The sequence below is a fragment of the Ictalurus furcatus genome, chromosome 7, assembly GCF_023375685.1.
Source record: "Ictalurus furcatus strain D&B chromosome 7, Billie_1.0, whole genome shotgun sequence".
In the NCBI taxonomy this organism is placed as follows: Eukaryota; Metazoa; Chordata; class Actinopteri; order Siluriformes; family Ictaluridae; genus Ictalurus; species Ictalurus furcatus.
Window position 1 is genome coordinate 34,582,039 of NC_071261.1, and position 143,410 is coordinate 34,725,448.

Sequence of the window (143,410 nt, forward strand, 5' to 3'; positions counted from 1 at the left end):
CAAATGGCTGTGGCCCAGTCTCTTGCTCTTCCAGTGAGTAGTGAGATGATAAATGCAAACTTGGATGAGTCTCTGAGAAATCAGGAAGCATTGTGAATGATAAACAGTGAACATTGTAGCAAAAATCTGTGACATTCACTGGGTTTGCTGTCACACTTATCATTTTCAAGATTTTCAAATCATGGGAAGGTGCAAGGAGTCGATTCACCTCAGCCTGATTCACAGACAAAGTTGATTCGGTCACAGCCACTCGTTGGCTGAATGTTTGTACCAGTTGAGCGAGTTGGTTAGTTTGTTGGTAAGTTTGCACTTGTTGGGTGAGTAGATATAACTGACTGATTTGTTGTTGTTGAGCCTGAAATATCAACTCAATACTGGTCGACTCATTCTGCGGATCAGATTAATTTCCTGCAGCATCCATTATGGTATGGTGCAGCATTCTGTAACAAGAAACACAGACTGTTAGTATTCTGGCGAGGTGGGGTGCTGGGTTCATATTGCCGAGGGTGTTGTGTGAGCTGTGGGAGGAGTTTGGCTTGTTGGCTGGACTGGATATGTTACACTGTACAATGATGTGCTTCCAACTTTGTGGAAAGAGCTTTGGGAAGAACCACATATGGGCGTGATGTTCAGGGGTACACATACTCTTAGCCATATAGTGTATCTTACGTATTTGTTTGTGTCTATGTAAGTATAGGGAATTGTGATGGCTTGGCCATCTCTCCTCTGTTGGTTAATTATTGTTTTGTCTTTTTTCTCGATCACTCTCTCCCTAGCATTGCAACCTGCCTACCTACCCACCTGTTACATCCTGCCCCTGAAGACTGATTGGTTGACATTATAGGCAGACTATAAAAGCTAGGCCTGCTCCGGGTTTGCTTTCTCTTTTTCATGGCAAAAAAGGGGGGTGGACTCAGGGTTAGGGTTAGAATACAGAGGTCTCAACTAGGTCTCAGTCAAGTACGGTTATCCCTTACCATTGGTTCCTGCAGCTCTGGAACAACTCAGAAGTAGTTCTACTGCAGACAAGATACCCATCTCATCTGACAGTGCCCTCTCAAGTCTTGTTGGGACACCGGGGAGAGGGGGGGCTCCAAACCCCGCTTGAGTACTTGGTCATGCTGTATGGGCTCTCTATACAGGGAAACACAACCATCCTGTTGGTTGCTGACAGGTTCTCAAAGTCACTACACTTAATTCCACTAGCATCCCTCCCATCAGCCTTCACCACCGGAATTAATGTTTCAACACATCTTCTGATACTTTAGAATCCCCGAGGAGATCATCAGTGATCGAGAACCACAATTTACATCACAAGCATGGTCCAGCTTCATGAGCAAAATGGGCATCAATATGAATTAACCTCATGGTACCATCCACAAGCCAATGGCCGAGTAGAACATGCCAGGCTTTCCTGGAACATACAACTGTGTGTCATCAGTATAACAGGGGAAGCTATATGATCAATGGTATGAAAATCTGCACTAAGGTCAAGTATCACAGGCAAAGAGACACAACCCTGATCAGAGGCCAGTAGTAGGTCTTTTACTACTTTAAGTAACGTTGTCTCTGTGCTATGATGAGGCCTAAATCCTGACTTATACATTTCATGAATGTTATTCCTATGTAGGTGTGAGCATAGCTGCTGTGTTACAACCTTTTCTAAGATCTTGGAGATCATTTTTAATCATGGGTTTGATAATTGCTAGTTTAAATGATTTATTCATTTAATTCACTTTATTTATCAAGCACATTTAATTATAACATATGTTCCAAAGTGTGGTACAGAGTCAACAAATAAAACAACAAATCCACTAAACAATAATCAATGCTAAAATTAAGGACACTAGCCACTATTAAATGCTAAAAATCAGAAGTGTGTGTTTAGAGCTGATGTATAACTAGACAAGGAAGGAGCCGATCTAATATGTAACGGGAGACCACTCCACAGGGTAGATGCCACAACCACAAAACTGATTATTTTTAGAAGGGGACTTCTGGAATAATCTGTTTGAAGAACGATGTAGGTAAGAGATCTTGTATACGAGTTGATGATTTTGATGAGGAAATTAGTGAAATTTGTTTGGTCTCTTTGTTTGTTGGGGAGTGAAACATTCTAATCGCTGATCTGATATTGTTATATTATTATCTACAGGGTTAGTTATAAAACTGGCTGCTGCTAAATTTATAATCAGAATTTTTTGTCTAATATTTTCAATTTTGTCACTGAAAGAATTCATTGAAAGACTTCATTACTACTACATATTGATGTAGTTTCTCCTACTGATGTTCCAGTAGGAGCATAAACAAACTCCAGTTAGTCCAGAACTCAGCTACTATAGTCCTTGTTTATGCTCCTACTGGAACATCCAGACAGTAAGACGTTACAGTAATCTAGTCTAGAGGTGACGAAAGCATGAACTAATATTTCTGCATCATGTAGTGACATTTCTTATCTTAGAAATATTTCTAAAATGAAAGAAGACTATCCTAGTAATATTATCTACATGAGCTTCAAATGATAGACTGGAGTCAATAATTACTCCAAGGTCTTTTACTGCTGCACATGACGAAACGGAAAGTCCATCCAGAGTAAATATGTGATCAGAAAGTTTACTTCTAGCTACATGCTGTTCTAGTACAAGTACTTCTGTCTTGTCAGATCTTAGTCAAAGGAAGTTAATAAACCTCCAGTGTGTAATCTCCTTTACACATTCCTCAACTTTATTAAGCTGCTGTTTGTTGTCTGGCTTTACTGAAACATACATTAAATAATACTCTGGCCTTAAATTACTCCAATTACAGAAATTAATTAAAAGAAATCTCAGTTATGTGACGTTGTCCCAGTCTATTATTTGTACTTTTAACTTGAGTTCAAGTATGCATTAAGCATCTTAATTGTAACTGAATATTTAGTCATGGCTAGAGACAAAAAGCACAAAATTAACAGTGAGAAGGGGCAATTTTAGAAGAGCCTGTTAACAAGAACACTTTCATCAAGAGCCAGAGCAAATGCATGTGCCTCAAATGTCGAGTGACTGTTGTGATAATTAATTAATTAATTTATCATGAGACATTATGAAACAAATCATGAGAAATGCAAAAATATTCAAAAGATGAGAGCAGAGAACCTGAATCAGCTGGAAGCGATCCTGGAAGAAGCAAGTTTTTACCAGAGCAAATGGGGCCAGAACACTGGACCTAATATGTTCATGGCAATGATTCCAACCACTAAGCATGCAAAACCTTTCTTGAATTCTGACAAAGGTCCTGAAAGAGTCTGGATTCAGAACCAAGTATTAAAAATGACAATTTAATCTAATTTTATTAAATGTTTCTCCAATTTCTTTTAGTCTCTGAAATGGGGGAACCACATATAAAGTGTGTCACGTTTCAAAGATGGATGCGGAAGCAATCGCAGATTTTAAACATTTTATTATATAAACCAACAAAACACAAAGGATACTATGGCTAATGCAAAACACTGTGGCAAGGACTAAACATAAACTAACAGGACCAAAACACAGTAACATGGACAATGGTAGTCTAAGACAAACGTAAGACAGGGAAGCAGTGCAAACAATGGCTATATATAAGCGTGCTCGTTAACAGAAACGTGATTCAGTTGTGACATATTGTAGTACAGTGCAGTGGCTGATGGGAACTGAAGTCCAGAGTTACCTCCTTGATATATGACAAAGTGCTGTAATTCCTACACTGTTCACCAGATGTAGATCTATAAACACTCAAATTAAAGCTGAAAGTCTGCACTTAGAGCTCATGTAACTCATACCTTTGTCAATGTCCAATATAATTATGGACCTGACTATATATACAGTATACAGTCCCACCCCCCAAAAGTATTGGAACAGCAAGGTGAATTCTTTTGTTTTCATCATACACTGAAGACATTTTGGCTTGAGATCAAAATATGTATATGAGACGATAGATCAGAATTTAAAATTTTGTTTAGCCATATTTACATCCAGATGTGATAAAATTAGCGCTTGCTAAGACCTCGCACATTGAGCTCCTGCATCGAGCTCGCACTTTGGGTTTCCGAGTATGCTGCATGCTAAAGCACTAGATCAAAGGGAAATCGTGACAGTCGTCCACACCTGTATGTCTTTTTTTATGGAACACAAAGAGAGACAGAGTATTTACTCTCACTCACTATTCATTTATTTTATATAAAAAGATGCAGTGATAGTGAATGGTGATTGAGGGTATCAGTCTCTTCTGTCGTTCTGCCTGGCGGCTCCTTTTGTGTTCCACTGAAGATTAAAGTCTTGCAGGTTTTTTCAGTTCAGCTCACTGGTTTTGTACATTGTTACAAATGTAATTTAAAGTCCAGTATGAATTAAATTCAGTTGAAAACATTTAGTAAATGTAGCATATTTGTTCTGTTAAATAATATTTTTATTTTCTGTTACATCTCTGTAGTCTTTCAATTATATCTACCCAATTTGTGGTTTTTTTCACTTTTGTGGGTTTCTATTGCATTGACTTAGGATTTTAATGATATCTACTCAATTTTAGGAGTCGTGGCACTAAATGTAGTTATTCAGATCTACTTTTTAAGAAAATTCAAGTAGATTTCACAGCTTTAAAATTTGCTCAATATTTTTATTAAAGTAAAAATGTTTCACCAAAAAAAATGGAGTACATCATAGTTTAAGTTTTTAGAGTGTGGATAGGATGTGTGTTCTGACTCCTTTCTATGAGAGCTAGCGTTAACTTTCTCAGCAATTTCTGTTTGAGAAAGCATTGTGGTCTAAAGCAAGAACTTAGACTCTAGCGCTCAAAACCACAAGCAAAAGGTGTATATAAGCTTCCAAAGATGACTGTCCAGGGCCATTCCTCGGGTGAAGGTTACTCATTTTAGTTTCTTGTGAAGGAAGAAAAACTATCTGATCCTGCCTGATCTAAAAGTATTTTTTATGTCTCTTCTTAAAAGAAAACCATTTTCAGAATCTGCGTAGTCGCTGGTTTTTCTTTAATTTATTTTCTTTAAACTCGGAGTTAAGATAATTGTAATCCTTTTTGTTCTTTAATAAACCGAAGTCCATATAAAGGACGACTGGTATATCTTACTCCAAGAGTAAAACTCCTTTCTTACCACCTCCTTCAGCGTAAGGGAAAGGATTTCATTGGTTCTCTAGCCCAGTGGCACAAAGACTCGGCCTTCTTAGAAGATAAGAGGAAGTGATTTTACATGCGATGACATGTACAGTGAGGGAAAAAAGTATTTGATCCCCTGCTGATTTTGTACGTTTGCCCACTGACAAAGAAATGATCAGTCTATAATTTTAATGGTAGATTTATTTGAACAATGAGAGACAGAATAACAATAAAAATATCCAGAAAAATACATGTCAAAAATATTATAAATTGATTTGCATTTTAATGAGGGAAATATGTATTTGACCCCTCTGCAAAACATGACTTAGTACTTGGTGGCAAAACCCTTTTTGGCAATCACAGAGGTCAGACGTTTCTTGTAGTTGGCCACCAGGTTTGCACACATCTCAGGAGGGATTTTGTCCCACTCCTCTTTGCAGATCTTCTCCAAGTCATTAAGGTTTCGAGGCTGACGTTTGGCAACTCGAACCTTCAGCTCCCTCCACAGATTTTCTATGGGATTAAGGTCTGGAGACTGGCTAGGCCACTCCAGGACCTTAATGTGCTTCTTCTTGAGCCACTCCTTTGTTGCCTTGGCCGTGTGTTTTGGGTCATTGTCATGCTGGAATACCCATCCACGACCCATTTTCAATGTCCTGGCTGAGGGAAGGAGGTTCTCACTCAAGATTTGACGGTACCTGGCCCCGTCCATCGTCCCTTTGATGCGGTGAAGTTGTCCAGTCCCCTTAGCAGAAAAACACCCCCAAAGCATAATGTTTCCACCTCCATGTTTGACGGTGGGGATGGTGTTCTTGGGGTCATAGGCAGCATTCCTCCTCCTCCAAACACGACGAGTTGAGTTGATGCCAAAGAGCTCCATTTTGGTCTCATCTGACCACAACACTTTCACCCAGTTGTCCTCTGAATCATTCAGATGTTCATTGGCAAACTTCAGACGGGCATGTATATGTGCTTTCTTGAGCAGGGGGACCTTGCGGGCGCTGCAGGATTTCAGTCCTTCACGGCGTAGTGTGTTACCAATTGTTTTCTTGGTGACTATGGTCCCAGCTGCCTTGAGATCATTGACAAGATCCTCCTGTGTAGTTCTGGGCTGATTCCTCACTGTTCTCATGATCACTGCAAATCCACGAGGTGAGATCTTGCATGGAGCCCCAGGCCGAGGGAGATTGACAGTTCTTTTGTGTTTCTTCCATTTGCGAATAATCGCACCAACTGTTGTCACCTTCTCACCAAGCTGCTTGGCAATGGTCTTGTAGCCCATTCCAGACTTGTGTAGGTCTACAATCTTGTCCCTGACATCCTTGGAGAGCTCTTTGGTCTTGGCCATGGTGGAGAGTTTGGAATCAGATTGATTGATTGCTTCTGTGGACAGGTGTCTTTTATACAGGTAACAAGCTGAGATTAGGAGCACTCCCTTTAAGAGTGTGCTCCTAATCTCAGCTCGTTGCCTGTATAAAAGACACCTGGGAGCCAGAAATCTTTCTGATTGAGAGGGGGTCAAATACTTATTTCCCTCATTAAAATGCAAATCAATTTATAACATTTCTGACATGCGTTTTTCTGGATTTTCTTGTTGTTATTCTGTCTCTCACTGTTCAAATAAACCTACCATTAAAATTATAGACTGATCATTTCTTTGTCAGTGGGCAAACATACAAAATCAGCAGGGGATCAAATACTTCTTTCCCTCACTGTATGACAGAGTAGCGAGTAGAGGATTAAAATATGGGATATTAATTCTGATGAAATTCAACACACTCTTATCTCTCCTTGTGCAGGGGCCTTTTATATCTGCCCCTTGCCATTCAATATTCATGGTCTCACAGATAACTAGGGTTTCCCAGGTTGTTAACTCCCAGACTTCCCCTTTCTTAATCTTTAACCATCCTGTGTGTTCTCCTCTCTCTTCGTTCCTCTTTATCTTACAGGATTCTGTCTGTATTATGCTATTGCATAAGGCCTTTTGCCACATTCTGAGCTCCCATACACTATTTACATGTGCTGGGCTATTCTTGCCTGTTCTGCCTTCTTCTGGATTCAATCCAGAGTGATCAACATGACCCTCTAGCTAGTTCTGAAACAAGGCTAGTTTTCTGGTGAATACCCATTTGATGGGTGTTTAACGAAAGAGGTCAATATTTTCCCTCTGCTGGTCCCTAGCCTAGTCTGTACCTTTTCTACTAGGCCTATGGGTGCATGACAGGTTCTAGTGTTTGCTACTTGCTTTAAGGTTGTCATTTTTGGAATACCCTTTTCTTCTAATATTTCACACCTCGGACACTTATTTACTTGCCATCCATCCCAATCACCGAGGCAGGTCTTATCTAGCTCTCCGTAGGTGGATGCACAGTATGAACTTTTTAGACAGTCACATTTCATGTTAACTTCTTGCTCAAATATCATTGTTTTCGGGTATTTCACTCTACATGGTCCACAGACCCTGATACTACCTATCTGACATTCAGGTAGGTTCCAGTCATCTAAGTTCCATTAAAAAATGTTAAGGTCCCCTGAGGTCAACCTTTTATATGGGCCTGAGTCTCTTCTAGGCCCTTGCCACTTCACTCAGCTACTGGGTTCATTACAAATGACACATGAGCCCGGTGGGTAAGGTGTGTAGGTCGACAGATGATCAGCCTCAGGCCTACCCATCCTTCCCTAGCAACGATCCTTTTCCCAATCCATTGCCCTTGCTATTACTATTTGCTTAGGGTCCTCTATTACCCTTGCTATGCCTGCTTGTTTAGTTATCAGGGAAACTCTCTGTTCCCTGGTCATTCCTCCATCCTGAGGATTTCCTAGGTCTTGTCTACTTTCCATATTAAATCTCTTATGGATTGTAGTCTGTTATTCTCCATTAACACAGTATTTGATCCAGTTATTTCCTTAACCTGATCCTCTGTTCCTAACGCTCTTTTGAACCTACTTCCTTTCGGTTTACGATGTCTAGTTAGGAATACTGTATCGCCTACCTTTAACGGATTCTTGCTGATATCACCCTTTTAAGTGTCCTATTTCTCAGGTATATCTGTGGATTGAGAAAGTACAGGCATTCAGGGATCAATTCGTCCCAGTCCCCTAGTTTCTCATTCCACACAAACCACTCGTTTACCTCCCTGATAGCTCTCTCAGCTATTCCGTTGGTTTCAGGTCGGTATGGCACTGAGTGTACTGTTTCAATTCCTTTCTCCCAGCACCACTTTTGAACTTTATTACCACTGATATTTGGGGCATTGTCTGTATGCTCATGGGTCTAGGATGGTGTAAAATCCATTCCTCTAGTCCCGATATCACTACGTCCTCTGTTGCTTGCCTACAGGATTTTACCACTGTCCATTTTGTATGGTCATCTATTATTACTAGAAAGTATACATTCTTTGCTTTAGTTTGTTTTCTTATCGGACCCGCAAAGTCGATACTGATCTGTTGACCTTCAAATTCATGTGGTAATTCAGACTGTTTTGTCTTTCTATTTGTTACTGTTTTTCTGCATTCCGTGCATTCGAGTTTTATTCCATTATAGATCTTCACTATGTTAGGTATATTCAAGCCTAGCTTGTTACACTCATGTTTGATGACCTTCGTACTTGGGTGTTTCAGTTGATCGTGCAGGGTTTGAAGCGTTCTTTTTGCATCAGCTTTCATAACTGCATTTACATGGTATAGAAACCTATCGACCATGCGTATGACTTAGCGTTAGCTTTGGCTTTGCGATTGTGCCACTGAGTCGTCACCCATTTGGCCCACTGTGAGGGATCTAATGCCGGAGTTGGGGGATTGTTATCTCCGCCTGAGACATCCAGATTTTCCTCTACAGAAACTACACTGATCTCACACTCACTAACCTTCTCTAGAGTCTGCATGCACACCTCTAATGCTGCAATCTTCTCCATCAGAGAGATAACTAATATACACTTATCATAAATAAAGCTATTAATAATAATGGAGGAAGAATGACTGAACATCCTGCACTCAACACACTGAATAAGCTGAACGTTTGCTATTCGTTGTCATAAATATTTTACTTTCACTGAGAGAGAGGCAGAAATCCATTTTTCTCAGTTTTGTAATATTTCTTCTGCTTTAAAGAGATTTCACACACAAATTGTAAAAAAAAAAACTAATCAAAATACTAAACAAACTAAATAACAAATAATTCTGCACTATTTCTTAGACTTCATAGAAAAATCAAAGACATAATTTTGTGTAATGGTACCTGATGTGATTTTGGAGGTGAGGATAACTGCTTTGAGTTTTGAAAAAGTGAACTTAGTATTTTAAAAATGTGTGAAATTAATTATTTAAAAAACTGATGGGAAACTGTTTATTCAGAGGATCTGATGCTGTAACTGAGTTTCTGAAACTTTTTTATGTAGTCACAGATATATATATACACACATGAGGCAGTAAATAAGTCAATATTTCTATTTCACCTTAGTATAATAATTATTATTATTATTATTATTATTATTTATTTTTTATTTTTATTATTTTATTCATCCCAAGCCTTAAAGTGCTTTCCATAGAACAGATCAAAATAAAACTCAAATGTTGTAATATTTATGCTGTATACAGTCTGAAGCAGGAAATTGTTTAATCTAGGGAGAATATTTATACATTCATCTTGATCACCAATAAAGGCAGATTATTACAACTGAGGCTTTCTTTAAACATGAATATGAATATGAATTCATGAATATAATAATAAAGGCAGTGTGTTATTTTTCTTTCTGAATTAATCATCTGTTTGCATTAAAAAAAATTGGATGCAGGAGATGTTCCAGTAAAGATTAGCAAACCTATTAATAATAATTAATATAATAATAATAATTAATAGTAATAAACACTGACCTAGCATGCAGGTAAAATGTAAAACGTTCATAATACGTACAGTTGCATTGTCTAAAACCTGAGCCTGTATCTGAACGGGATGTCCCACGTTGGCTGCATCGTCCCAAATCCCCACCGCCTCACATCGATGTCTGGGATCTCTTCATCTGGGTTCTTCAACTCAAAGTCAAAATATGTGAGCATGAGGAAGACGAACTGCTTGAGCTCGTTGATGGCGAAGAACCTCCCGGGACACATGCTGACCCCGGCACCCCACGGCATGTTGTAGTACTTCACTTTCTTTCCTCCTTTGTAGAATTCTGTCTTTTTTCTGCCGTCGGGTGTGAGGAAGCGGTTGTATTTGAAGGTGTGTGGATCAGGGTGCACCTCTGGGTCCATCTGGACAGCAGTGTAGGGGAAGAGGGACACACGGTCACCTTTGCGGATCTTGTATTCGTGGCCATTGTCCATTTTCAGGCTCATGTCCTCCAGAACGGCTCGTGTGAGCACAGGAGCAGCCATCATGCGCAGGCTCTCATCCACTGCACTGTCCAGAACCGGGGTTTTGAGAAGCATGTCTCGGGTCAGGTTAATCAACGGGCCACCACGCTTCACCTCCTGTCCGGTTTCATGCAGAACCTCATCGACCTCGCTCTTCACCGCTTTCATGGCCTCTGGGTGCTTCATGAGGAAGAGAAGAAGCCAGAATGAGGCAGGACCTGTGTTACCCTGGGACGCCCACAGGAGCAGAAACATGTGTCTGTCCAGCATGGACTCATGCATTCCATGCTCAGCACGCATCTGCTGTGATTCAGATACCCAGCCGCTAATGTTGTCTTTAGTGTTCATTTTCTCCACAGCAAGGACTTTCCAGAAAAGCCTCTTCAGTCTCTCTGCTTCCATTTTCTCAGAAGGTCCCAGAACTCCATAGGCCAGCTTTGGGAAAAGTTGATCATATTTACGGAACTCATAAAAGAGCTCATTTGACTCCTTTCGGTCGACTTCCTTTGCTTTATCCACGCTTCCTGAAGTCTTGGCTATTTCATTTCCAAAAAGCGCCAGATATCCGGCTCGAAACACGATGTTATAGCAGTAAGCGAAGAGCCCATCCTCCTGCCACGGTCGGTCGTCATCATTTCCAAGCCCAATGTTGTGCAACATGAGGTTCTCTAGGTTGTTCATCATGGCTTGTGTTATCGCCACCAGGCCATCACCTATCAGATGCTTGTTGCTGGATACCTGAATGAGCTTGTGGTCATCTTCTAAGGGATGGTAGCCAAAAACACGCTGGACCAGGTGCTTAGCGAACTCGCTAAAGTCCAGTTTGGCCCTGGCCTCTTTAACCACCGAGCCGAAGGACAGTGGGTCTGTTAGGAAAGTGAAGTAAAACCCTCCCAGCTGCACAGTGAAAATATCCCCATGCTTCTTTCTCATCCTCTCTAGAAACTTTGCAGTATCCTTCCTGAACTCCAGGACATGTCCCAGCCATGGCAGAGGACCTTTATCCAGAGGAGGTTCTCCAGACCTTCGATGACGAAAGGCTCCAAGGAGGTAAAGTCCCCCAAGCAGAGTGGTAAACAAAGCAAAAAGAATTTGCAGCAGAAAGCTCATGTTGTTTATTCTCTCTCTGTCTCTCTCTCTCTCTCTCTCAGTGGTGTATGCACTCTGAACTCTTCCTCTAGCTTGTCTCTATTTAAACTCTTTGAGCTCAGACCCTGCCCCTCCTCTGTACTTTGAATCCCTGTAATGCTAGATCATCTTGGCTTTCAACAGCAGATGAGCCAGTTTGTCTTGGGTACTGGGACATCTCTGAGTTCTCAGTAGGAGTATAATTGTTTAATGTGCTCAGGTTATATGTGCAAATCACCTGCCTCATTTGTTTTATTGTTTGTTTCCATGTGACATCCATGTGGTGATCAAGGATGATCTGAACACAATGATAAAGATAGAGGAGAGGCCATTATGAAAGTTTTTACCATCCCCACTCTCAGAACATATTAGGTCTAAGTGACATTCTTTATAGGCATCTTGTTTTAGACTTATTGCAGTTTAACTTAGTGCAGTTTGGTCATCTCAACTGGCTAGTCAAATTGTCTAATAACTATAAGCGGCTATGGCTCAGGTGGTAGAGTGGGTTGTACACTAATAGTAGGTTTGGCGGTTTGATTCCTGGCCCACATGACTCCACATGCCGAAGTGTCCTTGGGCAAGACACTGAACCCCAAGTTGCTCTCGATGGCAAGTTAGTGCCTTGCATGGCAGCTCTGCTACCATTGGTGTGTGAGTGTTTGTGTGTGAATGGGTGAATGAGACACAGTGTAAAGCACTTTGTAAAACCTAAGGCTAAGGTTAAAAAGTAATATGTACATATAAGTGCCGACCATTTACCATTTACCAGAGTTGCAGGAAAACACAACCATCTTGGTGGTTTCTGACAGGTTCTCAAAGTCACTATGCCTAATTCCACTAGCATCCCTCCCATTAGCTTTCACCACAGTAATTAATGTTTCAACACATGCTCCAAAACTTTGGAATCCCAGAGGAGATCATCATTGATCGAGTACCACAATTCATGTCACAAGTATGGTCCAGCTTCATGAGCAAAATGGGCACCAATATTAATCTAACCTCATGGTACCATCCACAAGCCAATGGCCAAGTAGAATGTGCCAACCAAGAGATCAGGCGGTTCCTCTGAACATTCTGTGCAGCTAACCCAGAGGACTGGACCAGATTCATCCCCTGGGTCGATTACACCCAGAACACCCTACATTTACACTTATTCACTTAGCAGACACTTTTATCCAAAGCGACTTACAAATGAGAAAGATACAAGCAAAGCGATATATCAAGCAGAGAACAATACAAGTAGTGCTACCATAAAAGATCCATTAATTGAATTCCAGAAGAAGCAAAGTGCAGAGTAGAGGTGTAAGTGCAATTTTTTATTTTTATTTTATTTTTTTTTATTATGAGTTGGTTAGGTGTTCCTGGAAGAGGTGGGTCTTTAGCTGTTTTTTGAAGATGGTGAGAGATTCTTCGGTCCGGATTGAGATTGGAAGTGCATTCCACCACTGAGGAACAGTTGGTGTGAAGGTTCTGGAAAGGGTCCTTGCACCACGCTGAGTTGTAATGCCACGCTGAGTTGGAAATCACTCAGCTACCCAATTCATCCAGTTCCAGTATGTCTTAGGCTACCAGCCACCTCTGTTCCTGTGGAACGCCAACACCACAGATTCCCCAGCAGTCAACCAATGGTTCCTGCAGAGTGAACTGGTCTGGGAAAACACCAATGCCTAACACAATCCACGTTACCAGCCATGTGGCAGAGTCTGGCTCTCAAATACGAGCTCAGACAACCACAGTCCTGTAAGAAAGTCAGTCCATGGTACATTGGGCAATTCAAGATCAATCTGGCTCTAAACACTAAGAAAAGCAAGGAGCTCATTGTAGACTTTAGGAAGCACAACATTGAGCTAGCCCCCCTTTTCATCAATGGTGAGTGTGTGGAGAGGGTCCACACCTTCCGGTTTCTTGGCGTCCTTATCTCTGCTGACATCTCCTGGACAGACAACATCACAGTGGTTATTAAGAAGGCTCAAACGCGGCTACACTTCCTGAGGGTTCTCAGGAAGTACAATCTGGACCCCAATCTGCTGCTGATCTTCTACCGCTCGTCCATCGAGAGCCTGCTGGCATACTGTATCACGGTGTGGTACAGAAGCTGCACCGTGGCAGACAGGGAGAGGCTTCAGAGAGTAATAAGAGCAGCACAGAAGATCATTGGCTGCCCTCTCCCCTCCCTGATGGATATTTACACCTCCCGTTGCCTCAGCAGAGGAAAAACCATCATTAAGGACAGCTCTCACCCTGGCTCTGATCTGTTCAATCTGTGCCCTCAGGGAGACGTTACAGGTGCATCAAAACAAGGACTAATAGATTTAAGAATAGTTTTTTTCCCAAAAGCTATTACCATTCTAAACACATACATGTACTGATTTCACAGTATATGTATATAGTGTCTCAAAACTGTGCATTTCATAGTACCCCCCCCCCCCGCCCCAATATCTTGTTTATTTATCTGTTTATTTATCTTGTTTATTTATCTTGTTTATCTTGTTTATTCTTCTTGTTTATTTTATGTACATGCTGGCATGGAACAAAAAGGAGTGGCTCTTAATTTCATTGTACATGTGTATAGTGACAAAAAAAAAAGGCATTCATTAAACAGATGAACGAAGGTCACATACAAGTTGGAATTACCACGTCACTGCCACATTGCACCCTCTTTCCATGTTTCCTAACTTAAATCCCGGTCACTTAGCCACAGACTTGCCACCCAATGCCCCTCCTGCCCCGCAACACATCGAAGGTCAACCAGCATACCTCGTTAAGAACATTGTAAACTCTCGCCGCAGGAGGGGTAAGCTAGAGGAGCAGTGCTGGTTCCCGCTCAGGACAGTTTGGACCCCACTCTATGCAGTGAATTTCATGCCCAACACCCAGAACGTCCAGGACCATGACCATGGGGTAGACCCAGAAAGTGCTCCTGGAGTGGGGGTGCTCTGTCATACCACCGCAAACCAGCAACTCCATTTCTCAGAATGCACCACGAACTACAAACATGGCAGACAACAACTACACTTCCAAAAGACACACATTGACACTTTCACCATCCCCAGAGTATTTATTAGAGATACCTGATTCCAATCACACACACACACACACACACACACACACACACACAGACTACTCCTTTTAAGGGACACACTGCTCCATTCACTCATGTAGTTGTGAAGTATACGCTCAGTTGCATTTTGTCTCTGCTGTTACAAAGCCTTGATACCGTGTTTCAAGGCTTGGTTTATTTTTGACTTTGTTCTTGTATTACAACCTTTTCTCTATGCCTTGCCTTGTTTGGACTGTTTGCCTGATCGCCTGACCTTTGCCTGTCTATGTTTACTGATTTGTGCCTGATCCTTTGGACTTGTTATTTTATTAAACAGGCACACCTGCATTTGCTTCTGTCTGTGCCTCCATTATGTGACAGACAGCTGCTTGATTATAGTTCTGGTTCTCTCTTTCCAGTTGTGGCTCACATGAGCAACCTCCTGGTGCATTCAAAATAAATTTTGTGCAAAGGTAATTTGCTAGAAATTAACACAAATTGTTCTCGGAAATGCTTTTGTGATGTACTTTGCTTGTACTTTTCTCATTTGTTGGTTGCTTTGGATAAAAGCATCTGCTAAGTGAATAAATGTAAATGTAATGTAAATATGTAATGTTACCCGCATCAGGGACAGTGATCTTTTATTTATTAAGTGATTTAATTAATTAATTAATTAAAACAAATCCAAACATTGGATGTCATTAAGCTGTAAAATAAGCTCTAAATAAAAGTATTTTAGATCATATTGCTTTTCTCTTGACTTTATTTACACATGTGACATTGAAGTAATCCAAACATTATTGATTACATTAGTTTCAAATCGTGATACTTGGATTATGTTACTGATTACATTTTTATGAAGCAATTTGTAACTGTAAAGGAATACAATTTTAAAGGAACCCTCCCAACCCTGATTGCACTGTTTGTTCAAGTTCAAATGCACATGTAGTATTAGCACATTTATAGAAGGGGTGTATTTATTTATAATCACACTATCCAGTGTCGCCCAGATGAGGATGGGTTCCATTGACTCAGGGAGTTTTTCCTCACCACTGTCGCCTCTGGCTACTCATTAGGGATAAATTCATACATCCATCCATCCATCCATCTTCTATACCGCTTTCAGGGTCACAGGGAAACCTGGAGCCTATCCCAGGGAGCATCGGGCACAAGGAGGGGTACACCCTGGACAGGGTGCAAATCCATCGCAGGGCACACTCACATACACATTCACAGCCTACCATGCCAATCAGCCTACCATGCATGTCTTTGGATTGGGGAGGAAACCAGAGGAAACCCCCGCAGCACAGGGAGAACATGCAAACTCCGCACACACAGGGCCACTGTGGGAATCAAACCCCCTGGAGGTGTGAGGCGAACGTGCTGAAGTCTTGGCTACTTCATTTCCAAAAAGCGCCAGAAATCCAGTGCAATACTTGGAAGCCATGTAGCGCTACATCATCTCAGCTATCAACACCTGATGTGCCGGATTGTCTTGTATACAAGTCCTCCATATTTCTGTGTTCATGACCTGGGATCTGCAAAATTTCTGACCTGCCAGTATGAAAAAAAATTGATTGAATGGCTCTCTATCTTGTAATTCCTACTCTGTAAATCTGAGTTTTTTGAGAGCTCTGACATCGCAAAATACCCCGACATCACTTCAACATGGCAGTACTCAATTAACAGACTGATTTTAACAATTAACAGTGAGTTATCACATCCAATTTTATATTGTAATACCTCTTTGCACTTAATTCCACACAAGAACTGTGTACTAGTTGGCACTGCACTGTCCTTTACAGTGCCTATTGTCGTGTTTAATAATTGTTGTACTGTCTTTCGCTGTTTGCAGATATTTGCACACGTGCACTTTATGTAGTCCTGTGTATGTCTTTGTAGTCTTATTTAGCTCTGTGTAGTCTCATGTAGCACCATGGTCCTGGAGGAACATTCGTTTCACTGTGTACCGTACCACCTGTATGTGTTTGAAATGACAATAAACCCCCTTGAACTTGAAATAGTACAAGTACTTCTGTCTTCTCAGAATTAAGTTGAAGGAAGTTAATAAGCATCCACCGTCTAATGTCCTTTACACATTCCTCAACTTTATTAAGATGGTTTCTCTCATTTGGCTTTCCTGGAACATACAACTGTGTGTCATCAGTATAACAGTGGAAGCTATATGATCAGTGGTATCAAAAGCTTCACTAAGGTCAAGAAACACAAGCAAGTAGACACAACCCTGATCAGAGGCCAGTAGTAGGTCATTTACTACTTTAACTAACGCTGTCTCTGTGCTATGATGAGGCCTAAATCCTGACTTATACATTTCATGAATGTTATTCCTATGTAGGTACGAGCATAGCTGCTGTGCTACAACCTTTTCTAATGTTTTGGAGATCATTTTTAATCAGGGGTTTGATAATTGCTAGATTAAATGATTTATTCATTTAATTCACTTTATTTATCAAGCACATTTAATTATAACACATGTTCCAAAGTGCAGTACAGAGTCAACAAATAACAACACATCCACTAAATAATAATCAATGCTAAAATTAAGGACGCTAGCCACAATTAAATGCTAAAAATAGAAGTGTGTGTTTAGAGCTGCTTTATAACTAGACAAGGAAGGAGCCGATCTAATATGTAACGGGAGACCGCGCCACAGGGTAGATGCCAAAACCACAAAACTGATTATTTTTAGAAGGGGTGTGATTACTTCTGGAATAATCTGTTTGAAGAACCATGTAGGTAAGGGATCTTGTGTACGAGTTGATGATTTTGATGAGGAAATTAGTGAAATTTGTTTGGTCTCTTTGTTAGTTGGGGAGTAAAACATTCTAATCGCTGATCTGATATTATTATATTATTATAATAGCAGAAGCGATTACTGACCCAGGCGAACAGTAACTGGTAAGTGTTTCTTTCTGGATTTTTTAGTTGAAACTAGTTTTAGCACCGATTGTCAGATAGAAGCTGTAACTGTGCTTCCTTGGTGCTACGAGCTGTATACTTGTTGCTACATTAAAGCCAATTCCGGTATTCAGTTTCGGTTTCGGACGGGAGTCGCTCGTTCACGCGACTACTCTTTGTTTTGCTAATTAAAGAGGCGTGCTCAGCTGAAACACATCAGCATTTATTAATTAAGAAACGCTGAGGCGGAAGCCCTTGTCGTGTGAAGACCGAGCTCGTGTAAAGACCTGAGAGTCTACCTGCGCGAGTCCACCGAGCAAGGACACCGACAAGACACCACACATGCTGCTAAGTATACTTTTTCTCCCTTTATTCCTCTTGCTGTTACCTGTTTACACACACTAACATGTGTCATCAGTTTATCCCTGTTATTTGCCACAGGTGCAGACCGTGGCATTCTCCCGGAAACGTACGCAACTTGGACAACCTACACTCTCTGAATGCAGCCTCTGCAGGTTCCATCTCATTCTCAGTCGGACTTTGGAACTGCCAATCTGCTGTCAACAAGGCAGATTTCATTTCTGCATTTGCAACCCACTCCAATCTCAGCGTGCTGGCTCTGACTGAGACCTGGATCCATGCTGAGAACACTGCCACACCCGCTGCCCTGGCCTCCAACTTCAACTTCTCCCATACCTCACGCCCCAACAGAAGAGGGGGTGGTACAGGTTTGCGTCTCTCAAAAACATGGAAATTTACCTGTGTTTCTCCCTCTTGCTCATACACTTCCTTTGAATTTCATGCTGTTACAGTCACTGACCCTGCCAAAATGCACTTTCTTGTTGTTTACCATCCTCCAGGTCAACTGGGGAAGTTCATCGATGAATTTGACACACTACTGTCCACCATCCCAGATGATGGAACTCCTCTTCTGGTCCTTGGTGATTTCAACATTCATCTAGACAAGCCACATGCAGCTGACTTTCTTGCTCTCCTTCCCACATTCGACTTCAAGCAGTTCACCACACCAGCAACCCACAAAGCCGGCAAACAGCTTGACCTCATCCTCACACGTAACTGCACCACACATAATCTTCTCATTACTCCTCTCCACACCTCTGACCATTTCTTTATACAGTTCTCTATTTCACTCCCCTCACCACCATCACTGTCTCCTCCCTCTATCTCTTTTCGTCGCATTCTTCGCTCCCTTTTCCCCTCACATTTCTCCTCTGTTGTCACAACCTTACTTCCCTCCGACAGCCACCTCTCCTCACTGGACTTAAACACCGCAACTGACATGCTATGTTCCACCCTAACATCTTCTCTTGACAGCATATGCCCCCTAACCTCCAGACCTGCTCGCACATCACCCTCTAGTCCTTGGCTCTCAGAAGCTCTGTGTAACAACTAAGAGCATCTGAAATGCAATGGCACAAATCAAACAACCCGATTGACCTAACCAATTACCAGACACTTCTCTCTTCTTTTTCCGATAGCATCTCCACTGCTAAAGCCACATTCTACCCAGAGAAGATTGGTAGTTCTCCCAACACCCGCATTCTTTTCAAAACCTTTTCCTCTCTACTCTGTCCCCCTCCTCCCCCTTCCCCTACCTCTCTCACTGCAGATGACTTTGCCACTTTCTTTACCAACAAGGTTACATCAATCAGGAACCAGTTTTCAACCCCAGACATGCATAGACCGACTCCTCCTCCGTGTAACTCCCAACTGACTTCCTTCTTTCCCCTCTCAGAGACTGATGTCTCTAAACTCCTCCTCTCTAGCCACCCCACAACCTGTCCTCTTGACCCTATCCCTTCTCACCTTCTTCAGTCCATCTCTCCCACACTATTACCTGCACTCACACACATCTTTAACACATCGCTCTCTACTGGCACATACCCTACCTCATTTAAGCAAGCCTGGGTTACCCCACTGCTTAAAAAACCATCACTCAACCCTGCTATAGTTGACAACTACAGACCTGTTTCCCTACTCTCTTTTCTTTCCAAAACTCTTGAAAGAGCCGTTTTTAATCAACTCTAAAATTTTCTCACACAGAACAACCTCCTGGACACCAAGCAGTCTGGCTTCAAGAGCAACCACTCCACGGAAATTGCTCTGCTTTCCATCACTGAAGCCTTACGACTAGCATGAGCAACCTCTAGATCATCTGTCCTCATCCTACTTGACCTCTCTGCTGCTTTCGACACTGTGAACCATCAGATCCTCCTGTCAACTCTCTCCAGCCTGGGCATCACTGGAACAGTTCTGCGCTGGGTGGAATCCTATCTCTCTGACAGATCCTTCAAGGTATCATGGAGGGGAGGTATTTCTGAAACTCAGCAACTCACAACTGGCGTTCCACAGGGGTCAGTTCTGGGTCCACTCCTCTTTTCTATCTACACTACATCTCTAGGGCAGGTGATTGAGTCTCATGGCTTCTCATATCATTGCTATGCTGATGACACCCAGCTCCATTTGTCCTTCCAGCCTGACGATCCATCCATCTCTGCACGCATCTCTGCTTGCCTTTCAGACATCTCGGTCTGGATGAAGGAAAACCATCTTAAGCTTAACCTGGCAAAATCTGAGCTTCTCGTGATCCCAGCCTGTCCCTCAATCAACCACAACCTCACTGGACAGCTCGGCTCACTCACACTCATGCCAACCAGGACGGCCAGGAACCTTGGGGTGATTTTTGATGACAGCTTGACCTTTACAGACCATAGCTCAGCAACTGCAAGGTCCTGTAGGTTCATCCTTTACAACATCACGAAAATCCGACCCTACCTCACCGAACAGGCCGCACAGATACTAGTCCAGGCTCTTGTTATCTCTAAACTGGACTACTGCAACTCACTACTTTCAGGCCTCCCAGCCAGCTCCATCAAACCCCTTCAGATGATTCAGAATGCTGCAGCGCGCCTCGTCTTCAACCAGCCCAAGAGAACCCATGTCACACCCCTCTTCATATCCCTCCACTGGCTTCCTGTACCTGCCCGCATCAAGTTCAAGGCCTTGATGCTCACCTACAAGACCTTGTCAGGAACAGCTCCCTCCTACCTCAACTCTCTCCTGAAGGCCTATTCAATTTTCGACCGACGTTTAGCAGTTCCAACTCAGCGTGGCGCAAGGTCCCTTTCCAGAACCTTCACACTAACTGTTCCTCAGTGGTGGAATGCACTTCCAATCTCAATCCGGACCGCAGAATCTCTCACCATCTTCAAAAAACAGCTAAAGACCCACCTCTTCCATGAACACCTAACCAACTCATAATAAAAAAAAAAAATTAAAATAAATAAATAAATAAAATTTTAAAAATTGCACTTTCACCTCTACTCTGCACTTCGCATCTTCTGGAATTCAATTAATGGATCTTGTATGGTAGCACTACTTGCATTGTTCTCTGCTTGATATATCGCTTTGCTTGTATTTTTCTCATTTGTAAGTTGCTTTGGATAAAAGCGTCTGCTAAGTGAATAAATGTAAATGTAAATATTATTATCTACAGGGTTAGTTATAAAACTGTCTGCTGCTAAATTTATAATCAGAATTTTTTGTCTAATATGTTCGATTTTGTCATTGAAAGGTGTCATTACTACTACATATTGATGGTGTGCATGTTTCTGTGGGGGTTTTATTCCTAGTTAATTTTACTACAGTTTTAAATAAGAATCTAGGATTTATTTTTGTTATCTTTTATTAAGGTGGAGAGATACGTTGATCTAACAGCACTAAGAGATTTTCTATAGTTCAAAAGGCTCCATGCTAGAAATGACTAATTATATTTATTAAAGTTATATTGCAAAATAGTAAAGAATAACATAATGCCAATAATGTAATGTGTAGTAACTCCTGCTTTTTAAAGGATACTGGAATGTAATGTAACAAGTTTTATTCAGTTTATTGACCGTCTGATTTTCTATCTGCATTATGTATAATTCCCTCATCGTCACATGAGTTATGATTCCTAACAGCTCTTCTAGTAGCTGTGGTTTATAAATGTTCATTTATCCCAGGGATAGAGCCAATTCAAAACTGACCTATTTGTTAATTGTCTAAATTAGGATCCTAAACCAGTTAGGATTTACATATCCATTAAAATCCTGAGGCTAAATGTGTAACAAGCAAAGTAGAGGGCTTTCAGACGCTCGTAATTTTAAGATAATGTCATCTATCAAATGAAATACTGTATGTGTAGTGTGTGTGTGTGTATATATATATATATATATATATATATATATATATATACATATATATATATATGCTCCTACTGGAACATCCAGACAGTAAGGCGTTACAGTAATCTAGTCTAGAGGTGACGAAAGCATGAACTAGTATTTCTGCATCATGTAGTGACAATATATTTCTTATCTTAGAAATATTTCTGAGATGAAAGAAGGCTATCCTAGTAATATTATCTACATGAGCATCAAATGATAGACTGGAGTCAATAATCACACCAATGTCTTTTACTGCTGCGCATGACGAAACGGAAAGTCCATCCAGAGTAAATATGTGATCAGAAAGTTTACTTCTAGCTACATGCTGTTCTAGCACAAGTACTTCTGTCTTATCAGAATTAAGTAAAAGGAAGTTAATAAGTATCCAGTGTGTAGTGTCCTTTACACATTCCTCAACTTTATTAAGCTGCTGTTTGTTGTCTGGCTTTACTGAAAGATACATTAAATAATACTCTGGCCTTAAATTACTCCAATTACAGAAATTAATTAAAAGAAATCTCAGTTATGTGACATTGTCCCAGTCTATTATTTGTACTTTTAACTTGAGTTCAAGTATGCATTAAGCATCTTAATTGTAACTGAATATTTAGTCATGGCTAGAGACAAAAAGCACAAAGTTAACAGTGAGAAGGGGTGATTTCAGAAGAGCTGGTAACAAGAACACTATCATCAAGAGCCAGAGCAAATGCATGTGCCTCAAATGTCGAGTGACTGTTCCAATAATTAATTAATTTATCATGAGACATTATGAAACAAATCATGAGAAATGCAAAAATATTCAAAAGATAAGAGCAGAGAACCTGAATCAGCTGAAAGCAATCCTGGCAGAAGCAAGTTTTTACCAGAGCAAATGGGGCCAGAACACGGGACCTAACAACTTCATGGCAATGATTCCAACCACTAAGCATGCAAAACCTTTCTTGAATTCTAACAAAGGTCCTGGAAAGAGTCTGGATTCAGAACCAAGTATTAAAAATGACAATTTAATCTAATTTTATTAACTATGTTTCTCCAATTACTTTTGGTCTCTGAAATGGGGGAACCACATATAAAGTGCTGTAATTCCTACACTGTTTACCAGATGTAGATCTATAAACACTCAAATTAAAGCTGAAAGTCTGCATTAGAGCTCATGTAACTCATACCTTTGTCAATGTCCAATATAATTATGGACCTGACTATATATACAGTATACAGTCCCACCCCCGAAAAGTATTGGAGCAGCAAGGTCAATTCTTTTGTTTTCACTATACACTGAAGACATTTTGGCTTGAGATCAAAATATGTATATGCATTGCTTAGCTGCAGAGCTTCACCCCTGAAATATGACCTTTCCACTGATGGATGTATGGATTTCCACCTTTCCGCTGATGAATCACAAAATCCGTACAACACTTCCATTTCCTCTCAAATCAAGAACAATATATTTAGCAGAAAAAAAGGCTTACACGACAAAAAGTAAAACAGAAATCATTCTCTGAACTATCAGGAAAATCTCTCCAACCATTAACAAGAAATGGTGCAGTTTGGATTGAAGCACCAGATACCTGCCAGATACCTGCGATACGAAAGCAGGAAGTGGGCCATGCACTGTGAGAACCGAAGTGGTCAAGACAAAACCGATGCAGTAACGGCAGGACTGAGTTTTCCAGCTCAGTATTTTTACTCTCATGCTCGTGCAAACCAGAGAAACCTGTGCTAAGATCTTGATAAGAGATTTAAAACCTGATCGAATTAATCTGGGGTGAAAAGAGCATGTTTATTTTTACTCAGTGAAGAAGAGGCGTGAAGAACAGGTCCAGAGGAGGTCAGTGTTTACGTTTAATAAATATGACCACAACAGTAAGAGTCAGAGTCATTCAGCTATGGAATTCACTCACTAATAACCTGCTAATCATTTCTGCCCAGCATTAAGACAGATCATGTAGAAGGCCCTGATGATCTCCTACTAAGTCATATCTCCTCCTGTGGAATTTCTGGCACATGGTTTACATTGAGATTATCTGTTAAAATAAACATAAATCCTCCATTGTGCCCGAAGGCTGTCCTGTGAGACTCTGATTTTGAAAGAAAAACGCAAGAGTAAAACGTACACAACGTCTCCTGTAACACCAACACAGTCAAGAGTTTAGTTGATAACAAATAAAATATGACTTCCAGTCGAGCCTGGTGGAGTAGTTGTACATGTGTATATACAGTATACAGTCCCACCCCCGAAAAGTATTGGAGAAGCAAGGTCAATTCTTTTGTTTTCACTATACACTGAAGACATTTTGGCTTGAGATCAAAATATGTATATGAGATGACAGATCAGAATTTCAGATTTTGTTTCCCCGTATTTACATCCAGATGTGATAAAATACTTAGAACATGGCACCTTTTGTGACGGACGTAAATATCAGGAAATAAAATCTGAAATTCTGATCTATCGTCTCATATCCATCTTTTGATCTCAAGCCAAAATGTCTTCAGTGTATAGTGAAAACAAAAGACTTGGCCTTGCTGTTCCAATACTTTTGGAGGGCACTGTATATATACACACTCACCATCCACTTTATTAGGAACAGATGTACACCTGCACATTCATGCAGTTATCTAATCAGCTAATCCAATCTATCTAATCATGTAGCAGCAGCGCAATACAAAAAAACATGTAGATACAGGTCAAGAGATTCAGTTAATGTTCACATCAAACTTCAGAATGGGGGAAAGGTCTGAACTCTGTGACTTTGAATGGGCTGATTGGTACCCTCTGGTACTTTCATGAGGTCTAATCTGGAACCTCTGTGCTAAATCAAACAAGGCTATTTCAGTAAACCCTGTTTTATTGGCTCGCTTCATGGAATATCTGCCTGATCTCTCAGTCCAAGAAAATAATCAGAAACCATGACAATGTCTCTTTCCAACTCATGTTTACTGCTTTCAGATCTGCTTTAAAAAAAAAAAACTAACACCTTCAGATCTATCAGAATCCAGAAATTAACAGCACAGTGGTGTAAATATTTTTACTCCAAACGGACCTCACTGAACCTGCGGAGTCAATAGTATGTGCACTATTGTAATGAGTTCAATATTATAAAATGGTTCATATTAGGATTCTAATTTTAAGCAAAGAAATCAGATATACAAACTCTAGGGGTTTATAGTATAAAATAAAGAAAGGACATTATCTCTGTGTGGAAGATTGAGGGAAACCCGACACACTGTGATGAATTAGTTTGCGTATACTGCCCTCTTTTGGCCACCATGAAATCTGTTATAGTTTGTTTAAGGAACTCAGGAACAATGTGAGAAACACTTCTATCTTTAACATGCTGCATTGTGAACTCCAACACATCCTGATTTATTACCTCAGCTCTTCCGATGAAGAAGTAAAGAGAGAGTCGAGACATTTTCTCTCCACTACTGACACTTCCTGTCAGTGCAGGTCCTTCTGATGACATAGCTAACAATGTATTGCAGTAGAATGTGTTGTTAATACACTACATCTCAACAAAACTACATTTATTTCTCTCTTTACTTCAACATATAATTCATCTGCACATTTCTTTAGTGTTGTACTTGAGACTGGTCTACAAATCAATGGTCTTGGTCTCGTCATCATCTCAGGGGGAATTTTACTCAGCCTTGTCTAGGTTTCGGGTTTATTTTTTTTCCAGCACCACCCGAGACCATAACATCATTTCCATTAACAAGTACTTTGTAATGCTTTCGTTACAGTACAAAATGTCTATCTCTGCATGTGGAGTTATATAGCACCTATACATTTCAAGTGACTATGTTATAAAAAAAAAAAAATAGTTCTTATGTTTAAAATACTAAAGACAATAAGTTATAATATAAATAAGTATTTGTAATGTTCAGCTGTAGTTGGTCTCAGGAATTTGTATGAGCCAAGAGGAAATGTGTTTTCATTGGCAAACCTTTACATGTGTTGTACAGCTTCCTGTGGAATGTCTTTATTCATTTTTTTTATATAACTAGCAAACTCTGTGTCATTTCATTTTGTTAACCCCCCTAGTGCTATGATATAAATAAAACAGGATTACACTGCATTGCTTGATAGAAGAATGGACTACGCTTAACATGTCCTGTGTACATGTTTGTACAAAATGATCACACAAAAGTAGATGGGTTGTTTATTTAATTCAAGAGAATGTTCGTGTCAGGTTAGGAAGGTACTACAACCAGCAAATTAGCACATCTGAGTGTTTGGTCTCTGCCTTGACATGGAGTCTGTCATGTGTGGTGGTGGTGGTGGTCACACATCCATGTCAGACTCGGTCTTGATGCAGAATTGAACCGAACACTAACATGTTTTAGTTTGTTAATTATCATTTTTTATTCATTAATATTAATTAATAACTAGTGTTTTTGTAGTAATCAGCCCACTATCATCAATCTCCGACTAGCAAATGTCAGGTAGACAATCACAAACAGGCATTTTGACATTGTGGGTGTGTCAATCAAACAAACTCCGCCCCTTGTCCAAAAAATGGGGTCACTTTTTTGTGAAAGGGTTAGGGTTATGTTTTTTTAATGTTTGCTTTACTTGGCATGCGCTAAATTAGGAACGTAATCCATTTTTATAAGAAAATATTGAATCATTTTCAGTTATTTCTACTTGTTTTCACCAAACAACGTCTAGACGTGTAATTTTCCACTTGAATTTAAGCTAATTTAAGCTAAAAAATAAATAAAATCTGTCATCCACCATTAATTTAATCAATTCTTAGTTACATTTACTACATTACACTGAATTACATTTGAAAAAATGTTAATAGCTGTAATGTTGGAAGAAAAACATCAAACTAGTTTTATTTTGGCATTTTAAATATTCAGGTTACAGTCAAACACATGGCTAACACACTGAGCTAGCGATCTGTGATAGTATGATAAGAGACCTACAGAGATGCAAACAGTTATAGAGCTTTAGGTTAAAGGAAAAAATAAGCCCTAAAAGTAGTAATAACATGCATTGTCTGTCAAACTGTCAAAATGATTGATGACTCTATGATTTAATAATAATAATAAACTTTATTTTATAAAGCGCCTTTAAAAGCAGCTTCTCAAAGCGATGTACACAAAATAAGCAGTACACAGAAAAAATAAAACATTATAAAAGTTAATAAGAATAAAAACATTAATCATAATAATAAAAGTAGACATCAACAGTCAAAGGCAAGCTTAAAATAGTGTGTCTTGAGTTGAGCTTTAAAAATGCCAAAGGTCTAAGCTTCCCTGCATTCAGGAGGAAGAGACTTCCAAAGGGAAGGAGCAGAGACAGAAAAAGCCCTGGCTGCCCGTATCAAATTCAAGGCTTTGATGCTCACCTACAGGACCTTGTCTGGAACAGCACCCCCCTACCTCAACTCTCTCCTGAAGGCTTACGTTCCCTCACACAATCTGCAATCGATTAATGACCAACGTTTAGTAGTACCTACTCAGAGTAGCTCAAGGTGTCTTTCAAGAACATTCAAACTAACTGTTCCTCAGTGGTGGAATGAACTTCCAACCTTAGTCTGGACCGAAGAAACTGTCACCATCTTCAAAAACCAGCTAAAGACCCACCTCTTCCATGAACACGTAACTAACCCCTAAAACACCAACCCCACATTATCTTCATAAATAAAAAATAAAAAACTTCCTCTGGCTCTTACACCACTACTCTGTGCACTTTGCTTCTCTAGAACTCAATTATAAATCTTGTACAGTAGCACTACTTGTATTGTTCTCCGCTTGATATCTCGCTTTGCTTGAATTTCCTCATTTGTAAGTCGCTTTGGATAAAATGAATAACTGTAAATGAATGTAAATGTAGTGAGGTTTGGGGGCGGGGTCATCACATGGGTTTCCATGGTGATGTAATCATTCATGATGATTTTAGGCAACAATGGGGGGAATTAAAATGGTCAAAGAAGGAAAATGGATAGCACCAATACATGTGAAGGGAGCTCTGGTTCCATTAAAGTTAGAAACGTGTTCAAAAGCAAACATAATCAGTACGTCATCAAAACATTGAAAGAAAAGCCCAGAAAATCAGTATTAGTACTAAAAGACGACAAGGGGAAGAGAATGGACTCTTGGAACACGCCTTTAAAAAACATGTGGCTCTAAGAAACTTCACCTCTGTTGATACTGAAGGACTGGATTCAGTGATAAAGCATGTGAGCAATTAAACCTGATACAAACTCTGTGGACTCCATAGTACAAAGCTTTGCAGATGTCTTCAAAGCTTTTGGTGTTTCACCTAAAAAATCACCTGAAGGAAAAATACACAAGCAGAGGTGCAGAAAGTTTCTGCACCACTCAGATGACATTTTAAAGAAGGAACTGGTCAGAATGACAACACTTGGAGCTATCAGGAAATCTGAAGAGCCAACAAACTGGCTCAAACCCATGGTATGTGTTTTTTTTATTTTAAAAAGAATGGAAATTTAAGACTATGCATGAATAAACACCAGAACCATCAGATCCCAATGCATTAGCAAGTGCCAAATATTTTAAAAAGCTGGATGCTTCACAGGGTTTCTGGCATCTGAAACTGGAATAAGTTCTGGATAGACTGGATAGTTCCAAATATTTTATCTTCAGTTCTCCATAATTTTCTATGACATCAGCCATTTGGAATTGTGTGAGCAATGGAGCAGTGGAGCATATGATGGAAACACTGGAAAGAAGATAGAAATGGGCCTCTTCTGTCTAAATGGTAATGACTATTTAGTAGTCATTTATTTACCTTTCTGACTTCCCAGAGATGGACACGGCTGTCAAACACATCAGCAAGTGTGTGAGATCTTTCTTCCAATGGAATTCTGCACGCTGTTAGGAGTGATAATGGTCCATGCTTCATCTGCAAAGAGTGGCTTGAATTCTCAAAATACTATAACTATATACACCAGGTGGCTAGTATACTCAATCTAATAGTAAAGCAGAAAAAGGAGTACACATTCTCAAGCAATTGCTACTGGAAGCTGCTGACAGCCACTCTGACCGTTACCATGCACTGCTTAGCTGCAGAGCTTCACCCCTGAAATGTGACCTTTCCACTGCAGAGCTGCTGATGAATCACAAAATCCGTACAACACTTCCATTTCCTCTCAAATCAAGAACAATATATTTAGCAGAAAAAAAGGCTTACACGACAAAAAGTAAAACAGAAATCATTCTCTGAACTATCAGGAAAATCTCTCCAACCATTAACAAGAAATGGTGCAGTTTGGATTGAAGCACCAGATACCTGCCAGATACCTGCGATACGAAAGCAGGAAGTGGGCCATGCACTGTGAGAACCGAAGTGGTCAAGACAAAACCGATGCAGTAACGGCAGGACTGAGTTTTCCAGCTCAGTATTTTTACTCTCATGCTCGTGCAAACCAGAGAAACCTGTGCTAAGATCTTGATAAGAGATTTAAAACCTGATCGAATTAATCTGGGGTGAAAAGAGCATGTTTATTTTTACTCAGTGAAGAAGAGGCATGAAGAACAGGTCCAGAGGAGGTCAGTGTTTACGTTTAATAAATATGACCACAACAGTAAGAGTCAGAGTCATTCAGCTATGGAATTCACTCACTAATAACCTGCTAATCATTTCTGCCCAGCATTAAGACAGATCATGTAGAAGGCCCCGATGATCTCCTACTAAGTCATATCTCCTCCTGTGGAATTTCTGGCACATGGTTTACATTGAGATTATCTGTTAAAATAAACATAAATCCTCCACTTTGCCCGAAGGCTGTCCTGTGAGACTCAGGTGACTCAGACTTAGGTGATAACAAATAAAGTATGACTTCCAGTCGAGCCTGGTGAAGTAGATGTACATGTGTAAATCCTCCTAAAGTCGTTTGTTTCATTACATCAATGTTTTGTTTTGTTTTTAAAGTAGAGCATGTCTGTTTTAAGAACATACAAGCTCTGCCTTCAGAGTTTAGGCCCTTAGTCTTACGTGAGTCTGATGCTGGTATGGACTAACACCAAACTCTATGCTGAAGAAAATAGCAAATGGTGATCAGTGATTGGTTGTCAGGAACAACGTCGATCAGTGATTGGCTGTTGAGAACAGTGATTATATTTTTCTCACATTTTCACACATGATCAAATATTATTCAGATCATGTCACATGTTTGGGTTCACTTGAATTGTGAGCAAATTCAGGGCATAACAATAATGTTAAAAAGCACACGATCACATGCGTCTGATTCTTCCTTAAGAAGAGCCTCTTTAGGAACCCCTATTTTCCCCTTTTTTGGCTTCTCCCATTCGAGGTCGTCACAGCGGATCACCCATACACATATGGATTTCACACCCTCCTGATGTAACCCTCCCCATTTTCCGGGCTTGGGACCGGCACTGACTCATGCAACCCTTCCCAGTGTCTGGGGTTGTTTCCCTGACCAGGAGTTGAACCCGGTCCATAGCAGTGAGAGCACCACATCCTAGCGCCACTAATCCACCCCGATAAAGCACAATGAATCAGTTTAAACTAGCTGAAATGTTGTAGTGGTGACTAACACTGTGGTTTCATAACATATAAATAACTTTAGTCAGTGTTGTTCAGCCTGCCTGTTTTTCTCCTGCCATGACTACACGCATCTGGTGAGGAAAAAGTGAGCTGGAGGGCAGCTTTTTTTTTAAATCTGAGGAAAACCCTGCTCACACATGGCTTACACATGGGTGTGGATAGGATCAGAAATTCATTCTAGCTGACCGTTTGTTTTAATATCAATGACACCACATAGAGAAGGGTGTGTTCCTTTATTGACTGATTTATTTAATTCAGCAAGAGTGTGTTCCTCATGGTATTGTACAAATAATGGTCTAATAAAGTGGCTAAAATCCAGTAATAATGCTATATTTATATAAAGTGTATTTACATAAACAAGTTACATACAGGCTATAAATTCTGATTATTCATATAAAAATAACAATTCTTTTAATAGAATATAAGCAGCACAATGCTGTTTACTTTTGCCCAGATTTTGATGTGTCATTTATTCCAGACTCATGTAGAGACACTTGGTTGTGGGCTCAGTTGAGGTCATGTGGCGTGTGGTAGGAAGTGGCCTTGTTTCTCAGCGCTTCCTCGCTCATACTCAGGATTTGAGAAACTCTGAACACTTTGGAGCGCCCTTAACTCCACGCCGCTGTCCTGACTCGACATGCTGTCCATGTTCTCCGACACGTCCAGCAGGTATTCCCTCGGGCTCACACACTCCCCTTTGAGCGCCCTCCACGCTCGCTTATTGAGCAGCACGTACGCTGCAGGGTTGATGAAGACGTGAGAGAAAGCGATGCACTCGGTGCTCTGGATGGCGAGGTCCATGTGCAGACTCGCACTGCAATCCGAGACCACGTGCAGGTACTGCAGGATGTGCAGTATTAGCACAAGCGTGTACGGGAACCAGAGCACGAAGAACAGCCCTGTGGAGATGATCGCACGTCTCGCCATCCTGGAACGCCCTGAGGAACGTGTGCGCAGGTACAAGGTGATAGAGGAACCGAGCAAGAGCAGGAATGGAATCCCAAAGATGAGGACAACCAGCTGGAGCTGCGTGTAGATCTTCCAGCTGTGTGTGTAGTGGTACAAGCATTGGGTCTCGCCGTGGACATGTCGCTCCTCCACGAAGTTCACGTGCGGCAAGGCGGCCAGACACGCCAGCATCCACACGCACGTGCAACACACTACATTTTTCTTGGTCTCTCCGACTCGGCCCAGGCACCGGAACACGCACGCGGCGTCCACGCAGCTCCGCAGCACCGCACACGCCACGAACAGGTTGCTGCTGTACAAACCGACCGCGTAGACCAGCGTGACGAGCTTACACGCGCGCGCGCCGAAGATCCAGTCGCCCGACGCGTACACCGCCCAGAACGGAAAGGTGGAGGTGAACAGCAGGTCTGCGCACAGCACGCACGCGGGATGCGCCCGTCTCGCCGGTTTGCTGCGCGTGAACACGAACAGCAGGGTGAAGTTAGCGAGCAGACCGAGCACGCACGCGACCGAGTAAAACGCGGGCAGGAAATAACGGCTGAACTTTTTCACCTGAAGTTTCTCACACGGCCGGAAGTCCGCCAGCGCGTCTAACTCGTAATAATCCGAGTAATCGAACTCGTACTCCGACTCGTTAGTGCGCGCGGGCTGAGTGACATCCATGGTCTCGTGCCCCGCTTCAGCTTCACTTACAAACGCCACAGCAAGTGGTTTATACAGCGCGCGCACCCACATACACTCACGTACACACACTGACACACACACACTCAAACACACTCACACACTCACACACACCCCCACACACTGCAAGAAAACAGATGGAGGAAAGACAGAAAGCGATGAGCTCCTTAACTCTTACTGCGCCCCACTTTCACAGTAGAACGGAACATTTGTGACTTTATTCAATAATTTCACCTCTTATCATCTCAACACTTATTACACTCTACAGTCGAGTGTGTATCATTATATTTACAAATACTAACATCAAAGACAATATACATGTAGTTTCTGTCTGAAGGTTTGTACTGGAGTAGTGAAGATCAGATCTCCTAAAAATCAATATAAAGTCCTTCACAGCTCCATCCAATTTAAATCCCATTTAAATACTAATCACTAAGCAATCAGAATGAAATCTAATATGTGAGTGTGTGTTTGTGTGTGTGTGTGTGTGTGTGTCTGTGATGAGTATGATGTGCAGAACCATGTCTATTCTCAGATATACGGTTTAGTGAAGACTGGGAGAGGGGAAACGAGGATAATGGACTGGAAAATGTCCGGAAATCGGAAGTGTGTGTGAACCAATGACCTCGTTTCCCTACGCTGATGCCCACTTTTTTTTGCACTAGTTTCAGGTATTGTGTGTGTGTGTGTGTGTGTGTGTGTGTGGGTGGGTGGGTGGGGTGGGGGGGGCGGTTAGATGTAGTTGAGCTATAGGGTTACCCTAAAAACTCACTAGATAAAACCCTGTTGGAAAAAAAAAAAAAACAGAAACCATCAAAGAAATTCTAATGGTTTCCACTAAAATACCATTACAAACCATCAGCTAAGCATTAAAACCTTTACCATTCCTGGTCCGTAATGGTATCCACTAGACATAACATGCAACCAATAGAAGCCAACGAATTCTGTGAGGGTTTATGCAGTTGTTTTGTGTAATAGAACACTGCAGCATTCAGCTGAGGTAGATGTATTGATGAAAATTCCCCACATATATAATAAATATTTATAAAATACAGAGTGATATGGGATAAAGTGGTGACTGAAGATGAATGAATAGAAGAAGGATGTAGGATCACACCACCCTCTGGAGGACCCGCCTATCCTGCTGGTGCTGTTACCAAACCAGACTGTGATGCTTCCTGTCAGGATGCTCTCGATCGGTACAGGATGCAGGAAGAATTGCTCAGGAAGTGGGCAGTTTAAAGTCTCTTAAAGGTGGTAAAAACACTGACGGGCCATTTTTTCTTCACCAGGGTCTTGATGTGACAGGACCATGACAGGTCTTGCGTGAACTTATGCAAACCGTTCACTCTCTACTAACCCTAACCCTAACCTTGGTAGCTCCTCTCCTGCTTCGTGCTGAAGTCCACTATCAACAACTTACTCAGAATCCCCTCCTGCTACCCCCCACCTACACACACTAAATAATATTATTATTAAAATCCTTTTTTCTTTATATGTGTTTCTGCCCCAGATAGATCCATGACAGATCCACGCTTCCTGATCGCTGCTTGTTCATGTCCTTCTGACATGTTAGTTACCTAATTTAAATTTGTAAATTGCATTTTCTATTCCTTTTACACCACTAGGAGGCGTCATGTGGCTGCTTGACCCAAAAACATTTCTGCAAAATGATAGTGAAGTGTGTTCACTGCTTCATTTAAATCCTTAGAGTTATTATCACAGTGACGCACAGTGGCTCAGTGGTTAGCATGGTCACCTCACACCTCCAGGGTTGGGGGTTTGATTCCTGTCATGGCCGTGAGTGTACGGTGTTTGCATGTTCTCCCCATGCTGTGGGGGCTTCCTCTGGGTTTCCTTCCTGGTTTCCTTCCCCAGTCCACATGATTGGCATGTCCAAAGTGTCCAGAGTGTATGATTGGGTATGTGATTGTGGGCCAGGGTGTGCCCTCTTACTCCTCCCCCTTTTTCCTCCTCATTATCTTCTTCTTCTTCTCATTCTTCTTGTCCTTGTCCTCTGTTTTCTTCCTCTTCTTCATGTTGTTATTGAGCAGTAAGGTCAGAGCACTGTAGGATGAATGTGTTGAACATGTACTTACCTCGTTATAAAGGTCTTGTTAATGGTTTGTGTGATGTCACGTGTGATTTTAGATGAAACACAGATCAGCACTTCCACATGTGAAGGGCGGTGTGTGGATCTAAGGGCTATTCCAGTAAGAAGGAGTAAAATCTGAACAGTAAACAACACTTTTATCACATATCCGAGCCTGGACGGAAGGAAGCAGAGGTCAGGGGTAAGTGATGGGACTTTAAACACCACCACCACACCCTCCAGCATCAGCATCACCACGCCCACCAATGCATTGTGAAGTGGCATTTCCTGTAAAACAGGAAATCTCAAATAATAGTCCAGATGATTAAAACACATCCGTCTCAAACCCCAAACCTCCAGCACCCTGTTAATCTGAACACTGTGTGGAATTGCACTCTCAGACAAAAAAATGTTCTTAAAGGTTGTTAAAGGGTTCTACGTGAAACCATTTACACTTTAACCGATTGAACGAGTCAGACTGTTGCAGCAATGCATTCTGGATCATTTCTGTAGAGATTTTTTTCAGTTTCTATAGTTACAGTGGGAAATAAAATATAAAGCACACATCCTACACACATACACATGATTAATATTTTTCCAAAGTTTACCTAGTATTTCCATAAATCCAGAATAAATCCTGGATTTACAGTCCCTTCCAAAAGTATTGGAACAGCAAGGCAAATTCTTTTGTTTTAGCTGTACATTGTAGAAATTCAGGTTTGAGATCAAAAGTTGAATATGAGACGATAGATCAGAATTACAGGTTTCATTTCCTCATATTTACATCTAGACATGTTAAACAACTTAGAACGCGGTACCTTTTGTTTGAACCCACTCATTTTTTTTTCAAGTGATCAAAAATATTGGATCATGTGACTGACAGGTGTTTCTTGCTGCCCAGGTGTGCCCTGTTACATTGATTGTTTAAAGAATTAATAGCTCTGAATGTCTACTCTTGGTCTCAGCCCTAGGTTTCACCTGTGAAGACTGCATTTGTTGTTAAAAAGGATAAACCAACATGAAGACCAGAGAGCTGTCTATGGGAGAAAAGCAAGCCATTTTGAAGCTGGGAAAACATTGCACAAACATTGGGTATAGCCAGTATAACAATTTGGAATGTCCTGAAAAAGAAAGAAAACACTGGTGTACTAACAAGATCTGTGAAGAAAAATCCAAAAACAATAGTCACTGACATCACCAACAACCTCCACAGGACAGGGTGAAGGTCTCACAATCCACCGTTTGAAGAATACTTAGAGAGCAGAAATATAGAGGCCACACCACAAGATACAAACCACTTATCAGCAGTAAGAATCAGAAAGTCAGACTGGAATTCACAAAGAAATACAGAGATGATCCTCAAAAGTTCTGGAACCAAGATGAACCTCTACCAAAGTGATGGAAAGTCCAAAATGTGGAGAAAGATAGGATCTGCTCATGATCCAGAACATACAATCTCATCTGTGGAACATGGTGGAGGTAGTGTCATGGCTTGGGCTTGCATGGCTGCTTCTGGAACATTCTCACTAATCTTTATTGATGATGAACTCATGATGTAGCAGCAGAATGAATTCAGAAGTTTACAGGAACATTCTGTCTGCAGATTTTCAGAGAAATGCGTCCAAATGAATCAGGAGGAACTTCATCATGCAGCAAGACAACGATCCAAAACACACTTCCACCTCAACACAGGACTTCATCAGGGGGAAAGTGGAAGGTTTTAGACTGGACAAGTCCATCACCAGACCTTCACCCAATTGATCAGCATTTCACCTCCTGAAGAGGAGACTGAAGGGAGAAACCCCCCGAAACAAACTGGCCTGTAGTTCTTAATAATGTTAATCAACAGTCCACTGTCTGTTACCTTCTAAATAGTGTGTGTGTGTGTGTGTGTGTGTTCACTTTGTGCCATATAGTGGTCAGGCTATATTCATGTAAAGTGTATAAAATCTGTAGTGCACACACACACACACACACACACAAACACACACACACACACACACACACACACACACACCACTTTAAAGATTTAAAATCAGATTTTAACAGTTTCTAAATGATTCTTCTTTTAGACTCATGCCATCCAGGACGGCCAGGAACCTTGGGGTGATTTTTGATGACAGCTTGACCTTTACAGACTACATCTCAACAACTGCACAGTCCTTTAGGTTCAGCCTGTACAACATCAAGAAAATCTGACCCTACCTCACCGAACAGGCTACACAGATACTAGTCCAGGCTCTTATCTCTAAACTGGACTACTGCAACTCACTGCTTTCAGGCCTCCCAGCAGCTCCATCAAACCCCTTCAGATGATTCAGAATGCTGCAGCGCGCCTCGTCTTCAACCAGCCCAAGAGAACCTATGTCACACCCCTCTTCATCTCCCTCCACTGGCTTCCTGTAGCTGCCCACATCAAATTCAAGGCCTTGATGTATATAAATATTTAATATGTATATGGAATAAAAAAATATCAGTGTTTCTCTCTGTTTAGAATTAAGCATAACTCATTTTAACCTTAACATGAGACAGAATCCTACACTGTGTCTGTGTGTTAATATAACATAATTTATATATAACATAAAGAGAGTTATAATTTAATTTAATCTAATCTATCCATCCACTTTCTATACCACATATCCTATAGGGTCACAGAGAATCTGGAGCCTATCCCAGGGAGCATGGGGCACAAGGCGGGGTACACCCTGGACAGGCTGCCAGTCCATCACAGGGCACAATCACATACACATTCACACACCCATTTATACACTATGGACACTTTGGACATTCCAATCAGCCTATAATGCATGTCTTTGGACTGGGGGAGGAAACTGGAGAACCTGGAGGAAACCCCCGCAGCACGGATAGAACATGCTCACACACACAGGGCAGCGGCGGGAATCGACCCCAACCCTAGAGTTGTGAGGCAAATGTGCTAACCACTAAACCACCACGTGCTGTAATCTAATCTAATCTAATCTAATCTAATTTGACTATTAAACACATCCACACACAGACGTGCTGTACGTGCCGTGACACAACCACAGGGAACTGCATGTTCCAGCACATTATGAGCCGCCTTCAACAAACAAAAATAAAAGCAAACACACCATTATGTGCTGCATTCGGGTGCACCATCAACTGCATACACTGGAACAAAATGAGGTTCCTTCATGACCATGCTGCAACACAGAGCAGAACACACGTCTGCATAAAGTGCAAATACACAACAGTGTGAGACGATTACACAGATAATAAATACACAGGACAGTAAACACACAGTACATGGCTGTAAACTGTAAACTGTTGTGTAGTATAGCAGCAAAAACCAGTTCCATAGTTCCATAAGCTTTGTAAAGTGCACGTGTGCAGTTGTGCTGAATCATGCTGATTTAGGTGTTCGACTAACCCAGATGAGCGTGGAGAAACAGCAGGGTGTTGAGTAATCTGATTGCCTCAGGGAAGAAACTGCTGGTGGTGGCATGAATGCTCCAATACCTTCTGCCAGTGTGTGAATTATACACTGACTCTCGGGGGGTCAGCTGTTTTCAGATTGTCAGATGAACTACTTGGTGTAATGCAGATGTGTGCGTCAGTGAACCACTGTGCTGTATCCTTAAAACAACACATGAACACAACACTTTAAACGCTATAATTCATACAGTGCTGTTCAGCTTTATGTGATGAATTTTACCATGAAGGCCTTAAAAATGTAGTGTGTACTTTCTGAACTTCTCCTCAACTTCTCCTCAACTTATTTTCTCACCAGTAAAAACCTGCCTTATGTCTGTTCCCTTTCTCTTACTCACGACATCACCAGCATGAAATGAAATCTGAGTGCAAAAAAGGCCTCTGTTATGTGAAAAACGTCACTGCATTAAGTTTGTATTTATTACCAACCTAAACTACACGGATAAAACAGACCATCGTGAGTCCTGACTAAAGGGTTGTGTCTTACACGACGGTATGGTGTTGGTATGGAACAATTTAGAAAAGAAGAACGAAAAGAGTAGAGGGGTGAGGGCGTCATCCGCAATACTGGTGGCTTTGCGGATGCAGTGGATGTTGAATGAGGTGTAGATGGTGGGTAGAGAGACTCTGATGATCTTTTCAGATGTCCTCACAATTCGCTGTAGGGTCTTGCGGTCTGAGGCTGTGCGGTTCCTGTACCACATGGTGAGACAGCTGGTCAGGATGCTCTCTATCATCCCTCTGTAGAAGGAGGTCAGGAGGGGAGGGGGAAGTTTGGCTCTCTTCAGTCTCCGCAGGAAGTGGAGGTGATGCTGGGTCTTCTTGGCTAGGCAGGTGGTGTTGAGAGTCCGGCTGATGACCTCAGTCATGTACACACAGAAAAAACTTGGAGCTTTTGACTTTCTCCACAGTTGTTCCATTGATGTGCAGGGGTGAGTGGTCCACTCAGGTTCACCTGGAGTCGACAATCTTCTCTTTAGTCTCAACATTAAGAGCTAGATTGTTGTCTCTATACCATTCCGTGATCTGGTTCACCTCTTCCCTGTACGCTGACTCATCACAAGCCCACGACTGTGGTGTCATCAGCAAACTTGATGTGATGAGAACTGAACTCTGCAGCACAGTTATGAGTCAGCAGTGTAAACAGCAGTGGACTGAGCACACAGCCCTGGGGGGCGCCAGTGTTCAGTGTGGTGGTGCTTGAGGTGGAGGTGGGGTCTCCCAGTCAGAAAGTCCAGGATCCAGTTGCAAAGGGAGGTGTTTAAACCCACCAGGCTCTGCTTTATTTATTATTAATATTATATTAAATTATTATTACAATATTTCATAATATATTATTGTATAATCTATTAGAGGACAGTCCTCCTGGAGACCATGTCATAGTTCTCATTTTTTCCAGTATGACTCCTCCATTTCCATTTCTTCTTTTATTATCCAGTGGACTGAGCAGGAATGTCTTCAGAGACACCACAGCAAGAAATAAAGAACTTTTATGATGCAGTAAAAATCCTATGTGTTAAACATCTGGCCCGCTATCACAGCTTTCATCACAGAGTCTTCATAAACACGGTCTGACCCTTCAACGGTCGTTCATAATAAGTATTGGCACCCTCTTTTTCAGTCAATTTATGATTATTATTAGTGTCAGGACATAATATTGTGCTACAGTGATGTGAGATGTCAGTGCGCGTGCACACACACACACACACACACACACACACACACACACACACACAAACCACTTTAAAGATTTAAACACAGATTTAAACAGTTTCTAAATGATTCTATTTTAGACATGACTTTAAGATTTATTTCTAAATACACTGAACATGGCTGTAAACTATTGTGTAGTGTAGCAGCACAAGTATAGCAGCAAAAACCAGTTCCATAATTTCAAAGTGAAAGTTTGTAAAGTGCAGGTGTGCTGAATCATGCTGAGTTAGGTGTTCGACTAGCCCAGGTGAGTTTGGGAAACAGCAGGGTGTTGAGTAATCTGACTGCCTCAAGGAAGAAACTGCTGCAGAGTCTGGTGGTGGTGGCACAAATGCCCCTGTACCTTCTGCCAGATGGCAAAGGGTGAAGAGTCCCTGAGGGGGTGAGAGGGGTGAGAGGGGTCGTCCGCAATACTTCTAGCTTTGCAGATGTAGTAGTATCCTACAGTGTGTGTTAGTACAACATAATATATAGAGAGATTTATAATATATAATATCATATAATTTGGATATTAAACACACCCACAAACAGACGTGCTGCACGTGCAGTGACATAACCACAGGGAACTGCATGTTCCACTACATTATAAACTGCCTTCCAAAAAAAAAAAAAACAACATTATGAGCTAGTTTCAAGTGCACCATCAATTCCTGTACTTTTTTGGTGTGGTAAGTGACGAGTTTTATTTCCTGTTGGATATTGTTAGCCCTTAACCTTCCTGGTTTAATAGAGTGGTGCAGGGATGACGTCCTTTTGTACGCCAAAACCTGGAAACGATTTAGCATTTTAGCCCTTCTGGTTCCATCGTCCCGAAGTCAATGGGTTTTCTGAGTGGGATTTTGGTTAAAGGCCCGAAATAAGGTCTGAGGTGAATACACGCTCAAAACATTTTCACGGTTTATTCTACGACATAAAATACACCAGTAAAACCCCATGATTTTTTAAAGCATTTACGTGTATAAAAAATCTATAATTGTTGGCATGCTAGCTATAATTGGTAGCATTTGATTTACATGTAGCTGAACTGAATTACATTTTTATTTAGTGTATCCTAAGTGTAACAGCATTTAGTGTGATAAGTATTGCGTAAGCCTTCTTCGAATAATTTTTATTCGGCACTCTACAGACTCGTTTACGGGGAGCAAAGTAATTTGAGCCTCTTTTTTTTGCTAGATAGCAATATATCATTTATGAAGCTAGATTTAACAATCTGTTAGTAATAATTGTATCTATGAATAGGTATCTTTAATAGGCAAATAAATAGATATACATATAAATCCTTAAATCATTCAAGAATAGGATTCTCTCCAGACTCCAAACCATTTCACTTTATGTGTTTAATAACGTAATAATTAAGTTAATAATGCATTGTAATAAAATAACAAACATTTATTTTTTTAAATTTTTTTTAATGAGTGGTTTCTTTCTGATGGCGCTGACACAAAAACTCCCCTTTCAGTCTCCGCTTGAAACTCTTAACAACTCCTAAACGCTCACAATCCCACAGCACTTGAATGCACCTCTGTAACGGACATTTTCATATTCCTGCTGTGTGCGTCATTCCTACGCTGTACGTAATGACGTCACTTCCTGACGTGTCCTCGTGCTGAAGTCTGTCTGACACAGCAGAGGTAAAGCCGGTAGCTGGAGCTGCTCTTTGGAGGTGAAATATCACACAAAAGGTCGGGGTTTATTTATTCATTTTTACCTTAAATACGGCAGTTTACTTTATTTAAACTCTTTGATTTGCTCTGAAAGAGCTTTTACACAAAATAGCAGATAGTTGAAGCATAAAAGTCATTTTTATGAGAATTGTTCAGGCAGCTGTGTGTCTGTGGTTAGCTTTATACTCAATTAAATTAATTTAAATACTCTAAACAGATAATAGAATCACCAGGGTGACATTTTAGAGGTCTCGGCTCTATGACCTTCATCAAAAATAATTAATTTACCAAAATAATTGCAGAATACACACACAAGCTCACATCTGATTATTATTTAATTATTATTGACTTGTTAGAAGGTGTTTATTTAACGTTTTAAATGGAAGGAGTCTCCAGTTTATGTGCTTTGTAACAGTCAGTTGTTTAATATATATGTTTTTTAATGGTTGCTTTGGCATAAAAAGAATAAAACCTTTGAGAACATGCTGTTATAGGAAAATAAATAAACTTATTAACCGTAACTCAGCTTCATTACATCATGAAAGCATTGATTTACTGTAACACACACGCAGTGTTTCCTGCTCAGACAGTTAACGTGAGTAGTGAAGAGTTATCTGAACACTTCCTGGTGACTGATGAAAGGATGACGTCAATCCGATCAGATGTCTGTGTTGCGTCCCCTGGATAACAGAAAGGAAGTCATTTAATAGTTACACACTCCAGGAAGTACTGCACGGTGTCTGATTGTAGTGGAGGAGTATTTCGCAGTGTTTATTACGATGATGGTTTCAGTCCGATCTTAAATGAAATGTAAGACTTCATGTGTCTCCCTTCAGTTCCACCAAGATGTCCTTCATGTCGTTTGATGAGCACGAGGAGTCCAAGTTCCTCAGGAAGGCCAAGGAGAACCCGTTCGTCCCTGTCGGTGAGCCACTCAACTCTGGACATGTTTTATTTAATGTAATGTTGGAACGTGCTGGTGATCAGTTATATCATACACCATGATGCTCCACTTACAGACATATAAACATGTTAAAACTGGATGTGGAACTCAGCAGGAATTCCAGAATACTGCCTCCTGTGGTGATGATGATGTAATGACAGTGAAGATGGTAACGATTATGATGACGATGATGTAATGACAGTATTGCTGATAGCGATGATCATGATGATGATAGTGTTGATAATGATGGTGAAAGTGATGATGGTAATAACAGTATTGATGTTGGTGATAGTGATGATGATTGTGATGTAATGACAGTGTTGATGATAGTGATGATGATGACAGTAGTGATGGTGGTGATGATGGTGGTGAAAGTGGTGATGGTAATAACAGTATTGATGATGGTGATGATGATGACAATGATGATTAGAGGTCGACCGATTGATGGGTTTTGCTGATTAATCGGCACCAATAATCAACTGCTGGAACTATTGGGTTATCAGCAATAATCCCAGGGATATTTTTTCCTGGTTGCGTCCATTGCAGAGCGGCTGTTAAGGATCTGCTGCCATTACAGTACGAGAGCGGCCTCTAGAGGCGAAATATGAACTATCACTGGCAAAATGTATTTTGTTAATTTTGCATGTCTCTATTTTTATTTGTTATTTGGAGTCTTACTTTTGGGTTCAGTTTTGATGTATATCTTTTATTTACTATAATATTTATTAATAGGTAATGTGTATTAATATTTATATATTTAATTTTGAAAAAGCGGAATAAAGAAATGGGGTTTTTTTTTTAGCTGATGATGAGGAAAGTGATGGCGTTAATTTTATTGTCTCCACAGGGATGGCCGGGTTCTTTGCCATCGTGGCACACAGGCTGTACAAGATGAAGTACAGGGGCAGCATGAAGATGTCTGTGCACCTGATCCACATGCGTGTGGCGGCGCAGGGCTTCGTGGTGGGAGCCATGACCTTAGGTACCGTTCTACACTAGAACCCAAACACACACACACATACGCTATCTGAAGTAGGAACAACACATCACAATCCTGATACAATACTGTCATGATGACATCATCGTCTAGCCAGGTTAATGGTATGATCACAGTATATAGTCGATCAGTGTACTGGATATCAACCTGTGATGTCGTTGCAGGTGTGGTGTACTCCATGTACAAGGACTACGTGCTGAAGCCGGCCGAAGCTCAGAGAGCGCTGGAAAACAAGTGAACAGAGGAACATCGCGTAGACTCATTTTATTTTAGTTCTGTTATTATTATTTTTTCATTCTGGTGTACTGTAGATACCTCACATTCTTCTTAAAATGTTACTTGGTTATTTATCTTTGAACATATATAATCTACAGAGTCTATTTATATTTTATAATATTTACATTTCTAAAACCGCAGGAACATACTTGCCTTGGTCATCTTGAAGCTAACTTCAACAGTGTTTGTAAATAGCGCTGTGTTCAGCGAGATCCGTTTGTGACCTCACAATACAGGCTCTGTGATATCTTAAAATACGTTAATTATCAAACCTTTATCTTTATATTTCTTAAAGAAAAAGAGCGCAGAATCATAGTCTACACAGAACCTTCAAGGATTCTTTATGAACAAAATCATGGTTGTTAAGCTGTTTGTACAGTTTTGGAGAATCAGAATGAGGTCTGTTACAAAGCTAGTCTTGTGAGGTCACAAAATATGGACAGATATGCTAATAGAAATGCTATGAATAATAATAGTGTAACCATGTGAACTTTTAGGTACAGAACATGCTCTATGTTTTTTTGCTGTTGTTTTGGGGGTTTTTTTTGTTTTGTTTTGGGGTTTTTTTTGGTTTTTTTAAAAAAGAGCTTACTAAAGAATATTTTGGGTTCATAATGGTTCTTCCTAAAGAGGTCCTACTTGGAACCTTCTCTGTCATAGGGTTCTACACAATAAGAACAAACCAAAGATAAACAGACCATTGTTGTTATTATGGCTAAATGTTTATAGGAGTGGTTACTGTTATGTAAATTACTGGATATGGATTTGGAGGGGGTGTCTAATTTGCATAATCATGCATATTTAATGAGAATTTAGTTGTAGAGATGCTCCAGGTGATGCCTGATTTTCCACATGGGCTAAAGTGTAAGTGTGTGTGTGTGTGTGTGTGTGTGTGTGTGTGTGTGTGTGTGTGTGTGTGTGTTTCACTGGCTCTGCCTTCAGAAACCACCAGCATCCATCTGCACAAATGTTCCTCTAAAAACACAGCATTTTAGAGTCGAGCTCAAGAGCAGCAAAACATCATAGTGCCATAAATGCTGGTTCTTATTCACTGTTCCTGAATGTGTGTGTGTTATTGAGATAATTATTTCTGAACACTGTGTTTCTATCCTGTTGGTTTATTAGAAACTATATTGTAAGGATCCTGTACACATCTTTGCCAATAAAACATGAATCTGGATGGATATAAAGATATGAACTGAGACGTTATTCTACAGATTCACCTTCTCCATCACCACCACAATGTATATTTGCAAAATTTCAACTAACTGAATTGTGAACATCATGAACGTCATGAAACAAACCCCTGACACGTAAGATACTCAAGGGATCTTCTAGAGGTGGACATTATATTTAACAGCTGTTTCATATTTTTAATACAAATAATTGGCTGCTCATGAGATAAAATGGTATTTCACCTGAATGTCACGCTCAGTAAATAGAACTCTATTAGTATTAGTAGTAGTAGTAGTAGTAGTAGTAGTAGTAGTAGTGCAAAGTTAGAAACAAAAGGTAATAACAAGTAGTAAATTGTGCAAATAGTAAAATGAAATAAATTAATAGCAGTGACCAAAAAAGAAAATATAATCTAAAAGGAAATATATAAATGTAATGGTAAGGCAACTAATAAAAGCTAGTTAATTTTTTTTTATCAGAGAGATGTAGTCTGTTGAATGTTGACAAACAAATGATGATGATGATCACTTATGCTGAAATAGCATGACATAAGCAGCATAGCAGAAGAAAAGGGTTTTTTATTATTATTATTTAATACAAATAGTTCAAAAGTCTAAAACGACATATTCCATGAGTTTAATGTGAGTTTCTACGTGTTTTAATATTCTGGCATTCACAGTGTGCATTTTTAATGCCAATATTTCCCAACAGGGCCACTAGATGGCGCTTAATTTCTTCAATTTGATTAAATACAGCATACTTAGGAGTCATGTCTAGAATTAAATATTCATGTCCATAGTACAGTTATAAAGGGGTTAATTCATCAGTGATGCAGTTGAATGTGATGTGACAGTGCTTACAGGAACTTTACTGAAAACACTGTTTTTAATCATATAAAAAAAGACATAAAACTTTTTTTAATAGTGGAAAAAGCAGCTCTGCATTATGGATGTTGTTTGTGTGTTTGTGTGTGTGTGTAGGGTCCTGCTACCATGACTCCATAACTTACTAAAGTCAACTCCTAACAAAGCCGGGGGTAGTGAAGGTGGAGGAGCTAGAGGTGGAGAAACCAAAGAACCTGCAAAAAAAAAGTCCTCTTTGGCTCCACATCAGGATAACAGAATTGAAGCGTCATCGCCCCCTGCTGGCAGACCGATTAACAAACAATCCTCTTGTTAGCCATTTAATCTGCTTATAAAGAGATTATTTCTGAAAAAGGACAAACAACTGGTGCGTACCCCTGATTCTGAACAAATCGTATCGTATCGTAGCAGTGATTCAGATGTCAAATATCAAATTGTTCCTTTAAAAACAGAAATCATGTGGAAGCATCTTATGTCTTGTCCTTGTTTTCCAGGGTTTCATAAATTAGCATTAAAAAGCATTTTTGTGTTATTTTGTCTGGATTATAAACCAGCACTTGGTGAAGGTTTGGTAGATGTATCTATTCATGGTTTTAATAACTACATTTAAAGTATTTAGTTAAATATTTAATGATTACTAAAATATCTCTGGGTTTAAAAAAAAAAAAAAAAAAAAAGCTGGAAATATGAGGATTCTAGCATTGACTACACTTTTCGTTTGATTTTGTGTGTGTAGTTTATTTGGTTTTGCATTTTATTGTCATGTTTATATACAGTGGGGCCCAAGAACACACTGAAATTCTGTTGTCTCCACCCCCCCAACACCCCCCCCCCCATTAATAACTGGAAATAAATAGAAAGTTTTAAAGAAATAATTAAAACAAAGAAAAAGGAAATGTTCAAAATCATAAATGTTCAATATTCTGCGTTATTTGTTGGTCACTGCTTAAATCTAAGCAAATTTTTGACATTGTGACATTTGTAACTCCTTGAATGTCAGATATACCTTGAGATTTATCCCTTCCACAGAAGAAAATGTTCAGATGATACTCCCATGATTTTGATCTAACATGAATCATCAGGTTTTTCACCAACTTGTGGAGTCCGTGCCAGCTCAAGTGCTGATAATAACATTTAAACATTCTGTATTAATATTGTAAAGCTTACAAAATAGAAGCATTTGTTTAGTGTGACTTTTGGACCTCACTGTACATGTAAATTTACACAGACAAGCATGAATGTAAAATGGAGGCTATACACTTCCATTACTTGTTAACTGCATTAACCTTCAAGTTCTAGTGTGTTTAGGGTAAAGAGTAAACTTTAGTTATAGCCAAACTACTGCTTTACAAAATCAATATATTATTTATTTATTTATTTATTTTTACTTCATGACTGATTTATCATCCTGTACCAACTTCCTGACCTTTAAGACTTTCTATTGAATGTATTCGGTGATGTGTTTTAAGCTGTTTAATTCAAGGCTAATAAATTCTCAGGTTTGATCGTATTCAGAGTGTGTGAGTCTTTACTGTAATCAGCACATTAAATAATGATATTTAAGAATATTTATAGATATTGTACAATTGATGTACAACCGTAAGATAACTGTGAGTAAAACATTAATATACTAACGTTCATTTATTTATATGTAGGCTGTAGCTGTAACAGTGATTATTTTACTGTAGATTTTTGTTTTTGAATACTACTGATGAAGTCCACTTCAAATGGCCATGACTTTTAGCCCCTACTGAGGGACCCTTCCGAGAGGAGAGCATGTAGCTGATCACTTCAGACTGGACCACAGATCATACAGTACTTACACGTGTACTGTAAGTATATAATTGTGCACCCTCTGGTGGTGAAAACAGTGCACACAGAATTCTACCTGTAAAAAGCAGACAGCAATCTACGTTTGGAACTATAGGTGGTCCGACGTTTCTTCAGTTCCCCTCTGACAATTTTAGTTCCTACCAGCACTTAATTATTGTTTGACTCACAAAAATGGAAGAAAAACTTATAACCGTGGTTTCATCTTATCCCACTGTATATAACCTCTCATTAAATCAAGGGCGTAACCATGGTCTGGACATTGGGGGGGGGTCCAACGAACTCGGCGGGAGGATATGCAAGTGAATGTAACGTTAATGGTCAAAAACTGGAACTGACGTTAGCCTAGCCTACTTCGTGGGTGTGCAAATATCAAAAGTTAATTGATGTTCTTAAGAACAAAGCAAGCCATGGTGTGATGCCTTCTATACTAAGCTAAGGTTACCTACTATTTAGGTATCTAATTACTTACTGTCTGAAAAAAGCTTGTATGTTCTGCTGCACTTGTCTACACTTGTCTGCTGTCTCCATTTCTTACAGACTGCGCTGCTAAAATATATCAACGAACTTGCGCTGAGTATGGGCGCAACCAAGTGTACAATTGGAGGGCGGGCACACACCTATTTTCCTTAAAAATGGAAATATATTAAAAAGGAATAGACATAAATATGAATACATGAAGAAAAGACAGATCCGTTGGCAGAGTTCATTAAAGGGAGACATATAGAAAATGTTTCGTACTGTATATTGGGGGGTACAGATTGGTATTGCCTCAACATTGGGGGGACATGACCCCCCCAAAGAATGCATGGTTACACCCATGCATTAAACGTATATATAGAGACATTACAGAGAAATATAACACAAGGATATAGAGGAGATCGCCAATGTCTCTGGTGAGAGTACATGGCTTGCTAATATAATCCGAAAACCAGGCAGGTACAGGTACAGAGAACGCAACATTTCGATCAAACAACCAATTTTCAACGAGTGTGTTATATAGTTTATGTTTAGCTTTAGAATATATATATATATATATATATATATATATATATATATATATATATATATATATATATATATATATATATTACAGTTTCACAGCCAAATTTTTTAAATGCTGAACAGGCCATGCGAACGACTTTTTCCAGTAGCGGAAAAATGACAAATCATCAGTGACTTGTATTTCTAGCTAATGCGATATGTTTTGGTCAGTCTACTCTGCTGGGGGAAAAACTGAAATTCTAAATTACAGAAATTCTAATGGTTTCCACTACAAACCATCAGCCAACCATTAATACCATTACTGGTCCTTAATAGTATCCACTTGACGTAACATGCCACCAATAGAAGGCAATAAATTATCAGTAAAGACCCACAGGGACCATTACAATTCCAATAATAGTCATCATAAAGTCTGTGAGGGTTTTTTTCAGCAGGTAAATTAGAGTAGCAACTGTTAGCATTATTTTCAAGATTTGTGTTGTTTTTAAGTGAGATTTGTGTTGTTTAGTGAGATTTGTGTTGTTGTTTAGAGAGATTTGTGTTGTTGTTTAGGGAGATTTGTGTTGTTTAGGGAGATTTGTGTTGTTTAGTGAGATTTGTGTTGTTGTTTAGTGAGATTTGTGTTGTTTAGGGAGATTTTGTTGTTGTTTAGTGAGATTTGTGTTGTTGTTTAGGGAGATTTGTGTTGTTGTTTAGGGAGATTTGTGTTTTTTAGTGAGATTTGTGTTTTTTAGTGAGATTTGTGTTGTTTAGGGAGATGTGTTGTTGTTTAGTGAGATTTGTGTTGTTCAGAGAGATTTGTGTTGTTGTTTAGGGAGATTTGTGTTTTTTAGTGAGATTTGTGTTGTTGTTTAGGGAGATTTGTGTTTTTTAGGGAGATTTGTGTTGTTGTTTAGGGAGATTTGTGTTTTTAGTGAGATTTGTGTTTTTTAGTGAGATGATTTGTGTTGTTGTTTAGGGAGATTTGTGTTGTTGTTTAGGGAGATTTGTGTTTTTTAGTGAGATGATTTGTGTTGTTGTTTAGGGAGATTTGTGTTGTGTTTTGACTGAATTGAACTGCACATCCCGTGAGGCGGGAAACGCTGAATGTCCCGGATGTGCGCGAGCCGGAAGAGAAGGCGACGTCACCCGCGTCCATCTTGTATTTGCTCTTCGGCGAGCCTCTTCGTTCCGCTCCCCAGCCGCGCCGAATCGGAGGAGAATCCCGCCGCCGGGGCGCCATCATGCCCGGACACCTGCAGGACGGCTTCGGCTGCGTCGTCACCAACCGCTTCGACCAGTTGCTGGATGACGAGTCCGACCCGTTCGACATATTAAAGGCGGCAGAGAACAGGAGGAAAGATGCGGCCGCCGCAGCTACCAAACCCGCTGCTCAGGCCGCCAGACAGCCCAAGAAAGAGTCGCAGAAGGAGCGGAAGAACCTGCCACCGGAGAGGAAGGAGGACCCGCAGCCTGCTGCGCCGCTCAAGAAGGACGGTATGGTGCAGAAATCTCTTAATAAAGCTATATCTCCCTTTAACTCGACAACATGGTTCCGTGTTAGTTTTCTGTTTTATTATTATTTTTTTTCTCCACTTACATTCACACACTTCCCTCCTTCTGCCTCGTGACTGGCTAATATACACACAAACAACCCTCGCGAGCTGCACTCTGATTGGATTAAGTCTCTGTCCAATCTGGTTACCGCTCGTGCCTAACCAATTCTACACGTGTAGGCGGGAAATCGTCAGCCAATCCTTGCTCAGGAAGGCGGGGCTTACGGGAATACGGGTGAGATAAAAAGACAACGACGCCATCGTTTGTGTGCTCCTGTCACGTTAGAGGGCACGGAGTAAGTAGTAGTGGCATTATCGTGATATATAAGCTTGTTACGTATTCAGATAACAGCAATATTCTCTCAAAGTCGAACTCAGAAGTGCATTGTAATAAATTTCCGTGGTAACTTTTGTGGAGAAAGTTGTTGTTTTTTTATTGACTACGTCGTGTTTTTGTTTAGCTTCCAAGCTAAATTGATCCAGCTACATTTTACACAGTTGTACACTCTTAACTTGAAATAAACGTCTATTTTTTATTAAATTGTTTAGATTTTCATCCCCAGGACAAATGTTATGCACTCATTCACTAATTATTATTATTAAACATTTGTCTATTTTGTCAGAATTCGGGCGACTACGTAGGCAGTGTGTTTGCTGTGGAGATAAAAATCAGCCATGTTGAACAGGCAGAAGATTAATACATCTAAAACCTCTTATTTTTAACACGTTTGATAATCATAGTGAACTGAACAGTCTCTTTGAGGGTTGAGGGATAATAGTCCATGTTTTAAAGTATATATAAAGTAAGTTAGGCTTGTCACGATAATTACGTTATCGATGTATCGCACGATATCCGGACGTGACCACGATTTAGCCCATTGTGTTTACATGAGCGTCACCAACATTTTAGCCATTCACACGGCTTCTGTCCTCTCATCTGCTCTAGCACTGTCAAATTAACATTCAAACTATGAATTTAAGATAAAAATGCACGTTCGAATGCAATAACCCTGTGCGTTCGAATTTAAGACGTGTACCAAGTACAGCTGCAGATTTTAATTAAAACATATGGTTGAAAAACAACACACAAGATATTAAGAATGTTTGGGGGTTTTTTTTGAAGAAGAAAAATCTAGAAGGAATAGTTCCAGTGTTTGTAATAATCCAGTCACAGTTAGTAATGTGGGAGATCGAGCCGCTTCAGCTGCGTGAGCCGAAGCTGAACCGTGAATGAACAGTGGTAAACTGAAGCAATTTACTAGTGAGTTAATTCACCCACCCAAACACATCCTATACACATACGAGATTAATCAGATATTTACACATCATAAACACACTATTACAACTCGCTTCTGCCCAAAATGACGCGAGTGAACTTGAACTTCAGTAAGTAGAATGCTAAGTCTCTTTCTCTAACAACGCAACACGGACAATGGAAAAACTAAAGCATAAAGAATTTGCAATGCAGTCCATTTTCGTTATTGTTTAGGTATCAGTGGCGTAAAATGGTCTTAAGATGACAATAATATTGTTTATCGCAGTTGTTTCTGGGACAATATATCGTCAAACAAAAGTAGTTATCATGACAGGTCTAAAGTAAACCAACGTTTAAAACGAAAGGATTCTGGATGGAAGTGACGGAACCCCAAAATCGGAGTGACCTCCTGCTACCGTCCCTTGAATGGCAATGAAAGTTAGTTAATCTAGGAAGTTACAAATCTTCTCCAAATGTTCCAAAAACAACGCAGTATCAGTAATGTATGTTGTTGTTAGTAAGCATTCAACATACGAACACGAGTATGAAGATAATCAGCATTAATGTAACTTGTAAATCCGCTGTGAATTTTTGTTCGGTTTAGCCATTAAATATTTACACACAATGTCATAAGTCACGTGTCATTTCCAACCCCGTGTCTGAGTAACGTTATCCTGGAGACCAAAATCAGACACCTGTATCAGACATATTATCATGCATTTTAATTTGGAGAAACATGAAAAGTATGTAATCATAGAGACGTGAAGAATATGATTAATATCAGTATAAAGCAATTTATATTAAAAACGTCTATCCAGATTAAAGAGAAAGATTATTGGACAACAAATCTACAACTTAGGCTTACACATACAAAGCTGCCTCAGATGTTAACACTTGGTCATGTTTCATCAGTTTACATTGAAATTCTTATCACAAACTCAGAATATTGTCTCTTATGACATAATGTTTTTAAATTCTCACAATACAGTGTTTTTGTAACATAAAACCTTCATTCAAATGTGATTTATTTGCATAAACAGTAGCCCAGCCCCTTTCTTTTTACTGTAGTTTCTCTATTTGTTTTGATTTGAAAGTAAAAACACCACAAATATATAATTGTATCCATATTTTCCGCAGAAACGCATATGGATACAATTTTATCAGCAAAACAAGAATCAAAAGTCAAACAGTAATAAAAATATTTACTCAATTGATAAGTTGCACTTTTGGCAGATTTTCAAATTATTTCCAATAAGTAATCTGTATAAAAATGGCAACCTGGAGCTTTCGGCACGAGAAGCCTAAGTGAGTGACATGTTAAAGTCACTTCCTGTGTATGTTACAGGTGGTGTAAGGAGGATGGGGAGGAAGCAGCAGGAGCAACAGGGGCAGAGCATTCCCCACCAGCAGGGGGCACCAGGAGAACGGAGACCGGAGAGACGAGTCCACCGAGAGCGTCGCTTCGAAAAGCCACCGGAGGAAAAACATGAAGGAGGAGAATCCAGTGTGGACAAGTGAGTCCCTCTTCATCGCGGTTTACGATGTTGTATTAAAAATACTCTCAAAATGATGAACATTGTCATATATTATAACATTCATATGGATGATCCATGTTTTTCTTCCCTTAGGCCAGTGGGAGACAGACCACCAAGGGGTCGTGGTGGAGGTCGTGGGGGTCGTGGAGGTCGTGGGCGGGGAATCGGACGAACTGACGGATTTGACTCTAGAGGAAAGCGTGACTTTGATCGACACAGCGGAAACGACAGATCGTGAGTTGCCCGTATTCCTAGTTTATGTGTTGTTCAGGTTAGTAAGTTAACAAGGCAGCTTCATTTATGCTTTGTTTTCCAGCAGCCAGAAAGGTGAGGAGAAGCGAGGAGGAGCCGGATCACACAACTGGGGCAACACCAAGGAAGAAGCCAGGTGAGGCGAAATAATAATTAACCTTAATAATGGGAAGTAAACGGGGCCCCTGGTATAACTCGTACCTCTTGATCTTTCAGTGAACTGCACCAATCGGCCGCACCTGAAGCACCTATGGAAGGGGAGGAGCCTGCTGCACCTGTTGATTCAGAAAACAAGTAAGCCCCACCTCTTCATACCTGTAGGCCAATGAGTGAGTGTGGTGTTTGTTGGAATAGTTGGAAAGGCTGTGTGTTCAGGCAGTGCAGAAGCTCGATCACGTCTTGGTCTAGAGGAATCTGGTGATACGATGTATGATGGTTGATGTGGTCGGTTGATTTCCAGGGAGAACGAGGTTGAGGAGGTGAAGGACGAAGGCCCTAAGGAGATGACTCTGGATGAGTGGAAGGCCATGCAGGACAAAGAACGAGCGAAGGTGGAGTTCAACATCCGTAAACCAAACGAAGGCGACGAGGGCCAGTGGAAGAAAGGATACGTTCTGCACAAGTCAAAGAGCAAAGACCTGGGCGTGAGTGACACAGCAGCTTGTCGTGTTCGTTAACAAGCATTAAAGTCTGAACTGAGCCAATCAGCTCATCACTGAAAGGTTCGTTAGGTGTGTGTCATTAGTTTCTTCGTGTTTGATTTTCCAGAGGCCGTCTGGAACTCTGATTGAAACTGGAGATGCGAACGCTGAGTCACTCCAGAAGGTAGCTACCCTCAATTTTCATGCAATCCATCATTCGTTTTTAATGTCTTTTTAACATCAAATTAAAATATCACTCTGGAAATGTAAGGGGTCAGAGACCACAAGTGAATTGCAAACCACCGATGGCTGTAAAGGATCTGTCCAAGACCATCATAGTATAAAAGTAAACCTGTCTGAGACGACAATTTACTTTGTAATTGACGAGTGTGTAGCTGTAAAATACCTGCTTAACACCAAGCTTGGTTGGAAAGTTTCTTGTTTGGGTCTACACTGAATAAAAGTATGAACTGTTTATCCAGAAATTGGCCGTAACATAACTGGTTATCAACACTATTTCTGTAAACTTTACAGCATGTCTGTAAAAAGTAACTGTTAATCCACACCACTGCCATAAAAAGTAAACGTTTATCCACACTGGAGCTGTAAAGTAACTGTTTATCTGCACCATCACTGTAAACTTTCTGTAAAGTAACTTTTTATGCACACACCAGCTCTAAAATAACAACTTTAATTTTATGCACATATGGGAACGTTTCGATTAAGACCAAGTCATTGCTGTATAGTAATCAGGTGAGGCGGTGCCATCTGAGGCACTTGGTTGAGGCTGTGAAGTATCCATGGGCGTCACGTACGCTTTGTAAAGTTCCCTTTGATTTTGTATTGTTAGGGAGCCTCGGAAGACAGCTCAGGCGACCACCACTTCCGCAAACCAGCCAATGACATCACCTCCCAGCTGGAGATCAACTTTGGAGATTTGGGACGCCCCGGGCGTGGTCGGGGGGGCTCCCGGGGAGGCAGAGGGGGCCGGGGAGGTGGAAACCGGGCAGGGCGCGGTGGAGGCAGGTCTGAGAAGGTCAGTAACTTTATACACACACACCTACTGCAAATTTAAAAATGTTAAGTGTTTTAAGAACAAAGCTTGTTTTTAGATTTATAATTGTATGACGTGATGTGTTTATTTTTATATCTTCAGGGAGGCGGAGTGTCTGTTCCTAACGTGGACGACCCCGAGGCATTTCCCGCCTTGGCCTAAACCCTGACCTTTGACCCTGGAGCCCCTCCTTTACGAGGCCTGCATGCTTATAGATCCTTCAACTATAGATATCATTTTAAAAAAAAAAGAATAAAAAACATGTAAAAGAGAGACTGTCATGTACACCATAGTGAGGACTGAAACCCCGCCCCCATGTTAACGGACTTCTCTCGTTACACTGAAGCTAATTCTCCATAGAGCTTTTGTATTTAGAGACATGATAGATAGCAGGGATGTTCCTACAGTATTTTATTTTATTTCTGATTTGATTGCTGTTTGAATGTAAGGCTTTTTCAGCATAGCGTTTGAAGTGAGTTTAAGCTTTGGTTTGTTCTCCTTCTATTTTTGGCGTATTTTAATATTTTTGAGCAAAAGGAGAATGTGGGTCTAGTGCTAATTTTACTGTTATTGACGTTCAGAAGTAATGTATCACTTTAAATATTTTAAACGAAGCTCTGAGGTCAAGTTTGTTTTCCTGTTACTAGATTTTCTTTTTCAGGAAGTTCTTTGCTTGGCCTGTAGCAAAACCGTAAATATGTGAATGCTTCGTTTATATATATATATATATATTTTTTATTTTTTTCCTTTTGTCCATTTAATTTCTCTTGTTATGGAAGATCTGTATGTTTGTCTTTTCTTTCTTTCTTTTTTTTTTGTTTAGGCTGGTCCTCTCGTACGTCACCTTTTACAAAAACGTTGGGAACACTTTTAAATGTGTGTGTGTGTGTCCGTCCGTGTCCTGATGTTGCTAAGTGACCAGTGTCCCTCCGTTAACGAGGGCGAAGCTTAAGTCAAAATTCAGTCAGCCAATTGTAAACTTTTAGCTAGCTGAGAAGTGAACTTTGCTAGCTGCTTAACATCACATAGCATTATTGTTAGCTAAGCTACCTACTTATGCTAACAATAGCACAGTGCTGCATTTAAGTATCGTAGCTCCGCTTGTGTAAATTTGAACTATTTTATGCTTAGCACTACATCAGATGAATAAGTTATGAGGAGGTGGTGATTGGCTAATTAATTTTAACGTAAGCTGACTCTTGGCTGAATCAGGACGTGTGTGTGTGTTTGCGTAAACAGGCATGTGCTACGGTAATTGGGTAACCGAATGACGACGATGACTGTTTTTAGGATATTGCCGTGACATTGAGTTCTCATGGGGTGGTGACGGACACGCTTTACAATTTATCTGAAAATATGGAACATTAGAAGACCGCTCGTGTAATCAATTATCACACGCACATGCCTGTACACGAGTCACCTAAAGTTCTCAAACCTGAAGTTTTATCTTTACTGTTGTTATTCTCTTCTTCTTATTATTATTAACTCCTCAGCATGCTTCATGTGGAGACGACATCTGCGAGAGTTGGGGAAAAATGGCGCTACCTTCATGAACTTGTGAAGCTCACATTCTTTCTGCTCTTTTGTATTGGCCATTGCGTATGAACGCTCCAGTAATGCAGGTAGTGCTTTTACAATGTAATGACCGTTTCCATGACTTCAAGAAGAAGATTGTCCTGCTGTTGCTCTTCAAAAGCATCCATCTTGGGCACACCGTGTTCGTCCACTGACTTCGCACCACAGGACAAGTGAAGCCTCATATGAACATCCGTTTGCTTCGCAATTATGTGTATTTTTTAAAAATATTTTTTTTGTGGAAACCAACCAACCAATTGTCATGTCTTCTCTATATGAAGTCCGCTGAGGTTTTTATTCTCTAGCGCTGATTGTTGACATATCTTTGCACTTAGATAAATGTTTTTTTGGGGTTTTTTTTTTAGCTAATAAGCACATGATCTGTCCCTGTTTTATCCTTTTTTTCTTTTCTTTTCTAATATTTTACAGCAGCACTACTCGAAGAACATGCTTGATTCAGGGTGTGTGTGTGTGAGTGAGTGCGTGTGTGTGTGTGTGGTTATCCTGAACCTGGGAGTGACAGTAAACTGGAGGACACTAGGACATGTTGGACTCCTCGGACAGTGGGGCACTCCGTGACAGGACTCTTTGTAGGACTTTTGGTTTTCCGGATGTTTCTGCATTCACACGTCCCTGTTCAATAAACTTCCCACAGATGTTAATGTCACTCTCTGCTCATGCTTTTTTATTTCTTCTTAGATCTACTCTTAAGGTTTAAACGTGTAAAGCTGGAGGTCATGATGTTATCACAGGACCATTACAACCTTCAGCTTTTAAGTTAAATGTATGTAAAAATGATAATAAAAGAATTCTTTGAGTTGAGTTGAATTTTTTTTTAAAAATCTATTACGGATTTAGATGGCCAGAAATGACAGTTTTGACAGGTCTGAGAAATTTCTGAGGGTGTGAGCGCTGCTAGGACGCTCATCTAAAGTCCACCAATAGGAAAACACCAGACTTACAGGACAGCTACAGATACGCTAGCATCGATGAAGAAAGTAAACAAAAAAATTTAACTGACGGAAAAATCTCATAATTTACCTCAAGCTCACTCTGGAGAACAGTGTTCACCAATGTTCACCAACCCTGTTCCTGGAAATCTACCTTCAGGAAGACCAGCTCCAACCATAATCGTGCCCACCTGACCATGTAATCATTAGAAGCTTTAAGAAGTTCTTGATCTACTGGGGATGAAACCTGCAGGAAGGAAGAGAAGTGGTGACCAGTGGTGTGAAATATTTGTATTTCTGCTTGAGCTGATTTCCGGATCAAGCTGATTGATGGTGTGAGCAGAACATAGTTGTGAGACACGCTATCACATAGCCTCTGCTGAGAATTTATCAGGATCTCGTACAGTAGAGAAGTTTCAGACTGTACTCGCCCAGGGTGTCGATAAAAACACATCACAGGATCCAGAACAGTCTTTTACTTGGTCCATGGATGTTCATGGACGTCGACTTCTCAGTTGGTCCACAACACTCCCCACAAATTCTTTTTGAATTCATTAATAAGTTTGGTAACAGTGTGGTGTGTGATGTTTCCTGTTAAAGTCCATCACAACCTTGCGACAGCTTCCCGGTCCAGCCATGAGAATGATTTCAATACCACCTTCCTTTATGAAAAACACCTGAAAAATATGTATAACATAAACTAAGTATGAAAAGTTTTGGAAGATGTGTTTTATTAAAAATCATGGGCCACACTGTGTGCAGGTGTGTATAAAACACTGGACCACTGTGCCGCTAAACACAGTCCTTTCTGTTTCTGGGGTCTCTGATTGGTTCCATCTCCTCAACACATACAGTGTGACCTGATCTGAAATTAAAACTAAAACCGACACTGGATCAAACTTTTTTTTAATCTAGTCTGTAATTTCATCGCTCTTTCAGATTAATTATCACACTGTTTATTCACCACAAAATAACATAATCTGAAGCACATGACACTAAACACTCTGAACATGTCACATTTGGGGTAAAGTGTAAATACATTACACTGTAAATGGACATTTTGTGTTATTTGAATGATTATTTTTCTAACTAAACTGCTCCTTTACGATGGAAACGTTAGCCTGAGTGCAGTGTCCTTTCCCTTTAAGAGTGGGCGGGGTTTAGTGGGCGGGGTTTAGCGTGTCGGAGGTGGGAGCGGGGTAAACATGGCGGAGGCTCGGGTGCGGGTTCAGGCTCGAGCTCGAGCTGAGGTGAGAGTTGAGGAGAGAAACACACCTTTCCTCTCCTCACAGGACACACAGCGCGGCGGGGTTTCATTCCTCAGGTTATTCACCGCCGTGTTTTACGGCCTCAGCTCCTTCCTCATCGTGGTGCTGAATAAAAGCGTCCTGACCAACTACAGGTGAGGTCAGAGTTCAGTGTAGAGGTCAGCACTTTACTTGCCTCTCTTCTTCATTATCAGTAAGACTGGAGCAGTAATTACATTAATTAATTAATTATACCCGGTTACACTGCACTAATATCATACATCCTCTTCTCACTGTGTTTTTACTGACATCCTCTTTCATTTAGTTTATGAAGTTACTCATTAACCTAAAGAAGCTGTGACACCTTGAATAAACCTTAAATAAGAATTATTATTATTATTATTATTATTATTATTATTATTATTTAATACTTACAGTCATAAGAAAATAGAAAAGGAACATTTGACATTGATTGATTGATTAATTTAAAAGTCCGAATGAAGGACATTTAAAGGGCAGAGTTTTTGATTTGAAGTCAGAAAGAAAGTCAGAAATGAGTTGAATTTCATTTTAATTTTGTTTGTGCTGACGTTATTTTGTAAGTGGAATTAATATTCTGATTCCTGACTTTCAGTTAAGTTTAAAGTAAACAGCGGTGTTACTCTCCATATCAGCCCTGACTGATAATTTAGTATGTTATTATATGGTTGTTGTTTTTAAACAGTAATAAAAATACGAGTTTGATGAGTCTTTAGCTTTCAGCGGTGTGTCTAATACATTTCAGAACTTTACACTATGAATAAATCAGGATTAAGTTGTGGTTTGAACACAATCCTGAGTTTGTAATTAAATCCACGTGCACTTTATTTTGCTGGAGTGTGATAGTTTTTATCAGCAGCGTCGTCCTGAATTAGGAGGGACCGTGTTCTGTGCTAAATGATATTAGTGATGACTCAGTGAAGTAACAGTGAATGTGATTTAAATACAAACTGTATACACCAGGTTAAAATGGCTTTATGTGCAGTACAAGCGTAATAAAACTCTGAGGATGAAATATTTTGTGTTATGCTGTGCTTTTTTTATTGTTATTACATCTCGATGTTGTCCTACACACCGTGTGTGTGTGTGTGTGTGTCAGATTTCCATCGTCGTTATGTGTGGGGATCGGACAGGTGAGTGGCGTTAATGACCGTCTACACTAACACATTAAACATGCTGATGCATGATGATCCAGATTACACTACGTAACTTTATAATAGTAAAACCCTGTGTGTGTGTGTGTGTGTGTGTGTGTGTGTTGCAGATGTTGGCGACGGTGTGTGTGTTGTGGTCAGGGAAAACCCTGAGACTCATCCACTTTCCGGACATGGACAGGAACATCCCACGCAAGGTGAAAACACAGTGTTATAAATCTACTGTCCTGAAGATGTTGGGATTAAAACTTTGTAAAGTTACAGCTTTACCTCTGACTGTTACACAGCACTGACACTGGAGACTCCTTCCTTACACGTTACATAAACATCTCCTTAAAGAGAACTTCACCACATCAACACATTTTTATTCTGTTTATTATCAGTGGAGCGTTCTCTGTACACGTCCCTGTGAATGAGCCGTTACTATACAAACGAGAGAAATTATTAGAACAACTGCATTTATATAAACCGTGTGTGTGTGTGTGTGTGTGTGTGTGTGTGTTTCAGACATTCCCTCTCCCGCTCCTGTATGTAGGTAATCAGCTAACCGGCCTCCTGGGAACTAAACAAGTCAAGTACGTCCTGAACCTCACTTCAGTTTATATAGATTTATTTATGTATTTTTATATCCTTATAAGGAGTAGTGAATGGAGAGAAAGGAATGAGTAGGGAGTAAGGAGTATATAATAGGGGACAGGGAATAGGAAATAAGGGATAGTGAGTAGGGAATAGGAAATAAGGGATAGTGAGTAGGGAATAGGAATAAGGGATAGTGAGTAGGGAATAGGATTATAAGGGATAGTGAGTAGGGAATAGGAATAAGGGATAGTGAGTAGGGAATAGGATTATAAGGGATAGTGAGTAGGGAATAGGAATAAGGGATAGTGAGTAGGGAATAGGAAATAAGGGATAGTGAGTAGGGAGTAGGATTATAAGGGATAGTGAGTAGGGAATAGGAAATAAGGGATAGTGAGTAGGGAGTAGGATTATAAGGGATAGTGAGTAGGGAGTAGGATTATAAGGGATAGTGAGTAGGGAGTAGGATTATAAGGGATAGTGAGTAGGGTATAGGGAATAGGAATAAGGGATAGTGAGTAGGGAATAGGATTATAAGGGATAGTGAGTAGGGAATAGGATTATAAGGGATAGTGAGTAGGGAATAGGAATAAGGGATAGTGAGTAGGGAATAGGATTATAAGGGATAGTGAATAGGGAATAGGAATAAGGGATAGTGAGTAGGGAGTAGGATTATAAGGGATAGTGAGTAGGGAATAGGAATAAGGGATAGTGAGTAGGGAATAGGATTATAAGGGATAGTGAGTAGGGAATAGGAATAAGGGATAGTGAGTAGGGAATAGGAAATAAGGGATAGTGAGTAGGGAATAGGAAATAAGGGATAGTGAGTAGGGAATAGGATTATAAGGGATAGTGAGTAGGGAATAGGATTATAAGGGATAGTGAGTAGGGAATAGGAATAAGGGATAGTGAGTAGGGAATAGGAAATAAGGGATAGTGAGTAGGGAGTAGGATTATAAGGGATAGTGAGTAGGGAATAGGATTATAAGGGATAGTGAGTAGGGAATAGGATTATAAGGGATAGTGAGTAGGGAATAGGAAATAAGGGATAGTGAGTAGGGAATAGGAAATAAGGGATAGTGAGTAGGGTATAGGGAATAGGAATAAGGGATAGTGAGTAGGGAATAGGAAATAAGGGATAGTGAGTAGGGAATAGGGAATAGGAATAAGGGATAGTGAGTAGGGAATAGGAAATAAGGGATAGTGAATAGGGAATAGGATTATAAGGGATAGTGAGTAGGGAATAGGAATAAGGGATAGTGAGTAGGGAGTAGGATTATAAGGGATAGTGAGTAGGGAATAGGAATAAGGGATAGTGAGTAGGGAATAGGATTATAAGGGATAGTGAGTAGGGAATAGGAATAAGGGATAGTGAGTAGGGAATAGGATTATAAGGGATAGTGAGTAGGGAATAGGATTATAAGGGATAGTGAGTAGGGAATAGGATTATAAGGGATAGTGAGTAGGGAATAGGAATAAGGGATAGTGAGTAGGGAATAGGATTATAAGGGATAGTGAATAGGGAATAGGAATAAGGGATAGTGAGTAGGGAGTAGGATTATAAGGGATAGTGAGTAGGGAATAGGAATAAGGGATAGTGAGTAGGGAATAGGATTATAAGGGATAGTGAGTAGGGAATAGGAATAAGGGATAGTGAGTAGGGAATAGGAAATAAGGGATAGTGAGTAGGGAATAGGAAATAAGGGATAGTGAGTAGGGAATAGGATTATAAGGGATAGTGAGTAGGGAATAGGATTATAAGGGATAGTGAGTAGGGAATAGGAATAAGGGATAGTGAGTAGGGAATAGGAAATAAGGGATAGTGAGTAGGGAGTAGGATTATAAGGGATAGTGAGTAGGGAATAGGATTATAAGGGATAGTGAGTAGGGAATAGGATTATAAGGGATAGTGAGTAGGGAATAGGAAATAAGGGATAGTGAGTAGGGAATAGGAAATAAGGGATAGTGAGTAGGGTATAGGGAATAGGAATAAGGGATAGTGAGTAGGGAATAGGAAATAAGGGATAGTGAGTAGGGAATAGGGAATAGGAATAAGGGATAGTGAGTAGGGAATAGGAAATAAGGGATAGTGAATAGGGAATAGGATTATAAGGGATAGTGAGTAGGGAATAGGAATAAGGGATAGTGAGTAGGGAGTAGGATTATAAGGGATAGTGAGTAGGGAATAGGAATAAGGGATAGTGAGTAGGGAATAGGATTATAAGGGATAGTGAGTAGGGAATAGGAATAAGGGATAGTGAGTAGGGAATAGGATTATAAGGGATAGTGAGTAGGGAATAGGAATAAGGGATAGTGAGTAGGGAATAGGAAATAAGGGATAGTGAGTAGGGAATAGGAAATAAGGGATAGTGAGTAGGGAGTAGGATTATAAGGGATAGTGAGTAGGGAATAGGATTATAAGGGATAGTGAGTAGGGAATAGGAATAAGGGATAGTGAGTAGGGAGTAGGATTATAAGGGATAGTGAGTAGGGAATAGGAATAAGGGATAGTGAGTAGGGAATAGGATTATAAGGGATAGTGAGTAGGGAATAGGAATAAGGGATAGTGAGTAGGGAATAGGAAATAAGGGATAGTGAGTAGGGAGTAGGATTATAAGGGATAGTGAGTAGGGAATAGGAATAAGGGATAGTGAGTAGGGAATAGGAATAAGGGATAGTGAGTAGGGAGTAGGATTATAAGGGATAGTGAGTAGGGAATAGGAATAAGGGATAGTGAGTAGGGAATAGGATTATAAGGGATAGTGAGTAGGGAATAGGAAATAAGGGATAGTGAGTAGGGAATAGGAAATAAGGGATAGTGAGTAGGGAGTAGGATTATAAGGGATAGTGAGTAGGGAATAGGATTATAAGGGATAGTGAGTAGGGAATAGGAATAAGGGATAGTGAGTAGGGAGTAGGATTATAAGGGATAGTGAGTAGGGAATAGGAATAAGGGATAGTGAGTAGGGAATAGGATTATAAGGGATAGTGAGTAGGGAATAGGAATAAGGGATAGTGAGTAGGGAATAGGAAATAAGGGATAGTGAGTAGGGAGTAGGATTATAAGGGATAGTGAGTAGGGAATAGGAATAAGGGATAGTGAGTAGGGAATAGGAATAAGGGATAGTGAGTAGGGAGTAGGATTATAAGGGATAGTGAGTAGGGAATAGGAATAAGGGATAGTGAGTAGGGAATAGGATTATAAGGGATAGTGAGTAGGGAATAGGATTATAAGGGATAGTGAGTAGGGAATAGGAAATAAGGGATAGTGAGTAGGGTATAGGGAATAGGAATAAGGGATAGTGAGTAGGGAATAGGAAATAAGGGATAGTGAGTAGGGAATAGGAAATAAGGGATAGTGAGTAGGGAATAGGGAATAGGAATAAGGGATAGTGAGTAGGGAATAGGAAATAAGGGATAGTGAGTAGGGAATAGGATTATAAGGGATAGTGAGTAGGGAATAGGAATAAGGGATAGTGAGTAGGGAGTAGGATTATAAGGGATAGTGAGTAGGGAATAGGATTATAAGGGATAGTGAGTAGGAATAGGAATAAGGGATAGTGAGTAGGGAATAGGAAATAAGGGATAGTGAGTAGGGAGTAGGATTATAAGGGATAGTGAGTAGGGAATAGGAATAAGGGATAGTGAGTAGGGAATAGGATTATAAGGGATAGTGAGTAGGGAATAGGAATAAGGGATAGTGAGTAGGGAGTAGGATTATAAGGGATAGTGAGTAGGGAATAGGATTATAAGGGATAGTGAGTAGGGAATAGGAATAAGGGATAGTGAGTAGGGAATAGGAAATAAGGGATAGTGAGTAGGGAGTAGGATTATAAGGGATAGTGAGTAGGGAATAGGAAATAAGGGATAGTGAGTAGGGAGTAGGATTATAAGGGATAGTGAGTAGGGAGTAGGATTATAAGGGATAGTGAGTAGGGAATAGGAATAAGGGATAGTGAGTAGGGAATAGGAAATAAGGGATAGTGAGTAGGGAGTAGGATTATAAGGGATAGTGAGTAGGGAATAGGAATAAGGGATAGTGAGTAGGGAATAGGAATAAGGGATAGTGAGTAGGGAGTAGGATTATAAGGGATAGTGAGTAGGGAATAGGAATAAGGGATAGTGAGTAGGGAATAGGAATAAGGGATAGTGAGTAGGGAGTAGGATTATAAGGGATAGTGAGTAGGGAATAGGAATAAGGGATAGTGAGTAGGGAATAGGAATAAGGGATAGTGAGTAGGGAATAGGAAATAAGGGATAGTGAGTAGGGAGTAGGATTATAAGGGATAGTGAGTAGGGAATAGGAATAAGGGATAGTGAGTAGGGAATAGGAATAAGGGATAGTGAGTAGGGAGTAGGATTATAAGGGATAGTGAGTAGGGAATAGGAATAAGGGATAGTGAGTAGGGAATAGGATTATAAGGGATAGTGAGTAGGGAATAGGATTATAAGGGATAGTGAGTAGGGAATAGGAAATAAGGGATAGTGAGTAGGGTATAGGGAATAGGAATAAGGGATAGTGAGTAGGGAATAGGAAATAAGGGATAGTGAGTAGGGAATAGGAAATAAGGGATAGTGAGTAGGGAATAGGGAATAGGAATAAGGGATAGTGAGTAGGGAATAGGAAATAAGGGATAGTGAGTAGGGAATAGGATTATAAGGGATAGTGAGTAGGGAATAGGAATAAGGGATAGTGAGTAGGGAGTAGGATTATAAGGGATAGTGAGTAGGGAATAGGATTATAAGGGATAGTGAGTAGGGAATAGGAATAAGGGATAGTGAGTAGGGAATAGGAAATAAGGGATAGTGAGTAGGGAGTAGGATTATAAGGGATAGTGAGTAGGGAATAGGAAATAAGGGATAGTGAGTAGGGAATAGGATTATAAGGGATAGTGAGTAGGGAATAGGAATAAGGGATAGTGAGTAGGGAGTAGGATTATAAGGGATAGTGAGTAGGGAATAGGATTATAAGGGATAGTGAGTAGGGAATAGGAATAAGGGATAGTGAGTAGGGAATAGGAAATAAGGGATAGTGAGTAGGGAGTAGGATTATAAGGGATAGTGAGTAGGGAATAGGAAATAAGGGATAGTGAGTAGGGAGTAGGATTATAAGGGATAGTGAGTAGGGAGTAGGATTATAAGGGATAGTGAGTAGGGAATAGGAATAAGGGATAGTGAGTAGGGAATAGGATTATAAGGGATAGTGAGTAGGGAATAGGAATAAGGGATAGTGAGTAGGGAATAGGAAATAAGGGATAGTGAGTAGGGAGTAGGATTATAAGGGATAGTGAGTAGGGAATAGGATTATAAGGGATAGTGAGTAGGGAATAGGAAATAAGGGATAGTGAGTAGGGAATAGGAAATAAGGGATAGTGAGTAGGGTATAGGGAATAGGAATAAGGGATAGTGAGTAGGGAATAGGAATAAGGGATAGTGAGTAGGGAATAGGAAATAAGGGATAGTGAGTAGGGAATAGGATTATAAGGGATAGTGAGTAGGGAATAGGAATAAGGGATAGTGAGTAGGGAATAGGATTATAAGGGATAGTGAGTAGGGAATAGGAATAAGGGATAGTGAGTAGGGAATAGGAAATAAGGGATAGTGAGTAGGGAATAGGAAATAAGGGATAGTGAGTAGGGAATAGGATTATAAGGGATAGTGAGTAGGGAATAGGAAATAAGGGATAGTGAGTAGGGAATAGGAAATAAGGGATAGTGAGTAGGGAATAGGAAATAAGGGATAGTGAGTAGGGAATAGGAATAAGGGATAGTGAGTAGGGAATAGGATTATAAGGGATAGTGAGTAGGGAATAGGAATAAGGGATAGTGAGTAGGGAATAGGATTATAAGGGATAGTGAGTAGGGAATAGGAAATAAGGGATAGTGAGTAGGGAATAGGAAATAAGGGATAGTGAGTAGGGAATAGGAAATAAGGGATAGTGAGTAGGGAATAGGAAATAAGGGATAGTGAGTAGGGAATAGGATTATAAGGGATAGTGAGTAGGGAATAGGAATAAGGGATAGTGAGTAGGGAATAGGAAATAAGGGATAGTGAGTAGGGAATAGGAAATAAGGGATAGTGAGTAGGGAATAGGATTATAAGGGATAGTGAGTAGGGAATAGGAAATAAGGGATAGTGAGTAGGGAATAGGAAATAAGGGATAGTGAGTAGGGAATAGGAAATAAGGGATAGTGAGTAGGGAATAGGATTATAAGGGATAGTGAGTAGGGAATAGGAAATAAGGGATAGTGAGTAGGGAATAGGAAATAAGGGATAGTGAGTAGGGAATAGGAAATAAGGGATAGTGAGTAGGGAATAGGAAATAAGGGATAGTGAGTAGGGAATAGGAAATAAGGGATAGTGAGTAGGGAATAGGAAATAAGGGATAGTGAGTAGGGAATAGGAAATAAGGGATAGTGAGTAGGGAATAGGATTATAAGGGATAGTGAGTAGGGAATAGGAAATAAGGGATAGTGAGTAGGGAATAGGAAATAAGGGATAGTGAGTAGGGAATAGGAAATAAGGGATAGTGAGTAGGGAATAGGATTATAAGGGATAGTGAGTAGGGAATAGGAAATAAGGGATAGTGAGTAGGGAATAGGAAATAAGGGATAGTGAGTAGGGAATAGGAATAAGGGATAGTGAGTAGGGAATAGGAAATAAGGGATAGTGAGTAGGGAATAGGAAATAAGGGATAGTGAGTAGGGAATAGGAATAAGGGATAGTGAGTAGGGAATAGGATTATAAGGGATAGTGAGTAGGGAATAGGATTATAAGGGATAGTGAGTAGGGAATAGGAATAAGGGATAGTGAGTAGGGAATAGGAATAAGGGATAGTGAGTAGGGAATAGGAAATAAGGGATAGTGAGTAGGGAATAGGAATAAGGGATAGTGAGTAGGGAATAGGAAATAAGGGATAGTGAGTAGGGAATAGGATTATAAGGGATAGTGAGTAGGGAATAGGATTATAAGGGATAGTGAGTAGGGAATAGGAAATAAGGGATAGTGAGTAGGGAATAGGAATAAGGGATAGTGAGTAGGGAATAGGATTATAAGGGATAGTGAGTAGGGAATAGGATTATAAGGGATAGTGAGTAGGGAATAGGAAATAAGGGATAGTGAGTAGGGAATAGGAATAAGGGATAGTGAGTAGGGAATAGGAAATAAGGGATAGTGAGTAGGGAATAGGAATAAGGGATAGTGAGTAGGGAATAGGAAATAAGGGATAGTGAGTAGGGAATAGGATTATAAGGGATAGTGAGTAGGGAATAGGAAATAAGGGATAGTGAGTAGGGTATAGGGACTACCTGTATAGCCCAGGAGACGGACCACACTGTAAACACAATATTTAGGAATTTAAAGCGAGTCATGTTCTCTTTTGCCCTGAACTGTGTGTGTGTGTGTGTGTGTGTGTGTGTGTGTGTGTGATTTTGCAGCTTGCCAATGTTCACTGTGCTCAGGAGATTCTCCATTTTATTCACCATGTTAGCAGAGAGCTACCTGCTCAGGTATACACACACACACACATACACACACACACACACACACAAAAGAGTGGAACAGTGTGATAAACTGCTGCCATGTTGAATGTGTGTGTGTGTACAGGAAGACGTATGCATGGAGTGTACAGCTGACAGTATTCAGTATGATGGTAGGAGCGTTTATCGCTGCCAGGTAAAGATTTACGGATATTTACAGAAATCTGTAATGAACAGTGTATAACACAACACCTTTTTTTACTCACACACTCCATGCTGTGTGTGTGTGTGTGTGTGTGTTGCTACAGTACAGACTTGACCTTTGACCTCCAAGGCTACACGTCTATCACGGTCAATAACGTATTAACTGCAGCTAACGGCGCTTACATGAAGAAGAAACTCGACTCCAAGGTCCTGAACAGTGAAGCGTTTCCGTCCAGGTGTCACCTGGTTACCATGACAACTGGCTGTTACCTACCGACCGTACTAATGTAGTACACACTGATGAAATGGTGTAGCCATTGCTAGTGTATAATTGTATTTAATTTCCTGTGTGTGTGCGTGTGTGTGTGTGTGTCTGTGTGTGTGTGTGTGTGTGTGTGTGTGTGTGTGTGTGTGTGTGTGTTTACAGGAGCTGGGGGAGTATGGCCTGCTGTATTATAACGCGTTATTCATGATCATACCCACTGTGTGTGTCGCTTACTACACTGGAGACCTGCAACAAGTAATACATTTACATTACATTTACATTTATTCACTTAGCGGACGCTTTTATCCAAAGCGACTTACAAATGAGAAAAATACAAGCAAATAATACACTGTAATAATGTATTGTTACAATGTACTGTAATAATACAGTAATACACACACACACACACCCCTTCACTTTACACATGAAACACACTTGGTGTTTATTCAAGCGAGTGTGTGATTATAGTGTGTGTGTGTGTGTGTTAACGCAGGCTGCGGGTTTCGATGGCTGGACTGATTTACTCTTTCTCACTCAGTTTACTCTTTCCTGTGTAATGGGGTGAGATATCACACACACACACATATATACACACACATATACACACACACACACGCACACACACACACACACATACACACGCAGTTAATTCATATTCCAGCTGTTGTATTTCCTTCTATCAGTATAAACCCTCAGGATTAGTAAAATCATGAATTATGACATTGTGTGTGTGTGTATGTGTGTGTGTGTGTGTGTGTGTGTGTGTTAGGTTTGTCCTCATGTACTCCATTGTGTTATGCACACACTACAACTCTGCCCTGACCACCACCATCATCGGCTGTGTGAAGGTCAGTCTGTGTTTGTTTATTTGTTTGCTTTTGTTTTTGTTTGTTTATTATAACCTGTACGTGTGTGTGTGTGTGTGTGTGATGTTAGAACATCATGGTAGCGTATGTGGGGATGGTGTTTGGTGGCGATTATGTCTTCACCTGGTTGAACTTCATCGGCTTAAACATCAGGTAAACACACACACACACACACACACACACACTGTGACACGTTCTCAATTCATTTTTTTTTAACGTGTTATGTTTGTCTCTGTATCAGCATCACCGGGAGCCTCGTCTACTCCTACATCACCTTCACTCAGGAGGGCACCAGTGAGTGTGCACTTCATATTAAACTTATTATTATTATTATTATTATTATTATTATTACTACTACACATCAGTGTGGGCGTGTCCCAAACCACACACTCATCTCCATCTTCATCGTAATATTAATGTGTAAAATAAGTGAATGAAACAAAAAGGGGAGAACGTGAGTTTCTCTCGTGACCCCACTGGTAAATCCAGAGACTTCACATGGGGTCACGACCCCTAGTTTGGGAACAGCTGATCTAAAAGCCTTTGTGCGTGAACACACACGTGTGCGCTTTGCATGGTCACTATGACTGTAATTGGTCACAAAACTGGTGTTTTCGGGAGGGTCCAGCCCACTCAGCGCTGGATGGAGTGTAATGTATCCCGTTAGCTAGATCTAGAACGTTCAAGTCCTTACAATGTAAGGGTTCTGTGTTGTAAAGTCTACGTTCTAGAACTCTGTACGTCTCTGGTTTAATGTGTGGTGTGTTAGTGCACTAGATAGGGCATAGGGCTCATGTGTAGGGGATAGTGAGAATAAGGTGGTATTGTGGACATGACTCTCTCTCTCTCACTCATGAATCATCAGAGAGTTCCTGATGAAGAGGACGGATGAGTGTGAGAACCATGAAGCTGCTGTGTGTGTGTGTGTGTGTGTGGTTGATTTGTAATGAAATGAATATCAGTTTTTAATGAAGTGTTCCAGACTGTGTGTTAAAACTGTATATTATAATTTTGTCATTTGTTTTGTAATGAATAATTAATAATGCAGTTACACAGTAAAGGACGTCACCTCTACTGAGCGCACTGGTCTGAGATCTGTACTAATGGGCTAATCTGCTTCTAGTTAATACACATACATATAAAACATCTACTTATTTCTCATGTCCTCACTGATATACTATAGCTCTTACACGAACACTCATGCTCTTATCTGTGTACAATGCGGTGTAGTTTCACAATCAGCTGTATCTTTACACTGAAAACAGACATCATCACAAATCACATGATCCTTTTATTATGATTTATTATCTAACTCAAGCAAACAATTTTCAAAACTGGAATTTACTATTCGCATAATGAAGTAATATAACAAACTGTATCCATACCTTTAAAAACCTCCATAAAATCAGTTAACCAGCAAAGCAACCACATTCAGAAAATAAAAATATTATACACAACAGCCCACATTTACATGCAATGTATGTCTGAGTAATATGTGATTAATTATCCCAGTGTTGTTCCTAAGTTCAAGATAAATTTGTATTCAGATGAGTACACCTCATTCAAACTCTTCACAACTTTACACTGTGTGCATTTGTAATCATAGTGAGAAACACACGCGCGCACACAGTCACACACACACAGTCACACACACACACACACACACACACACACAGTTACACACACACCCCATCCTCACAAACACTTTATAGCTTGAAATTTCTGTGCAGTTGTAAACTTGTTCGTTCACTCACACACACTCACAAACACTTCACGGTAGGGATGTCACGAGAACCGATACTTCGGTACCAACACTCTTAAAACGTGACAGTACTTGTTTTTCTGCAGTAGCTTAGGTATCGGTGGTAATGAAGGTACTGAGGTTGCAATTATTCCGGACCGGAAGGGGGCAGCAAATACGCGTAAGTGTTTTAGTCGAGCCACAACTGGTGAAGAAGAAGAACGCCTACAAGCACTAACTACAGAAGATGGCAACAATTTTAACTCCGCCCCAACTCGTCGAGAGGAAAGGTAGTCGGTTTCCGGTGTGCAACCGCTGCTATCGTTCATTTCAGACAAAGCGAGGAAACACCTGGAATTTGGCGAAGCACCTGAAAGACGGTCCTATATTATGTCTGTTTGAGGCAGCTGCATTGTAGCCGTGAAACCAGCTAACGTTATGCTCCATGTAATGTTAGTGATAGACAGTTATTTGTTAACGACACTAACGCATTGCAGTGTTATAAACTACCTCCTAATGTTCCTCCATGCATCTCCATTCAGCCCGGGTCCTGTCAGCTAAATGTAGCCTAATGTCACTAATAATTATTCACATGTTCATGCTTTTAATAAATCTTTCTGTCCCGACACCATATCAGTGAATTTAAACTAACATTCAGAGTATAAGGGGTGTGTGTGTGCGTGTGTGCGTGTGTTTAGGAGTGCACCTTAGCACTTGTTATTAGCACTTAGCGCTGTTTTATTAGTCATTGTCAGACAGTGTTTGATAACTAAAATATCCCTCTCTCTCTCTCTCTCTCTCTCTCTGCTGGTATTAGTCAGAGGAGGATGTCCTCCAGGATTTAAAAAAAAAAAATTGTTTATTTATTTATTTTATTTTTATGCCACACACCGTGGTATCGACTTTGGTATGGAGTATCGTGTACTTTTGGTGGTGTCGGTACCGACTACTAGATTTTTGGTATCGTGACATCCTTAATTCACATACACACTTATAAGACTTAATGTGCAAGAGAAGGTGCATATGTGCATTGTAAACATTTAACCATGTAAACATGAGACTTCATGTGCAATAAACAGAATAATGTGCAATGTAAACATGTGAAAGGCTTGGTAGTGGTCCATGGTCCTTCTACTTAATTCTGATAAAACAGAAATACTTTTATTAGGCCCACGTGTAGCTAGAAGTAATCTTTCTGATCACATGGTTACTCTGGATGGTCTTTCTGTTTCATCATGTGCAGCAGTTAAAGACCTTGGAGTGATTATTGACTCCAGCCTATCATTTGATGCTCATGTAGATAATATTACTAGGATAGCCTTCTTTCATCTCAGAAATATTTCTAAAATAAGAAACATATTGTCACTACATGATGCGGAAATACTAGTTCATGCATTCGTCACCTCTAGATTAGATTACTGTAATGCCTTACTGTCTGGATGTTCCAGTAGGAATATAAATAAGCTCCAGTTAGTCCAGAATGCAGCTGCTAGAGTCCTAACTAGAACTAGAAGGTACGACCATATCACACCGATATTATCAATACTGCATTGGCTCCCAGTAAAATCTCGCATTAACTATAAAATACTTTTATTAACCTATAAAGCACTAAATGGTCTCGCGCCACAATATCTAAGCGACCTTTTGGTTTTATATAATCCGCCACGCCTACTTAGATCAAAAGATGCAGGCTATTTGACGGTACCTCGAATAGTGAAGGCTACAGCAGGGGGAAGAGCTTTCTCTTATAGAGCCCCACAGTTATGGAACAGTCTTCCTATTAGTGTTCGGGACTCAGACACAGTCTCAGTGTTTAAGTCTAGGCTTAAAACGTATTTGTTTACTCAGGCCTACCCTGACTAGATTCTGTTCTACTACTTCGCAGTCATAATAATCTTTTTTCTCCCTCTCTCCTTTCGCCGAGCCCCACATGAATTTATGGAGATACTAGAGATCCAGATCCTTTCTGCCTCTGGATGGAGCTCAAATCTTCTCTAATTCCAGACTGCTGGGACTACGGCTGCTCCTAAGGCCATACAGACTTCATATAAATCCATAATGAACTTTTTCACACTATCTGTTGTTACCCAGATGAGGATGGGTTCCCTTCTGAGTCGGGTTCCTCTCAAGGTTTCTTCCTCTTAAAACATCTTAGGGAGTTTTTCCTTGCCACCGTCGCCACTCAGTGGCTTACTCAGTTGGGATAAATTTGCACCTTTAATATCTGTATACCATGTTGATATTTCTGTAAAGCTGCTTTGAGACAATGTCTATTGTAAAAAGCGCTATACAAATAAAATAAATAAATAAATAAATAAATAAATGGTGTTCTCATGTAAATGTGTGTGTTCAGCCTTGCTTTTGCACTCCTGTAGCGTCTGCCTGATGGTAGGAGTGTGAATAGGCTGTGTTGAGGGAGGCTATTGTCCTTAATGCTTAATGATGTTGTGCACCCTCTTGGTGACCCTGGCCTGGTAAGGCTGTTCCACTGTAGAGTCTTACAGTCCTGACCTGTGCAGCTTCCAAACCAGACTGTGATGGAGCTGCTGAGGATGCTCTCAATTGTACACCTGTAGAAGCTGCTGAGGATTCTGCAGAGGTGTGCAGTGTTGTGAAAGCAGGTGTGATCCTCTGTGATGTGAACACAAGGAATTTGAAAGTATTCACTCTCTCCACCTCTGGCTCACCAACGTGGAGTGCTGACTACTGCTCCCTCCTCCTTCTGTGGATCAACAACCATCTCCTTTGTTTTGTTAACTTTTATGGAGAGACTGTTGTCCTCGCACCACTTCACTAGGTCAGCCACTACCATCCTGTTGAATGCTCGCTCTGCTGTAACATCACCTGGAGGTACAAGTTAAATATACATCATCCTCATAAGCAGAATGACTAATTCTGGTTAACAGTTCCTTCTGTAAAATGTAGTAAAATCTATAAAACATTTTACTGCATCTTAAAAAGAGTCCCTACATGATTCAACACTGCCACAATATTTAGTAACACTAACTTCAGCTGTGTTTAGTAAAAAAACATCACCACACCACCATGCTGTCTGCCTCTGGTGCTTACCTTTCTTCTCCTCGGGTACATAATCACTGCTACACCACCACCAACCAACACCATCAGTACCACCATCAGTCCAATCACCCATGCTGGTACAGCACTCGTCTGCTCTTTGGGTGTATCTGGGCCTAGAACAGAACGTGTGTTTTGGTCACTTGTATTTGTATTGTCTTGAGGAAGTTGGCACACGTTTCCATCAGGATTAATACATTCTATCTTATTTTAATCTATTCCACTGATCCCCAAGACGTACCTTCCACAAACACGGTGTACACGTGAATAACTTCATCGTTCTTAATGTCCCGAACGGTGTAATCTCCGCTGTCAGACACATTTAGCCGTTCCAGTGTGAGGTTCGGGTAACGGAGTGATACTCTCTGAGTGTATTCATCTTTACACTGCAGTCTGCTAACCACAGTGCAGATCTGTTCATGTGAACCGCTGCTATTATAAATCACCTCCACTGGCTCTGGTACGGGCAACATCAGGATCAGATCTTCACCAGGATTAAGCTGAACTGATGACTTCACAGCTAAAGAAAGAAAAGAGAATCAGGAGATAATCAGGTGTATGCAGATGTATTCATTAAAGCCTGATTTGTCAGTACTGCTTCCAAAAATTGTCCTGATCAAACTTTAGAAAGCCCTTTCACCTCACCATGGACCACGTACTTAAACTAGTTCACTATTCACCAAGACCAACTCTGTGTTCTGATCAATACAGCACTCACGTAAACATAACTTCATCAAACTCAAGGACATTCTTTAAGCACCAAACTGAGTTGCTCTGGACCTAATTCAGAATTCAGAATACAGGAAATGTAAAATTCGTACTCGCTTTTCATTTCATGCACTTTTACAGAGTTTGAACAAAAAAAAACATTTCCAGGTATTCCAGGACAATTTTTTAATAAAAAAAAAGCCACATTAAAACACTTTAAAAGCACATCAAGGACCTGTGAGACCCCCAAAATATCTGATGTGGAGGTAGAATATCAGTGCAAACGCTTCAGAGAGTAACCATCTGAAGTGCCTTACCAATGCCCTGACGGGAATCTGTTTGGAAGGAATCATGAATTAGGCTTAAGATTCATCTACAGTAGGACATTAGAACAGGCGAGGACACTTACGCTCGATGCAGAGCCGGACATGACAGATGTCTTCAGTGTTGCACTCACAGGCAAAGAAGGTCCTCTTGGTGTAATCAGCTTCCATGACGGTGAGGACGTTCCTCTTTTGATGATGGGAGATTTGATATCCCTTGTTTGAGCTACAGGATGTCTGATTACAATGAGCCAGCAGTTCTTGCTGGTTACCCATGACCCATTTTACCAACCCAGAACACTCGTGTTCACAGGTGAGGTCAACAGACTGATGAAGCTTCGCCTTTACAGATGTGAAATCCAGCGTTAGTACTGAAAGAGAGATTAATGTCCCTTAATATTAACATCAGGGTGAAAACATGCGAAGATTACGGCGGTCTCAAAAGGTAAGCTTATTCATAATCCGTTGGAGATGTGATGAATGTGTGTAGACTTCTCATCAATTATTGCAAGATATTTATGCTGTTGGAGCTTCAGACCTGTACGTTTGAGCAATTTCAGACGACTTGAATTAATGAGTATAATATTAGTGCCTAAAAATGTGAGCCTCTGTATTTTGAATTTCCTTTTGTGGCATATTTAATACCTTAATGCAGTGGTTCTGAACCAGGGGAGAGTTCGGAAGGGGGTGCAGATTGTTTTCAAGAAAAAAAAAAAAAAAAAAAAAAAAACACAGTCAGGGTATCATTTGGGGACTCGGTGTATTTTATTGCTTTTGAAATAGAATGTGCATAAATGAAAACCCCTGTGTTCTCTCCCTCTTTATTTTCTTTTTACTGGGGAGAGGCGGAGCTTAGCCTTTTATCTACCTGTCAGTGCAGACCAGTGTTCCCAACTTAGCGACTTTTCATACCCCTTTAGCAGTGTTATATATATAAGTCAGGTACATAAGTGTTTGTACGGCGACACAATTTTGGTCATTTTGCCTCTGTACACCACCACAGTGGCTTTGAAAGTAATGATGGCCTAATGATGATTACGTTTGTTTGTCCAATTACTTTGAGCTTGTGAAAATGTAGGGATTTATTTGGAGGCTGTAATTCCTAAACAGTTACTGCAATATTTTTGTTAAACCCCTTGAATTAAAGCTGAAAGTCTACACTTCAGTCACGTCTTGATTACTTCGTTTTAAATCCATTGTGGTGGTGCACAGAGGCAACAATTGTGTCACTGTCCAAATACTTATGGACCTGACCATGTGTGTATATGTATATACACATACTGGGCTTAATTTAAAAGTTGAAGATAAAGTAGAAGAGCCCAGTGTGAGCCGTTAGAATGTAATCACACTCACCAGTGATGGATGCGAAGCTGAGTAAGAACACGACATGATGATGAACGCTGGAGTACCGCATATCTGAGGAGACAACACCACCATCAGCACTGCACACCTAAAAATGCATATACAGTGAAGATTCTATTGCAGAGCAACTGGTGAAAAACCTGAAATACATAATGCAAAACTTTCACCGCGTTTGACTGGAAAATTCACTTCCAGAGGATGTTTTTATTATTTTGGAGGACTTCAATAAAGTAAATATGACAATAGTTTTGTCCAAATGCCAGAAGTATATTCATCTCCACACATGTTGGGATCAGACTACAGACCAGCGGAGTCACACATGCTGTCCAGTAAAGGTTCTAATCCAGTCCACCAATGAGTTTAGAAACAGTGATCTAAATTAAAATAATTGTCTTGTGGAGAGAGTCTGTTATTCCACTGGGGGCAAAATAGAGCAATAAACGTGCTAATTATGTCATTTTTTATTAGCAGATTGCTTTAGCCCATTCGCTTTGAAAAAGAAGTCATTTAGGTGCTGCACAACAATGGGGGTGAATACCTTGACACTTTTTATTTGTATATCATTTTGCAATCTATATTGAGTTCCCCCCAAAATTTTGTATTATGAGCTATTTTGTTTGGATTCAAGACATATAGTGCCAATTACGTTCCCCTCCTACCAGTAAAAGCCAAACCTGGAGTTCCTTTTCAGTTTACGGAGTGACTTCAAATGAACATGGCTGCACACATCGCGAGAAGTAAACAAAGCAGCAGTTCTTACCTTTAAATGAGTTATGCTGTATATATACACACACAATTATTTTCTTTAGACCAATCAATATACAGACATATTCACTTTTAAAATCTAGAGCACTGACTATTAGGCATGAGACAGAATTTCACTGTCTCGAATATTGTGATACAAAATACCGGAGAGACGAATTTACTTCTTGTATCGCGATATTTCCATTTAATATTCATTATGAGCTCTCTCTCTTCTTGCTACTTTACATGAGCATGGGAAATAAATCAGAAACGGCCCATAGTACACTACTGCTCACTGTTTTCACACGATCCACAATCAGTAGAAGGGCAGTCACTGTAAACCCCATACACATATATGCTCTCCAGATTCTACTGTGGCTATCTTGACTGGTTAAAATCAGTGCCTGAGTGCTGCGCTTCATGTAAGTAAAGCTTGCACCTAAAAATGATTCAGGAGCAGGTCATGTGTTGTGCTAGCAGTGCTGTAACTACAAACTCATTCCAGTGCCGTGAGGAAATATACTAAATAAAATCAAGATCGTGTCCGACAGCAGTAGGAGCGTTATTTAATCATTTAAAGCACAATCTACCATCAAACAACCTTACCATATTAAACTGTTACCACGAAATACCTTCAGGACAGTTTCACTAAAATTTTATTTGTTTATACTGTATCTGTCTGGCTAATAGCTTTCAAACAGAAACCGGTCAAATGCATCTCTCCAACCGACTACCCCTGCTTGTTTAAACAAAAGAATGCATTCATAAAATCTTTAGAATAAGTGTTATTACTGAATAGTTCATACCCTCTAATAGTTTCTGTTCGCTCATTTCCCCAAAACAAAGAGTAATGGTGTGTTTAATCATCATGTTCATAACAGCTCTGTGAAAACACTGTAGTTGTTGGGAGTAATTACTGGAAAGCTGTATATAAAGTATATTTTGGACTGCAGTGCTTTATTCTATACAGGTAGTGGTATATTATTTGATAAATATTTATAATATATTTGTGTAGTTATTTATGTTATTTATTTTCTTGATTAAACTTTTTTTTTTAATAAAAGCTTTTTTTTTAAAAAAGGTTTTATTAAGCTTTCCCTAAAAGTGTCTATTATAATTGCCGTACTAATACAATAAACATGATGTTTATTAGTCGATTCTCCTTTTGATAATGAATTTAAATCCTGTTATTGTACTCATACCCTGGACACCGGTTCAACCCGGAAGTAACTGTATCACTGACACAGCATAGAAAACATAAAGATTAAACCTGTAATAACACGTGCCACTAATGCTGGAATGTTAAATCTAGACTAAATACAGTCAATGCAGTCAATACAGTATCATGACCATAAATTTCACTGTGTACAGAAGAAAATTCACATTCTTTAAGAAAAGTGTGACGCAGATGTTAATACCCAGATTATCACCGCGATTTCACCTCTAAACCAGTTACGGAAGTTTTAAACTAATCTATCGATACATTTTTAATGTTTACACATACACAGGATAAACACTTACTGTTCTCACAAGCGTAAACCGCTGAAACACAGCAGCGTTCAGCAGAACCGTGAATGAGTGTACTTTCACTTTAAATCAGATGTTCCGCTTTATCCAATCACAGACGAGAACCGAGGACACGCCTTACACCCTTCATAAACAACAAGAGGCACTTGCGCTAAGCTTTTGCTGCCTCCAGAACAATAAAAATATGTTATATCACAGAGTACACAGAAAAATAAGTCGAGATCATTAGAAAACAAGAAAGAAAAAAATAAATAATGCATGGCCACTTTGGGCTTCCGTAGCAATCCATTTAACTTTGGCATTTGTTAGTGCTTCCGATGTAGACTTACTAATTGTGTGCTGCTCTCGGTCAGTGTGGTTTGGCGGAGCGTGATGACTGTAGTAGTCGCAATTGTGCTAACTGTAGAGCTCGCTAAAACACGCTTTGAGTTCAGGTGCTGTTTCAGGCTAGCATTGCTCAGATGGTATAGAGATTCCGCATTGTAGTGCAAAAGACTTTTGTCTTATCAGTCCTTCCCTCTGAATGCATTCTGAATTAAAAATTCCCCTTCAGACGGTCAAGCAGGGTTTGGTCGTCACCTTGCATCATGCTCGTCACTGAGCAACTGCATGCAATGTAAGATGATGTACAGGTCTAGGGCGGGGCAGGGCAGGGTACGTTAAATGCGTTAATCGTATTAACACGTTATTTTTTCCATAATTGATCGCACTAAATTAACGTGTTAAATCGACAGCCCTAATAAAATATAAAACTTTTTGCCTATCTATCAGGAGACTAGGCTAGTTTGTAGTCACTAGCCAAGGAGAGGAACAGCTGAGCTATCACTGTATGGGTTTAGCTGCTACAGAGCCATGCAGAGAGCGTTATCTGTCCTTATGAAAAGAAATCGGCGTATATCCATTTCCCTCTCACACTAACTGACTGAGAGCTTGCGTTTGGCAGAATTGAGACCTCTCGGCCAATAAAAGACGAGTATTCTTCATGTATTTTCCTGTAAATGCTGTCTGATTGGTTTAGCCTCCGTTCACTGATGACAGGCGTGTTCTTTTACTGACGTTCAGCTACGTAGAGACAAACCACTCCAAGTGGAGAATTATTTAAGGCTAAAGAAATCTTCAGGGTTACAGCCAAGAATTCCCAGACCAGGTTACGCTCCTGCCTAGCCCTATACCTATACCTTATGTTCCATGTGATATAACATCTCAAGGTAACGCAATCCACTAAGGAAAATCTGAGACTCCACCAGAGTCATGTACGTGTCTGTTCCTTCCGCAGGTAATGTCACATGTTCCCACACATATAGAACCGGAGAGAACCGGGTTCCACCAGCCGGAACGGCAGCGCATTGCTGCTATTTTTCACCGTCACTATTTTAAACACCTTGGCGTGTATAAAAGCTGCAGCTTCCCTCATGAACTGTGTAGTTTGGTTTGTGGAGACACCTGATGAGTTCTACCCAGACCAGACCAAGTGTTTTTTCATCCCCGTTAGATGAGGGATCTAAACTTACCCAGAAGGCATTGTTGTGTTTTTCCTTTTCTAGTGCTGCTTTTTCCTCTCAGTGTGAGATGTAAAAGAACAAGAAGCTGAATAGATCTATTAACCTCAGAGAACAGTCAAAAACGTCATAACACAACTTACTGTGATTTGTGGTTCTGTGTTTTAGCACTTTACTGTGCTGATAAAAGAGAAATGTGGATGTGACATTTAAATTTTAGTATTTAAATCCTGTATTATGACAAAAATATCATATCATAATACATTTATTTCTATGATAAGCATCACATTATTTATGTTTGTTAAACAAAGTGCTAGTAAAAAACTGAGATCTCTGATACTTTTAACATCTACAAAAAAAACATTATTAACCTATAACACTAAGTCTAAACCATCGGTTCCAGTTTCTCTAGATTGTGTATTTAGTTCCTTCAGGTTCAGGTAAAATGTCCTCCATACAGGAGGTCACTACTGAAAAATCTTCACTCTTCAGCTTGTTGGATATAACAACAGTAACCAAGTGGGACAGGACTCAATGAAGAGCTGTTTTTAAATCATTCAGCCAAATGACCTTTTAACTTCTATTTTTTTTTGTTTATCACTGTATGAGGGAATCTCAGGAGACATGCACTTCACATGGAGTTCCTACTTCCCTTTCTTTACATCTAATCTTACGGTTAGGTCTTACTCTAAAACCTAACACACGTCTCTGTACAACTGTTTATATAGACTGAAAACCAGACATCCGGAATATATCATCATTTCATTGTGATTTATTAAGGCACAAGTCTCTTATTGACAATTCTCATATTAAAATATAACTAATCTCTGTATCATGCTCAGGGTGGATCTGGAGTCTATCCCAGGAATACTGGGTGTCAAATACACACACACACACACACACACACACACACACACATACACACAGTAACCCAAGGTCAGGCTCGAACTAGGAACCGTGGATCTGTGAGGAGATTACAGTACTCACTGATACAGCACCAATTATACATTCTTTAAATAAATGAAATAAAAGCATAAAGAGAACACAACGTACAGTACTGTAAGTATAACACTAACACAAAAGTCCATCACTTCTAAAATGACAGCTAGGCCCAAATAATTTCAGTACAGGATGCTGCAGGACACAATGACATTTACACACACACACACACACACACACACACACACACACACACACAGAAAATGTTAACCCGGAAAGCTTTCAAGTATTAACAATATGAAAGGGTTAATACACTAAAAAAGTACTGCTGAGTCAGCAAGAGCAGACGCAGTAGAGAACGTCCTATAGCTTTATTTATACAGCGGTTAATTCCGGTCTAATCTGACTGGACGAGCGGCGTTCTGAGCACGCAGATATTTACTACAGCATGAATAGACTTTTACAAAAAGTACACAGTCTGACCTGATAAACTAATGCCAGGCTATCAGTCAGTCTGAGCGTTACCATGGCAACACGGAACGCTCTATCCAGCTGTGGCTTCTTATTATATAATAGGTTATTTGAGTCTGAGATTTCAGTCGGTCCATATTCATTTCTTGTTTATAGAAGTGTTGTATAAAGCAGCGTCATTCATCACTCATGTGCTGCACGCTCATAATATAACCCCAGTGCTGGTGATGTGAAACTTCAACAGAATAAACATCACACTCACACCTTGCAGCTGTACAGGAGTGATCTTTAACAGTTTGGTTATGGCACTAGTCCTCTCTGTGCCACACACACACACACACACACAAACACACACACACAAAGACACGATTCTGTACTGTGTGCATACCAGTACTTTGAACACCACCACCAAAAAAGGGGGCAGGATCGCAGAAAAATGCCTAAAGGTTGGAAGGTCTACAAAATATAAAAATATTTGTCAGGAATAGGGTTTTTATCACTAACTGATATTGTCTCTCACTGCTTATAAACATCTAATATTGCATGAGAACGTAGTGTCCTGCTACATGTTCTTGCCAGGAACTTTAGAAGGACACTACTACAATTGTAAACATTTGTGGACATGTCTTCCAATTCATGGTTTGGTCCCCTAATTTCCAGCAAAGAGAAATCTTAATGCTAGGTCACACTGCGACATTCCTGAGGGCTGAGTGCTTACATCATTGTGGTAACCAATCTGGATTGGAGAAGGTCCTTTCTTATTCCGGCATGACTGTGTCCTTGTACACAAAGAAAGCTTTGTTTGTTGAGTTTCTCTACCGTGGACAGAGCTCCAAAATATTTGAGATGAACAGACTGAATGTTTGTTCTTAAAATCAAAATGACAAAATATTAAAATGTTCATGTGGCTGAATGGAGGCGAATCCCAGCAGCCACGTTCCAGGATCTAGTGGGAAATCCGGTCATAAAAGCGAGGATGTTTTAATAGAAAGGTCATGCTCATGTTCACTCGGACATTAGTGCCTTGATTATGGGTTCCTCCAGCCGTCTCCTCTGTAGGTGCCTCACTGGACTGAGTAGGATGTACCGTGTGCTTCAGTTTTAAGTTTAATTCCTTTTTAATTGAAATTAAGCAGGGAAACTGAAGTGAAATGTAAAGGTAGTTTTAAAAAAAATGCTCAGGTAATAAAACAATTTGGACATTTTTCCTTTCCGCCATCAACTGTTAGCTCTCCATGGCATGAATAGGGGATAAAATGCTTCATACTCGCTCTGCTATGACGCTGTATCTCTCTCTCTCTCTCTCTCTGCATGCTCTTCCTTCTCTATGGCACAACTGGAAGATAAAAATAATGAAACAAGTTAAACATATATATCATTAAAAACTGAAAAACACATAACATGCTTAAATCGATCTCTCATACATTACTTCACTGAATGGATGTAGAATGTTTACTGAGAGTGTGCAGAGGTTAGTGACTCCATCTGACTGACTGTTATTAAACGCTCAACACTGGCATTCCAGCATGCTGTCTGCTTCTGGTACTTACGTGTTATTTACCAACACTGTGGTTCTCGTTAGGTACACAGATATCAACCCTGCAGCACCAACCAGCAACACCACAAGTCCCACTATCAGTTCCTCCGGCGGTGCGCTCGTCTGCTTTATGTTTGTATCTGGAGAAGAAAAGGTATGGTTGTAAACAACACGTTTTGTACATGTTGTCATTACATTTACACTCTAGGCTAAAAAATGTTGTAAATATATTTTGATCGAAGTTTGAAAAGTTCTCTTAGACCCATATGATGCCGTACTGTTGAGTCAGCAGTTTTTGCACATCTACAGTTATATAAATAAATAAAAATTCTACTCCCAGCCCAAACCAACGACGTACCTTCCACAGAGACATTGTAAACATGAAGATCTTCATTGTGCTTTCTGTCCCGGACAATGTAGACTCCGTTATCAGACACATTTACAGCTTCCAGCGTCAGGTTTGGGTAACGGAGTGATACTCTGAGGGAGTATGCATCTTCACAATGTAGTGATCCTCCAACCACAGTACAGATTAGTTCACAGCATGGACCAGATGAATCACTGGTGTTATAAATCACCTCCACTGGCCCTGGTATGGGCAACACCAGGATCAGATCTTCGCCAGGCTTAAGCTGAACTGATGACGACACGGCTAAGAAGAAGAAGAGAACATTAGGAAAGTGTGTATGTAGATATGATCACTAAAGCCTGGTTTATGATTCTTCTCTTAACAAAACATATCCGAATCAAAGTTCTGAGAATTAATTGTCTGTCATAACAGTAGGAAGAGCTTGGCTGTCCAGGACCACGGTGCAACACATAAGAGTACACAAGACTACACTACTGTAAATACACGGACCAGAACAATAAACACACAAGACAGCATATTCCAGTGTGAAGAAAAACTGAAATACATGTCATTGTACTACAGTGTGCTTGAAAGTTTGTGAGCCCTTTAGAATTTTCTATTTTTCTGTAAATATACAACCTATATCATCAGATTTTCACACAAATATTATACTTGTTCATTTATTTATTGAGGAAAATGATCCAGTATTACATATCTATGGGAGGTAGAAGTATGTGCACCTTTGCTTTCAGTATGTGGTGTGACCCCTTGTGCAGTAATAACTGCAGATAAACATTTGGGGTAACTGTTGATCGGTCCTGCACATCGGCTCGGAGGAGTTTTATCCCGTTCCTCAGTACAGAACAGCTTCAACTCTGGGATGTTGGTGGGTTTCCTCACATGAACTGCTCGCTTCAGGTTCTTCTACAACATTTCTACTGGATTAAGGTCAGGACTTTGACTTGGACATTCCAAAACATGAACTTTATTCTTCTTTAAGCGTTCTTTGGTAGAACGACTTGTGTGTTTAGGATCGATGTCTTGCTGCATGACCCACTTTCTCTTCAGATTCAGTTCATGGACAGATGTCCTGATATTTTCCTTTAGAGTTCGCTGGTGTAATTCAGAATTCATTGTTGCATCAGGGATGGCGAGTCGTCCTGGACCAGATGCAGCAAAACAGGTCCAAACCCTGACACTACCACCACCATGTTTCACAGATGGGATAAGGTTCTTCTGCTGGAATGCAGTGTTTTCCTTTCTCCAAACATAACGCTTCACATTTAAACCAAAAAGTTCTATTTTGGTCTCTTCCATCCACAAAACATTTTCCATTAGACTTCTGGCTCATCCATGTGATCTTTAACAAACTGCAGACAGGCAGCAATGTTCTTTTTGGAGAGCAGTGGCTTTCTCCTTGTAACCCTGCCATGCACACCGTTGTTGTTCAGTGTTCTCCTGATGGTGCACTCATGAACATTAACATTAGACAACGTGAGAGAGGACTTTAGTTGGTTAGAAGTTCCCCAGGGTTCCTCTGTGACCTCGTGGACTATTACACATCGTGCTCTTGGAGAGATCTTTGTTGGTCTTCACTCCTGTGGAGGGGAACCATGGTGTTGAATTTCCTCCATTTCTACACAATCTGTCTGACTGTGGATTGGTGGAGTCCAAACTCTTTAGAGATGGTTTTGTGACCTTTTTCAGCCTGATGAGCTTCAACAACTCTTTTTCTGAGGTCCTCAGAAATCTCCTTTGTTCATGTCATACATTTCCACAAACACATGTTGTGAAGATCAGACTCTGATAGATCCCTGTTCTTTAAATAAAACAGGATGCTCACTCACTCACACCTGATCATCATCCCACTGACTGAAAACACCTGACTCTAATCTCACCTTCAGATTAACTGATAATCCTAGAGGTGCACATACTTTTGCCGCTCACAGATATGTAATATTGGATCATTTTCCTCAAAAAGTAATGACCAAGTATAACTTGTCTACTTTTAGGACAATCGTGTGAAAATCTGATGATGTTTTAGATCATATTTATGCAGAAATATAGAAAATTCTTCACAAACTTTCAAGCAGCACTGTACATCCTCTGATTACAGTGTGTGAGGCCAGGTGGAAAAGGCAGGTGTAACCCCTACCCCAGTGTAGCTTTGTCACTAGTCAGTAGAACAGGTGAGGACACTTACGCTCAATGCAGACCCACACATGACAGAGGTCTTCAGCATTGCACTCACAAGCATAGAAGGACCTCTTAGTGTAATCAGCTTCCATGATGGTGAGAGAAATATATCCTTTACTGTACTGATCATAGGAGATCTGATATCCCTCCTTCGAGCTGCAGGATGTCTGATCACACTGAGCCAGAGCATCATCTGGCTGATAATCCACGATCCACTTTAGGGATCCAGGGCACTTTTGTTCACAGGTGAGGTCAACAGACTGATGGAGCTTCGCCTTCACCGTGGTGAAAGACAGTGCTGATACTGAAGGAGAGATTATTCTGATTTAATATCAGGGTGGAAATATGTGAAGCTTATTACTACCCAAGATGTGGCTGTACTTAATCATCCTGTTCCATGCATGGCTCCATACTGTTATGGATAATGTTCAGCTCTTTAAAATCAATATCGGTGAGAAAATCTTCATATGGCACCTAATTAAACCCCTTCATAAGGACTAGAAGAGCCCAGAGTGAGCAGAAAGTGAGATCACTCACCAATGTTGAACCGGAGGATGAGTAAACACTGTACACTGTGAAGAATACTGCAGGATTTCATGTCTGAGAACACACCAACCGCATCAGCACTGCACAGGTGAGAACAGGTGTGTGGAGAGGATTCTGCGTCAGAGCAAAAAGCAATCTCCTCGCTGGAAATTAACTGAAATACAACACACACAAACATACGTGTAACATTGCTTTTCTTTTCTGGCATGCAGATAACGTACCACATTGAAAGGCAAAACCTTCATTGCAGTGGACGGGAAAGTTTACATCCCAGGGGTTGACTTTACATTTGTTGAGGACATCAGATTCATTTTTACACACCTGGGGATAGTACACGGGCATCAGACATATGGACTGCGGGCAGGAACCAGTCTGCTAAAGACTTTACTCTGACCCACAATGTGAATTTAGAATCCGAAACTGCAGTTTAACTGAATGATCTGGAAAAAAAAGTGCTATACTCGATTATTCCACTAGGAGGCAACAAACTCAGCTAATGACAAAATAATTTACGCTTCTTTGTGGAAAGTCGTTTCTGCCACGTTTAAAAAAAAGTTTAAGGTAATTGGAATTTTATTTGTCAAAATGGTGACTTTTTTCTCGCAATTTTGAGTTAACATCTCGCAATTCTGACTTTTTTTCCCCCTCACAATTGCGAGTTTACATCTCACAATTTAGACGTCCGCTTGACATTTAGTAAGTTACAAAGAAGGCACAAAGCTAGTCAAGACAAGAAAAGCCAGACCCTAACGTATGCGCGTTACCTGAAGTTGTCTAAATTACAAGATATAAATTCACAATTGCATTTTTTATTAGATTTTTTTCTCCGTGGCAGAAACAGGCTTCCAAACCTCCTACCAAAAATAACTAATTTAGGGATTTCACACCAACGAGAGTGCAATCCCAACTTTTAAGCTTTTCATTTGTAAATAATTTTGCAAACTATGCTGACTGTTGAATATTTGTCTGTGCCAGTGTAAGTATTTCCAACACTGCTGATCTCCTGGGAATTTCACACACAACACTCTCTAGAGTTCATACAGAATGGTGCAAAAAGCAAAAAACATCCAGTGAGCATCAGTTCTGTGGGTGGAAATGCCTGATGAGAGAGGTCAGAGGAGGACAATCAGACTGGATTGAGGAAGGTTACAGTAACTCAAATAACCAGTCTGTCCAACCGAGGTGAGCAGAAAAGCATCTCAGAATGTACACAATGTCGAACCTTAAGATGGATGGACTACAACAGCAGAACAACCCCCTTTTTATTGATGATGGAACTCATGATGGTAGCAGCAGAATGAATTCAGAAGTTTACAGGAACATTCTGTCTGCAGACACATTCCGTGAGGCATAAACAACAGTTTATATACTGTGGTTGGAAGAGAGCTCATTGGCCACGTAGTTAATAAGGGTGAGGGTGACGTTTTAATCACGACACACACCCCACAACATGAGGAAAATATCGCTGCTCTCCATGATGTTCCTCTAGCTCTGATACTGCAGTAAGATACACATCTGAATGGAGAAGAAAGGCGAGACTGGCTAAACCTTAACATGGTACTGCTAGTGATCTGTACAGGTCATACAGTCAATAATTATTAGGAAATGATCACGTCTTTCACTCACGTTGGTTTGCTAGTTGTAATATCAGTACAGTGAGCTCCAGCGTAAACATAAAATGAGAACATACTGGAGAGAATGCAGAGAATGAGGGTGTGTTGGAACAGTGTAGAGCAGGACATTAGTCTGAACATTTGTCTAGAGCTTCAGACTACATGTTGGAATGTGTGTGTGTTCATGAGACTCGACTGGCACGTGCAAAACCATCAGTAACCACGCCCTTTACTTCATCACCAAAACTGGGATAAAGTGCATTATGGTATGGAAAATACTAGAGGAGACATCACGGCCCACTGAACTGTAAAAACAACAGAACACTATTCCGAAATGATCGTCTGTGCAGCTGTGATGTAATACAGATGTTTGACTCAGATCAGATAGTATCAAGGGAATGGGTGGGTTCTACTGGAAGCCATTAACAACATCCCGATCCACACGTGCACTTTACTCTCGCTCCATATTTAAATATTTATCAGTTAAAACATTCATAAAAAAAAAAAACCTACACTGAAAACATAGCATTATTCAGGATTTAGCAACTCAGACTGTGCAGGAGCTGGAAACCCAGGACTTTCAGCCGGGGAAGAGTGAGACACAGACACACCCACTCTCTCTCTCTCTCTCTCTCTCTCTCTCTCTCCCCCCTTTCTCTCTCTCTGTGTGTTTATCTGTCTCTCCCCTTTCTCTCTCTCTCTCTCTCTGTGTCAACCCCCCCCCCCCCATCTCCTCTACCTCCCCTTTCTCTCTCTGTCTCTGACACACACATGCACGTGCACGCCCAGACACATTCCTATTACGTCGTAAAGTTAAACCACGGGGCTTTTTCAGTTATGTTTGGTCCGTCATTTTTCCAATTGTTACATGATAAAAAAGTATAAATCTATGAATATATATAATGTATATATATATATATATATATATATATATATATATATATATATATAATAACATATATAATATATATAAATATATCTGCGTCCAGGTGGTGCTCGGATCTGAGTATTATACACACATACTGTTCACACGGTACAGAACTACTGATGAACTATTAATGCTGTTTACATCCAACCACAAGCAGATACACAGACGGCACTCTGTGTTGTACACGATATCGCCAGCACTCACGAGACCACAGATCCAGATGTTGTTTTCATTACCGCTGCGGATTTTACCCAGTGTAAACGTCATTCAGTTTTTCCGGAATTCCCTCAACACAGATGTTTCTACTAGAGAGCAGATTGTCCCCTACACAGATGTACAAGTCACTGAGCCGAGTGAACACACGGAAGAAAACGTCCCAGGACTCACCAGCGTAGCTACAGACATCTTCAATCTTTCCCTCACCCTGGCTGCAGTTCCTTTCTGCTTCAGGTCCACCACTATCATACCTGCAACCCTGGACCCACTACAGTGCGAGTACAGGACAAACAGATCCATAGAAAATCTCTAACAGCTGGAACATTGTTGTTGAAACAACGATAGGAGACTTACTTACAACGTACACAGCATTTCACAACGAACCGTTAATGTGGTCCTGCTAAAACACAGGGAGTAGGTGTGTGTGTGTCGTCATCAAACTACAGCTCGGTTTAAACACAAGCACATTCCATTAAACGGCACTATATTGTGTGTGTGTGTGTGTGTGTGTGTGTGTGTGTGTGTAATGTTAGTACCTGTGATAACCACGCAGAAGCAGCGACACCTCTCTCTCTCTCTCTCTCTCTCTCTCTCTCTCTCTATTTCTTTCTTTCGCTTTCGCAGCCATGACACTCTGGGTAAACATGAGAACTGTTGATAGATATCAGCGTCCAACACACACACACACACACACACTTGGCAGATACCCCAGCGCTCACAGCTCCTCTTTTTCAACAATAATAAAAGCCTCGTGAACAGATCTGTGGTTGTAAAGGTCAGCTGAGGTTATGTGAGGATCACATGTGAGGTCACTGCTGAATTTAGGGTCGCACCAAAACCCCTCTGAAGCCCTTTAAAGGGTGACTGCAGTGGAGTATTGAACCCCACTCATCCCCATGTTACTGACTGGACACTGAGACAAACATATGAGTTACTTTTACATTTCTGGCATTTGGCAGACGCCCTTATCCAGAGTGTCTTACATTTATTTCACTGATACACCTGAGCAGTTGAAGGTTAAGGGGCCAGCAGTGACAGCTTGGTGGTGCTGGGACTTAAACTCACGATTTTCTGATCAGAAGTCCAACGTCATAGCCACTGAGCTTCCACATCCCACATCTCTACAGATTATTTTCAGGAAAAGAGTTCTGTCGTTTATACAAGTTCAGCAGACCCGGATATCTCCCCAATATCTCTGCTGCCCCTTCTGTATCCCCAGGTGTGTTCTGAATTTCAATAAAGGTACATCTTCTCATAAAAATGAACGTGATGTCCTCAACAAACGGATGATGCAATGAAGGTTTTGCTTTTCAGTGGGGTACGTTATCCTCCTGTCACAAAAGAAAAGTATTTCAGGTTTGTTTGTTTTTTTCAATTTCCAGTGATTTTTTATTTATTTATTTTTGCTCTGGGAAGGAATCCTCTCCATACACCTGTTCTCATCTGTGTAGTGCTGATGGGGTTGTCGTGTTCTCGTGTAGCGTTCCTCTGTGGAGAAACCAAACACAATCTGCTTCACAAGAGAAAACTGGACTCTCCAACAAACAGAAAGCGATTTATTAATACAGAGGGCCATCTGAGAGGAAACGCAGAAGGTTAACTAATAAATGTCCTGCGTTTCAGAAGAACGGTTTAATTTATCTTCTTTTTCATCTTAATTTTCAAATAAACCAAGTGAAAAAGAAAAGAGTCTGTGATGGTGTATATCATAACACCACAAAAACTGAAATTACATCAACAGGTCAATCACAATATCCATTAACTTCCAATACAGTCCTGAGGGAATGAGGGATTTTGTAGGTAAACCCGGAAGTTAGCATCACCATGGTTACCTGACAAAAAACCAAGAGGATTGTTCCATTGGCTTTTAGGTGTTTTGCAGAAAATAAACTCTGAACAACAAACTTCAGGATTTTTACGTTTTGTTCAAGATAATATTCAGATATATCACAACTTTTATGAATTTTGAATAAATAAGTGCATAAATACAATCTCTAGAATTAAAACGCTACACTACACCACGGCTGCATGATTTCCCGCGGGAGAGTAGTGTAAATTGTCCGATAGCGCCATCTGTTGGTGTGGAAGAGGATGTTTCTCTTTTTGTGAGAAAATTTGTTTATGTAGGAAATTTTAATTTACTCAAAGATTTGAAGAATGGATTGTATTTATTTCTGAAATATGATGTAGTCTCATATTTATATATATATATGCAGTTCTGAGTAAAAGTTTTAGGCACCCCACTTTTTTTTTTTTTTTTTTTTTTTTAAGTACAAACTTTATGACTTCTATTGAGTCAGTACAAAAACATTTTAGATTCCCAAACATTAGTTTTCCAGCACAAAATGTTACAGAAAAATGTTTATCAGTAAAGAAAGCAGAGTATTAAGAAGTAAGATAAACTTTTCAGACAAAAAAAAACCCATAAGTAAGGCTGATGGGTTCCACTGTAAAAATAAGGAGTGAGTTCGACAGTCAAAGTCTCCAGAAGAACCGTGTCTGGTTCTGCAACATGCTCAGTAACACTTAAAAACTTACAGCTCAGTTCCTTATAAATCTGCACTTATTCTACCTGAGAATACTCATTTTTTTTTGTCAGACCAAATGTGAACTTGGTTTTCATTGTTAATGTAGAAACATTTAATTTAATTATTTTGAAGGCATCTTTGTTCTACAGCATTTCTTTGCATGAGCCTAAAACTTCTGCAGTTCTCTGTGTGTGTAATTTATTTATTTATTTATTTATTTATTTATTTGTGAAACAGGACATTTATTAGTTACACCTCTGCGTTTTCTCTCAAATTGCTGCTTGTATTTCTGTTTGTATGAGAGTGGCGTTTTCTCTTGCAAAGCAGATTGTGTTTGTTTCCGAAATGGTAATTTATTTGTTTAGTTTTGGCACAAATTTATCTCTATATTCCTCATGCTGTCCAATGTTCACTCCTTCTCCTGTTCAGCATTGGTGAGTGATCTCACATTCTGCTCACACTGGACTCTTCTAGTCCTTATAAAGGGGTTTAGTTAGGTTCCAGATGATGATTTTCTCACCAGTATTGATTTTAAGGACCTGAACATTTGGAACGTATGGAGCCTTGGGCCATAGATTACGTGGACCAACATCAGGAACAAGATGATTAAGTACAGATACATCTTAATAAGGCATGACCATTGCGTTGTGCTTCCACACTGGAGGGATTTCCGGTCACCACCTCAGGTCTCAGGGACATCTCTGGTCGCTTTCAGTAACGCTGTAGACACTAGAGAAGTTTACATGCACACATTCTGGCTCATCTGTGTCTTTATTGGTGGGAAAAAAAGAGACCGCTCTTTTGGCGTATTTCTGGGTGAAAACCCATAGCAGCGTACTCCGACGTGGAAAGGCAGGTCTGCTAACGGGTGAAACACTTTCGCCATGACATTTTCAGCCCGTCTCGATCTCCCCCAGACACACAATGTTTTCTCTCGTTCGCTTAAAATGGTGAACAGAACTAAACAGAAAATGAAAAACGTACCACATTCTGTCTCTGATTCAGACTCGGTGAATGGACTAACAGACGTAAAAGGACGCAAACACAATATTAAAGACATACAGAAATACAAGCATGAAATTAAACTGGGGAAATGATAAACTGTGTCTGTTCTTAAAAATCTCGTGTTTCTCAGAGTTACTGTGAGCAGAAGGTGAAGATAAACCCCGACCTGCTGACACTGAACTTTCAATAAAACTTCCTTTAAAAAGAAAAAAACCCACACGAGTCAGGAGACTGAGATTGATTTCATTTTCATCTCGAGGTCATTTTTGTCGCAGCTCAAAAAAAATAAACCACAAACTGAAATTTTGTCTTTAAAGGAAGTGGAAGGACAGAAACAGGAAGTGTACAGAGCGATTATCAAAAGTGTGATTTCTGTACAAATCTGTACAATCCCGCCAGAGCGACGCCATGTCCAGACAGACACCTGTCTGTCTCTCTCTCGTCTCTCTCTCTGACCGTCCGTAGAAAATATAAATATATCTCAGAGGTAAAAAAATAATCAGGTAAATTCCGGTACAAATAGAATAGACATGTTCTGTGTAAAACCAGACTACGCTAACCAGCATCTCGTCCACCGCAACTTTGGATTGTGACAAAATCCTACAATCAGGATCTGTAAAATAAACCCCCACTGTCCTATTTGTATTTGGTATGGCCTTTGGTTTCTGCTCCATCGGCAATTCAGTGTTCTTTACACCCCAGGAAAGTCCATTTCAGCACAGACGGGGGAGTCCTGCATCACAAGTGTTCTGTAATCTCGGAAGAGTCCATTATGGCATAGGCGAGGGGAACCCGAGTCCGTCCTGCTTCAGGAAATCAACCTTGGAAGAGTCCATTTCGGACAGGGGGTCTATCTCTGTCCTGCTTCAGCAGTTCAGTTCTCTAACCTCAGAAGAGTCCATTTCGGCGTGGACAGGGGGTCCGGATGTGTCCTGCATCAGCAGGTCAGTTCTCTTTAACCTCTGAAGAGTCCATTTCATTGTGGACGGGGGGGTCTGACTCTGTCCTGTATTTTTTAGTTGGCCGTTCCGCACTTTGGCCGTCTTGTTGACGCTTTAGTGATCCGTTCCGTTCACAGCCATTGGAATCGCGGGACGGGTCGGTTCCGTCCAGTTGCAGATTCTCGCGTTTCGCGTCCATGTGGGCGGAGTCTGCGTTTAGGACGGAGCCGTGTGTGCTCAGACCTGCAGCAGAGAGTAATCGGTGTATTAATTTACTGTAATATCGTGTTAATATGCTAAAATAAACAGTAAAATGTGTTCATGCTCACCGTTGTGGGTGGAGCCATCTTCTCTCTCTGATTGGCCAACGGTGGTAAGGGGCGTGGCTGCTCGACTCGACGCTGCACTCTCAGTCTCATCTAACAGCCGATCCATATAATCCCTGAAAAACCGGTATAACAGAGCACGCCTGCTTATAATCACTCGATAACGTCGCATACGGCTTCGTAACATGGCTACTGAATACTCGCTTCTGATTGGCTGGCAGGTCTGCGCTCTACGCTTTTAATTACTTGGTAGGCAAGTGAACATGTTTTATAGGAATGAAACAAACACAAACATAGAGTTGTAACCATAGCAACAATTATACTGCACTAGCGTGTTCGTAAGCAGAGGTGTATATTTGGTAGGGAGCACGTACGTCACGCCCGGGTGAAGGTTGTACTTCCTCTTTCCGAGTCGCGTTTGCTGAGCGAAGAAGTCGTATCGCTCGGATTTCTTCCACATGTAATAGAAGGCTACGCACTCTCCCACTGACCGCGTCCTGACCTGAATCATACAACGTTACTGCGTCGGAATCATCAGCATCACCGCGTCGACACCGATACATAACGCGGAATCTTACCTTGTTAGCTTGGATGAGGTGAAAATCTTTCCCATAAGCCTTTAGGCCCTGTTCAAAATGTCTACATTCCTCCTCCGTCCACACAGACAGCTCTTCTGCGGAGGAGAAGAGATCAGACAACTGTACATACACCCTGAACGATGCTGACGCAGATTCATTCTAGCTAGCGTTAAACGAGTGTTAGCATCATGGTGAGGTTTTCTGGACACTCTCACCTCGGGCCGCTTTAACGTTAAACCGCAGTCTTCTCAGAGCTTCTTCTGTGTCAAAGTCACACTTTACTAGTTCATACAATGCCTGGGCGCACACACACACACACACACACACACACACACACACATTTTCACCTACATTAATAACACCCACACATCAAAATGCTAATTACCTGTTCATTTTCGTTATTGTGTGATTACCTGTTCGTTATCTTTGATGTGAGAGCCCTCAGGTATGGCGTCGACCCCGGTCTCGTCCCCGGTGCGTTTACACGCCTCTGTTAGGAACTCCACCACCGTATGTTCGGGGAGGAACTCTGGGTTCCAGAGCAGCTGATCATCATTCTCGTAGACTGAACACCGACAGGAGAAAGTCATGAAACACACACACACACACACACACACACACACACACACACACACTTAACCCTGCTAGCGTCTCTCTGTGACGAGGTGATGTGTGTATGAGAAGCGTACCTCGCTCGTTCTCTTTATATTTACAGAGTCCTGCAGGAGTTTCAGCCTGGTACATCGACCCCACCATGATCTCCTTTCACACACACACACACACACACACACACACACACACACACACACACACACAGATGATCAGCCATCACTCACACACAGTACAAAGCAGGAAGGAACATAAAACAGAGGGAGCGTTTACTTTTTTCCAGTCCTCTGAGGGAACGTAGTCCTCATCCTCCTCAGACTCCTCGTCCACTTCGTTATCTGGGGAAAAAGGCGGGTTTCCGTTTACACAGCTGTCTGATACGCACTAGCGGTTGACTGAGTGATGGGGTTTGATAACTGATCGTGTTATCAGCAGAAATCCACACCAAGAGTTTTTCCCGGTTGCGCCGGTTACGGGAGCGGCTGAGGAGGGCCCGCTGTCATTATACAGCACAAGAGCGGCCTCTAGAGGCGAAATAAAAACCATCACTGATGCCTCCTGCTGCTTCTCGGTTATAGTTCATGCCATGTTTCTAGGTTATAACTAAAAAAACACACATTTGACCTGTAATATTTAGGATTCCTCCATAAGGAGGAAGCTTATTATTATTCTCATTATATCCCTAAAGTGTCCAATAATGCTGAATGGGAAAAAGTTTTAAAATTTGGCACATTGATACTACAGGCCACGAGTAACTCCCACACTACAAATGGCCCACAGGTGGCGCTACAGGCCACACCCAAAATGTACATAATTTTCTCTCCACCCCTTAAGTCCAAAATGTCTGAAAATTGGTGTACATGCCTTATTTCTCATGAGGAACAAAAAAGTCATCGGGAGCCATAAAGTCCACCATGATAGATTTTCCAGTACATTGAAAATTTGCCCAAAATTACAAAAAGTTTCTCCTCATGAACCGTAGGTCTGAGTGACTTGAACTGTGGTACATATGTGTGGGATACGTGTCTTTCTATAGGGTGATGAGCCATAAGGAATCATAAAAACTGGCCAAACTATTTACATATTGGTGAATTGACAACTGTTGCATGTATTTCTTGAACATTAAGCTATGGACTTGATCTGTACTTGATCTGTTCAGCAATATTTGACTTTTATTGTTATGTTTTCATTCAGGTTGGCAAGTATTAGCGTGGTGTACAGGTGAGTATTAGCGCGGTGTACAGGTGAGTATTAGCGCGGTGTACAGGTGAGTATTAGCGGAGTGTACAGGTGAGTATTAGCGTTGTGTACAGGTGAGTATTAGCGTAGTGTACAAGTGAGTATTAGCGTAGTGTACAGGTGAGTATTAGCGCGGTGTACAGGTGAGTATTAGCGCGGTGTACAGGTGAGTATGAGAACAGTACTGACTGTTGAAGTATCTGCAGTTCTGAGAGCAGAGAAGTTCTTTAGCGGAGAGAGAACGACCTTCACCACCACTCTGACTGTCCACACCATGAGACACACTCTTCACACATTCGTCCTGGAAAACACACACACACACAATTATAAAGATTGCAAAATGAATAGAACTGATAAAAATTTTAATAATAGTATGGATATACTACACACCCTCAGCCAAAGCTATAAGCACAGAGATGACGAACAGATTAATAGTGAATATATTAATGTACAGTAATGTAATGATCAGCGCTGAGAGGAAGTAAAACTCCAGGTAACGCTGATCATACGGAGTGGTTCACCTTGTTCCTCTTGAGCTCCCCGGTGCTCCTGCTGCTCTCATCGTTATCCACCTCCTCTACTTCATCATCTTCATCCTCCTCCTCTCCGTCGTCTTCCTCCTCCTCCTCCTCTTCCTCTTCCTCGGGAGAGCCAGAGGCCTCATAGCCGTACAGACTGCGCAGCTCCTGGATCGGCATCTCGCCTTCCTGCTCACGAGGAAAAACCCAACACCGTTCACTATACATACTACTGTGTGTGTACTGTGTGTGTGTGTGTGTGTGTGTGTACACGCGTTACCCGTGTGAGCTCTTCTATCTCTGCGGTGAAGGTGGTGTCTCTGGTCAGATCCTCGTCCTCTCCTGTACGTTCGTCCTCAAACTCATTCACTCGCTCTATGGACCGGTCCAAATCCACACTGTCTGATCCCACAGACACTCCTGTACATACACACACACACACACACACACGGTGTGTAACCACCACTGGGTTATATATGAACAGATAAAAAGTATGAATGTCGTTCTGTAACAAATTAATTACAACTAATTGTAGTTGTTGGTAAGCTGCTGTGGTATAAGAGGAATAAAACACTTGGGGACGTGCTGTTAGAGGAAAATAATCAACTTCAGTTCACCCCAATCACACCACCCTGTCACTCAGTATTTTACTGTAATACACACACACACACACACACACAGTATGTATCACTTTACTATGCTCTCCAATACTAATGTATAATAGAGATTATATGAAGGTACGTATCAGACACTCACCTGGGCTTGAATTCCCCAAGGAGGACTGTAACAGAACACAAACACACTGAAGGTTAAAACCATCACGACACGATGAAAGACCAAGAACATCTGAGAACTGTAGTTTTATATATATATATATATATATATATAAAATATGTAGTAGCATGATTCTTCATCTACAGAGTAACGATACAAGACGAGAGTAGCATTAATAAGAGAGTAAAGATAGAAGACGAGAGTAACGAGAGAAGACGAGAGTAACATTAAGAAGACGAGAGTAACGATAGAAGATGAGAGTAACATTAAGAAGAAGAGAGTAACGATAGAAGACGAGAGTAACGATAGAAGACGAGAGTAACATTAAGAAGAGAGTAACAATAGAAGACGAGAGTAACATTAAGAAGAAGAGAGTAACGATAGAAGACGAGAGTAACGATAGAAGACGAGAGTAACATTAAGAAGAAGAGAGTAACGATAGAAGACGAGAGTAACATTAAGAAAAAAACGACTTATCGGACATTTTCGATTAGTATAAATAAAAGAATTATTTTATCGCCGCAGTTCTGGTATAAGATTAGTCAGGACACTGGTGGCTTTCTGTGTGTGCAGTTTCATGACAGTGTGCTTAACTGATGGTGAGCGGGGGGATGGGAAAGGGGCGGAGTTTGAGCTCCCTGCTGGGCAAACAATTCACACCTCTCCATGAAAACACTGAGACAGCGATAAATCGGAGAGCAGGAGTAAAGATTTTTTGATAGTAAAACGCCGTATACAACTGCCACAATAAAATTATAACATTTAAACCAAAGATCGGACTTGTGTAAACGTTTACTACCTTACATTACCTACATAGACGAAAATCCAGTTCACTCGCGGTTTTATAAATCATGCACATTTCCATCGGTATAAAGTCCATCAGCTTTATTGAAGAAAACAAATGCAAAGTTCCATATTTAGTCACAAATGTCCTCTTCAAAATGCATTAAGTGTTTTGGTATCCCACTCCTCTGGAATTTAGTAAGTAGATATAAACTGAACTGAGAGACATTCTAAAAAACCTAATCTGCTTTGGCTATGCTGAACAACCTGCCTCCTAAATTATAATCGGGCAGTCTAACTTCATTGACACCCACTTGGACCAATTGTAGATACTTCTAACTTTCAAACAAGCCCAAACTCGACATGATTGACCACTCAGAGGCTGAGAAAATCAAATGCGTAATCAGCACAACCAAACCCTTTACGCGTGCGTCTTGAGTTGTGTGTCAGCGGTACAGGCCAATCAGCACAGTGCTACAGGGCCGTGCAGAGAAACTATCAGGAAATGCCAGCTCTGCTCTAGTGGTCTTCCGGCAGAACTTTATACAGCAGGGTTTTGCATTTTTTGCAGTTTTTTTTCCTCATCGCTAATTTTCTACTGGTTTATCGGAGTCTTATAGTGGCGACGTGCTCCCGAAAAAGCCTGAATGCGCCACAGCCTCTGGAGCAGTTATTTCTGAGTGGCTCTTTTTTTTTTTTAGGAAGACTATGTGGATTGAGTTGAGGGGCTCTATCTACCCCCCAGAGAAGTCAGAGGAGAGGGGTCACTCGTGTGTCTATCATTTGAGCCATTCGGAGAGCAAGTGCTCCTTCACCTGGGGCTCTGGCACTATTTTTAATAAACATTATATTTTATAAGTATGTTTCAGACTTTTGTGTGTGTGTGAAATTACACACTGTGTTACAGAGTTCATGCTACTGCCATTTGTTTTCATTTGGTGCCATTTGGAGAGGTTATTTTGTGCCTTTTTAAAAAAAATGTTTGCTATTTCTAGGAGTCTGCCATTTTTAAAGGCTTTGTGCCATTTAGAGAGGTTTTTTGTCATTTGGAGAGGTTTTTACCTGTGTTTGGATAACCTTACACACAATTTTAGTGGTTAGAGATAACTTCCTCATATTTTGGGTGTTCCTGGACAAGTACTTTTGGCATCTTTGAGACCAGGAATGGGGTTGATATCAACATTTGCTGTGAAGATATAACATTTGTGTTAAAAGTAAATAAATTTTTTTTTATAATAAAAATAATAAATAAAAAGAAAAAAAAAATCTGAATATACTGCCCCAGGTAGGCTAGGTAAAAGAAGAAATACTTGAGATGACTACTAATTCTTAAATTCTTAAGTGTCTACTTTCATATGAGCCATTAACCAACTGTGGTGTGTGAGATCACAAAACAAATCAGTGCTGAACACAGGGACCCCAAAACAGACACAAATGCCATTTTTTGGCTACCGGCAAAAGGGGTTAAGAAGACGAGAGTAACATTAAGGAGAAGACAGTAGAAGCTAGAAGTATCTACAATTGGTCCAAGTGGGTGTCAATCAAGTTAATTTAATAATTTAGGAGGTGGGTTGTTCAGCATAGCCAAAGCAGATTAGCTTTTTTTAGATGGTGTCTCTGTTAGTAATTAGTTTATGGCTAATTACTAAATTCCAGAGGAGTGGGATACCAAAACACAGCATTTTGAAGAGGACATTTGTGACTAAATCTGGAACTTTGCATTTGTTTCCTTCAATAAAGCTGATGGACTTTATAGAGTAACATTAAGAAGAAGAGAGTAACATTAAGAGAGTAACATTAAGGAGAGTAACGATAGAATAAAAGTTAGTTAGAATAAGAATTTAGTAAAGTTAGAATAAGAATTTAGTAAAGTTAGAATAAGAATTTAGTAAAGTTAGAGTGATATTAGAATATAAGAATAATATTATAGTTATAAGTAAAATACTGTGTATTAAATCTCTGTTTTTGGATTTTAATTTGCCAAAACTGGCGTACGTGACCACTAAACTTCCTCCAACACACACACACACACACTCACTCACTCACTCACTCACTCACTCTCTAATCCCGGGTTAAACGGCGTTAATTCGCTGTAAACTCCGACACTGAGGAGATATTATGATTTCTTCCCGCGCAGTAAGTTTTTACCTCAGTTTTGTCTCCACATAGAGAGTTAGCTTTGCTAACACTGCTAGCACTGTGTACTCATTATCCAGCAGCATCACTCCACACAACTACAGCCTTAATAACCACACCGCTTCCCCTCAATAAAACACCCGCTCCGCTCCCACTACCGTCTCAGAAATAACCCGGGATCATTTCATAATAAACCCAGGCTAACAGCGCGAGCTGGCTAATAAGTTTGCAGGATGAAAATAGTCAAATCCAACAAGTTTTAATAACTAAAATCGATCAGATTTATACCGCGCCACAGAATAAAATCCACATAGTATATTTTTAAAATACAAATTTCTCAGATAATGCACAGATTGATAAAATTAAAGTATAGGCTTTTTTTGTTTATTTTTGTTTTTAAGAAGAAAAATCATTTAAAATTTCGTTTCTCACCTCCGCCATATTGGCTCTTCTGAAAAGTCCCGGATGTACCTGCCTGCGCATGCGCAGCATCTGGCTGCTTCTCTGAGGTAAAAAAGTAAATAAACAATGAAGTATTAACAAAGTGCTAAATGTATATGAATGAATGAACATTTGTGAAAATGTATAAAATAAATCATCAAATTATAGTGTTTCAGTCTCATAATTAAAAAAATGAATTAATGTAATAATTTGTAGTTAATTATAATGAGTTATTTAATGTAAAATGTATATAACGTTTAAAAACTTATTTAATTTTGAAATCTTAAAATTCTGTAAGTAAAAAAATATATAAATAAATATAAATAATAATACTTTGTTTACAAATTAATTTGAAAAAATTGCCATTTTAATTGCATAATTTTATTTATTTTACAATTTATTTACTGGTTTATTTCTGTACAGTGGATAAAAAAAAGATTTTTACACACCCCTGTTGAAACCAATGAAACTAAAATAAATAATGTCAGAACTTTTTCAGTGTGAAGTTACAGCGTACAAAACTTATGTGAAATACAATCAGAACCATTTTAGTGGAAAATGGGGGGGGGGGGATGGGGCTTACAATAACCTTTTTTGTTGCATAAGTATACACCCCCCTAAATTAATACTTTGTTGAAGTGCCTTTTGATGTAATTACACCACTCAGACTTTTTGGGTAAGAGTCTATCAGTGTGGCACATTTTGACTGGGCAATATTTACCCATTCTTTCTTGCAAAAACATTCTAGATCCATCAGATTATGGTCCATCAGATTAGGGGTATTTTGGTAACACCATTCCTTTGTATATTTGGATGTATGCTTTGGGTCACTGTCGTGCTGAAATGGGAAATTCCTCTTCATCTTAAACTGACTAGCAGACACCTGAAGGTTTTGTATTAAAATCGGCTGGTATTTGTAGTATAGCTGGTATTCATGAGTCCCTCCACCTTGATTAAAGCCCCAGCTGAAGAAAAGTATCTCTAAAGCATGATGCTGCCACCACCGTGCTTCACCATGGGGATGGTGTTCTTTTGGTGATGTGGGGTTTTTATTTATTTTTTGCACCAGACAAACCTTTTGGAATTATTATAACGATTGGAATTGGTCTCATCAGAACATAACACATTTTGCCACATGGTTTGGGGTGATTTAGTTGAGCTTGTGTGGTTTTTTGTGAGAAAGGGCTTCTGTCTAGCTGCCCTACCCCATCGCCCAGACATAAAGAATATGAGAGATTGTTGTCACATGCAGAGAGTAATCAGTACTCATCAGATGTTCCTGCAGCTCCTTTAATGTTACTGTAGGTCTCATGGCAGCCTCCCTGGTAAGTTTTTTTTTCGTGTCCTATGGAGAGAGATCCTGTCCTTGGTGATGTCACTGTGTTCCATTTTCTCTACTTGTTGATGATGGCCTTCACAGTGTTCTATGGTACATCTAATGTTTTGGAAATTCTTTTATACCCTTCTCCTGCTCGATTCCTTTCAATAAATGAGATACTGTACATGCTTTGTAAGCCCTTTGCAGAACATGGCTTCAGCAGCTGGATGAAACAATGAGGATCTTCTATACCGCTTACTCCTTTTCAGGGCCACCTGGAGCCTATCCCAGGGAGCATCAGGCACAAGGCAGGGTACACCCTGGACAGGGTGCCAGTCCATCGCAGGGCACAATCACATACACACTCACACACCCATTCATACACTACGGACACTATGAACTCCCCAGTCAGCCTACCATGCATGTCTTTGGACTGGGGGAGGAAACCGGAGTACCTGGAGGAAACCCCCGCAGCACGGGGAGAACATGCAAACTCCGCACACACAGGGCCACGGTGGGAATCGAACCCCCGAGGTGTGAGGCGAACGTGCTAAGCACTAAGCCACTGTGCTCCCTGATAACAGCTTTATGATCATTATTATTGAACATAGACTGAATGTGATTGGTTCATTATGAACACAGCCACATCCTTAATTATAAGGTAGGGTGTATTTTAACTTTTTTTATTTTCCTGTTTTTCCCTAAAATGTTTCTCATTTTTATTTCACTTAATTTTATATGTTATAATTTCACATTGAAGGTGGAAAAAGTTCTGACATTAATTATCATGGTTTCCTTTCTTTCTTTTTACATCATAAAACCTGCCATTTTATTAGGGGTGTGTAGACTTTTTATATCCACTGTAGCTCTGCAGCTTTTCATGTCATTATATACAGAATTTCCCCTTTTTAATAATTTTATTTAGGTAAACTGTATTTACCAGCATGCAATATCCATTAACAAAAAGGGCAGAGACGAGTTATTAACAGTATTTTAAATCACATAAATCATATGGAATGTCATAGTGTCTATTTATAAAACGAACATAAACTCTATGTTATTGCATGGCATAATATGCAAATAATACACAATTAACAAGAATATATACACAATATTAAACAATCCATGTATACACACTACAGACCAATGTAAACAATTATATACATATAAAAAGTAAAAATATTGTATATCTTAGAGAACAAGTTACATCCAATTAAAGACAGTTAAATATCTTAGTGTTTAGTATTTATTGAACAAACCATAATATACACTAATATGGTGCACTCCAGAATTATTGGCACCCTTCATAAAAAGGAAAAAATAATATTTGTGTAAAATAAACATTACATATAAAAAATTGCACACAAGCAACTATTTCCTTTTTTCTTACAGCATGTTTTGTAACCCTGATACACTAACACGCCTAAGCAATGTTGTAAATAAATAAATAAAGCAATGTTGTAAATATTATTTTAAGCTTGTTTACTGCCCAGGAACTCTGTTATTACTTTTAACCATTTCCTGTTTCCCCGGGGTATAAATATGATATTGCTTACATGTAAAAAACCATTTTCATCCATTTCCATTGGACACACTAAAGAATCTTTAAGAGGCAGCTGGTTGTTGACTGCAAATCAAGGAATGGATATTTAAAAAATATTAATATTAATTAAAAACAGATCGAAATTTGCCAGGAATTAGACACATGAGCACACTTCACTCACTCCACACAGTTTAGTTGATGTTTATAGAACTTTGTCAAGTTTGAAAATCAAATGTTAAACAGTTCTTTCATAGCAACAAGCTGCTTGGAGGCTCTGTACGATTGACTAACATCCATCCCTTTCTTAATAAATAACATTTATTATATCAGATAGATTCTCCAGAACAGACCGTTTTATATTCCAGTTATAGTTAATGCTCTTTATGATAGATTAACGCACATGTTCATGTTAACAGCCCATTCCACTCAGGTCACTGATTCGGTCTATTTTAAATCCAAAGCAGTTTTTACGAGTGTCTCTCTTACGCGACGCTCTTCTCCTCCACAGCATGGACCAAATCTTTTTCTTCACACTCACATCCGACTCTGTTCTGTTCATCATCAGGAGTTCTGAATCTGCGTTCACTGCTGCGGTCGTATTCATCACCTCCTAAACACACACACACACACACACACACACTGTAACTAAAGTATTAGGTTTGTTTAGTATCATACAAAAAGTGTGTTCACTATTATAGTGCAGTAAAATAGAATCTTTTTTTTTATCCATTAGCATCACGACATCAAACACCAGACGTTTCAGAAACCAGGCACAACTGCAACAATACAAAACTTTAAAAATACAGACAAATAAAATATATATAATAATCATATTCTTTGTATTATGTTACGTTGTTAATATTATTATATTATGTTTTATTTGATAAGAAACTTAGCTGGATCTGTACAATGTACAAACGGTATTTGTAAAATTATTCAAATGTAATAAAAGAATAAAAAATATCAAACCTTTTGACATTCTTTTCCCATTTTTTTCTTTTCAAGTTGAGTGATTCAGCATAAATATGTCATTTTTGAAAACACTAAACTGAGGTCGGGTCTTCACATACATTGACTTGACTTTGACTTTATCGATGAGATATTTCTGCTTATTTGAGGTATTTGTATAAATTTTGTGTGTAGCTTTTTAACGAAAATAAAGAATAAGCTGTTATTCCATGTAATGCTGTGAGATTTCCTGGCCTATAAAAAAAAAAAACTTGGACGTTTGTAGGAAAATAGCGTCTTAAAAATGAATCTATTAAAATTAGCATACACTTTAGTAAAGAATAAAGAATGCGAGAAATTGTGGATATGAAAATTGTACAAATTCTGAAAACACACATTATATACACGTGCAGTAATAACTGTGATTTGTTGATCCCTAAGATTAACTATGACAGCTAGCTAAAAGCATGCGGGGTCGGTGTGGAGGAGACAGAATCCAATTGCACAGTACTGCTCCTGAATCCACTGCTCTGGCTGAGAATCAGACCCAGGTGAACATGTTGTAGAACATCAAGCAGTAGTTCCATATCATCATCACAACACACACACACACACACACTCACACACACATATATATTAATCCATGAGTTTGGAGGTTGAACCTTTGACCTACGAAGGTATTCTTCCTTCCTCCTTCTCTACAGCTCTTATTGTTATACTTGAGGCGTTTGCCGTAACAGTTTATGATGTGCTATCACTGCGCTGGTTTGCTCATGCAAATGTTTTCAAATTGCCTTTTGCATTTTAAAATGAAGAGAAAAAGTTACACGTTCAAAAATATGCATATACGTGGGGGTGAGGCCTGAAGCTATAAGGGTGGAACTCTAATTCAATTGAATTAAAGCTCAGGAAAGTCAATTAGGATGTGTCATCGTTTCCAGATGTTGAGATTATTATAATGTAGCTTACACTCTCACATTCACCTGCCCAATCAGTTACCTTCTGAAATCCAAAAACACTTCACAATCATATAAACAAACAAAACCAACAGATGGGTGACATACAGGAAAAAACAAAAAAAAAACCCTCCTCCCTCAGAGCAGAGATACTAACCATGAGCTGGAGTGAAGTTAGTGGTTTAGCGCCAGACTTCAGAAACACGCTGATCATCAGGACCCCATACACTAATGTGTAGTGTCTGATAGCCATCACCTGTTCGTTTGGAATAAACCTGATCTACACACTCATATTTATAACCCAGCTATAACCATGATGTCACCACCTTCGAGCGTCCTCCTTATCTCCTGATGATCATGTGAGACACAGGCAGCGTGTCAGTCATGGCGTAGGGTAAGTGTTACAGCGATTATGACCTGTAGACCTCGATCTGACCGAGTTAAACAGCTCATATTATAACGCAGTTCATTTACTGTAAATGCGGTGGCAGGTGGTGCAAAAAAACACATTGAAATATTATAAAGCATCTGGAAATAAGCTGCACTAATGATAATTATGCAAACACAGGAAACTCCCATGAGGTTTAGAACTCTTAAGGTTATTTAGTTGTTCCTTTGGGGGACACACATAAAGGTTGAATATAGAACCCTACAATATAATGTTTTTCCTATCAGAAAGGGCTCCAAGTAGAATACTTTTTGGAAGCTAAGAGCACTTAATTATTCAAGAACCCTTAAGGAACCCCATGGGATGCTGCAAGGCTATGGAGCCAAAGTCCTTGAAATTCCATCTGGCAATGTCTAATAATGACTAACTATAGGGACGGAACACAAAACTGGCTGGTGTTCTAATAAGAACAATAATGATGAACTATGGCATTTGGGAGAGAACCTAAAATTGGCTGGCATAATCAGAACACTAACTATTAACAGTCCTATGAAAATGACTTAAAGGAGGCAGTGAGTTGGGTATGTGCTACCAGGGATGGATCTGTGATAGAGATTCCTGTGAGTTCTGCCTAACATTTTGGGACTTTTTAACCAGGAGGGTGAGGCTTAAAAATCCCCCAGAATCCAGGATGGCCATCTTGGAAAAGATAGGAGTACCATCCACCAAGGAGTCCAGTGTTTTGTAGGGGGAACAGATATCACAGTCCTGAGGAAAAAGACGTAGAAGCTTGGTGATTTGCAAAACAATCTAATGCAGCAAGGCACGAGTTGATGAGACAAGTCCATTTTTCTCCTTATGGCCCAATCCGATTGGACCTCTCTCCCTGGGTATGCTGTAAAAGAACGGAGGGGGGATATCAAAAGAGCACCTGGGCATATTCATCACAGTGGAGCACCACTCCCCTTGTCCGGCTTCACAAAATCTGCACAAGTACCGATCAGGCTCAGCGGTGGCCACTGACTCTCAGGTCCTTCTCGAATACCTTCTAACTGCTGTAACATCTTCTGGGTTCCATAGTTTGGCAGTATGCATTTGGAAGATCTGGGATAGAAATAAGACAGCAGGCCTTTGAGAACTAATACACCACTACCAGTGTGGTGGTGTTACCTTCAGAGACTGGGAGGTCTACACCATTGTCTATTTAGAGATGTGATCAACTGTTGCGGTATACTAGAAAATGAAGAGGTATTTTACCCAGAGTATAAACTGTTCAAGAGTGTTTGGCCACCAGTAGTTAGGGGCAAAAGTTGTTAAGTACAAGCGACTCTAGGGTATCTGGTAGCTGATGCACCCTGTTGATTTTACTCCTTACTATCTCAGTGGGCCTATCAACTGCAGCTTCCTCAATGTCCCTGTCTAAATCTTAGAGAATGGGTTCTACCAAGTAGATGGGGGTGGCGACGAATGAGACATTGAGCCCTCTTGATATACTACAGGTTCTAATGGTCTGTGAATATAGTGAAGGTGCACCGATTTCTTACACTCAGCTTGATGGCAAGAAGCTCCTGGTTGCACACATAATTGTTATATTTGACCAGAGTCTCTTTGGAGTCAAAGGCCACAAAGTGGAGTATAGCTGGTTATTTTATCAGAAATAGTTCCAAGTAGATCCCTTTTTTTTGGAAGCTAAGAACGCTTAATTATCTAATGAACTCTAACAAACCATCTAATAAAAGTGCATCGACTTCTCCATGACCAGCCCGATAGTGAGAAGCTCTTGGTTTCATTCCTCATGGTTCTATTTGAGTCTGTTGGGAGTCAGAGCCAACCAAGTGGAGTTCAGCTGAATGTCCTCTCGACTACACTCCCACCTCAGAGGCATCTACCTCGACCACAAGTTGGAACGAGGGATCTAGATGAAGTTGGCAAGGAGCAGATGTGACATGTTTCTTGGGGGAGGTGAACAAGTGTATGTGGAGCATCTTTGAGGAACACAGTTAAAGAAGCAGTATGCATACTGAGGCTCCGAAATTTTCTAATGAACCAAGAGCTTCGGTCCTGCAGCATGACCAACCTCTACAGTCTCTACAGTCCTGCAGCATGGCTGGTGCAGCACAGCCTGCTCCATGAGCACCCCCCCAGGAGACTGGATGTACCTTAGGTCATAGATCACAGAGCCCTTGATTCTGGTGGCATGGCACACATTCCAGCACGTTATGCACCATGAGTACCCCCTCAGGAGACAGAACATACCCTCGGTCATAGATCACAGTGCCCTTAGTTCTGTGGCATGGCTGGTCCACACAGTTTGCAATATGCATACCCCAAATCCTACCCCGCCCCCCTCAGGAGACAGAATGTACCCTCAGCCATAGATCACAGTGCTCTTTGGAAGATCTGTGCGAGGATAAGGATTTGTATCTTCCCAGCAGATAACAAAGTATTTATTTTAGTTGCTCTGGATATCAATTGTATAATGTTTAATCATTTTATTAGTATGTCGTAGAGCTGAAAATGATATGTAAAATAATGTAAAACCCCCGAACCGGACCCATAGCCCCAGTAACGTGTCCATGGTAACCACGTGCGCATGCGCGTCGTCACGGAACTTCAACTCCCAGAATGCAACCGTCCGTGTTGACTTTTCAACCCGGAAGTGTAAGCGCCCTTGTACACAGTTTGGTTTGACAAAGGGTTGAGATTAGAAACAAATTTAACCGGGTGAGTGTGAAATGAATTACTGTAGATAAAGGAAAGGAACCGTTATGTGTTTGTGTTTATGTTCTAGAGCTGTAATGAGAAGGGGAGGAGTTTAATCCCAGGCTGCTGAGGGCAGTGATGCTAACTGCGCATTAGCTGTGTAATGTTAGCTGTGTAATGTTAGCATAAATGGGTTTTTTAAAGGTACATTCAGGCAGATAAAGATAGTAATCACAATTATACATTTAAGTGAGTTTATTCAGAGTCACGGCTATAAATATAGCGCTGAAAACTGTAATATTAGAATTTAAACCGGTTTTAATCTGGGAGGAAAAGAGAAACATAACAACAACAATAACAACAACAACAATAATAATAATAGACATCACAATTAATGCCAGTTGCTGATATTCTTACAACCTTTTTAGTATCAGATTTCTGTTTTTCATAAAATGTATATGTATAAAATTGTTTTCAAAATGACATTTATTTAATTTGCACATACATTTGCATATAATTGCATGCTTACTGAAACTGAAATTATAGATTTTTATTAGAATTAAAATAAAACAAAGTTAAATTTGTTACAGAAAAATGAATTATTTCTACATTGTTTAACAGTGAAAACATCATGTGCTGCTATTTTATAGTTTTAGTATAAAATTGAGCATGAATCCAACAATAATAAACATTTCTGTAATATAATAATCCTTTATATTATCTCTAATTAAGAATATGTACAATTTTATGATGATGAGAATGTGGTTTAATGTGTTTCTGCTTTAGTTAACGTGAGATTGACATGTAGAACATAACACAAATAAACTTTCAGAGATATGTGATTGGGAAGGGGGCAGAGCTTAAAGCCTTCTTCAAAGGTGCCATAGTTAAGATAAAGTCACAAATGAACAAAAAAAAAAAAACACTGATGTACTGTATGCTTTATTTTTTTCAGACATATGGCTGAGATGATGGAGTCCCCCTGTGAACCTAGTGAAGCTGCAGAGAAAAAGCAAGGACATAACCGGAGCAGAACTTCTAAAGCTGCTAGAACTCGGAGAACTCCTCATCAGAACGGGCCGTCCGGGTCAGACACGGGGCACGAGGACCAGACTGACCCTGCCGTGAAGCCCAGGAGACAAGACCAGAACACTACGGAGTCGGAAAATCACCTCACTGACACGACTAAACGCCGACGCCAAAGACACCGCAGGACCAAGCATGCTCCTGGAGGAGCGCTGACAGGAACTGCTGATCATCTAACACACATAGATCTAAACAAGCGTGAGAAAAAACACAACCCCAAGCACCTGAGCACAACCACAGACACGGCCTCGCCGCCGCTCATTGACGACTCCACGGCCCCTGATGATGGAGGAGGAGCAGAGAAGCAGAAGAGGAAGAAGAAGAAGCAAAAGAAGTCCAGAGGGAACACAGAAGAGCAACCGTGCGAGTCTGGAGCTGTGGAGAAACCCAACACGCCACTGAAAAACAAGAAAACTCAAGGTAAAGTGTCAAGAATTCACTACTTCCTGTGTGATGTCATCAACCTTATTAGGGTCATTGCTGGAGAATGGTTTATTCCACTGGTTTTAGAAGGAGAGATGAATAAATCCCACATGGTTCAGAAATGGTAGGGTCTGGTTTCAGATTGATGGATAAATAAATTGCTTATGAGATCCCCTTTAAAACCAGGAATGGTTGTTCCACATTTTAGATGGAAGTAATAAAACGATGGAGTCTCACATCCACCCCTCTGTTCAGAAATGGTTTGTTCCAGTGTTTAAACAGATGGAGAATCAGATGATTAATGAAAGATAAAAATGATAAGGTGAAGTGTGTGTGTGTGTGTGTGTGTGTAGCTGTAAGCATGAGCCCAAGCCCAGCAGGACAGACAGACAGGACGGACAGAGAGAGCAGTCGGAGGAACAGAGGGAGGAAGAGACAACTGTACGAGGACTACATGTCCATTAAAGACATGTCTGATGGTCTGAAGAGAGGACAGCTCATACAGGTACACACACACACACACACACACACACACTTACTAATTATCAGCAGTGTTCAACATTAAAGCTCACAGCAGTATTGTTTATACATTTATTAATTTAGTTAGTTAGTTTTTTATTTATTTATTTACTTATTTATTTTAAGTGTTTGCATTTTTAAAAATTAACTAGTACCAGTTTAAACTGTAGAACATATTAAAATAGTTTTACTTTTTTTTTAAATTAATAAATAACCATATTCCGGAGGTGAATCAGATGAGTGATAGATTAAAATGCTTGCTTTCTTTCTTATATTTTATTCCTCTTACTTTTTTTATTACTCTTACTTTATTATTGTTGTTATAAAAGTCACTTTCATATACTGTATACTTTTAGTAGTTAGTTTTTTATTATTTTATTTTTGTTTTATTACAGTATGTATTTTTATTTAAGAGATTAACTTTCTGTGATGGGATTTTTATACGTAGAAAACTTAGAAACTAAGAAATCTTGTTATTTGAGAAGTTTGACATGTATATAAAGAACCTGATGAAATTGTTTACAAAATGAATTCGAACACAAAAGGCTGAAGTAATAATAATAAACTGTGTTAATAATACTTATTTATTGTTATTAGGGTGCATTGAGGATAAACCCAAAGAAATACCATGAAGCGTTCGTTCCGTCTCCTGTAAGTACTGTGTTAGCTAGTAGCTGTTTCCTGGTTGCCATGACAACTGGTGTCCCACAGAGTATGGTGTTGGCGCTGATGTTTTGGTGTTATGGTTCAGGACGGGTCGGCGGACATTTTCCTGGACGGGATGGTGGCGAGGAACCGAGCTCTGAACGGAGACGTGGTGGTGGTGAAGCTCCTCCCTGCAGATCAGTGGAAGGTGAGAAACATGTCTACTGACTGTAGGGCGTGTTAGCGCACATGCAACAATTCTACTGTGAAATGATGAAAATGGTGACTGCGTTTACATGGACTACATCTAATTACTGACCTTATTCTGAATAAGACAATATTGTGATTAAGGTGTTTACATGAGTCGTTTTAGAATACTCCTTTCATGTTCCCTTTTACATGCTATAGAACATAGTTCGATTAACAGCACACGTCATTACGTCCCCACGCCACACCGTCCGACGTCCCTCCAGAATTTCACGCATCAACATACAGTTGGTCTTCGTTATGGAACCATATACATTTCTGGGTGTTTTTATTTTTCATTTTACGAACGCTTCAAGTGCAGTTAATTATTTGTCATGCTGTACGTGCAAATAGACGACTGCTTGAAGCCATGGGCTGCGTCCCAAACCGCGTACTTACCTACTGTATAGTAGCTGAAACAAATGTTTACAGCAGGTAAGTACGCAGTTTCAGACGAAGCCATGCTTTCTTGTTTGCCGGCAAACAGTTGAGCGCTGCCGTGTGTGATCGTGTCCTGTTGTAAAATGTGGTGAAAATTCTCACATGACGTTAATAGTGTGATTAAGGTGTTTACATGTCTGTAATGCGACTAAAACAGGAATACTCCACATGTCTTAATTCAATTTGTGTTTACTTCGAGTATGACTTTAATCGGATTAAGGTAATTAATAATCTCTGTTTACATGCTAGTTTCTTAATCAGAGTATCGTCTTAATCGGGTTAATATCGGATTATTGTCCATGTAAATGTACCGAATAACACCCAGCACATTTAGATTTGTGGTTTGTTGTGTAACGGTCCTGACGTGTGTGTGGCTGTGTTGCAGGTGATGAACGGGGATGAGAGAGAACAGACGAGTGTGGAGAAGGAGCGACAGAGCGAGTCTGTCCCTGATATTATAGTGGAGGCTCAGTATGGCGAGGAGGAGGAGGAGGAGGAGGGAGAAGAGCTCTGTAAGAAAATGGAGGCGGCCACTCTGCAGGATAAAGGTGTGTGTGTGTGTGTGTGTGTGTGTGTGTGTGTGTGTGTTTATGGAAAGTGTATAAGTGTGCAGATTATCATAAAGGTAATGTGACTGGTGAGGTTCCTGTGATGTTAGGCTGTTATTTCCTTCCTTCCTAAGCGGAGTACTGTTATTTACCTGTAACCCTTCTGTAAAGTGAAAGTTTCTTTCACTGAGCAGCATTCTTTCCTAGGACAGGTGTTATTCCCTTGAGCCTGTTCACTGTGCATTACCATTTCTTGAGCACGGAACTATTCCTTTTCTCACTTGTTCTCGTTCCCTTTCCTGGGAGAGGCACCGTTTTACTTTCCCAGGAAAGCCGTTCCCCTGTTCCCTGTCCTGGGAGAGCTGTTCCCTTTCCAAGGAGGGCAGTTCTCCTGTTCCCTTTCCCGGGAGAGCCGTTCCCCTGTTCCCTTTCCCGGGAGAGGCGCCGTTCTACTTTCCCGGTAATTCAGGACTGTTCCTTCCTGGAAATGTAGGACTGTTCCTTTCCCTTAAGGAAAGGAAGAAGAGTGCAGAGGATTTGTTCATGAGCAAACCAGCACTCTGACTCACCTGAGCAAAGGTTTTAGGAAAGTCTCCTCCATCAGGAACAGTATCAGACGTGCTGAAGGTCAGGACTGTCGTTTACTAGCATCACTTTATGGCTTAATGGCTGCTGTTAGTTTTGTTCACACAGTCAGTGATTATGTTCAAGGTTCAAGGTTCTTCATTTATCACATACATATTACATACATGTGATGTAATGTAGTGAAATATTTCTCCTTAGTTCCTCGTCCCACAGTACAACAACAAACAGAACTAACAACAAACCAGGGATATACACACACACTAAAAACAGAATATAATAAAATACACTAAACATAATAAATATTGTAGACTGTAGGGAATGTAACATGAATAAATGTAACAGAATATATAGATGCAGATGTACAGAGATGTACAGAAACTATCAGTGTGCAGATGGAGGAGTTTCAGCCCCAGGTTCTGAAGTTTTTTGCTAAGGTGTGTGGGGACACTGGTCCAGATAGTTGAGGGCAGTTTCTATGGTGTGGTTGATGGTGTACTCTGTGGCCCTGTTGGACAGGTATGCAAACTGTAAAGGGTCTATGCAACTGGGGAGAGAGGAGATGATGTACGTTCTGACCAGTTTTTCAAAGCACTTCATCACTATCGAAGTGAATACTACTGGATGGTAGTCATTCACGGAGGCAGGACGGGAGTTTTGGGGAAAGGAATAATGGTGGAGGACTTAAAACATGTGGGAACAACATGTTGGTTGAGGGAGAGGTTAAAAATGGTAGTGAAGACTGGTGCTAGTTGGTTAGCAGAGGCTTTTAGCACATGTCCGGTGATGTTGTACGGGCCCAATGCTTTTCTGCTGTTAACTTTATATAGCTCTTCCTCACATCCAGTTCTGAAATGACCAGTCCTTCCTCTTCCCCAGCCTGACCCGATGGTTCATTCTCAGACAAAGATGGTTCATTTAAACAGACGAAGGTTGGGGGGCGTCAGTTTGGCCTTACACCTTGTATAGTTCTAGAGTAGTGAAAACACAGCGGGTTCTTCAGGATCAGGGTTGGGATCTGTGCTTCTGTTTAAACAACTGTTTTATCTGTGCTTCTGTTTAAACAACACTGTGGTTGTGTTTTCTCACTGATGATGATGATAGCTTCAGTCTGCTCCTCATAACCATACAAAGGTTTCTCTGTTTTTATTTCTCTCAGTTCCACCTACAGCAGATATACACAGCGCCTCAGACAGAAATGTTCAGCGTACCGCCAAGGTACATCATTCTGAAAAACTTTATTTTACCCTGAATTAATTCTGGTGTTTAAGTATAGTACACAACAAAGGCCTGAGTGATTAGTAAAGGCGTTGTGGTGAGTTTAAGACTGTGTTATATGTATATGTTTATATTTAATGTTATCAGGTGGTGTGTATGTTTATATTTTAATGATCAGGTGGTGTGTATGTTTATATTTTAATGATCAGGTGGTGTATATGTTTATATTTTAATGATCAGGTGGTGTATATCATGGAGCAGAAACACTCGAGGGCGGTGTCAGGGTTTATTAAGCACATCCCTGACAAGCCCTTCGCTCTGTTCTCCCCCTCGGACCACCGAGTCCCCAGAGTGAACGTCCCACTCTCGGGCTGTCCCGCAGACTTCACTTCTCGCCCTACTGACTATTTCAACACACTCTTCATCTGCAGGATCACACACTGGTCCCCAGACAGCCCCTTTGCCCAAGGGTATACACACACACACACACACACACACACACACACACACACACACACACACCAACACATACACACAAGGGTTAGTCTTCAGTTGCCGTTCTGGGGATGTCACTAGTCATGATGGAGGAAACAGCTACACGGACAGTATGATGGGTAGATGAAGCCACTGATTCCGGCTCCTCTTGGAGGATCCTCAGATGTCCAGCAGCTTTCTCCAGGACGTCCTGGGTCTGCCCTATGGTCTCTGTCCAATCCAGTGGGACATACCCGATACAGCTCTACTGGAAGCCCATTAGGCAGTGTCTTTGTAAGGAAACCACCTCAACTGCTTCCTTTATAGTAGAGGGAGCAGCAGCTCTACTCCGATGCTCTCCTGGATTGTCAAGATCCTCACCCTGTCATGGAGAGTAAGCCCAACAATCTCATTTCCACCACCTGTACTCAAAACCTTTTTTTTGAGTGGCTACCCCAAGTTCACGATCATGGGTGAAGATATGAACCTAGATTGACTGGTAAATAGAGAGCTTTATCCATAACCGGAGATCCTTCTTGACCACCACAGACTGGTATATTGGCTGTAACGCTGCTGCTGACCAGCTCCATCAATCTCACATCTTTTTTTGCATCATTCATGAGTAAGATCTCAAGATACCAGGAATAAGGTCTCTCCCCTTACCTAAATTGACATCCCACCTTTTTCCAGGAAAGAACCATGGCCTCAGCATTGAAGGTGTTGATATTTATCCCAGCAGCGTCATGCTCAACAGTGAAACATTCAAGTGTGTGTTGGAGGTCCATCTGCAATCATCTGCAAATAACAGGGATGTTACCTGTAGGCCTCCATACTGGACACAAGAGAACATGCCTTTTGATGGTGTCCAACACCAGCCCTGACACCCCACGATAAACAGTTTAGAGAATTTAGTATCTGAGGATCATTCTTTGTTGGACTTTGGAGATCTGTTCAACAAGGGTGGCCCTACAGGGAGCATTTAACTTCTGGTGCTTGAGCTTCACAAAAGTCCATAAGATCCTTCAATACTTCAAGGTCTTGGTTCATGAAAAGACATCCCACATTTCTTTATTTTATTTCTGTAGTTTGTAGTGTTATAGCATCTTTCAAAGTGCATTATAATAACATAACACTGTAGACAGATAGAGAGGTCATTGTTTATTTTCTCTCTAACCAATCTGCTCTTCTGATTTTCCTCCTCTCTTTGCAGGCAGCTGATGAAGTCGTTAGGTCAGGCCGGAGTCATCGAGCCGGAGACAGAGGCCATGTTGATTGAGTACGATGTGGATTATTCAGAGTTTACAGATGAAGTGTTAGCGTGTCTGCCACAGGGTCGACCCTGGACCATCCCACCTGAAGAGCTGAGAAGGAGGCGGGATCTCAGGTATCGTCATCACCATCACGCCAACACAGATTCACATCTTATTTAATTATTTGTTGCATGTTGGACATGAAACAAGTTATTTTTATTATTATAATTATTATTATAATAATTATTATTATTATATAGGAAGGAGTGCATATTTACGATTGATCCAGCCACAGCCCGAGACCTGGATGACGCTCTGTCCTGTAAAGAACTTCCTGATGGTCAGTTTACTGATTATTCACCATTTATACACACATCTCCTTTTAGATTACAACACTTAGTGTGTGTTTATATAGCGAGTGTGTGATTATAGACCGTGTGTTTATATAGCGAGTGTGTAAATTATAGACTGTGTATTTATATAGCGAGTGTGTGATTATAAACTGTGTTTATATAGCAAGTGTGTGATTATAGACTGTGTTTATATAGCGAGTTTGTGATTATAGACTGTGTTTATATAGCGAGTGTGTGATTATAGACTGTGTTTATATAGCGAGTGTGTGATTATAGACTGTGTTTATATAGCGAGTGTGTGATTATAGACTGTGTTTATATAGCGAGTGTGTGATTCTAGACTGTGTTTATATAGCGAGTGCGTGATTATAGACTGTGTTTATATAGCGAGTGTGTGATTATAGACTGTGTTTATATAGCGAGTGTGTTATTATAGACTGTGTGTTTATATAGCGAGTGCGTGATTATAGACTGTGTGTTTATATAGCGAGTGTGTGATTATAGACTGTGTGTTTATATAGCGAGTGTGTGATTATAGACTGTGTTTATATAGCGAGTGTGTGATTATAGACTGTGTGTTTATATAGCGAGTGTGTGATTATAGACTGTGTGTTTATATAGCGAGTGTGTGATTATAGACTGTGTGTTTATATACGAGTGTGTGATTATAGACTGTGTTTATATAGCGAGTGTGTGATTATAGACTGTGTGTTTATATAGCGAGTGTGTGATTATAGACTGTGTTTATATAGTGAGTGTGTTATTATAGACTGTGTGTTTATATAGCGAGTGCGTGATTATAGACTGTGTGTTTATATAGCGAGTGTGTGATTATAGACTGTGTGTTTATATAGCGAGTGTGTGATTATAGACTGTGTTTATATAGCGAGTGTGTGATTATAGACTGTGTGTTTATATACGAGTGTGTGATTATAGACTGTGTTTATATAGCGAGTGTGTGATTATAGACTGTGTGTTTATATAGCGAGTGTGTGATTATAGACTGTGTGTTTATATAGCGAGTGTGTGATTATGGACTGTGTGTTTATATACGAGTGTGTGATTATAGACTGTGTTTATATAGCGAGTGTGTGATTATAGACTGTGTGTTTATGTAGTGAGTGTGTGATTATAGACTGTGTGTTTATATAGCGAGTGTGTGATTATAGACTGTGCGTTTATATAGCGAGTGTGTGATTATAGACTGTGTTTATATAGCGAGTGTGTGATTATAGACTGTGTGTTTATATAGCGAGTGTGTGATTATAGACTGTGTTTATATAGCGAGTGTGTGATTATAGACTGTGTTTATGTAGCGAGTGTGTGATTATAGACTGTGTTTATAGCGAGTGTGTGATTATAGACTGTGTGTTTATATAGCGAGTGTGTGATTATAGACTGTGTGTTTATATAGCGAGTGTGTGATTATGGACTGTGTGTTTATATAGCGAGTGTGTGATTATAGACTGTGTTTATAGCGAGTGTGTGATTATAGACTGTGTGTTTATATAGCGAGTGTGTGATTATAGACTGTGTGTTTATATAGCGAGTGTGTGATTATGGACTGTGTGTTTATATAGCGAGTGTGTGATTATAGACTGTGTTTATATAGTGAGTGTGTGATTATAGACTGTGTGTTTATGTAGTGAGTGTGTGATTATAGACTGTGTGTTTATATAGCGAGTGTGTGATTATAGACTGTGTGTTTATATAGCGAGTGTGTGATTATAGACTGTGTTTATATAGCGAGTGTGTGATTATAGACTGTGTGTTTATATAGCGAGTGTGTGATTATAGACTGTGTTTATATAGCGAGTGTGTGATTATAGACTGTGTTTATGTAGCGAGTGTGTGATTATAGACTGTGTTTATAGCGAGTGTGTGATTATAACGACCACGTGAATGTAGTTAATATGCGATGATGCTAATGTTGCAGTAATGAATATTCATGTTATACTTTGTGTAGGTAACTTTGAGGTGGGCGTGCACATCGCAGACGTGAGTTATTTCATAGAGGAGGGATGTGCTCTGGATTACACAGCGAGCAGGAGAGCCACCAGTGTGTACCTCATCCAGAAGGTGGTCTCACTGTGTGTGTGTGTGGGGTTGTGATGGGACACTGTGATAACTCACTTTATGCTGATGAGTGTGTATACAGTGCTGTATTATTTAATTTGAGCGTGTGTGTGTGTGAGTAGGTAATTCCAATGTTGCCGCGTCTCCTGTGTGAAGAGTTGTGCAGTTTAAATCCTCAAACTGATCGTTTAACGTTCTCCGTCATCTGGACCTTATCGCCGGAGGGAAAGGTAACACACACACACACACACACACACACACACGCACGCACACACACACTCACTCGCATTGAATGGAAAATATTATGAATGAGGGAAAATGATTTATTCTTGGACATATTGAATTATTCAGCATCAGTGAACAATCACACTCCTATAAGCATCATCACACTCCTAGTTAAAACAAAACCTGTTCACAGCATTAATGGAAATACATTTTTAAATAAACGTGTGCTAGTTCTCAGATTTAAAATTTTTTTTTATTTTAAATAAATGAGATGATAAATTTGATGCTAATTAGCCCGTGTGTGTGTGTGTGTGTGTGTGTATAGATCCTGAGTGAGTGGATGGGCCGCTCAGTGATCCGCTCGTGTGTGAAGCTGAGTTACGATCACGCTCAGAGTATGATCGACTCACCCCATAAAGAGTTTGGTGCTGATGAACTGCCCCCAGTTGCCCCTGAACACTCAGTGCAGAGCATCCTCCAGGCCGTGCTGCACCTGCACACCATCGCCACTCACCTGCGCGCCCAACGCTTCAGGGGCGGAGCCTTACGTCTCGACCAGGTAAACCACCAGTGCTGCAGGGTCAACGTGGGTAAGAAAGTCAGTTATTTGGGAATCAGGAGACTGAGCAGACTTGGAGGTTATGGAATATAGTTATTCAGGAAATTTAGGATCTTGGGTTCAGCAATCTGAGAATTTAATCATGCGGAAGCGGGGTCAGTGTAAAGGGATTAAGGAATCTGGGTGTTAAGTTAGTGTATTTAAACAATCTGAGGTTCCAGGAATACAGGGGAGGGCATGAATCTGGGTGTGCAGCAACATGGAAACTTAAGGAATTTGGGGATTTTGGGAATATGGCCTGGGGAAATCCAGATTACGATGGTGCAACAACATGGGGAATTCAGGAATACAGTGGTTTGGCAACATGGGGAATTCGGGAATCTGAGGTGCTTTAATTTTGGGAATTTAGCAATGTTGGAGCTTCTCTAATCTGTGGCTTCCTCGGTGTGAGGTCTCATTGCATCAACGTGTTTAGGAATCTAATGACTTTTGCTGTTAAAAATATTCAGGAATCTGTAGGTTTAATAGCTATAAAAGATTTATAAAAGAGAGGATTTGGGAGTCTGTGGGTTTAGCAATCAGGGGATTAATGAGTCATCAGATTTGTGGACAGCATACTGTACAGGGTCTGTGATGTCATTATTAATTGGTCTTCATGTCATGTGTTTATTGGATGTTTTGTTTTAGATGAAGTTGGCATTTACTCTGGACTCGGGGTCGGGAATGCCTCAGGGCTGCTACGTCTACCAGTACAGAGACAGCAACAAGTGAGTGTGAGGACAGGTTGGTGGCGGAGTTTACATTGTTGGCTAACGTGGCTGTAACTTGTCAGATCGGCGACTCGGACCCTGATCAGTGTATGTTTGTGTGTGACAGGTTGGTGGAGGAGTTCATGTTGTTGGCTAACATGGCTGTAGCTCATCAGATTTACCGCTCGAACCCTGAGCTTGCGCTACTGCGGCGTCACGCGGCCCCTCAGAGCCGTCTGATGGATGCGCTACAGGAGCTGTGTGATCACATCGGCCTCTACATCGACATGAGCTCGGCTGGAGCGCTGCATGTAAGCCACACAAACACATGCAGGTCTGCACATTAGGATGAGGACTCCAAATCTAAGGCCATGGTTATTAGGAGGAAAAGGGTGGGTTGTTCCCTTCAGGTTGGGAATGAGATTCAGCATCTCAGGGTCTTGTTCATGACTGAGGGTAGAGAGGAGCTTGAGATTGATGGACTGATCGGTGCAGCGTCAGCAGTTATGTGGACATTCTACGTCCCAACCCTCACCTATGGTCACCAGCTTTGGGTAGTGGCCGAAAGACTGAGGTGGCAGATACATGTGATGGAAATGAGCGTCCCTTGCAGGGTGGCTTGGCTCAGCCTTAGAGAGAGGGTGAGGAGCTCAGGCATTCAGGTCGAACTCAATGTAGAACCGCTGCTCCTCTGCATCAAAAGGAGCCAGTTGAGGTGGTTCGGGCATCTGGCTAGGATGTTTCAGGCAAGTCCAACGGGGAGAAGACCTCGGGGCTCACCAAGGACTAGATGGAGACATTATATCTCCTGTCTGGTCTGGGATTTTCTGGGTATCCCTGTGGAGAAGCAGGAGCAGGTGGGCTAGGAAGAGGGGAGGTCTGGGAAGAAAATGGACAGATGGATGGATGGAAGTTTGGGGAAGAATCACATGTGTGGAGAGACAGGTGTGATGGTCAGGTGTCCACATACTTTTGGTCATACAGTGTACTTTTTACTGAGGAGTGGTTTCTGCCTGCCTTGTAGTGTATACTCCTAAACACACACTGATGAGTTCATGGAGAGAGCAGGAGGAAATGTGTGTTTCCTAAAGCACTTTAGGACATAAGACTTTTTCATTAATGTTATTTATTATTATTTTCATCCTTCTTTTCTCACAGAGGAGTCTGGAGGAGGCGGTCGGAGATGATGAGTACAGTGCGGCTAGGAAGGCCGTACTCACACACCTGTGTGCCAGACCCATGCAGGTGTGAAAACACCTTGTGCAGTGTGGGCGTGTCCCAATCCACATTCCCTAGTCACTATACAGTGCATATATTGTCTTAAAATGGGTTTATTTGTAATGTTTGGTGGCTTTTTAACTGAACGTGTGTGTGTGTGTGTAGATGGCAGTGTATTTCTGTACAGGAGTTCTACAGGAAGAGAAGTTGTTCCATCACTATGCTCTGAACGTGCCACTCTACACACACTTCACCTCTCCAATCCGCCGCTACGCTGATGTCATCGTCCACCGCCTGCTGGCCGCCTCACTTAGTGAGACACACACACACACACACCCCAGATGTTCACCCATACCATAACAAATCCATGAGCAATTTACTTACATTTGTAAATGACTCCTTGAATGAATCAGTTATATTGTTAAACGACTCCTTGATTCATTCCCTAACATTTGACTCCACCAGTGAATCACTTGCATTTGTAAATGAATCATTGAGTGATTCACTTACATTTCAGAATATTTCCTTATTTGCTTCACCTGCATTTGTCAACCTAAAGATCTTCACAAAGTGTGTGTGTGTGTGTGTGTGTGTGTGTGTGTGTGTGTGTGTGTGTGAGACAGAGTGTGGACCTCGTGTGCATCTCGCCCAAGATGAAGTGCAGAAGCAGGCCACCCACTGTAACGATAAGAAGACTGCATCCAAGAGGGTTCAGGAGATGAGCACCGAGCTGTTCTTCAGTATCTTCGTCAGGGTAACACACACACACACACACACACAGCGGTACATGGTGCTATCACACATCATACACGATCACATATGGACTGTTCCTCATAGCTGCCATTTCTGCTGTCACATTTGGTGTGTGTGTGTGTGTGTGTGTGTGTGTGTGTGTAGGAGTGTGGGCCTCTGGAATCGAAGGCGATGGTGATGGGGATGCTGGATAAATCCTTTGATGTGTTGGTGCTGGACTATGGGGTTCAGAAGAGGATCTACTGTAATGTCAGTCTCTCTCACACACACACACACACACACACATACACTCAGCAGCACAGATGAATTTATCTGTATTATTTACTTTTAATACTAAAAATAAACAAAACTAAAGTATAGTTTATTGAATATTTTCATATTGTGTATTTTTTTCTCCATATTTATATTAGAATAATTATGAGATTGTTGTTTTACATGTTAAAAAAAACTTAAATTAATTATTCTGTGTTTCAGGCCATTGAGGGTCTGCAGTCGTTTAATTTCCGTAAAGTCGGTAAACGGCCTGAGATGACCCTGGTTTGGACACCTAACGAGCTGGAAGATGAAAGCGTTACACAGGTATGACATCATCACCTAACCGCTCACTGAGGTTTGGTGGACGGTCTCCTCTATGCAGAGCTGCACTTGTGTCACATTCTTTAATAACAGATTTAACATCGCTCTGCTCATGGTCAATATTTTTACAGAACTTTGCCCCGGACTTGTTTTAATGGCTCCTTGGTCTTTATAATACTGTCTGTTCAGGTTCTCTAACAGACTCTGGGTTCTTCCAGGAACAAGTGTATTTATACTGAGACGCTTTACACGTCACGCTTTAATTACACACAGAGCGACTAAAATACAGCTAGTTATCGGACTTCTGATAGAAACTGACCTGGAACCAGTTTAAGGGGTTTTACAGTAATGAAAATTTATGCACTCTCAGCTGTTTTTATAATATTTGAACGCTAATATTATATTATGGGATATTGTGTGTGCATCCATAACATAAAATCCCAGTTAAGCCCATTTCAGTTCCAGAATCTAACACTGCAACACGTGGAAAGGACATGGGGGTGAATACTTATGCACAGCATTCTATACTTGTTCCATGAGACATGCGTGTTCAGAGTAGAAGGTCCTGTGGTGTGAACAATGTTGTGAATGTATTCTACAGGAAATCAGACATTTAGAGCTACAGCTGTAATATCGGTACTATAGTGTGGTGCTTGGACCCCGTTTATCGCTATTTTAATGATAATATATATATGTGTGTGTGTGTGTGTGTGTGTGTGTGTGTGTGTAGGAGATCTCCTTGTTTTCCGTGGTGGATGTGCTGCTGACTGCTGCTGAAGGTCCTCTCAAATACACTGCAGTACTGAGGAGTCCCACACACACCCAGTTCTGAACACACACACATTTAATATTCTCATGGTTCTGAGGTCAGAAGTATTTCACATGGCGTGTGTCATATGTGTTTAACACGTGGTTAATAATATCTCTGATTAGCAGTGTGATTAACATCATTAACGATTGCACTTTTACTTCAACTCATTTTTAAAAAAGTTATAGTTTATAAATTGAAGATAGGAAACTCTTAAGTGTGACGTGTTCTTGTGTGACTCGATGGCACTAATAATTATTTTGCTGTTGTGTCTGAGCTTAAACCAGTGCTAACCACGTGTCATATTTTTATTTAAACGTGTGTGTGGTCATTTTTACACAGGTGATTACCCACAGTCCCACAGTGCGGTTAGTTTACTGTAATCACCTGTTATTTTATTTAACTCCATTTCAAATCCCACTGCAGGATTCGTTTCCATTATAAACCTCAGCTACAGTTTCCAGTTTTTAATATGAATTCTAAAGCTGCACGTAAAACTGTGTCCGAGGTTTATAACGGAAATGAAACCTGCAGTGGTACGACGATTCGGTTCTCCCAGTGGGAGGAGTTTAATTTTTATTTTTTTAACACAGGTTTGTGTCGATTTTTTCCACTGCACGTGTGACGTCTCTGCTGTTTTCATTACTGCCTAACGGTCACTGTGCATTTTTATTTTAATTTTAAAGAGTTTTAATTTTTGTTGTTTAATGTCCTGTCACTGAGGAGAATTAAATTATTTCCATTCAGGAAAACATTTGTGGTGTTCTGAGTTAATGAACTCACTGTAGTGAAGTGTGTAACTGATGGAAACAGTGTGTAATGTCACAGTCAGGCCAGTAGTGGGCACTGTTCACTTTAATATACCTGCCGCTGAGGTCTTTTTTCTAGAGTGCAGTAGATAAACACAACCACACTGAGGAGATACATGTACTATAAATGGCAATAAAGTCACCTGTTACAGTGTAATTTAAGTTTATTATTATAGCAGTAATAGTGTCCACGATGGTATAGATGCAGAATTCTGATCTGCCTTCTCAAGTGAAAAACGCTAATTTGGAAATTTTCAAGCACTGACAAACATAAGGTTAGATAGATGGATTGATAGATGGAGAGATGGATAGATAGATGTACATTATTTATGCCAAATAAGATTTAGGATAAATAAGCACAAAATCACAGGATCAAACTTGTAGGAAAGCGCTATAATAGGCTAATGTCATTGTGATTGCCAGGAGAGAGAGAGTATGCCCCTCCCACCCAGAGAACACTGCCAATTGTGCTCTCTTGTGCTCCTGGCCATGAAGATCTGTAGCAGTGTCGGGATTTAAACTCGAGATATCCCGGACGATAAGGTGAACTCTTTTCTGTTGGTAAAAGCAAATGTTTTAGATATTTTTTTTTAATGTTTTAATGTTTTTAATGTCAATAAACTCCGATCTGACCGAGATGGCCATGACTGGTGATCAGAGAGCACAAAAATATCTCCCACATAAACAAATCATTACACTCTGTACAAAATAAAAATAAAAATGTATTTATAGTCAGTAAACCTGCGCTTTTTACAGAATTAGTGAGCAGTTTTGTTTAGGGCAGACGCTGCATTACTAGGGGGAAGGGGGAAGGTTTTAGGTATGCTACTTGGTGGGACTGTTAATATTTTAGTATTTGGTGAGCTCAAACGTAGCGGTCATTACTGTTCACACCAGACTATGATGGAGTTTACCGTCTACTGCTGTGACCAGCTGCTGGTTTTTACAGCTGTGCTGTTTCAGAGTGACTCTGTTCCAGTGTAGATGTACAATTCCACTTCAACACTCTTCCTGTAGACCGGCCCTGCCTCTGGACCTGAGGTTTTACTGCTGAATGTGATCACTGATCAGATCAGAATTGTTTTAAATGTTAATATTGAACATTAAATCAGTAGAGTGTATAACATGAACTCAGCTGTTTCCAGAAAGTGAGTAGAGAGCTGGAATATCAACACTGTAAGATTGAACATGTTTACTCCAGCTGTGTTAAGGCCTCAGCATATGGAACATGGAGATGAGGGGTGTGAGCGCTGTGTGAAGATAAAACCACCTTCGTGAGCTCACACACTCTGCAGTTTCGTACTGGTCGTGTTGTATGACTGCTCCAGTACTGCAGGTGGCGCTGTTACCATTTAATGACCATTTCCACAACTACAGGAAGATCGTTTGCAGATCAAAATGTGTTCCATTAAGAAGGAGAATTTTCTGATGTGACTTTCTGAAGCCTTCTTTAATCCAGACACCGCAAACGAGCTATTTACATATTTACATTATTCTATTATTTGGGGATAATGACTGTAGCTGTCATTCTGTAGCCTATTAATAAATCTGTGAATGTGTGGAATCACTTCTCATCTGTTTTCAGCCTGTAATTACCCACAATTCATACCAATATATAACCAGTTACTATATCATTCAGAGAGGGGATTAAGCACACTGCAGACTGCAAATAGTTCACTGGAGAAATGAAATGAAATGGACAGAAACAGATAATTACCCGCTCTACACACATCTGTAAATAAAGTCCTGAGAATGCTGTTATGCTTTAATGCTTCTCATGTCCCAGTAGCCTGGAAGCAGTTATTATGGAGCTGCATTATTGGATATGAAGTGTGTTATAACACAGTCCAGGTCAGGCCGCACAGAACCAGCTCACGGTTCAAAGGAAATGATCTCTAAATAATGGAAGCCAGGAATGACAGACACCAACAGATTGCAGTGAGGTTGTGGTATATTGTGAAACAGGCAAGTGTATATACACACAACTGTACGTAGAACACAACAGCAGGCGTATCTTCAGTGTGGGCCAAGGCCAAAATAATAAACAAAAGAATTCTTTAGAGATTTAGTTTAACTAAAAGAAACATAACAATTCAAATGTACTTTCCTAACTCCCTAAACCAAAAACAGAGACAAGAAGGACCCCTCTCCCAAAAGAAATGGCAGCCGCACCCCTAGTGTCAGTAACCCGAGTGAAACATATAAACAGGTACAGGGAGGACCAAACTCATAGTCAGAACCAGGCAAAAGTCAGAACCAGAACAGCAGTCAGAACACAGAATACTATAACCACAAGGACAAGCAACACGAACATCACACATAACAACCTCCAACATCCCCCTCGCTCTCTTCTCCTCTTCCTCTTTAAATATGGTCACCATTCAGTGATGTCATCATGGGAAGCAGGGAGGCAGGCTGGAAACTCTGGGAGGGAGTTCAGACCTGCACACAAAATATGGCACAATACACACACACACATACACACACACACACACACACAAAGAAAGGCTTTCCATCCCAAAGATAAGTACGTAGCCCCCCTAGTGTCAGGTAAGAAAAAAAAAATACAGTCCTGTGTAATCCATACCATCAGATTTGTAATCCGTGCCCTCAGACAACAGTAATGGAGTCAGTAAAGAACGGTCTAAAAGGTGCATGACCTGGGTAACTGTATCCATCCATCTTCTAGCACTTACTCCCTCTTCAGGGTCACAGGGGAACCTGGAGCCAATCCCAGGGAGCATCGGGCACAAGGCGGGGTACACCCTGGACAGGGTGCCAGTCCATCGCACAATCACATCCATTCATACACTACAGACACGCCAATCAGCCTACCATGCATGTCTTTGGACTGGGGAGGAAACCGGAGTACCCGGAGGACGGGGAGAATATGCAAACTCCGCACACATGGCTCCTGCGGGAATCAAACCCCAGACGCTGGAGGTGTGAACATGCTAACCACTAAGCCACCACTGGGCAACTGTCTAAGATTTTTATATGGCACAAGTTTGCCCAGGCCATGCACTTTTTAGACGGTCCCTTACTGACTCCATTACTATTGTCTGAGGGCACGGATTACAAATCTGAGGGCACGGATTACAAATCTGAGGGTATGGATTACAAAACTGAGGGCACGGTTTACACATGGCTGTATTTTTTTTCTTACCTGACAATAGGGGGGCTACGTAGATTAGTGGCTTGTAACAAGTGTAAAGTATAAAGCAGTGATTTGTACGTTTAGCTGTAATTCTCTCCATATCCACAGGGTGTCGCTAATTCCTGCTGTTTCTAAATTGTTACTGATGGCTCTACACATGGGGCAAAGCTTCTGTAAATATACACCCAATTTCAGACAAAGTATTTCTTTATAAATCCCAGTTTCTGTGAGGGAAACTCTTTATAAATGAGGCTTGGAGATTTCTGAGTCTCTTTGTGTGAGTCCAGCACTGTCTCAGATTCATCCCGGTGTAGGCCTTCATCTTCATCCAGAGGTTTCTTATCACTATTATTCCGTGTCGGTTCTGAGCTCATCTTGCTGTTCCTCTGTACAAGTTAACACACACACACACACACACACACACACACACACACACACACACTATCAATCATTACACATTATTAATAATGATAAAACAGTATTAATAATGGTTAAACACTATTCACCAGCTACACAGCTACACATCCGAGCCTGGTGAATAAAATTCACGTTAAAGTGTTTATTTATAAAGAAACTGTAGAGGATTTCCTCTCAGTGTGAGACTGGAGGAATTTATTCCGCTTACAGCACACAGTCATGTGATCTCTGATGTCACAGTCATGCAGGTCTCTGGTACTTACAGGTTTCCTTCAGTGGGGCGGAGTTTGTTTTCACAACAAGCACAACAACCAGTGCACCACCAGCACTATCAGGACCATCGCCCACACTGGTTTAGCGCTCTCCTGCTGTCTGTTCAAATGTGTCTCTACACACACACACACACACACACACACACACACACGTGAGTGTCCCGGCACTTTTGAAACTACTGGAGCGGTGACCAGCACTTCAGGTAAAAACAGACAGGTCTGAAAGAAACCAATCAAAGCTTCCAGTTCAGCTGGGGGGCGGGACATTTCTCCTAAAATGGATCTCCTATGAGCAATAAAGGGTTAACCGCACTTCACTGACACTTAATAATCGTGTGTTGAATCAGTATCTCTAATATTTCAATATCTGAAATGACATATGCACATATTCTGTATCGATTACAGGAACATTCCTCAAATGACATTATTCAAATAAAGTAAATAAGGCTTGCTGGAGGAATGATGAAGGAAACAGTTACTACAGCGACACACAGCCTACTGCGGAACGTGAACATGTCTTCGATTTTTAAAAGATGTTTTAGAATTAGTGCTATCTAACTTGAAGTGATTTTCTGTTGATATCAGCTGCCTGAGGCGTAAAATGCAAAATGAAGGGTGTGGAGTCGAAACAAACTACTCTGACGTTCATAAAAAGGTGTGTTGTGCCTGTTATTGTATTATAATCAGACCCTGGATCCATATAGCACTGAAAGCAGAATACACAGTTAGTCTGTATGTTTTTATACACAAATAACACATGCACATCTTCTCTAGGACAAAACTCTTGTCCCACAACTTTTAGAGTAATGGTGCCGCCCCCTGCTCACACACACACACACACACACACACAGAACACACACACACACACACAGAACACGTACCTCTCACTGATACTTCGTAAGTATGAAGAGCTTCATTATTCTCCGTGTATCGGACGATGTAAACACCACCATCAGTGGACTTTACTCCTCTCAGTGTAAGAACTGTGTTAGAGAGTGATGTTCTCGGTGTGTATTCATCTGTACAGTGTAGTGAGCTTTTATCCACTCTGCAGATCTCTTTACCCTTGTAGATCACCTTCACTCCCTCTGACACGTGCAAATCCAGCTTCAGATCTTCATCAGTGTTTATCTGATCTGATGACGTCAACGCTGAGGAGAAAAAACACTGAAGATCTTAACTGGATGTAAATGTGATATAACACATTAAACCTAAATCAGTAAGAGTTTATAAGTTATAGAGCAGGTAAAGACACTTACGCTCGATACTGAGACGCACATCAGCAACGTCTTCGTCACCACACCAACACGTGTACGTGTTCCTCTTACTGTCATCAGCTGCAGTGATGGTGAGGGTGAGATTTCCCTTCAGGTACCGATCATGGGACATTTTAAATCCCTCCTTTACTGACCTGCAGGATGTCTGATCACACTCAGCCACTACATCATCTCCGTTACTGAACAGAGTCCATTTGGCCAAACCAGAACATTTATATTCACAGCGCAGATCAGCAGTCTGATTAAACTTCCCGCGTACAGGGAAAGCTGATTCAGATACTGAAAGAGAGAAACAGATAAACAGAATAAAATATAAATATATACATGTACATATGATTAAATTAAAATCATGAATCAGATCAACTTCAAGACTCCATGTTTTACGATTACAACATCGAGGATGTCGTCATGACACTGAAAGCCGAGCTGCTGCTCAAACACATTCCATGAACTCATCTGTTAGCTGAACAAAGTTAGCGAGTTAACTGGAAGCTGGTTAAATAAATCCATTAGAGTTAACTCCTCAATAGCAACATGACACAGGTATCAAACCTCAGCTTCTTCATGTAGAGTTTAGGTGAGCTGTGTAGCTTTATAAAGCAAATTAGCTATTGTAAATCAGGTATTTTAGATCATGATCAAGCTAAGATTGTTGAATTATTAGTTATTTGATAGTAATGCAGTGAAAACAAACGTGTTTCTGATGCTGACATCAACAGCACAACGCAACATTTTAGAAAACGAATTCTGTCTCATTACACACTGTTTGCCCTGAATTTGTTTTAACCCAAATTAATTAAGTACACATGAGGAAGATTTTGATTGGGCTGTTTGAACTGACGCCAAGCACGGATGTACAGCGGCTCGCATTTCTATCAACATTTGCTGGTGATTCGAAGGACTTTAGCATGTTTTACTCTGAAACAAGCCATTATTAATTACTTTGAGAAAATTAAATGAGCTACAGATCAAGCCATTGGGCGCAAGGGATAGCGGTTAGCTAATAAAAATAAATATAGTTTAAAGCTGCATTTACATGCCAATTCCAAACCTTTCCTATGATCTTTCACATATCGTACTGTTTCGTACTTTTATTTGGCTTTCTATATCTAATACGTATCCGTATCCGATATATTATATGGGCAAAAGCACCATCTCTATCATGTATGCCGCTTAATCAGTGCTTGTATCTCAGAGAAAGTCGTCATTTGTCTCTAAGGTACGGTTAACAAATGTTTGAACGTGCATTATATGAAGGAATTCGGCTTTTTGAATAATTAATGGCATTCTTGAGATTTTTGCTGGATATTTTTAAGTGACATTCAGAACAATGTCATGGTTGATGGTGTTCCTATTAATCATTTGTAAGTGGTGCTGCTCCGACCATGCCAAGGACAACCTGCTGCATCTGGGTGGGTCAAGTGTAAATCGGCACCAAATCAGGACTGTTCACTAAGGTTATATTGTAAATGCAGTGCAACCTTATCAAGCACCTTGTAGAATTTTTCACATTAGTTTTGTGAGTGAAGTATTACACAAACTAGCTTACAGTGACTACGTTTACATGGACAGCAGTAATCTAATTACTGACCTTATTCTGAATGAGACAATATTGTGATTAAGGTGTTTACATGAGTCGTTTTAGAATACTCCTTTCATGTTCATGTTTTACATGTTATAGAACATAGTTCGATTAACAGCACACGTCATTACGTCCACACGCCACACCGTCCGACGTCCCTCCAGAATTTCACGTATCAACATACAGTTGGTCTTCGTTATGGGACCGTATACAGTTCTGGGTGATTTTATTTAAAATTTTTACGAACGCTTCAGTTAATTATTAGTCATGCTGTACGTGCAAATAGACGACTGCTTGAAGCCGTGGGCTGTGTCCCAAACCGCGTACTTAACTGCTGTATAGTAGCCGAGATGCATGTATTTCGCCTACGATAGGCCTATAATAGGTAAGTACACGGTTTAGGACGCAGCCGTGCTAGGCGAGGGCACACTTGGGAGCTATGCAAGAAGCCAGCCATTTTCATCCCTACATCCGGAGTGCTTGTGTACTTTTATGTCTTTCGATAGCTTTAAAATACACTTAACTCGTTTTTATACGGGAACTCCGCAACAACAATCTGTGAGAAAGTTTCAAGTTAAGTTTCGCTGTCAGCTTTGTGATTTTCCTGAACCCTGTCAGGATACTGAATATTTTGCCCATCTTCAGCGTACATAACTAAAAGACCACCAAAATGTTCAGTGTCCATTTCAAGGCTGTGGTTTTCAAAGCAGTGTGTATTCCACTTTCAGGGCACAGAAAAGTAATCAGCGCTGAGGTCACAATGAGAGAATTTTTAAACCCGAGCTAATAGTAAGAATAGGGCGTAATGAGAATGAAAACGATGATGACAGTGTTAATTAAGCTAGAGATGTTTCCAGATGAATTAGGCCAGGATGATATAGAAGCAGAATCAAATGAGAAAGTATCTCAAGTTTTAGGACAACAGCTGGAGCATAATTTAGCAGCTCGATTTTTACCAGACATCTCTGTTCAGGAAGTAATTCTACAGCTTTGCCAAATAGTTCAGTTGCATAAGAACATGAAGGATGTTCTTCAGAAACATGCTGGGATGGCTGGTCCTGGACAAATTGGCAGTCATTTGAAATCTGTGTAACTTGTAGATTATTTTCCTTACAGTGGAAATACATCATTATGTATTTCAAATCATTTGGAGATCTTTTTTAATCCTTCGCCAGACTCATAGGTATCTACAACCTTTTGTCTGAAGGCCTTACAGAACTCTTTAGATCTTGGCATGATGACACCACACACCTCAATAAGAAATGGAACACCAGACAGATATGAGAGGGGTATAAATAAGACCGGTTCCACCTGCACTCCCTCAGCAGGTTCTAATCACTGGAACCTGACCTTCAACACCTGATTCTAATTTTATGGATTTGAAGGTGTGATAAATCTAGGGGTGTACTTAATTGTTCCATGTGACTGATCTGTTTTTTGATCATTAAAATTGTGAAAATTGCTACAAAAGGTAAATTTCATGTGTCATGTGATAGAGTGTATCAACTTTATTAAGAGACACTGTTTCAAAGAGGATCAAATCTTTGCTTGTCCAAATATGTATAAAAAAAAAAAAAAAAAAAAAAACAGTTTACGTGGGGTGTACTTATTTTTTCACGCGACTGTATATTTGATGATGCAGAAACTCTCTCCTGTGATCAATGATCAAATGAATAAAACCACTCCAGTAAGAATTTTCTCACTTTGACCCCCTGAACTCTGGAATTAAATCCTGAGGAAGTAAATGAAATGAATCCTGAAACATGTTTAATAGAGGTTTGGAAGACTGTAAGAGGAACTAGCTGAGTCCAGTGTGAGCAGTGAGACTGAAATCACACTCACCTGTGATGAACATCAGGATGATTAAAAGCAGGACATGGTGAGGAACCCTGCAGGACTCCATGTCTGAGACAAAACACCACCAGCAGCCCTGCACAGGTGAGAACAGGTGAGGAATTAACCAGGTACCTAATCACAGTAACTTCAGTGGGAAAGATTAAGAACAATGAATGACATGGACAGAACCCTGAGTTATACTGTACACACACACACACACACACCTAACACTGGAGCTGTGATGGCTGGGTGAGAGGACAGTAATTACTAAGATTGATTAACATTTATTTGCAACTAGCTACTTCATAAAACTTTGTAACCTCAACAACTGAGAATTATTAAATATAGCTGCAAGCAGCAATTATGGGGCCAAGCACTACAGAGGCAACATAAGGATATAAGCAAGCATGATTTTAGCATGGTCATGATTTTATGACAAACCATTTAGAAGTTATATGTAAACATGTAAAACATGTAGCAAAGCACATCCTATGACACATGCTATGGTACGTACATAGTGCTCATATGTTGGTCCAAATATTACGTTTATGTGAGTGAACTAAAGAGAAGGTTGTTTGAACCAAAATGATGTATGGGTGAAAGAATGTGGTTTCCCAGAAAAAGGTAGTTTTAGTGTCAGATAGTTAGAACAGCTGAAACTTAATTTGGAGACAAAGGAGAGAGATATTCCTCAAACAAAGAATGAAGCACAGTTTTTATCAGACTGGAAGGCATTTGGGGAAATGGTAGAGTGAGGCACATAAAAGAGAAAAATGTCAGGCAGGGCCCTCATCTGTTTCTCAGTGTGCTAAGTTACAGAAAGACGCAAAGGGACTCCGCCCCTCCATGGCGAACACAATCATCAGCAAAAGCGGGTCCCTCAGCACCATCATCCGATCTACATTTCTATCCAGACCTCACTGCGCTGGAAGCTCTGCCTGATTACTCAGAAAATACAACACAGTTCTTCTCACCACTGGGCACAAGATCAGGACTCAAGTTCAGGGGGACAAAACATCTGTCTAAAGCACATGCGCAAAAAGGACGTGGACTAGGAAGGCCAGGTGACAATCCCCATAGATTCAACTTCACATGTTTTATCTGCAGAAAATTTGGACATTTTGCAAGAAATTGTCCAGAGCAGAACCAAGAGGAGGCCAACTGAGGGGCGGAGGAAAGGAAGGGTGAGGCACCTGGGAACAAAAGAGGTTACATCAGACACTCACTAACTGTGAGTTAGCTCATAAAGAGCAGGCATATACACATACATGTACACCCAATACTGGTCAGACTAATAATTCCCAAATGCCTAAACCAGTTATAGCCCTTAACCTTTTAAAATACAATGCCTCTCCATTTACACAGTTTCCATGTACATCTCTTGTAATTAATGGGCAGAGTGTCACATGTTTGATGGACTCAGGAGCAACGTATTCAGTAATAAAACACTGCGAATTAAAAGAAAATGAGTTCATGATCACTGCACTCCATGGGTGTAACAGGACATTCAGTATTAGAAAGTTTCTCTGAACCGCTAATTTGTGAATGTGAAAATGGGAATAGGGTGACCCATAAATTCTTAATCTTTTTCTCGTGCCCAGTTAATTTGGGATTTAATGTGTGTCTTGCACTTAAATTTGATTTCCTCACCCCGGGGCGTGACAGTGACCGACGAACCATTAATGGGAACTCCGTTTGTTAAAGAAACAGAGCTCTGTGTTTATCAATGGTCAATACATAACAAGCCTAGAGCCTGTGCTCACCTGGTGGCATCAGCACATGATAAGATGAAGGACAAGTGTGTTGATTTTATGTTGTCCTCTGCCATTCATTGCACAACACGAGTGCATGAAGGGAGTGATATTGAGTTTGAAAATGAACGGTTTATGGATATCCCATAAAGCAAAGAGCTGTACCTGAAGACACTATACTGGTGTGAAAAATTTTGTGCATGTTCAGTCAAATTGAGTGACACACAATTGCGTGTATTTTTCATCCCAGAATCATCTCCTCACATCTCAATAGCCAAAATAAAGAACAAACAGTGGATAAAAGTGGAAAGACGTGGGACCGTGGGTCGGATTATGTGAAAGTGGGAAAATTACAGACTGGGAACAGAAACCTACCTCCAACATGTGGTACAGCCCGACGCTGAGAGTTTATAAAAAATTCTTTCAGGAAATGTGCGAGGTTAACCTGGATGTAATATGTCATGACAAGGGAATGTTTCTGAACCTTGGGACAAGCTGAAGGCGGTGTCTCTCCAGCTGTAGGCCCAAGGGAACATGACGTAGGCCTGATTAGAAGTGCACCACCAGTCGTGATCACGCCCAAATGTGACTTTAGACCTAGACAATCTCAACACCCTCTTAAATCAGAAGCTATTGAGGGCATTAGACCAGATTTCAATTCATTATTGAAGGCAGGGGTCATTGTCCCCTGTCCAGATTCGCCAGTGCACACGCCAATATTTCCGGTAAAGAAAACAAGAAAACCCCCCACAACCTGATGAATGGAGATTTGTAGAAGATTTGCAAGCGGTTAATGCAGCAGTCAAACAGAGAGCTCCAGACGTGCCAAATTCTTACACTATATTAAGCCAGGTTCCAGCAAATAGCGAATGGTTTTCAGTCGTAGATTTAGCTAATGCATTTTTCAGTATATCTCTTGATAAATACAATCAGTTTCAGTTTGCATTCATATTTGACGGATGTCCTTACAATTCCACTCGCTTGTGTCAGGGGTATTGTGAGTGACCAGTGATATACAACCAAATGCTAAAGGACAGCTTAGCACCTCTACCCCTTTCTCCAGGGCACACTGTGAAACTGACACCATTAAATTGTTGCAGCATCTTGCCAAAGAAGGACACAAAGCCAGTCTCTCCAAATTACAGTATGTACAACAAGAAGTGAGCTTTCTAGGGCACGACATCTCCACCAGTGGAAAGAAACTCTCCGCAGACAGAGTATCTGCCATTCAGAAGATTCCCAAGCCCCTGAGGAAGAAACAAGTTCTCTCTATCCTAGGTATGTGTTCGTATTGCAGAACTTTCATTCTAAACTATTCCAGTCTAGAAGCACCACTGAAAGATATGGCATATGTGACAGGTTCGACAGATCATTCTCAGGTAAAATAGATCCAGCCGCTGCAGGTTTTCCCCATGCATGCGTGCATGCGTGCAGTGGCAGAGGTTGAGAACACTGTGGTAGCCTCCAGAGATTTGGTAGGTTACTCTGAATTGACTCTTTTAGTCCCACATGAAGTATCGTTGTTGCTCGAACAGAAAACTTCACACCTGTCAACTCAACGTTGGCTGCGTTACAATACAGTTCTACTAGACATGCCGAATATCACTATTAAATGATGCACTGTCCTTAACCCTGCTACTCTTCTCCCAACAGAGGGAGATGGGGAGCCACATGATTGTGTTGCATTAAGCAGTGAACTCTGCTGTCCTAGAATTGACCTGAAGGATGTTCCGTTGCAAAATCCAGATCTAATCCTTTTCCTGAAAGCCTCAATGTCACGCAATACAGAGACAGGTAAAAATCGAGTGGCTATGCTGTGGTAACCGCACATGAGACTGTCGGAGTCAGGAAGCCTCCCTCCAAACCTCTCAGTGCAAGCAGCTGAACTGTCCGCACTTATAGAGCAAATCATGACAATCTACACAGACAGCAGGTATGCATTTGGAGTAGTGCATTATTTTGGAACAATTTGGAAACACAGGAACTTCCTGACTAGCTCTGGTACACACATAGCCCATAATAAGCTAGTCTCTGAATTGTTAGATGCTATTTTGCTCCCTAAAGCTATTGCAGTTTGTAAATGTGATGCGCACACTTACCACTCAGATCCGATCTCCCTAGGTAACGCCCGAGCAGACACAGCAGCGAAACAAGCAGGAGCTGCACCACTAGTGGCCTCTGAAGTCTGTCTCCTGAATCAATAACCACTCCTTGCTTACAGCTCTCAGATCTCCAAGTGCAAGAGCCCAACAGTGGCAGTTTGATGGTGTTGGGATTTGAACTCATGACCTTCCGATCAGTAGTGCAACTCCTTAACCGCTGAGCTATCACTCCCCCACAAATAGGACAGTAGGGTTTGATTGGTTGGACTCTGTTTTCGGAGGTTGGGGCTCATGGGTACTGACCGTTTTTGCTCCTATATTAGCTGTCATTTTGCTTATCCTCCTCGTGACACTGTGCATAATTTCCTGTGCACAGGGGTTCTCATTTCACTCTAAAATGAGATATGCTTTACAGTTCAAGTTATCAGCATAAACTTAAGTGCAATTTTGAGCTGTTGGTGGTGCTAGATGGTTTGAGATAGAAACTCTAAAAGTGCTCTGGTTAATGGTGAGACTGTCCTCTAACTGCGTGTCAAGTTTCTGCAAGCAGTTCAATGGGCTGCCACAGAGTGGACGAAGAAGAAGAAGAATAAAAAACACTAACGAATACAATAGGTGCCAGCACATCTTTGGTGCTTGGCCCCTAATAAGCTATAATCAATCAATGTTATGATAAAAGTGCCCTTTATCACAACAAAACCAAGCTAAAGCAACAGTAAAACAGGAAGTGAAGCCTGTAAACGCATGCGGCATTTAAACAGGAAGTGACTCATTTCCCAAGCTGTTATGTTACTTATCCTGAGACATCAAACTCACTACATTAACAATATTTTCTCTAGTAAATACATCACCGTTTCACATAAACACTACTAAAATAAGAAGCCGGTATTTCTATACAGCAGTGTACTGAACCTTTTTACTGTCGGATGTTTTTTGTCCACAGCGGACATTTTACACAAACTCTTCACGACGAGTTTATTAAAAGTTCAGCTCTGTATTAACACATAAACTCATCTCAGTCGTTTAAACTGCGCTGTAATATTTATATAACATTATGACTCGTCTATCATGGCCCCCTAATAATCTCCATCTCTGAATTAGCTCCATCACTCTCCTCTCCTCTTCACTAATAGCTGGGGTGTGGTGAGTATTCTGGCGCACTACGGCTGCTGTTGATTCATCCAGATAGATGCTACACACTGGTGGTGGTTGAGGAGACCCCCCCTACAGCAAATTGAGCAGAGTTAAATTTTTGGTGTTGATGAACAGAGAGTCAATCTATCCCTACTTGGAATTGATCTAACTCTGTATGTTGTCTAATTTGTTAGATTTCACACTGTACCATGAAAGTTGGTGTCAAAATGGAGTGTTATAACTGTTTTCTAGAAATCAACTCTGATAGTGTCACCGCTATGGTGGACCGCACCATTAGGAGTGACTGACCTAAATCAGACTGGTCTCTGATTCGTCCGTCCTTTTGGCGGGAGTTAGGACCCCTCCCTTAACTCTAGTGGAATGCACAGCAGGTGGAAGGAAGGATATTTTGTGGAAGAAGACTTTTCGCACTGTGTCCGTAAGTAACAGTTTATTAGATGACCCAATGCATGCTATTGTTATACACAGATGAAAATACATATTTAGACTTTGGTATGATGTTTATAGACACTGCAAGGAAGAGCAACAGTAAAGCTAGAGCCGACAAACTACGTTACCTAATGTTAACGTTAGCTAACGTTATCATTAGCTCTTAATTAAGTGTCTGGCAAGCTAACGTTAGCTAGAGTTTGTTTCTTCTACTTTCATACGGTTTCTGATTTCTGGTCTACAATTGAACTAAATGGAAATCTCGTTGAGATTGCAAAGTTTGCCCATGTCAATTATGTGACGTTACATCAGTTATGTTAACAGTATTTTGAATAAGAGAACAGCTAAAATTAGCTAGCTAATTAGCCAAAGTTAGACAAGAACCTGCCCACACGTGTTAGCTGCATGGAAGAAAGATCCTGATATGAGAACTGGGCATATCAAACTTAAATTCAGATTATCAGACATGTGTGGGTAGTTAATTTGAAGTTAGGAAAGTAAATTTGAAGGACTCATTCACAAAGAGGTTTTTCATGCATACTAAAGGCACTTTCACACAGGAAGCCACACCGCTAGCATTCAGTTCATTTTCAATGGGAAGCGGGCAGGTCGGTGGCGGTAACGTTACGGCAGTCCCGGAGAGTCCGCCCGCCTCCGATATGAACAATGTTAAACTATAGAGGTGCAGGAATTACAGCCAAACCAACTGACACATGAATGCGATTGTCCTCAAATGATCAATTTTCGTCTCACTTTTCATAAGCAAGCAATAATCTACCTGACAGATAGAAAATGTGCTAAATTTGCTGACGTGTTTATTGTATGTTTTGACATGAATTCACATCGCGCAATGCACTTCTGTGTGACAATGTCTTGTTTTAGAGAGGCATTATAACTTTGGCTCCAGTTTGGACTGTGTTGGCCTGGCTTGATTAATAAATAGTTATTCTATATCCGTTTACAGGAAATGCTGTTGAAAGTGGAGAGAGGAGGAGTGCAGAAATATATTAAAGTTCCACAGACTGATGAAGTCTTTCAATTTGAGAAGTTCCTTCAAAGGTTTGTAGTTTATTTATGGGAATATTTTTGCATTTAATGCTGTTATCACTGTAGTTGAACATGCAATATTACAGATTCTCTAAATAAAGAGTTTGCAAGTCCTATAGTTAGCATATGAATTACAAAAATGGTTCTGTCAGCAAACAAAAATCGTCTCCATGCCTATTTAATATTGTATTAACACAATGTACTGTACTTTTTATTCTCCTAGTAACAGATCAGTTTAGTCTGCAGCCAGACGGTTTCAGTCAGGGCCAGCTCTCAGTCACTGATGTGTCAGGAACAGAGGTGGATGGAGATGTCTTTGATGAACTTGTCAAGTCAGGTGTCTTGACCTTCAAGGTCCCTTTACCAGTAATGAGTAAGGATGTGAAGGCATGGGAAAAGGCAGGGGTTTGATGAGGTATCACAGGCAGTGTGAACTAAGAGGCATATAGTGTGTTGTCTAAAATATCTTTTTGAGGGACCTCAAACTATTATCATTTGCTACACTATTGATCATTACGTTACGTACATCTTATTCGTATATGGAAAGTACTTAATGGAGATAATATACTTTATATTTTTTAATGTAACCAATCAAGTATTTGTTGAAATGCTTTTGTTACTGATAAATACATGTACATTTAAATTGATTTTGTTCTGTCTGTGATTTTGTAGATCTGGATGTTCAGCTGGTCTCAGATCAAGCGTCCTCCTCTGTACTGACTCCACTATCCCCAGCTTCATCCCATTCATCAGATTCCACAATTGTCCTTGAGTCCACAAGAAAGAGGAGAAACCTAACAGGGTTAATGGACCAGAATGAAGCAAGACAGGTAAGCTTTGAATAAATGCATTTAAAATCCTCAGTTACGTAATAGTTTATTATTGATACTTATCTGTAGAAGTGTTTTGTAAATGTATTCTCAGCATAAAGGAAAGGCATTAAAAATCCTCTTAAATTTCCATGAGCATGTCATAACAATGTAAGATGTTTTGGCAGAAAGTTGATTGTGTTCTGAGGGCCAATCCAAAGGGTGAGGAAATCTTCAAGGAGTATGAAAAGACCAAAACACTAACAGATGTCACACGTAAACAGATGGTGAACGTCCTGGTTGCAGACATGTTAGAGCTACATGGGTAAGAATTGGAGGTCACTTCCCTCCCTTTGTCATCAGAACAGATTCATGTGGCGCAGCTAAAGAATGCTATTCTGTGTTGGTGGAAAAGGGGCATTTATCCTTTAACTTCTTGAAAAACATACACGCTTGCAAAATAAACTGATTTATTTTAAAAGGAGGATTCCATCATCAAGTGTGAGGACCAGTTCTGCACTGGGAATTGTGACACTTTTTCCATACCTCCAAGATCCTTTCTCCATGGATATGTAAGTTCTTGTATTCTGTCTGAAAACCCAAACCAGTGTGTGTTTTTATATTTTCTTCCCTTTTATAGTTTTAAAGTTTAAATGATCTTGTTTTAGATGAGTTTTTATAGGTTTCTCAGCTTTGTATTTTCCACTTCGTGGACAGTGGGCAAGTCATAAGAACTTGCACGGGAAGATAGACGCTCCCGTCCTCCCCGAGCCTCCCAGCTATGGGGAAATAGTAAAGACTGGACTCGGCAATCTGCGCGGAAGACCCACTTAACTGGCCAACGGGCAGAAAGGCGATTCCCAGCAAAGCGTCGTGCAGCACTTTAAGAGCATGGCGAGTCACAATGGTCGTCAAGGTCATCCACTGCACTCAACTCAGACTCCAGCCGTCTTGACCTTGTCTTGCTGTTGGACCCAGTTGGTTTTGAGTGAGAGAGTGAGGTCGATGAAATGCGCACCTCTTCCTCACTTTAAACCAAGTCACCGCGCAAGTCATTTTGTCATCTACCATCCATCCCAACCCCCAAGTCCTGTGGCGACAGGCAAGTGACGAAGCGGCAGGTGTGGGTACACTAGCAGCCGTAGCCGTAACCCTGCACACAGGCGGCCCAGGCCATATGGTCATCCTTCACGAAAGGTAGCAGCAGTGAAGTCCGGCAGCCCCCTGAGCGACTGAGCAGACCTATTTAGGATCGCACTGCTTACCTCCAGGCATGAGGAAGGGGCTAGAAAAAGTGCCTTAAACATTGCCTGCTCCAAAACTTCCCTAACCAGCTTACTGTGGCTGGTGGGGGCCCAAATCAAGCGGTCGAAACACAAAGAAGAAAACGAGGATTGTTCCTCTCACCTTTGGTGCATGGAATGTGCACACTCTCATGGACAAGCATAGACAGACCCCAGAGGAGAACTGCTCTGATAGCAAATGAACTATTCAGATACAACATCAACATTGCAGACCTGAGCGAGACCCGGCTAGCAGGCGAAGGTAAACTTTGTGAAAGGGGCTCTGGATACACCTTTTTATGGATGTGGTCGAGGCAACAATGAGCGCTGTGAAGCTGGTGCCGGTTTTGCAGTAAAATCAGCACTGATTGGCAAGTTGGCAGGCCTTCCTAAGGGAGTCAACGACAGGCTCATGACCATGAAACTCCCCCTCCTGTCTGGAAGAAAGCACCTTACAATAATCAGCTGCTATGCTCCAACCATGACCAACCCAGAAGAAGTGAAGGCCAAGTTCTACCAGGACCTCCACTCTGTCATCGCTGATGTTCCTAGAACAGACAAGCTCACCATTCTAGGCGACTTTAACGCGAGAGTCGGCAATGACAGCTCTGCCTGGGATGGAGTGCTAGGAAAGCACGGAGTTGGTCACTGCAACAGCAATGGTCTCCTTTTGCTTCAGACTTGCGCCGAACATGAACTGCTGATTACCAACACAGTATTCCACCTCCCAACCCGTAATTGGATGTCATGGATGCACCCTCGCTCAAAGCATTAGCACCTCATCGACTACATCATCGTCAGGAAGAGGGACAATCAGGATGTACGCGTGACCAAGTCCATGTGTGGAGCCGAATGCTGGACAGACCACTGTCTCATCATCACCAAGCTCAACATCCGCATCCAGCCAGAGAGACGCCCGCAGAGGAAGAAAACCCCTAAACGTCTAAACATTACAAAGCTGAAGTGCGGTAGAACCAAGCAGTCTTTTATGGATGCTCTGGACGATCGTCTGGAATCCACCTATCTGGACAGCCAGAACGTGGAAGCTGACTGGGCGGCTCTTAGAGAACTGGTCTACGACACAGATACTGAAATTCTGCGTCTTTCAATCAGAAAGCACAAAGATTGGTTTGATGAGAACAGCGAAGACATTAAGCAGTTGCTGAACGAGAAACACCATCTACATCAAACCTACCTCAACAACCCTATGTCCACCTCCAATAAAGATGCGTACAAAAACGTACACAGATTGGTACAGCAGAGACTCCGCCAGATACAAGACACATGGCTGAGCAACAAAGCTGATGAGATCCAAGGCTATGCAGACAGACATGACATGAAGAGATTCTATGACACTTTGAAAGAAGTGTACGGACCCACGTCATCAGGCTCATGTCCTCTCCTAAGTGAAGATGGGAATACATTGATCACTGACAAGAAGAAGATTCTCGAACGTTGGGCCGAACACTTTGACAAGGTCCTGAACCGACCTTCAGCCATCAATGATGAAGCCATCAGATGTCTCCCCCAAATACCCATCAGTGAAGCACTGGATGATCCTCCAACCTTGCTTGAGACCCAGAAAGCGATACGTCTCCTCTCCAGTGGCAAAGCTCCTGGCTCAGCCTCCATCCCAGCAGAGGTCTACAAGGAAGGAGGCACAGCTTTAACACAGAGGCTTCATCAGCTTTTCCTACTGATGTGGCAACAAGAGGCGATCCCCCAGGATTTCAAAGATGCCTCCATCATTTGTACAAGAGCAAAGGAAACCACCAGTCCTGCGACAACCACCGTGGAATATCCTTACTATCCATCGCAGGCAATATTCTTGCCCAGGTCCTGCTGAACCACCTGAATGCTCACCTCGACCAAGGGCTTCTACCAGAGAGCCAGTGTGGATTCCAGAAAGAGCGCGGTACCATCGACATGGTGTTTGCAGCATGGCAGCTACAAGAGAAACGTATGGAACAGAATGCCGACCTCTTCTCTACCTACATCGACCTGACCAAGGCCTTTGACACTGTCAGCAGAGAAGGCCTTTGGAAAATCATGGCCATGTACGGATACCCAAGGAAGTTCATAGCCATGGTGCAGCAGTTCCATGACGGCATGCAGGCAAGAGTCCAAGACAACGGAGAAGCGTCTCAGCCATTCCCAGTTTCCTATGGCGTCAAGCAGGGTTGTGTCCTGGCGCCGACCCTGTTCAGCCTCATGTTCTCCGCAATGCTGACTGACGCCTTTAGAGACGGTGATGTTGGGATAGGCACCAAGTACATTTACATTTATTCACTTAGCAGACGCTTTTATCCAAAGCGACTTACAAATGAGAAAGATACAAGCAAAGCGAAATATCAAGATACAAGCAAAGCGATATATCAAGGTATATCAAGTACCGCACAGATGGTAATCATCAAGTGGCAGAACAAAGTCCCAGACACTGTGGTTCTCAATCAAGCAGGCCTCCCTAGCATCTTCACCATCTTGATGATGTCCCAGCTATGCTGGGCAGGACATGTGGTACGCATGACAGAGCAGCGTCTGCCAAAGAGACTCTTCTATGGCTACCTCCAGAAAGGTCAGCGTTGCCACT

At 40.6% G+C, this 143,410-nt stretch overlaps 10 protein-coding genes across 16 annotated transcripts in view; 4 read left to right on the top strand and 6 right to left on the bottom strand.

Moving 5' to 3' along the window:
• Positions 1-9,452: 9,452 nt before the first annotated feature.
• Positions 9,453-11,643, bottom strand: LOC128610598 (5-beta-cholestane-3-alpha,7-alpha-diol 12-alpha-hydroxylase-like). The gene has a single exon (XM_053630010.1). It carries the CDS (start codon positions 11,581-11,583, stop codon positions 10,045-10,047), a length of 1,539 nt encoding a protein of 512 aa, XP_053485985.1. The 5' UTR covers positions 11,584-11,643; the 3' UTR covers positions 9,453-10,044.
• A 19,204-nt stretch (positions 11,644-30,847) lies between these two features.
• On the bottom strand, positions 30,848-31,963 carry LOC128610763 (atypical chemokine receptor 2). Its single transcript, XM_053630179.1, has one exon. The coding sequence runs from the start codon at positions 31,961-31,963 to the stop codon at positions 30,848-30,850; it is 1,116 nt and encodes a 371-aa protein (XP_053486154.1).
• An 8,876-nt stretch (positions 31,964-40,839) lies between these two features.
• higd1a (HIG1 hypoxia inducible domain family, member 1A) lies at positions 40,840-44,327 on the top strand. Its single transcript, XM_053630026.1, has 4 exons — positions 40,840-40,939; positions 41,758-41,846; positions 42,712-42,846; positions 43,026-44,327. The coding sequence occupies exons 2-4, from the start codon at positions 41,768-41,770 to the stop codon at positions 43,097-43,099; spliced, it is 288 nt and encodes a 95-aa protein (XP_053486001.1). The 5' UTR covers positions 40,840-40,939; positions 41,758-41,767; the 3' UTR covers positions 43,100-44,327.
• Positions 44,328-49,020: 4,693 nt separating this feature from the next.
• serbp1b (SERPINE1 mRNA binding protein 1b) lies at positions 49,021-56,680 on the top strand. Of its 2 annotated transcripts, none has more exons than XM_053630014.1 (9): positions 49,021-49,487; positions 52,147-52,315; positions 52,430-52,570; positions 52,656-52,724; positions 52,805-52,882; positions 53,049-53,232; positions 53,357-53,413; positions 54,080-54,265; positions 54,386-56,680. In XM_053630014.1, exons 1-9 carry the CDS (start codon positions 49,235-49,237, stop codon positions 54,443-54,445), a joined length of 1,197 nt encoding a protein of 398 aa, XP_053485989.1. In that variant the 5' UTR covers positions 49,021-49,234; the 3' UTR covers positions 54,446-56,680. The 2 variants fall into 2 exon arrangements, with proteins under 2 accessions (XP_053485989.1, XP_053485988.1); XM_053630013.1 differs by having other exon boundaries at positions 49,034-49,487; positions 52,653-52,724.
• A 1,293-nt stretch (positions 56,681-57,973) lies between these two features.
• Positions 57,974-69,711, top strand: LOC128610602 (UDP-N-acetylglucosamine/UDP-glucose/GDP-mannose transporter). Its single transcript, XM_053630019.1, has 13 exons — positions 57,974-58,210; positions 59,194-59,227; positions 59,359-59,445; positions 59,756-59,823; positions 67,261-67,332; positions 67,430-67,498; positions 67,611-67,713; positions 67,934-68,026; positions 68,265-68,332; positions 68,541-68,619; positions 68,708-68,790; positions 68,879-68,931; positions 69,503-69,711. Exons 1-13 carry the CDS (start codon positions 58,014-58,016, stop codon positions 69,511-69,513), a joined length of 1,017 nt encoding a protein of 338 aa, XP_053485994.1. The 5' UTR covers positions 57,974-58,013; the 3' UTR covers positions 69,514-69,711.
• A 2,992-nt stretch (positions 69,712-72,703) lies between these two features.
• Positions 72,704-78,231, bottom strand: LOC128610603 (uncharacterized). Of its 2 annotated transcripts, none has more exons than XM_053630021.1 (6): positions 78,112-78,231; positions 75,838-75,900; positions 74,571-74,855; positions 73,695-73,973; positions 73,448-73,569; positions 72,704-73,222 (listed from the first exon to the last, which is right to left on the bottom strand). In XM_053630021.1, exons 2-6 carry the CDS (start codon positions 75,896-75,898, stop codon positions 73,184-73,186), a joined length of 786 nt encoding a protein of 261 aa, XP_053485996.1. In that variant the 5' UTR covers positions 75,899-75,900; positions 78,112-78,231; the 3' UTR covers positions 72,704-73,183. The 2 variants fall into 2 exon arrangements, with proteins under 2 accessions (XP_053485996.1, XP_053485995.1); XM_053630020.1 differs by having other exon boundaries at positions 75,838-75,934.
• Positions 78,232-80,278: 2,047 nt separating this feature from the next.
• LOC128610601 (uncharacterized) lies at positions 80,279-88,929 on the bottom strand. Of its 3 annotated transcripts, none has more exons than XM_053630017.1 (7): positions 88,770-88,929; positions 88,583-88,679; positions 85,646-85,808; positions 85,116-85,412; positions 82,922-83,215; positions 82,577-82,703; positions 80,279-82,362 (listed from the first exon to the last, which is right to left on the bottom strand). In XM_053630017.1, the coding sequence occupies exons 1-7, from the start codon at positions 88,781-88,783 to the stop codon at positions 82,302-82,304; spliced, it is 1,053 nt and encodes a 350-aa protein (XP_053485992.1). In that variant the 5' UTR covers positions 88,784-88,929; the 3' UTR covers positions 80,279-82,301. The 3 variants fall into 3 exon arrangements, with proteins under 3 accessions (XP_053485992.1, XP_053485993.1, XP_053485991.1); XM_053630018.1 differs by having other exon boundaries at positions 88,766-88,929; XM_053630016.1 differs by having other exon boundaries at positions 88,583-88,929.
• A 3,244-nt stretch (positions 88,930-92,173) lies between these two features.
• On the bottom strand, positions 92,174-98,898 carry mier1b (mesoderm induction early response 1b, transcriptional regulator). Of its 2 annotated transcripts, none has more exons than XM_053630012.1 (13): positions 98,775-98,898; positions 96,912-96,936; positions 96,436-96,575; positions 96,159-96,344; positions 95,827-95,938; positions 94,672-94,736; positions 94,479-94,551; positions 94,203-94,354; positions 94,005-94,086; positions 93,790-93,881; positions 93,586-93,713; positions 93,215-93,327; positions 92,174-93,128 (listed from the first exon to the last, which is right to left on the bottom strand). In XM_053630012.1, exons 1-13 carry the CDS (start codon positions 98,826-98,828, stop codon positions 92,890-92,892), a joined length of 1,461 nt encoding a protein of 486 aa, XP_053485987.1. In that variant the 5' UTR covers positions 98,829-98,898; the 3' UTR covers positions 92,174-92,889. The 2 variants fall into 2 exon arrangements, with proteins under 2 accessions (XP_053485987.1, XP_053485986.1); XM_053630011.1 differs by having other exon boundaries at positions 93,790-93,884; positions 98,775-98,897.
• Positions 98,899-107,914: 9,016 nt separating this feature from the next.
• On the top strand, positions 107,915-124,264 carry LOC128610591 (DIS3-like exonuclease 2). 2 transcript variants are annotated; one of them, XM_053630002.1, is made up of 22 exons: positions 107,915-108,166; positions 109,101-109,651; positions 110,008-110,159; positions 110,771-110,824; positions 110,925-111,026; positions 111,891-112,053; positions 113,795-113,853; positions 114,094-114,323; positions 115,538-115,711; positions 115,838-115,917; positions 117,897-118,009; positions 118,129-118,236; positions 118,557-118,790; positions 119,478-119,557; positions 119,667-119,850; positions 120,698-120,784; positions 120,923-121,070; positions 121,381-121,511; positions 121,655-121,759; positions 121,985-122,089; positions 122,817-122,865; positions 124,127-124,264. In XM_053630002.1, the coding sequence occupies exons 2-22, from the start codon at positions 109,105-109,107 to the stop codon at positions 124,204-124,206; spliced, it is 2,985 nt and encodes a 994-aa protein (XP_053485977.1). In that variant the 5' UTR covers positions 107,915-108,166; positions 109,101-109,104; the 3' UTR covers positions 124,207-124,264. The 2 variants fall into 2 exon arrangements, with proteins under 2 accessions (XP_053485977.1, XP_053485978.1); XM_053630003.1 differs by having other exon boundaries at positions 107,917-108,166; positions 122,817-124,251.
• Positions 124,265-126,727: 2,463 nt separating this feature from the next.
• The window catches only part of LOC128610607 (uncharacterized), a 21,808-nt gene continuing 5,125 nt past the window's right edge, over positions 126,728-143,410 (bottom strand). Inside the window, exons 2-6 of the mRNA XM_053630024.1 lie at positions 132,251-132,338; positions 128,809-129,105; positions 128,431-128,700; positions 127,541-127,665; positions 126,728-127,246 (exon numbers count right to left, since the gene is read on the bottom strand). Of these exons, the coding sequence (XP_053485999.1) occupies positions 127,571-127,665; positions 128,431-128,700; positions 128,809-129,105; positions 132,251-132,311 (723 nt within the window). The 5' untranslated portion in view covers positions 132,312-132,338 and the 3' untranslated portion in view covers positions 126,728-127,246; positions 127,541-127,570. The remainder of the gene's footprint in view (positions 127,247-127,540; positions 127,666-128,430; positions 128,701-128,808; positions 129,106-132,250; positions 132,339-143,410) is intronic.

Excerpts from the sequence above, each read along its gene's own strand:
- LOC128610601 (XM_053630016.1), bottom strand. The coding sequence starts at position 88,711 with ATGGATCTGTTTGTCCTGTACTCGCACTGTAGTGGGTCCAGGGTTGCA. Across the intron at positions 85,413-85,645 it reads CATCCTCCGGTTCAACATTG|TATCAGCACTGTCTTTCACC; the intron begins GTGAGTGATCTC and ends TCTCTCCTTCAG. Across the intron at positions 82,704-82,921 it reads TTACAATGTCTCTGTGGAAG|ATACAAACATAAAGCAGACG; the intron begins GTACGTCGTTGG and ends TTTCTTCTCCAG.
- LOC128610591 (XM_053630002.1), top strand. The coding sequence starts at position 109,105 with ATGGCTGAGATGATGGAGTCCCCCTGTGAACCTAGTGAAGCTGCAGAG. Across the intron at positions 114,324-115,537 it reads GACAGCCCCTTTGCCCAAGG|GCAGCTGATGAAGTCGTTAG; the intron begins GTATACACACAC and ends CTCTCTTTGCAG. Across the intron at positions 121,512-121,654 it reads TCTTCAGTATCTTCGTCAGG|GAGTGTGGGCCTCTGGAATC; the intron begins GTAACACACACA and ends GTGTGTGTGTAG.
- LOC128610602 (XM_053630019.1), top strand. The coding sequence starts at position 58,014 with ATGGCGGAGGCTCGGGTGCGGGTTCAGGCTCGAGCTCGAGCTGAGGTG. Across the intron at positions 58,211-59,193 it reads AGCGTCCTGACCAACTACAG|ATTTCCATCGTCGTTATGTG; the intron begins GTGAGGTCAGAG and ends TGTGTGTGTCAG. Across the intron at positions 59,446-59,755 it reads ACAGGAACATCCCACGCAAG|ACATTCCCTCTCCCGCTCCT; the intron begins GTGAAAACACAG and ends TGTGTGTTTCAG.
- LOC128610763 (XM_053630179.1), bottom strand. The coding sequence starts at position 31,963 with ATGGATGTCACTCAGCCCGCGCGCACTAACGAGTCGGAGTACGAGTTC.
- LOC128610598 (XM_053630010.1), bottom strand. The coding sequence starts at position 11,583 with ATGAGCTTTCTGCTGCAAATTCTTTTTGCTTTGTTTACCACTCTGCTT.
- serbp1b (XM_053630013.1), top strand. The coding sequence starts at position 49,235 with ATGCCCGGACACCTGCAGGACGGCTTCGGCTGCGTCGTCACCAACCGC. Across the intron at positions 49,488-52,146 it reads TGCGCCGCTCAAGAAGGACG|GTGGTGTAAGGAGGATGGGG; the intron begins GTATGGTGCAGA and ends TGTATGTTACAG. Across the intron at positions 52,316-52,429 it reads GGAGAATCCAGTGTGGACAA|GCCAGTGGGAGACAGACCAC; the intron begins GTGAGTCCCTCT and ends TTCTTCCCTTAG.
- LOC128610603 (XM_053630021.1), bottom strand. The coding sequence starts at position 75,898 with ATGCGGTACTCCAGCGTTCATCATCATGTCGTGTTCTTACTCAGCTTC. Across the intron at positions 73,974-74,570 it reads TGTCCGGCTCTGCATCGAGC|CTGTGAAGTCATCAGTTCAG; the intron begins GTAAGTGTCCTC and ends TTCTTTCTTTAG. Across the intron at positions 73,570-73,694 it reads GTACACCGTGTTTGTGGAAG|GCCCAGATACACCCAAAGAG; the intron begins GTACGTCTTGGG and ends GTTCTGTTCTAG.
- mier1b (XM_053630011.1), bottom strand. The coding sequence starts at position 98,828 with ATGAGGAAGTTATCTCTAACCACTAAAATTGTGTGTAAGGTTATCCAA. Across the intron at positions 95,939-96,158 it reads GGGAGCTCAAGAGGAACAAG|GACGAATGTGTGAAGAGTGT; the intron begins GTGAACCACTCC and ends TGTGTTTTCCAG. Across the intron at positions 94,737-95,826 it reads GAACTGCAGATACTTCAACA|ATAACGAAGTGGACGAGGAG; the intron begins GTCAGTACTGTT and ends CTTTTTCCCCAG.
- higd1a (XM_053630026.1), top strand. The coding sequence starts at position 41,768 with ATGTCCTTCATGTCGTTTGATGAGCACGAGGAGTCCAAGTTCCTCAGG. Across the intron at positions 41,847-42,711 it reads GAACCCGTTCGTCCCTGTCG|GGATGGCCGGGTTCTTTGCC; the intron begins GTGAGCCACTCA and ends TTGTCTCCACAG. Across the intron at positions 42,847-43,025 it reads GGTGGGAGCCATGACCTTAG|GTGTGGTGTACTCCATGTAC; the intron begins GTACCGTTCTAC and ends ATGTCGTTGCAG.